The sequence below is a fragment of the Malaclemys terrapin genome, chromosome 7 (assembly GCF_027887155.1).
Source record: "Malaclemys terrapin pileata isolate rMalTer1 chromosome 7, rMalTer1.hap1, whole genome shotgun sequence".
Lineage (NCBI taxonomy): Eukaryota > Metazoa > Chordata > Testudines > Emydidae > Malaclemys > Malaclemys terrapin.
In genome coordinates this window covers 60,743,458-60,845,387 of record NC_071511.1, presented here as the reverse complement: position 1 = coordinate 60,845,387, position 101,930 = coordinate 60,743,458, and the positions used below count along the sequence as shown (strand labels likewise).

Sequence of the window (101,930 nt, the reverse complement as noted above, 5' to 3'; positions counted from 1 at the left end):
TATCATAACTGCACAGCTGTCATGCCAGTTTTTTGCGCTTGTGAAGAAAAAATATGTTTATGGTGTCTAAAATCATGACAGAAACATTATTTGTTCTATACTCAGCGAACTGGGGGATTCCAAATATGTTAGTGAAACTAGTCACCATGGAGCTCTCTGCTTTGAAATACACCTCATCTTTCATTGCTCAGAATAAGGGAGAAATGCAGTCGAGACAAAGAAAAGAGCTATATTAGAATGTAGTCAAGTATCAGGGGGTAGCCGTGTTAGTCTGTATCTACAAAAACAACAAAGAGTCTGGTGGCACCTTATCTGTTAGTCTTTAAGGTGCCACCAGACTCTTTGTTGTTTTTATATTAGAATGATTTGCCTGGATTCCCAAGGTGTCTTTTATCCGATTCAATAGCAAATGCTGCTAATGAACTGCAATGTTAACAGATCACCTAAAGCAGTAATGTGATACTTGTAAGTAATTTTGTGGGGTGGGGGGGAGAGAATAAACCATTATGTAGGGTATCTGTTAATTGATTTGCTTCCTTTAGCATCATTTTAATTAAGACTTCTGGTTTGGAACAGGAGAGAGGATGTGGTCATGGAGGGAAGCTGTACCTTTACTTATCTTTATGAACAACTCTTTCCTTCACACCCTTGCAGAACTGACAACAACAGGAAAAAAAGGACATTACAGGCAGTCAGTGAATGGGCAGGGTTGGGGAGTCAAGGTTAATAATATAGATCAGGCAAATTTAAAGGGCTGAAGAATAATGCTCTAGGGGAACATGGGCTAGGAATGAAAAATATATTATGGATGGGAGTTTCAAAAGCACTCAGGAGTGGCCTACCTCTGCCATTGATTTCAATGGGAGCAATGTGAATGTATGATAACTCTTCCCCACTCACTCTGTCTCACAGGCGATGGGCATAATAGGCTGCCGCTACCCTGCCACCTGGGCCATGGTAGCCCCGTCTGCGCTCCACCTCTTCCCCTCCCTGGTCCACCCCTTCCCCGAGGCCTCCACCACTGCTTGGCAACTGAGCGTTTCCTCTCCTCCACTCCACCACCCATCTCCAGGGGTCCCTGCCGCTCACTGCATCCTTGTGGGTGGTGGAGGCCACACAGGGGCGGGGGGATGCAGGGGATGAGAGATGCGGAGAGCGCACCTGGCAGGGGCCTTGGGAGAAGGGGTGTGTGGAGAAGAGGAGGAATGCAACAAACAGCAATGTGGGGTGGGGCGAGCGGCAGGGGCTGGCATGGAGTGTGAACGGGGCCACGGGTGGAAGAGGTGGGGGTCGAGCGAAGAAGATGTGGGACAGGGAGTTAGCCTATCCCAGGGGAAGCTTCACCTACCGCCCATGCTCTGCCTCTGTGCTGTCTACTTAGACTGCAAGCTCTTCAAAGCAAGGCTTGGCTTACTATGGGTCTATAACAGGGGTCGGCAACCTTTCAGAAGTGGTGTGTTAAGTCTTCACTCTAATTTAAGGTTTCACGTGCCAGTAATACATTTTAACATTTTTAGAAGGTCTCTTTCTATACGTCTATAATATATAACTAAACTATTGTTGTATATAAAGTAAATAAGGTTTTTAAAATGTTTAAGAAGCTTCATCTAAAATTAATTTAAAATGCAGAGCCCCCCGGACTGGTGGCCAGGACCCGGGCAGTGTGAGTGCCACTGAAAATCAGCTCACGTGCCACCTTCGGCATGCGTGCCATAGGTTGCCTACCCCGGTCTATAAAGTGCCTAGCACACGTTAGTGCACTATGGTCAACATTTTCAGAAGTGCTCATTAATTCTGTATTCTTCTGGAGGGCTCTTACCCTGCACCATTGAACTCAATGGGCCCTCTGCCCACGATCAAGTCCTGTTTGTGTGCCCAACTTGAGCCACCTCGTGCCTAGTTTTCAGAGATGCTGAGCACCCAAAGCGCTCAGTGAAGTCATTGGAGTGACTCTGGATTTATACCAGTGAGAACGATTTCAGAATTGGCCCCCTGATACGCAGACAACTACATTCTCTATTTCCTACTGGACCATGCTCCTTACTTCTAGCAGATGTACAGAGTAATGATGGATTGTCTCATTTAGATGAGAAAACAAACATTTACTTGAAGGTCACCTACTAACAGTTAGGGTTTTGTATACTCCATGCATTTTTAATGAGAGAAGTAAGCAATCAATACATTTAGTGACACCAGGGCCGGTGCAAGGAAGTTTCATGCCCTAGGCGAAACTTCCACCTTGTCCCCCCTCCCTCCAGCCCTGCGGCAGCTCCTCGCCCCCCTCCGCCCTGCCCCCGTGGCAGCTCCCCCCCGTGCCCTGAGGTGCCCCCCCCCCCGGCAGCTCCCCACCCCAGCTCACCTCTGCTCCGCCTCCTCCCTGAGCACGCCGCCCCCACTCTAATTCTCCTCCCAGGCTTGCAGCACCAAACAGCTGATTGGCGCTGCATGCCTGGGAGGCGGGAGAAGTGGAGCGGCAACCGCGCGCTTGGGGGGGGAACACTGTAAAAAAAAAATTGGGGGCACCGCTTTTTGGTGCCCCCAAATCTTGGCGCCCTAGGCAACTGCCTAGTTCGCCTTAATGGTAGCACCAGCCCTGAGTGACACACAATTGTCCAGCAGCAGCTGGAATTGTTCACTAGACAGAGAGAGAGAGAGAGTCAAATTCTGCTCCCAGTTACATCACTGTAAATCAGGAGTAATTGTTGAAGTCAATGGGCCTGACTGTGCTCTTACTCATACAGATATAAAATAGGAGTAATTCCACAGAACTCACTGGAGTTGCATTGGTATAAAAGCAGTGGCAGTGAGACGGCAATCAGTCCCAGTGAATCAGGCCGCACTGGTATACGTCTGGTAACTGAGAGAAGAATCTTCTCCCATGTTTCCCAAACAGGACATATTGTGAAACGTCAATAGGCAAAACAGTTGCCTCCTGGATATCCCTTAGCTGATCTCCTGCCCATAACTGGAGAATCAGGTCGCTTTAAATGTAGATGTCAGGAAACAAAAGTGCCCTTCACTAATCAAGTGCAACAGAACTAGAGAATTACCCAAGATGGGACTCTGACTCACCAATGAAAAAAGGAAAAAAATATAGCCAAAGGAAAATATATACTTACCAGACCTGTATGGCACATAGGTAGAATACCTGAAGACATGAAACACATCCCAGAATACTAATTAAACAGGAGACTAAATCAGAGAAAGGTACGTGTGGTGATGGAACACCAGGTGTGGTTTTCTAAGAGCTACAGGGCACCTACAATTCCAGTGGGAGCTGTGAGGGTTCAGTACCTCTGAACCCTCCTTACACATGTACTGTTCTATCAGGAGGGAGTGAAATAAAAATAGGTTGCTCTTGACTATATCATACACAAGGCCATTACCTGCTCCAATTTGATATCTACATAATTATCTCCCCCTCCCCTAGCATCTGAGCACCTTACCATCTTCAATGTAATTAACCTCCCAAGACCCTGGAGTGGCAGAGAAGTGTTCTCCCCATTTTATGGAGGGGGACATGAGGCACCGGGCAGATTAAATGATTTGTTCAAAGCCCCTCAGGGCACATATAGCAGAGTAGGGAAAAGAACCCCAGTCTTCTAAGCTCTCGGCTAAGGCCTTAACCCCTCCACAATCCTGCCTCTCTAATATGGCTGCTTAGAGATCATTACCATGTTTTGTCTTACCTAATATATGCTCTTGTCAGATACCTTGAAATTAGACCCTATAATTCTCTTTTCATTCACAGCGTCAACCAGGTGACACGGCAGAGAACTCAGTGGCATTTTGTTGGCATAAATCGGGTTGGCAACGTTTGTCACGCGGCTCGCCAGGGTAAGCACCCTGGCGGGCCGGGCCAGTTTATTTACCTGCTGACGCGGCAGGTTCGGCCGATCGCGGCTCCCACTGGCCGCGGTTCGCCGTCCCGGGCCAATGGGGGCAGCGGGAAGCAGCGTGGGCGAGGGATGTGCTGGCCGCGGCTTCCCACCGCCCCCATTGGCCCGGAACGGTGAACCACGGCCAGTGGGGGCCGCGATCAGCCGAACCTGTCGCGTCAGCAGGTAAATAAACTGGCCCGGCCCGCCAGGGTGCTTACCCTGGCGAGCCGCGTGCCAAACGTTGCCAACCCCTGGCATAAATGCAGTGTAAGATGACACTCCGGACCAAATACAAATGTTCTCCTGCGAATAAAGCCCATTCTCTGTGTTCCTTTTTCAAACTTGTTCAGTCTCTATAAACCATGCAACACGTGAGCATAGGATGATGGTAAAGTCAGTGTGAGCTGGAGCCAGTTCCCACCGGTTCGCAGGAACCGGTTGTTAAATTTAGAAACCCTTTTAGAACCGGTTGTTCCAGGACAACCGGTTCTAAAAGGGCTTTTAAATTTAACAAAGGCTCGGGCAGCTGTCCACCCCATCCCCATCCCTAGCTCACTTCCCACTCCTCCCCTGAATGCTCCGCCCCCCCTCCTCCTCCCCCTCCCCTGCTTCCCGCGAATCAGATGTTCGTGGGAAGCCTGAAACAAGTAGCAGGCAGATAAACTGGGGCGGGGTGGGAGCATGAGGAGGGCTCCAGGGAGGCGCGGCATGGCCCAGTCCGGCTCCAGCCGAGCGGCTCCCTCCAGCCTGGCCCCCTGGCCCTGGCCTGGCCCCCGCCGAGCGCCGCAGCCTGGTCCCGGCCCTGGCCCGGCTTGGGCCCCGCGGCACCGGTCCCAGCCTAGCGGTTCCAGCCTGGCCCAGCTTGGGCCCCGCGGCGCTAGTCCCGGTCCCGGCCGAGTGGCTCCGGCCCGGCCCAGGCCCCGCAGCGCCGGTGCTGGTCCCAGCTGAGCGGCTCCGACCCGGCCTGGGTCGGGCCCTGCGGCACCGGTCCCAGTCCTGGCCGAGCGGCTCTGACCCAGCCTGGGTCGGGCCCCGCGGCGCCGGTCCCGGTCCCGGTCCCGTTCGAGCAGCCCTGGCCGATCGGACCTGGACTCAGCTGAGAGGACCCAGACCCGGACCCGGCCGAGCGCTCCAGGCAGGGAGCAGGGAGGGGGTGTTGGAAGAGGACAGGGGAGTTCGGGGGCTTCTGGGGGGGTGGATAGGGGTCGGGGCAGTCAGAGGGCAAGGAACAGGGGGATTGAATGGGGGCAAGGGTCCCGGGGGGCAGTCAACGAAGGAGCAGGGGTTGGATGCGGCGGTGGGGGGCAGTCAGGGGCAGTCGGGGACAGAGAGAAGGGGTGCTTGGATGGGGCAGGGGTCCCAGTGGGCCATCAGGAATGCGAGGAGGGGTTGGATGGGGCGGCAGGGGGCACTCAGGGGACAGGGAAGAGGGGTGGATGGGGCAGAGGTTCTGGGGGGGGGGCTCAAGGAACATGGGGGGTTGGATGGGGCAGGAGTCTGGGGGGGGCACGACCCCCTCATGGGGTGAGGAGGAGGGAACCTGTTGTTAATATTTTGGCAGCTCATCACTGGGTAAAGTCTAACTTGTAGCACCCACCCAGTGCTGACTCATGTTTTCTCCTGAAGGTGATCATCACAAAGGCATTTCACCAGACAGATTGATACGCTCATGGCTAGAGAATTCATTCTGAGTTATGCATGATTAAAATTATTGCTTTTAACCATATTCTTCAGTTACTCCATGATGCTCAGAGAAAACTCACAGGCCTGGGACCAAATGCAGACACGTTCTCTTGTGACTAGTGTAAGGGGACTGTTGTCCCCTTATTAATACTCAGTGGGGGTGTTTTGGTTGGCTAGCTCCCAGTACCAAAGGAAAGGGAAAAGGTCGATGGGAAATCAGGAGCCTGAGACTGACAGCCTCCAGGAACAATGGGGAGAGGCCAATGCTCCAGGTCAGCCCGATTGACAGGGTGGACAGGCTAATCAGGGAGTCAGGAGGCCAGGGAGGTCCCGTCCTCCATGTGAGCTGGAATTGCCTGGGTCTAGGGTTACCATATTTTGAGTGTCCAAAAGGAGGACACTCCACGGGCCCCCAGCCCTGCCCACGCCCCCGCCCCAACTCCACCCTTTCCCCAAAGTCCCCGCCCCAACTCCGCCCCCTCCCCTGCTTCCCGCGAACATTTGATTCGCGGGAAGCCTGAAGCAGGCAGCAGGTAAGCTGTGGGGGGAGGCGCGGCCCAGTCTACCCCCTGCCAACCTAGCGACTCCCTCTGGCGGCCGGCTCCGGCCCCAGCCCCAGCGTCTCCAGCCTGGCTCGGCTCGGGCCCTGGGATGCCGGCCCCGGGCCAGCCCCCGGCCGAGCACCCCCGGCCCACCCAGCACTGCTGGCCCGGCCCCGGCCCGGCCCCCAGCCCAGCACCGCCGGCCCGGGCCTCGACCCCCAGCCCAGCACCGCCGGTCCAGCCCCGGCCTCCGGCCCAGCACCCCCGGCCCCACATGTCCTTATTTTCCCGGACATGTTCGGCTTTTTGGGATTTCCCCCGGACGGGGATTTGAGGCCCAAAAAGCCGGACATGTCCGGGAAAATCCGGACGTATGGTAACCCTACCTGGGTCAGACAGAGTGGAGTCAAGCTAAGGAGAAAGCAGGGGTCCAAGCTGAGCTGGGGAGCAGAGCTGTGCCAGCAAGAGGGGCCAGAAAAGCAGCCCAGGGAGCTGAAGGCAGAGCAGCAGCCGCGCTGAGGCAGAGTGGAGTTGTAGCAGGAGCTGGGGCTGGAACAGTCCAGAGCTGGGTGCGGTGAGCAGCTGGGGAGAGCAAGGGGGACCCTGGGCAGCGGGCCCAGCACAGGGAGATGCCCCCAGCTAAGAGGCCTTGCAGGCCAGACTTGGAGGGGGATTGTAACCACGAGGGGTGGGGATGAGGGCTGAAACTAGGAAGAAGAGTCCTGCCATCTAAAGCCTGAGGGCACATAGCCATCACCAGAGCAAGTGTCCTACCTTCAGCATCCCTGCAGCACAGCCAGGGCCTGAGAAGAAGGCCTAGGCCATGTGAGGAACAGCCTGTGAACTGCCCTTACATTCCAGAAACAGCTGTTTGTGATGACCCCGTGCCACAGAGCAGGGTCATGTGTTTTCCTTTGGCCTTTCCATTTTTTTCCTTATTTTTTAATTTGATTGCTGTTTAATAAATTGTAATTGCTTTGAACTATATGTAATGATCAGTGGGTCAGTGAAGCATCCAATGTAGAGAGCATCCCAAAGTGGGGTCACCCTTGCCCCTGCCCTAGTGACCACAACAAGGTTGGGGGTCAAGCCCCTGAGGAATCCTGATCCAGCCTTGTCGGGGTTACGAGGACTCTGCCACACAGGAGAGTGGAAGGGGAGCCCTTGAGGTCAGGCAGGCCTCTGGGTAAAGGAAGTGGGAGTGAGAACTCAGATCATTTCGCTAGCCCAGTTCACTGGTATAGCGTATAAGCCAGAAAAGTTCCCCACAATAGCGAGACCATTCCCCCGCTTACACTAGCGCTTGATGACTCATGTCCACTGAATGCAAAACACAGAGCATTTTGGCTACACTGTGCCTCATGTCTTCGAGGTCATTCCCCCGGCCCCAATGTATCCTATGGAGCTGCCCCCTGCCTCAAGACCACTGCCCCCCACCCCATTTCCGGTAGGCTCAGACCTCTGAGGTCACTGCCCTGTATAAGCTCCGAGGCTGCTGCCTGGCCCCAGGTCCCTGAGAGATCACTGCACTCTCCCAACTCCTGTGGGGTTACCCCCCATCTCAGAGCCAGGTAAGGTTCATGTCCTCCCTGGTTCCCGTGAGCCTGCTGCACAGCCTCAGGCCCCTGAGGTCACTCCACCCCATGTGTCTCCTGGAGGCTGCTCCCCTTCCCATTCTGTATCCTGTGCAACTGCTCCCCTGCCTCAGGGTCTTGAGACCTCATCATGCCCCTAAATTCCATGGAGCTGCCTATGACGCTTCCCGAGGGTACCCAGGTCTGTGAGGCCCATTGCTAGCACCTGTCCTTAGCATGAAGAAGCCCTGGCAGGCTCCCTGACTTCTCCAGCCATGGGCAACACAAGCACTGCCCTCTCAGCCTACGCAGGTTAGCCAAGAGCACGCTCCAACCCCCTTCTCCATAGGGGATGCTCAGTGTCCTGCCCCTGGTCCACTGAACAAGCCCAGTATTCACAGTATCACTGATCCCCTGCCTACCAGTTTCACCTAAGATAACACTGGTCTACAATTTTTGAGAAGTCGTCTGCTTCAGAGATAAAATGTGCTATTTATTATGTATTTTGATGTGCTGAATTCAAATATGACAATTAAAACAACTGATTGGCTACTGTTTCTAAGATATTTAAGTTTTTACATTTTATGTCTATGTATATTGTGTAGATAGTAGAGTTTTAATCATAAATTGTAAACCTAGGTCTTTCAATGGCAAAGCTCTCACTGACTTTGCTGGGAGTGGGACTGGGCCCTGGGCTTGTTTGCATTATAAAAAGGTTTTAGCTACAGATGAAATTAATAACTCACGGCAAGGTGAATAATAATCATAGTAATATAGCACCCTCTGTCTGAGGAACTCAAAACACTCTGCAGGCTGTGACAAAGTTCCTCCTCTATCTTGGTGGGTCCTGCGCTTATTGGCGGATTTTCTTGCCTCAGAGATTCACCATGTGGGTTGGGGAACAGCCCAGAGACCTTCCCCTCTGGAAGAACCCACAGTCCAGGTCAATTGGGAGGTTTGGGGGGAACCCGGACCCACCCTCTACTCCGGGTTCCAGACCAGGGCCCTGTGGACTGCAGCTGTCTACAGTGCCTCCTGTAAAAGCTGCATGACAGCTACAACTCCCTGGGCTACTTCCCCATGGCCTCCTCCAAACACCTTCCTTATTCTCACCACAGGACCTTCCTCCTGGTGTCTGATAACACTGGTCTACAATTTTTGAGAAGTCGTCTGCTTCAGAGATAAAATGTGCTATTTATTTATGTATTTTGATGTGCTGAATTCAAATATGACAATTAAAACAACTGATTGGCTACTGTTTCTAGGATATTTAAGTTTTTACATTTTATGTCTATGTATATTGTGTAGATAGTAGAGTTTTAATCATAAATTGTAAACCTAGGTCTTTTCATGTGTTTATGGTTGCTTTACATGATAATATTTCACCTGTCCTGTTTATGTAACACTTTAAAAATCAGCAAAAGGGTTATATAAATAAAATTTATTATGAAACAAAAGGCAAAAAACTATTATGTACATAGTTTAGTCTATTCAGTGTCTACTCGGCGCTTCTTGGCTTGTCTCTTGTATTCATTAAATGGAGCATCTCTTGTCACTGTCCAGCAATAGTCTGCAAGCATTGATGGGCTCCATTTGCCCTGATAGCGTTTCTCCATTGTTGCAATGTCCTGGTGAAAATGCTCGCCGTGCTCGTTGCTCCCTGCTCCGCAGTTCGGTGGAAAAAAATCTAGATGAGAGTGCAAAAAATGTGTCTTTAGTGACATGTTGCAACCAAGGCTTTTGTATGCCTTGAGGAGGTTTTCCACCAACAATCTGTAGTTGTCGGCCTTGTTGTTTCTGAGAAAATTTATTGCCACTAACTGGAAGGCTTTCCATGCCGTCTTTTCCTTGCCACGCAGTGCATGGTCAAATGCATCATCTCGAAGAAGTTCACGAATCTGAGGACCAACAAAGACACCTTCCTTTATCTTAGCTTTACTTCACCTTGGAAATTTTCCATGGAGGTACTTGAAAGCTGCTTGTGTTTTGTCAATGGCCTTGACAAAGTTCTTCATCAGACCCAGCTTGATGTGTAAGGGTGGTAACAAAATCTTCCTTGATTCAACAAGTGGTGGATGCTGAACACTTTTCCTCCCAGGCTCCAATGACTGTCAGAGTGGCCAATCTTTCTTGATGTAGTGGGAATCTCTTGCATGACTATCCCATTCACAGAGAAAACAACAGTACTTTGTGTATCCAGTCTGCAGACCAAGCAAGAGAGCAACAACCTTCAAATCGCCACAAAGCTGCCACTGATGTTGGTCATAGTTTATGCACCTCAAAAGTTGTTTCATGTTGTCATAGGTTTCCTTCATATGGACTGCATGACCAACTGGAATTGATGGCAAAACATTGCCATTATGCAGTAAAACAGCTTTAAGACTCGTCTTCGATGAATCAATGAACAGTCTCCACTCATCTGGATCATGAACGATGTTGAGGGCTGCCATCACACCATCGATGTTGTTGCCGGCTACAAGATCACCTTCCATGAAGAAGAATGGGACAAGATCCTTTTGACGGTCATGGAACATGGAAACCCTAACATCACCTGCCAGGAGATTCCACTGGTGTAGTCTGGAGCCCAACAGCTCTGCCTTACTCTTGGGTAGTTCCAAATCCCTGACAAGGTCATTCAGTTCACCTTGTGTTATGAGGTGTGGTTCAGAGGAGGAGGATGGGAGAAAATGTGGGTCCTGTGACATTGATGGTTCAGGACCAGAAGCTTCATCCTCTTCCTCTTCCTCATCTGGCTCAAGTGAGAATGATTGTGGTGCATCAGGAACCGGCAGTCCTTCTCCGTGGGGTACTGGGTGTATAGCTGATGGAATGTTTGGATAATGCACAGTCCACTTTTTCTTCTTTGACACACCTTTCCCAACTGGAGGCACCATGCAGAAGTAACAATTGCTGGTATGATCTGTTGGCTCTCTCCAAATCATTGGCACTGCAAAAGGCATAGATTTCCTTTTCCTGTTCAACCACTGGCGAAGATTTGTTGCACAAGTATGCGTGGGGCCCACCTCTTGTCCTGATCTCCAATTTTGCAACCAAAATAAAGGTGATAGGCTTTCTTAACCATAATGGTTATACTGCGCTTTTGTGATGCAAAAGTCACTTCACCACAAACATAGCAGAAGTTATCTGCACTTTTCACACAAGTACGAGGCATCTCTGCTCACTTTGGCTAAACAGAAATGTGTCCCTTTGCAAAATCAAACACTGACAAATAAGAGAGCACGACACTGTATGATTTCTAGAGCTGATATAGGGCAATTTGTTCAGCAGAGTGATGTAAGCTTCGTTATGATTGCATCATCCATGACTTCTAGGAATAACATGACACAATTCATATCATGTATGACGCAATACCAGCTTCAGATTGCGTCATTCATTGTTTTGCCTAAAAAGCAAGTACTGTCCAAACCCAGTCATAGATTTATTCATAGATCCAGTCAAAGATGTATTTTAGTCATTTCTGGTTTAAATTGAGATCCCTTCCCTTTATAACTCACTTATCCTCTGCCATTCCCAAGTCAAGGGTCGTATATACTGACCCAATAGCATATCTTGAAAACTAGAGCCAATCAACAATTGTAAGCATCATTTTCGTTCTCAGTGACCCAGAATTAGTAAAGTTTGACTACATTTATTTCAGAAGCATTTTGGCTGTAGAGCAATGTAATTGCATCACGTAACATACAGCACTTAGATAAATAAACTTCTACTGGGTTCCACTATAAATTTAACAATACATAGAGAGTCAAGTGATAGCTCAGAGAAATACTGGAAACAAATGATTACACAGAAACTAAAATGATAACATGCAGTCTAGAGCCTAGATTTAGTTAACCAGATACTCTCAGCTATGATACAGTCATTGGACAAGACACACTGTTAGCTTGACCAGGCCCCAGGGGGAGTAGAGGAGAGGCAGTGGGGAGCAAAACTAAGGTGCGGGGGTGGGGGGGTAGGGACAGGGGTATCGGTTCATAAATATTCTGTTGGGGGCCAAAGTTGTGGCAGCATATAGAACCGTCTTTGTCCTAAACAGCATTGCAAATAAGAAAATATAGGCAATTATTGCTTTCCTAATGACTGTGTCCAAAGTCTGGGGGTGCAAAAAGTGGAAGACATAATGGAGCATATGAATCTATTAAAAGTTTCAGGTGGTGGAGAGGGGGGCAACATCTCCCTTTGCCCTATGGTAAATGATGCCCCTGGCTGGGGCATCCAGGATTGATCTGGAGGTTGCAGGGGCAGAATTAATTGCTGGGCAGGGAACTGCTGTGAGGGTGAAAGCTTCTGCAGTGGGGGCCAAACTCACCTTACTACATTTGGGTTCTGAGACAACACTCTCTCTCTCTCTGTCTCTCTCTCTCTCTCTCTCTCTCACACACACACACACACACACAACCCCCGCCCCCTGGAATGGGCAGGGGGAGATCAACAATCAGAAGACAGACCAAAAAACACAATCTACGCCTTTTAAAAAAAGGGCAATCTCATGGTTTGCGGGGGGGGGGGGGAGGGGGCTTGACTCATGATTTTTGATCTCTTGAGGTTGGCAATGCTGTTACTGCCTCCCTGCATGCTGTGGTTCAGGCCCCCCACCCCACCTCAGTGATTTTTCCCCCTAGTATCCCGAGGGGCTGCCCCTTGCCTAAGACCCCTGAGAGAACACTGATCCCCATGTCCTGTAGGGCGTCCCCCTGCCTCTGGCCCACGTGAGGATACTGTGTCCCTGCATCCTAAGGGGCTGCTCCTCTGTGGTCACTGCTTCGCCCCATAACATTTGAGGCTGCCCCCTGCCTCAAGCCCTGGAGAGGTCACTGCTCTGCCCTTCTTCCCCCCAAATCCTCCCCACCCAGGGACGCCATGTCTCAGGCAGAGACAGGCTACGAAGGGGAACTGAGCCCACTGCAATGAAGAGCAGCCTGAGCCCTGAGGGGACCCGGAGTGGGGAACTGATTTTGACTGCTTGGTTTAGGGTGTCAGGGAAGTGATTAGTTTTGAGGAGGAAGAGCAGCTTGGTTTGGAGATGGACAGGTGGCTGATTTTTGAAGCGAGAGACCTGATAGTGTGTACGTGGGGGAGAATGGTTGATGTACTGTGGTGTGGGATTTGTGGGGAGAGTTGTATTGTCATATGGCCTGATAATCTAGTTATTGTGGATTAGCACAGCTGGGAATAATGATGCAGGCACAATGATGCCAACTTTCATGATATTATCAGGAGTTTCATGCTATTTGGAATTTTTCTTAAAGCCTCAAGTCCTGGAGTCATGTGATTATGTGAGACTTCACTTTCATTTAAAGTAAAAAGTATATTTCTAACCCTCATGGTTGCAGAGAAAAGCTTGAAAGTATGTCTCCAGTGCACCATAAAGGCTCAGAAACCAGACAGCAAATAAAAAGAACCCCTAAAACAATGGCTAATATTATTTATTATTATTAAGTCATTGTTTTGGGGGCTGACCGGTGATTTTGGAATACTTGAGGTTGGAAATAGTTCAGGCATAAGTTCAGCAAACAGAACCACATTTGTTTACTAGTGGAGAGAGTACAGAGACAGCCCCTCTGCTGCAGCTGGTACCAACCAGGTCCCATCTTTCCCAGAGGCAGGGAGCACAAAACAACCCCAACTATACATGCAAAATGATGGGGTCTTAACTGGCTGTTGCCACTCAAGAAAGAGATCTTGGCGGTATTGTGGATAGTTCTCTGAAAACCTCCACTCAATGTGCATTGGCAGTCAAAAAAGCTAACACTTTTAGGAACCGTTAGGAAGTAGATAGATAATAAAACAACATATCACAATGCCACTATATGAATTCAATATACGTCCACACCTTGAATGCTGCATGCAGTTCTGGTCACCCCAACTGAAAAAAAGATAAATTGGAACTAGAAAAGATACATAGAAGGGCAACAAAAATGATTAGGGGTATGGAACAGGTTCCTTACAAGGAGAGATTAAAAAGACTGGGACTGTTCAGTTAAGAAAAGAGAAGACTAAGGGGAGGGGGCATATGAGAGAGGTCTATAAAATCATGAATTTTATGGAGAAAGTGAATAGGGAAGTGTTAGTTACCTCTTCTCATAACACAAGAGCCAGGGGTCACCCAATGAAACTAATAGGCAGCAGATTTAAAACTAATATAAGGAAGTACTTCTTCACACAATGCACAGTCAGCCTGTGGAACTCATTGCCAGGGGATGTTGTGAAGGCCAAAAGTATAACTGGGCTCAAAAAGAATTAGGTAAGTTCATGGAGGCTAGGTCCATCAATGGCTATTAACCAAGATGTTTAGGGACACAGCCCCATGCTCTGGGTGTCTGTGAACCTCCAACTCCCAGAAGCTGGGAATGGGCGACAGGGGATGGATCACTGGATGATTACCTGTTCTTTTTATTCCCTCTGAGGCACCTGGCATTGGCCATTGGCAGAAGACAGGATACTGGGCTAGGTGGACCATTGGCTTGACCCAGCATGGCCATTCTTATGTTCTTAATTACTTTCTGAAACAGGGAACACATGGGAGGGGCCACATCCTATAAAGGCTGTCTGTGGGTACGCCTAGGAACACCCTCTCACTCAGTCACTCTGCCACAGTATAGTGGGAGTGTTCTGCTTTCTGGGGAACCATGTTCCAATTATTTCCTTCTGAGACAGGAGGAAAAGTCGATAAAGAGAGTGAGGGGGAGAGTGATGAGCAGGTACGTTGCTTGCTTTTAAATGCAAACGTCATGTAAATTTTCAGATACTTTGACAGGCCAATGATCTGCTCATCCCTGTATTCTGTGGGACTGCTCTCCACCTCAACCTTGTAAGTTCACTGCCCTGTATCATCATTATAATTGTGTTTCTGCTTTAGCCCTTCACTATTATCAGTAGGTACCATCCAAATCCCAATACAAAGTATTCATGAATGTCTGAGCCTAATTTAAGATATTTTCTGTATACAACTAATGGCACTACAATGAACACCCACCCCTACTGCGTACCCTGTGTAACTCTTGTTAACACACCTGAACCATCTACACATCAGGCATGCAATAAGATGTGAAGGGAGAGAACCTCCTCTCAAACCCAGATGAAATAACCAGCCTATTTGTTCTGATTCACATCTAAAATGAAGAGGCACACCATAGCAACTGCTAGGGCTTAGGGGAGGCTAGTGAAAACAGGCAGCACTGTATGTCCAGAGATGGCTTGTACCAGACATTTCTGAACTCTGGGGGACTTGGAACCTAAACTGGACTGAAACATGAACCAAACAGAAAAAAACTCAGACCCGAGCACCTATAAACTTTGGGGGAAGTTTCTAAATCTGGATCCAGAAGGGGTTCCCAATTTTGCAGCTAAAATTCATTCTGCTGGTAAAAAAGACTCTACATAAATGAGTTTCCCAATTGGGCTAATGCAGCTCTTTGTTCCTACCGTAATGAATGCTGCCCCTGGAGATGTTGTCTACCAGGACTGAACTTTGACTTCTGGTCATTAAGGTTACACACATATCCTAGCTGAAGTAAAGGACCAGGTCACTTGCTGGCGGGAAGTAATGGATTCCTAAACCTCATATATGGCCTAACCAGAGGGGGTTGAGGGATGGGGGAGACAAAGCCACTTTGTGTTAGCAAGCGTTAGAGCCAATTGGCTCCCACCAGTATTTAGGCCCTGGGGCTGTTCCTTTGATTTCAATGGGAATATTTATATTTAGCTTAATGGGAACAAGACTGACCACTTAAGCATTGATATTTATGGCACACATTAATTGTTTTCTTAGGTAACTTGGTCACAAAACCCAAACAATTAAGAACAAATAGGACATTCAGTATATGCTCTAGCTCATCCATTAACTAAACACCAGGCTTCATCATAACAGCGAGTTTCAGGAAAACTTATTATCTATGAGGTTATCTGATTGATCTGAAAAGGTTGGTTGTGCAGAGGGAAAGGGTCAAATTACCACTTGCCACTGTTGCATTTTTGATTGAGTAAGATCTGTACGGGCCTCGAGGAAAACCGCACAAAGGTCAGGCCGAGTCCGGAAGTAGTGCTAGGCCTTAGAGCAAACAGCAGCTGTTCGTCCTGTGCTCCCAGCCCTCCCTGCTAACTTATTTATTATCTCTTCCTGCGTCATTTGTCATAATCTCTGACTAGTCAGGCCAATTAATCATGGCTCAGAAAAAATGAGATTTCTCACAAGGAGATTATCCGTCTCTGCCAAATGAGAGATAATTCAATTAGCTTCCTTTTCTAAACATTTATTAACTGGTTTGGGTAAATTAGCCCATTTTGTAATTTAGCTATAATTTGGGAAGATTTAATATATAATTAGGTGCACAAAATCCTATGTTAATGGAACATTACGGTTGAGATTTTAATTACCCCAAAGTCAGAGAATGTGGAGGTAAGGGGTCTGATTCCCTTATGGAGGGGAATGATAGAATGTCATAGGTATGAAACCAACAAGGCTCTAGAGAAGTTACCCTTAAGAGCCCCAGTTCTGGAAAGCATTTAAGCACAAGCTTCATAACTTTCCTGAATAGAGAGCTTTCCTTGAACTGGGATCAAAGCCCGCAGAATTTAACTGATAATATTTATCATTTTTTTGTACCATCCTATAGTCCATATATTATATAAACACACACACACCCCCCCCTATTACAGTGGTTCTCAACCTTTCTATACCTGGGATCCCCCTGGGACTTTCCTCCCATCTAGCCAGAGCCAATTAGCAGTACAGTAAGGGCAGGGTGGCTGCAGCCACCTGCTTGTGACCATATATCGATTCAATTCTATAGGATAGTTTGGAGAACCTGCTGAAATGTTGTTTCCTGGTTAATTCTGTAGGCTGTTTCCATAATGGTGTTGCCAATTTCATACTAGAGTACTTCTATTGGCTTCAGTGGAATCATTCCTGATTGATACTGGATCAGAATTAGGCTCATTCACACTGGGGTAAATCAAATGCACTGAAGCCAATGGAGTTTATATGTGTAATGTAATAGAACTAGGTGAAGTATAAATATACTGTAATATGACACAATTCACTTCATTTACTCAGTCTGACTAGAGGAGCAGTGTTGAAATTATGCTGAAGAGAATGTACAATAAATAGATGACCCTCCTCTGTGGCTCACTTAGCCCTCCCTTCTTTGTTCTGTGTGTGCATCTAGGCAAATGTCCAAGGAGGAGGAAGAATGCAAACTTCGGGCTGCTTCTGCACTGACTGTGCAGATAAACTCCCACTGATAACAATGAGAGCTCGGTGAGCGAAATGGCAGCCCGAAGAGGGCTGGGTCATGTGAGCGAGAAACAGAACCTTCATTTTGTTCAAATCCTGCATCTCCCATTCTTGGGCTGCCCCAGCTTATGCCCTCTCTTGTAATTGCCCCAGAGGCTAATGCAGGGCCACAGAAACAAAAAGGGGACCGGACTGCCTGAGCAATCAAAATCCTTTACAGTGAGAGCCGTAAGAAGCTCAATCTATTTAATTTATCCCAGAGAGGTTGAGGGGGTGACTTGGTCACACTCTGTAGCCGAATGCTGTTTAATTTAGCAAAGGTAGAACGGGATCCAGTAGCTAGACAAATTCAGACTGGAGGGAAATTTTTAACAGTAATTGTTATTAACCATTGGAACCACTTACCAAGGGATATGGTGGATTCTACATCTTATAGAGTCTTTAAATCAAGACTGGGCGGCTTTTTCTCAACCAGGAGTGATGGCTTTGATGGATGAAATTCTATGGTCTGAGTTATGCAGAAGGTAAGACTAGATGTTCTTTTGGTCCCTTCTGACCATTACAAAAAAAAAAAAAAAGTATCTATGAAACTGAGGATTTGTTGCCAAAACACTAGTTTTTCACATAATGAAGGGGGTGAGCTTATATATTTTTTTTAAATACAGACATTTCCTTTGTTATTTCTATATGTTTGCTTTTAAAAATGCATCTCAATCCCAACATAGATGGTATAAAAGCAATAGATTTCCTTATGTTAATCCAGTGTTTGAGAAACTCCTGGTGTTTTTAGAAGATAGTGTCCAGTAGTTGAAGCCCTAAATACACATGGTAAATTAGGTATTATGAGACCTAATATGAATAGAAATGTTTTCACGAGTTACTCAAAAGTAAGTAATAACAGTGGGCTTGATTCTGCATTCAGTTACCTCCAGTTACTTGGAGTCACTACACCGAGGTCACTGGAATTACTACAGGGTAAAAGTGGTGGAAGTGGGAAGAGAATGAGGCCTATTTTCTTTTTATTGAAACAGTCCCTATTTAATTGAAAAATATCAATATATATTAATATGATACAAGTCACTCCAGTCTGACTAGTGGCGCAGTGTTGAAATTGTGCTGAAGAGAATGTACAGTAATGCATGACCCTCTTCTTCTGTGCTCACTTGGCCCTCCCTTCTTCGTTCTTTCTCCAAGCCTGTGTGTATCCAGACAAAAAGACAGTCTCCCTTTCCCCCCACTCCACCAACTTTCATACTTTAAAGCAGTGTACTCTACTGAATTTGGTAATATGCAAGTAATTTTCTAAAAAAAATATTATCATGAAGGATTCTATTATGCAAGCGTTGCTCAGGAGAAATTCCAACTGACCTCAGTGGGAATTCTGCCTGAGTAAACATCCCATTGAAGTAAATGAGACTACTCTCACCTGCTTATAGTTAAATTCGTAAGACTTTGCAGAGTCAGGGCCTATCCTTTGAAAGGTCTTTCATTAACTCTCGAAGGTGTGGTTAACAATACAGGTAAAGCTTTTTTAAGCTATTGGGCCAGATTTGCTCCAGCCCTGGTATATCACTTTGGTAGACCCATTCTTACTCTGCAAAGGGCTGGGGGAGAATTCACAGGCTCTGTGGATGGCCACAGTACGTTGCCACCTCACAACCCCCAATATAGAGAAGCGTATCGGGAATGAAAAGGTGCATATCATGGGTGAGAGGGGCTGTCTCCATGGCACACAGCACTGTGGAGATTCTGGCTGGTGACATAGCTCATTGGGAGGCTTCCAGAGGCTATGGTACATTCGAATGAAGCAGCTCTCATTTACCCCAGAGATTGAAGTATAAATTACATTTCAAGCATGCAGGAGCCTTGTCTTTCAGTGAGTGTTTTGAATGTATCCTACCTGTGTGGTTAAATGCCGACACCTCCTTTTGAAAAACTGTTAACAGAAAAAAATTGGGGCCAGGGGGAATTCTGATATTAGTTCCAATGGTGTAAATCCAGAGTATCTCTGCCAAAGATTTACACAGGTACTTAAGATCAGAATCTGGCCCAGGGGATCAGAAACTAAACCCTTTCACACATTTTATTAGCCCGCCAAATGTACAGTCGTTTACAATGGAAATAGTGAAAAAGTTCTACAGATTTTATTCATTAGTGGGACATTACTCACATTTCATCTTAAAACAGCAGTGTGCACATTTTTTAATTACAATGACTAATAGAGCATCTGCTGTGTTTTGCAAGTAGGCTGTGTTTCAAGTATGGTTTTGATTTTGTTTACTTTCCTAAGGTTACTGCTGGACAAGGCAACTATAGTTGTAACATGCGAATGGATCAAAGGAACAGAGAAGGTCTCCCTGTATTATGAGAAACATGTGTTTTGACATGACACAGTTGCAGCTGGTAAGCAGAATGCTAAGATTCCCAACCTTCACTCAAATTACTCCTTCTCAGTTATTATATTTCTCTACCCTAAGGCCCTACCACATAATTACTGTATATTTTAGTGCATGCCCCATGTACTACTATTTTTAAAAAGATAGTCTCCCTTTTTTCTCTCTCTATCAACTTTCATTCTTTACAGTAGTGTACTCCTCTTAGAAAATTACTTGCATATGCTGCAGCTTCTATTATGCTTATTTACTAATGGTCATGCTACAGTAAACCTAGTTTTTCCTTTCTGGTCAAATTCATAGACTCATAGACTTTAAGGTCAGAAGGGACCAATTATGATCATCTGGTCTGATCCCCTGCATGCTGCAGGCCACAAAATCATCCCTACCCCTTCCCTGGACTCTGCTGTTGAAGTCCCCAATCCTGGGGTTTAGTGACTTCAATTGGCAGAGACCCTCCTGCTAGCGATCCCTGCCCCATGCTGCGGAGGAAGGCGAAAAACCTCCAGGGCTCAGCCAATCTACCCTGGAGGAAAATTCCTTCCCGACCCCAAATATGGCGATCAGTAAGACCCCGAGCATTTAGGCAAGAGTCTCCAGCCTGACCCCTGTTAGCCATTATATTATTTACCTACCATTGCTTGGTATTCTTTGGCTACTATGTTTAACCATTAAACCATTCCCTCCATAAACTTATCTAACTTAATCTTAAAACCAGACAGGTCCGTCGCCCCCACCGTTTCCCTCGGAAGGCCGTTCCAATATTTCACCCCTCTGACGGTCAGAAACCTTCGTCTAATTTCAAGCCTGAACTTCCCCACGGCCAGTTTATATCCATTTGTTCTCGTGTCCAGATTAGTACTAAACTGGAATAATTCCTCTCCCTCCCTTGTATTTACCCCTCTGATATATTTAAAGATAGCAATCATATCCCCCCTCAGCCTTCGTTTTGTCAGACTAAACAACCCAAGCTCCTCTAGTCTCCTTTCATACAACAGGTTTTCCATTCCTCTAATCATCCTAGTCGCCCTTCTCTGCACCCGTTCCAGTTTGAGTTCATCTTTTTTAAACATGGGAGACCAGAACTGTACACAGTACTCCAAATGAGGTCTCACCAGCGCCTTATACAACGGAAGCAGGACCTCCTTATCCCTACTAGATATACCTCGCCTAATACATCCCAAGACCGCATTGGCCTTTTTCACCGCCGCGTCACATTGTTGACTCATAGTCATCCTGCGGTCTACTAGGACCCCTAGGTCCTTCTCCTCTTCCGTTACTTCTAACCAATGCATCCCCAATTTGTATCTAAAATTCTTATTAGTCGTCCCCAAGTGCATCACCTTACACTTTCCACTATTAAACTTCATCCTATTTCTGACACTCCAATTCACAAGCTCATTCAAGTCTCCCTGCAGAATATCCCTATCCTCCTCCGAATTTGCAACGCCTCCCACCTTCGTATCATCCACAAACTTTATCAGCCCACTCCTGCAATCGGTTCCGCGGTCAGTTATAAATAGATTAAATAAAATGGGTCCCAAAACCGAACCTTGAGGCACTCCACTAGTAACCTCCCTCCAACCTGACAGTTCACCCTTTAATACGACCCGCTGCACTCTTCCCATTAACCAATTCCTTATCCACCTCTGGATTTTCATATCGATCCCCATGTTTTCCAATTTAACCAATAATTCCTCATGGGGTACAGTATCAAACGCTTTACTGAAATCCAGGTATATTAGGTCCACCGCATTTCCCTTATCTAATAAGTCCGTTACTTTCTCAAAGAAGGAGATCAGATTCGTTTGGCACGATCTGCCCTTCGTAAAACCATGTTGTAATTTATCGCAATTGCCATTAACCTCAAGGTCCTCAACTAGTTTCTCTTTCAGAATTTTCTCCAGCACCTTGCACACTACAGATGTTAAGCTAACAGGCCTGTAGTTACCCGGATCACTTTTTTTCCCCTTTCTTGAAAATAGGAACCACATTAGCTATTCTCCAGTCTAATGGGACCACCCCCGAGTTTACAGATTCATTAAATATTATCGCTAATGGGCCTGCTATTTCCCGTGCCAATTCCTTCAATATCCTCGGATGAAGATCGTCCGGTCCTCCCGACTTAGCCCCATTAAGGTGTTCAAGGTTTGTTTCTACCTCGGATACGATAATCTCCCATCCTGTATGCCCCTCTGTCATGGTGCTAGTATCCCTAATACCTCTACTGGCCTCATTAAACACCGATGCAAAATATTCATTGAGATATTGAGCCATGCCTAGAGTATCTTTAATCTCCTCTCCAGCTATAGTCTTCAGCGGTCCCACTTCTTCTTTCTTTGCTTTCTTCCTATTGATATGGCTGTAAAACCTCTTACTATCGCTTTTAATTCCCCTCGCTAGGTCTAACTCTACACGGCCTTTGGCCTTTCTCACTCTACCTCTACATTCTCTGACTTCACTAAGGTAAGTTTCCTTACTGATCCCTCCCCTCTTCCACTCTTTGTACGCTTTCTGTTTTTTCCTAATCGCCCCTTTGAGTCGGTCGCTCATCCAGCTCGGTCTAAAACTCTTGCTTAGTAATCTTTTTCCCTTTTTTGGGATACAGGCCTCTGACAGCTCATGCATCTTTAACTTAAAGTAATCCCAGGCTTCTTCTACCTTTAGATCCTTTAATATGTTTGCCCAATCCACTTCCCTTACCAGCCCCCTTAATTTGTTAAAATTGGCCTTTTTAAAATTATAAACCCTAGTCTTTGACTTAATTCTGTTACTCCTTCCATTTAGTTTAAACTGAATTAGCTCATGATCGCTGGAGCCCAAGTTGTCCCCTACTACCACTTCCTCAACGAGGTCCTCACTACTTACCAGAATCAAATCTAAAATGGCCTCCCCCCTCGTTGGTTCAGCTACCACTTGATGAAGGAATTGATCAGCAAGCACATCTAGGAACATCTGAGCCCTATTATTGCGGATTGCCAATTTACTGGCAGCCAGACAGGAGTCTGCCTGAAAATCAACCTATTGGAGCGGAAACGTGGTCACTACAAGGTTTGATAAAACTGACGTAAAAAATAGATTTTTTTTGTTTTATAAACAGATATTTCATAGAATCATCAAAAACAGATATAAAATAACTCAATAGACATTTTTCCCCTGACTAGTATCTTTCCCCTGAATATTCCATATAGGATCGCCTCATTGCTTTGTCCAGCGGTTTTACACCAAGTTTATATCTTGCAGATGTACCACCTTTTGCTGTATCACTGCCAGAGCTCAAAAACTAAGCAGTGACAGGCTGGGTCAGTATTTGCATAGGAAACCTCCAAGGAACACCTCAGTAATGCAGGAAATAGCGGTGGAAACTAGTAGGTGGCGCCCTTCTCTGCAAATCACTGCGGAACCAATCCCAGCCTGACGTTAGAAGGTACTATGCTGCTGGAGTGCTCCGTACCAGATGAGATGTGAAACGGGGGCTTAATGGTCTGTGGGCGTGATTGAGTATTTAGGTTGGTGGCAGCATTGTTTTGGTTAATTTGTGAGTCCCAAAGTGTTTAATCTTTGAATGTTTTTAAGGACATGTTTAATGCTCCTCTGCAATTGCCTCAACACTTTCCAATCACAATCCTGTGTTTCAGTTATTTATGTCTTTGACAGACTTTAAATATTTGAGTTGAAGTTTTCCAGGCTTGGTCTCTGCACCAGGTTGGGGGTTTTGTTTGGAGAGACTGAGAAAAACTTGTTCAGCTGTTTGAAACGCTGAGAGTTTTGCCAATAGTAACATTTTTCTGACTAGTTTTGTGTTTAACAGCTTTAGCAACATCATGGTTAGGAGATGGCACTTGGAATTTGTCAGGGGAACAGTCCAGAGATCAGAGAGGTGTCTTACACTGACCCCATGAAAATCCATCCAGATTAAGCCAATTTATAAGACATGGGGGGAGGGGAGAACACACCTGTACGTGTGCAGCAGAATTTGTTCTACTCTTGCTCTTAATTCTGTGATAACCCTGCACATACTCTGCAGCCCCACTCTGCCTACTGCATCACATGAATACATACAGGCTAGAGCTCCAGACAGGACACAGGCAAAGTGGATTTTCCTTGGGGGAAAGCAGCACATCAAAATACCTTTTGGCCTAGGTATAGTGGGCTGGGAGCCAAGACATGATGCATTCTAGTCTCACCTCTTCCACTGCGCAGTATAAAGAATTCTGCGTACTTCCCAACCCTCTATTATTGAGCAAGTCCTTAGGAGGTAGGCAAGTACCTTCCCCATCCACCTTGAAGATCAGATTGGTAACAAAACACCCTTTTTACAGATAGGGCAGATCTGAGAGTTTATACAAAGTCACCTGTGACAGCCCAGTTTGGGGAATGGCAAACCCACATCTCATCTACATCGCCATACTGTTGCTAAGAAAAGAAAAGAAAAAAAAAATCTCTATCTAATGTGTGTGCTTGGCTACAGTACAATTTGGCTTCTTCTGACCACGCAAAGCATCCTTAACAAAGAGCACTTGAAATTCCTAACTCTGTTCCTTTTTTAATAGTAGTTTCCCCCATCACAAGGTAGCTGGTCCCTGTGAGCAGAACTGGGCCCAATGCCCAGATGTCAGAGCTGGTGAGCCCAATCCAGCCAATTAAAAGGGACTGGACTACACTGGGGCCAATAAAGGGCTGCCAGAGAATAGGAAATAGGAGATGGAAGGGAGTAAGTGGGACAGGCTGTGCCTGGGGAAGGGAAGCCATGGTGGAGTGTAATTAACGCCTGTTGTGGGTCCCTAGCACAAAGGGTCAGGTACTTATGGAAGCAGCCCTAGGGCTACTGCTCCAGGAAGGGAGCAGAGCTGACTTAGAACTGGGAAGCTGCCAGATTCAGGTGTGCGGGAGACCCTGGAGGGGTGGCCCTGAAGCCTGAGAGAAAAGAAATGAGCTGAAAGACATATAGCTTTGCTTGACTGTGTTAAGGAAACTGGCCGTGGCAGTGAGTGTTTGGAAGCTGTTCAGAAGTCCTGCCTAGGGACACCTCCCATTTTTCACCTTTAAGGAGATGAGGAGACATATACAAGATACTGCATCTGTGGTTTTACAAAGGAGAGAGCAAATCAACTCGACCTACCTTACCAGCCTGTTTTTTCCCCCCTAAAGGCAGCTATTACACATCCTCCTCCATGACATGTGCAGACTATGTCCTGAAAAAGAAATATACCAATAACATTAAAACCAAATGAGTAACATTTCCCTGTATTCAAAGCTGTGGTGAAATGCTTTAAAGGGATCAGAGGAGAATACAGAAGGGAGGAGACTTTCAGATCAATTAATCAGATTAGAACTTCTATAGGGAGTAGGGAGACAGTGGACTGGTTCATAAGTTTGCTTGAGAAATGCAGGGAAATCCAAAAGAAGGAGAGAAAATGTAGTTACAGTATAAAGCCCTTTCAGTTAATGGTAAAATTCCTATTGACTCCAGTGGAGAGAATGTAGATCAACTGAACAAGCAGGAAGAATAATTACTTAAGGTGGTAAATGGGTTTTAAGCAGGAGTGCCAGGATGAAACCAAGCAAAGAAAAATGCTCTGTCTGAGCTTCAATCTGTTGGACTGGGGAATTGACTTTGAGGGGAAGTGGGGCATTATTTGGGGGGGGGTATTTATAATGGTGCTGGACCAAGTTTTGGAGAATGGCTGCTAGCACTACATATTACATGAACATTTCCTGGCACTTTAGGACTCTTTTCATATAACTTTCTCCAACGTTAACCATCTGGGCTGAAATTTGCTGTGCTAGGTGTCTGCCTTAGGTTGAATTATTTTGAAAAATTTCAACCAAAATGATTCAGCCAGTCCTGGAAGCGAAGCTAGGGAAAAATCCATTGTTTTGCCCATATAAAAAAGCTTCTGGGGACCTTTTCTTTGAAAATTCTAGCACCCGCATGCTTTAGAGCAGGGGGAGTAGCCTTTGTGTCAGCAATGTGCCTTTGCTGTCCTTGTGAATTTAGCCATGTATTACACCTCTGAAAAACAGCAGCTTGCACATGCTCAGAAACTTTTTGGATCTTTGCAGCTAAAAGCTCCAAAGATTCCAGCTGCAGTGAGCATGCCCCAGTCTGCCCGGGCAGGGCAGTGAGCAAGACTTTGCCTGAAATTACAGCTCTGCTGTGGGGTGGGGCAGGGCAGGGGTGAGCACTGGAACTGAAAGCAGGGGGATGTCTCTCCTGTGCTTTTAATGCTTCCTGCTGGGCTTAGGTAGCGTGGAGGAGGAAGCTGCATGATCTGAATGCTGAGGGGACAAGTACCAGACCTACAGGGGGGCAGGGAGTAGGTTAGGACAAGGAGCTAGGAAGGGCAGAGACTGAGACTGGGGGAGGGGAGGAGACTAGGAGTGGCTGGGCAAGGAGACTTGGAGCTGGGCGCAGAGGAGACTGGGACCAGTTGGGCAAGGAGAGTGGAAGTGGGATGAAAAGCATGAGGAGTGGTGAGTAATTGGCTAGGAGAGGAGAATGGGACAGGCACCAGTTTGAGAAGACTGGGTAGAAGGGGGACACAACAAAAGAATCTGTGACCACTATAGCACACTCCCCTTCCAGAGTGTGGAGTGGAACCCTATGTTCCTGAATGTCATTCCTCTGCTGTCAACAGATATCTGTAAAACCTGTCGGCATAGGGTCGCTTCCCCTTCTAGTTCTGGTCCACACAGAGGATGACAACCTACTATTTCTATCAGTTACTCCATTACCTGAAGTGACAGACGTCCTGGTGAAGGATCAAAAGGTTCCAGCCCTGCTGATGAGCCATGAGGGTGTCGATATGTTGCCATCTAAAGGAATTTCTGTTTTCGCAGTTTGCTTTAAAAAAAAATTATATATATATATATATAGGAAATGACACACAAACCTATGTTAAAAGAATATTGATAAGGAGACCGAGTCAAGCGCTTAGAAACTAGGAAATACCAGAATTGAGGTTGCCTGTGAAACCTTAATTTGTCCATGTAATGGGGTTCACTCACCACTCTGGTGCCTCCTGACAGCTGTCATGGGAGTTAGCTCTGCATTGTAGTGTACCCTCTTCAGGTGGTGCCATGCTGCCGTCACTCCTGTTCTAAGACCAACATCTCTCCAAGGACTGCAGCATCCTCTTCAACAACACAGCTCGCCAGCTGTGCTACACTCTGTGCTCCCCACTTCCAGGGGACACTATCACAGTCCCTTAATCTAGCCACTTCCTCAGTGGCAAGTGGGGGCAGGGGAGACCCGGGCCCACCCACTACTCGAGGTCCCAGCCTGGGGATCCTATAGATGGCTGCCACTTGCTGCGCCCCCTCTGACTCCTCTGTAGATTTCCCTGGGCCACTTCCCCACGGCCCCAGCACCCTCTTTGCCCTTGCCCTGCCAGGCGCTGTCTTTAGCTCCCTGGGTCTCTGCTATGTCCAGGGTGCTAGCAGCCCTCCACCTGCAAAGCAACCAGTCCTCTTTAAGCTCCAGGGAGTAACTGAAACTGTTCTGTTCTGCAGCTCTTCTTATATGGGCCTGCCTGGCCCTGATTGGCTGCTCCTATAAGCCCTTCAGTGATTGGCTGCCTCCTGCGCAGCCTCCCTAGGACTCTATTAACCCCTGAGAGCCCAGTGTGGGGCAGCATGGGCACTGACTTCCCCTCTTTTCCATGGGTGCTTGACCCCCCCACTCCACCCCTTCCATGAGGCCCTGCCCCGCCCTTTCCCACCCCTGCCCCGCCACCATTCCAACCCCTTCCCCAAAGTCCCCACCCCAACTCCGCCCCCTCCTTGCCCTATTCCAACTCCTTCCCCAAATCCCCGCCCCCGCCTCTTCCCCACCTCTTCCCCTGAGCGCGCCACGTTCCTGTTCCTCCCCCTCTCTCCCGGAGTGTGCCAACGCTGCCAAACAGCTGTTTGGTGGCGGCTGGGCGGGAAGCACTGGGAGGTAGGTGGAGGAGTGGTGGCGCAGCACGCTCAGGGGAGGAGGAGGAGGTGAGGTGGCGGGTGAGGGGAGCTTGGCTGCCAGTGGGTGCAGAGCACCCACTAATTTTTCCCTGTGGGTGCTCCAGCCCCGGAGTACCCACGGAGTCAGCACTTATGTGGGGCAGGTGCTCTATCACACACCCTCTTGGGTGTCTGCATTGTGATGATTACATACTGCATGACTGATTACATACTGCCTTCTTAAGTGCCTGGTCCTATTGATCCTATCAGCCTGAGCCAGTGCACAGGATGGACCTGCTCCAGGAATGAATCAGGGTTGTGCAGTGAAGGAGGCTGTTGTTTGTAGGACCCCTCCCTGGTTTGTTGTAGAAGTAGGGAGGTGTGCAGTGACTGAATAGGGGATTGCAGGGCGAGGAAGGAGGGTCTTATGGTTAAGGCAGTTGAATGGTGCCCTGGAGAATTGGATTCTGTCTCCTCCATTGATTACCATTGAGCGCTCATTCCCTAAGTGCCTAAGTCACTGAGCAGAGCAGTGCCTAAATACCTTTACAGATCCGGCCCAGAGTCTCCTAGCCATCCAGGGATGGTAGAAAGTGTTACTTGCAGACGCTGTAAGAGCTTAGCAGCAGCAGGGGATCCAAGCAGGGCTGGCTCCAGGCACCAGCTTGTCAAGCAGGTGCTTGGGGCAGCCTTCCAGAGAGGGGCGGCAGGTCCAGCTATTCGGCGGCAATTCGGCGGACAGTCCCTCACTCCAGCTCGGAGCGAAGGACCTTCGGCCGCAGATCGCGATCGCGGCTTTTTTTTTTTGGCTGCTTGGGGCGGCCAATACCCTGGAGCCGGCCCTGGATCCAAGAGCACCCTGAAGCCACAGTCTGAACCGACCCATTATGTGTGCATGCTTTCAACCAAAGGAGAATGAACTGTGGCCACAAACTCTGCAACTCCTCACAGCCAGGCATTCATAAACCCAAAAGGTCAGGACGTTGTTCTTATTCCAAGTCCTAGACATATCTGATCAGTCTACACAGTAATGGTTCCTACAGTATGCACTGCACACCTTTGAAATGGAGGAGAATGCCTCAAAACTGGGATAATTTCTTTTTAATTAACAAATAATAATTGTCCTCAGCCCTTCCTCTGAAGACCTCAAAGCGCTTTACTAGCACTGACTAAATAATTCTCACAACAAACCGGCCTCTGAGGTAGATAAGGGATGTAGGGATCTTTCCATCATGCACTGAAGTGCAGTCAGTTCTGGGGTGGAGCGCAGCAGCTGTTTACTTCCTAATGTGCTGTGTAATGTTGCTATTCACTGTTAAAGAAGGACACTTACCCAATTGAAGTTGCAGGGGAGATAAGCAGGATGTAATGATCACAGTACAAATTTTGCAACAACCCCCAGGTTAAGACCTGCTCTTAAAGAAAGCTTTTATGTGTTAGCTTTTATAATCACAAGTGGTCAGGATTTTACATGTCATCCAAAAGGCAGCATTGTCAGCAGCACACTAAAACCCGTCCGGGCCATTTGTTCATTAGTGATTCAGAGGGAGGAGTACCACCAACTGATGCACCAGTAACACTTCCTGAACCTCATAGGTGGTCTCGCATCCAACTACTGACCCAACTGAACCCTACTTAACATACAAGGGCAACTGCATCACAGCACCACAGTTGTTTGAAGAAAAGCATTACTTAGAAACAGCAGGTTCCTGCTATCCTGAAGCATCTGTTTTCTCGTTAATAGCTGCCAGAGTTCAGAAGCGCCCTTCCTGGCTGGCAACAAAGCCAAGTGGATGGTGGGCACCTCTGCCAGGGACATTCCTGAAGCAGAGAAGGCTTCCCTGCTTTTCTGGTGACACGTATAGGGCCATGCACTGCGTGGACACTTAGCATCCTGTATGGAATGTTTTAAAAAATGCAAAACAAACCACAAAGCAGTAGGATTTAGTCTTAAAACCGAAGGCTACAGAGAGCAGAACGAGACCGTCAGGAAGGCAGTGGAAAACAGATACATGGGACTGAATGTCTTCCAACTCTGAGCAGGACAAAGTCGTCGGAGAGAAAACTGGATTGTTTCTGAGAGCTACCGGGAAGAGCTTAATGTTTCTTCCATGGGACGTCCAGTGCCTTCACAGTTCCACCAAGGGAAATAAAGTCATCAGTCCATTATATTATAGAAGTTGTACCAACTACAAAGTCTGATTTTAGATTTCCTCCAAACTTCCCTGAAGGGTCATGGTTTTAAGAGAGCCAGAGATTCTATTCGGAGCTCTCTTTAAATTAAAAAAAAGGGCAGGTACTGTCTTGTTTCAAGAAACATATTTGGATGAGGAGGATTCTAAATGTATCATAGTTCTGTGGCTAGGAGGAATGGCACATGATTTATAGGTGCCAACACATAGAGGGATATATGAGTTAGCAGAGATGGCTAAATAGGTTTGCTTAAAATGAGAAACCTCCTTCTCATTTTAATCTTCACGCAAAAACCTGAGAACCAAAAGAATTCACTTTCCTATTTCTCCATTTGTACCCAGCTTGCCTGGCTGGGTTCCAGCTGAATTGGAAAAGGTAGGGCAGAAACACTGTGAAAGAAGGTCTTCTTGTGGTATTTCTGGACCAAACAGAAGTAGTTAGGACCAGCAAACTCACATGAGAGCCCTGCTCTTGTGACATTTCCAGCCCATATTTGCTAACCCAAAAGGTTCAGATTAGAGATGGACTGGAAGCTACAACAATGAATCCTAGCACAATGCCCCTCATACAGCAGGAAAGTTGGGATCCAGATTTGAATTTGGTTGCTAGGTCAGACCCATCTCCTGTTCAAAATCTTCCAGATCAGTATCTGATCTCATGGACGTCGAGCTGAACTGAACCTGAACTTGTGATCTTTTGACATTAGCTCGTCTCTTGTAGCAATATGGCCGTTCAAGGGATGAGTGTGAATACACTGATATGAGCTCTCAGGTGCAGAGACAAACACCAGCTATCCCATCTAAGGAGTACAGTGTCAGTCTAACATAGTTTTAGAGGCAGTTTGAGAATTTCTTAGGGGTGACAGTCTCCCCATGTGGACCCAGCCGCAGTGATGTTCCCATGCTCACACCCCGAACCCGTCAGACTCCTGCCTTCTACTTCCTGTTTAAACAAAGAAAATGCCTGTTTTATTACTTCCAAGCCCTACTCCAGTGTCAGGTTGCTTTTGGGCCACCATGCCCATGGGGTTGGACATGCAAACGCACAGCTTACAGGTTCCTGCCACAGGCTCTGAAGAAGTGCCTAATATGGTTGATCCATCCATTCCCCACCAGTATTCAGGGTGTTTGACACCTTCCCAATGTTAGGTGGGGGGTCTGGAGCCAAGGAATGGGCTCTGCACTTGATGTATGAAAGATTTCAAATTTGCAGGTGACGTTGGCCGAACTGTCTCCAGCAGTGAATCTTGCAGATCTACCATGCCTGTGCACCCCCACATTCAAGAGCATGTTGGAATGGTTATTTCCTGGTGGCAGATAATTTGGCACCAGGACAATGTAGTACACTCTCTCTCATTTAGCACACACTGCTCATGTTAATGCTCTCAAGTTAACTGCTCTGTTATGCCAGTCTATATGGACTTCCCTGGGATCTCTGCGGGTTTACACTGGGGTAGCTGACAGCAGAATTTGGCATGGTTTTGTCAATATAATTTTAAATGGGAGAGCCACTTATTGGGAATGTGTGTCCAGAAACTGATTTCATATAATGTACTCAGCAGGCCTTGGAATCTGTCTTATGGTGACACCTCGGAAATCACCTGCCAGAAACAAGAACAGCTAGAAGCCCAATATTAATTTCTTTGTGCAGCTGAGATGTAATTAGAGTGCACTGTTTATAGGACCTTATATCACAAAGCATTGAAACTGCTCTGTACCTTTATATGGAGCTGAGGAAATGTCTGTGTGCATGAAAGTTTCATTCGGTACAACTTTACTTGTACTGAATTAATATAATGAGTGTAAATAAAGCATAGAGAGTATCTGATATGATAGAAACTCTAAACAGACTTGCAGAACTTACCGAACCAGATGAAGGGCAATCTCTTCTTTCTGGAATTTCAGCCCAGCACTAATGACTGGTACGCAGAGAGCAACTCTGCCTCAAGAACTGACTCTAATCAGAAACACAGAGAAAATTCTCCTGCTGTTCACAGTGACCTTTAACCAGAACCTTTTCTAACCAAAAATTACAACACGTTAAACATTTTTTCCCAGACTAAAAACTCGCTCGCACTTGATGAAAAAAGAACTTGGAAGACTATGTGTAACAGTGCCACGTGGTGACACCTGCCATAACAATACCAACATTAAGGATTTCAGCTTTCTAGAGAAATATATCAGTGTCCACCCAAAAAAAGCAATGCCACTCCAAGCTCTGAAAATAAAGAGGAAAAAACTGTGTCCATCCCTGGGTAAAAGGAAAGACATGGCAGAAATGGCATCATACTATCTAGCAGCATACCACCAGATCAGAAATGGACAGTAACAACAAATGAGCCCACGCAAAAAACCCAAACTCAGTATGAAGCCCCATCCTGGGCAGATTGTACCCACCTGTGACAGAGACTTGAGGCTCTCACCTTCTGGCAGCCCTGGTACAACCTGTCATGTTGATGCAGGATTGTTACCTACAGCAGTTTGTGGAACTCTGGTGCTCCATGGAGAACTTTGCTGGAGATCTGTGGCAGGTGGTCACATATAGTGCTGGCTCCATCTCCTGTTTCCAGTGGCTTCTAAAGATGTCCAGACAAAGAGGAGCCTCCCTGGATGCCTTTAAAAGCAGCTGGAAACAAGGAAAATGAGCCAGCCTAGATGTCTCCACCAGCAGCCGCTGGAAGCAGGAACTGCCCTCAGGGTCTGATTAAAAATAACTAACTACTTTTCCGTCGGAGTGAGTGCTGTATTAGCCACAGGGACATGGTGCAATCACAAATGGGAGAGGAGGCATTCACAAAGCACTTTCCCTGTCTGGCCCTTGAATGTGGGGTGCAGGGGAGAGGCTTCCACCATTTCCTTTCAGAGACTACACCATGCCAGGATAGAATTCTCAGTTAGGACATTCTTCCAATTCCTCATTTCAACCCACTGTGGCTACTTCTATCCACTTGTACTGCCCTAAACCATTTCTTCCAACTATTTCCCATCACACAGGCTATGTGAAAACCTCAAAGCCTGAGTTTGCATCCAGATCCAAACTTTTCTGAAGCTCCAGGGTTTTAAGGTTCAAACTTTAGTTTGGTCCATTCCACAGGGGGGAGGTTGTCTCTCACCCTGGCTGACCCCAACGCACCACCCGAGCAGGCTGAATGCCATCCTGCCAGTCCATCTCTGAACTGCACCCCCCAAACATGCTTGTGCTCCACACTGTTCACTTCCTCCCCCTTGTGTCCCATCCCGACACCACCTGGAGGGAACCTACTGTCACCTGTAGAGGGTGAGGAGACCCAGTAAGCCAGCCTGTACTCCACCCTAATCCCACAGCTCGCTGGGGCTCTATGCTGGTGGAACCTCCATGGACCTGTGAGCACAAGCATGTAGCATAGTTCAAGGACTTTCCCAACACTTGCTCATTGTGAGGCAACAGGGAGACCCAGGCGCACATCTGTGCAAAGTGCCCTAGGTTGCAATCCCTTTTCCCCGCTCCTCCAGAACCTCCTGCTGAGTTTCTGCTGCACTTTTCCCCATACCTGCTTGTATTTGCACACCCCATCCACGGCCCCACAAAGTCTCAAGACCTTCTCATCAACCTCTTCCTGAGGCTGGCCAAGATGGCCATCCACCAGACCGGGAGGATGACACTTGACTGGGAGGTGTGCTGTGACCATGGGGCCTCTTTCTGTTCTCTCATGTCTCTGAACAGAGTTTCTCTGGGAAGTGTACACTGGCTCCTTGGACTCCTTTGAAGAGCAGTGGATGCTGTCCAGGGTTCTCTGCTCAGTCTCCTCTTCTGGATCCCTTGTTTTGACTCCGGGGCCTCACTCCTGCCCCTGTTTTTTTTTCATTCTTTGACCTCCTGGAATCATTGTCTCTCTGTGGTTCCTCACCCTCAGAGGTAGGCCTTCATCTTATCCCAGTAACTGCAATAGGTACGGGGTTTGGGGGCGGGAGAGGGGAAACAGCTGTGAAGTTCAGAAGCAGATCCAAACTCCCCCAATACTTGGCAATGTCCCAAATCACAGGTTTGGCTTGGCCTCATCACTGATCACTAAAAACATTCATTCATCAACTGGACACTAGTGGCCATGGGAGGTGCTGCCCACACTGACTTTACAATCTGCCTGGAGTAAGAGGTGGCACAGAGCTGTATGGCTCCAGGAGCTTCACGGAGCATGCTCACCCCAGACCACAATGTGGGTAGCCCCGCTCAGGCCCTTTTATTCCCCCAAAACAGGGTCATAAGGGAAAGCCACACAACCCTGCTCACAGCGACTGAAATCGACCAGGGCTCTGTGGAAGCAGGACGGAGATTTTGGGAGGGCCACAAAGAAGGTAAATAGGAAAAGCTAGACTGAGAAGAGCAGCCAGTGGGAAAGGGAGGAGGGGGCAAATCCACCCCTCTGCAAAGGATTAGCAGAGCAGGAGGAATGTGAATAGAAGCCCTCCCGCCCAGATAGCTAAGGAATTTGAATAGCAGCTTCTCCAGGGAATGAGGGCTCCAAACTGGGACTGAGAAAAACATTTGATCTGAGTCAGCTGCCCGAGGAAAGTGCTGCGTAGGCCCTTTCCCGGTTAGAACAGACCCATTCTGACAGGAAACAGGCCAGATAGGTGCTGCCAAGGCGGCAGAAGCTGTATCTGGAGGGTTGGAGCCTCAGCAGGCACGCATCAGCATATGGAGCTATGCCAACTTATGCCAGGTCCGATCCCCACTAAGGGAAAGTCTAATGCACACCCATCAATCTCACTGGGGACCTGTCACTTCTGTGTGGCTACACCAGAATCCGACTCCGGTGGGAGGCACAGAGATGTGTGAAAACATTGTCTCAAAGCAGAAAAAAATCTCAATTGCCACAAAGGGATCAAGAAAAAGAGACGAGGGGTTAGGCCGAGAGATATGTATTGTATAAGTGCAAGTGTTCACCCAGAGCCAAAGCATTTCTATACCCGTCAATGATTCCTCACAACCCTATCGTGCAAAAGCTTTTCACAGTGAGTCAGTGGCAGAGACAAGAACAGGACTCAGGAGTCCAGAATCCTAGTGCTAGTCCCTGGCTTTCTAACCACAGGACCGTGCTGTGTAATATCCTCAGCAAGGTCTGCATTTTATGGCTGATGTCTACCTCTGCAATGGCCCTACTGAACCCCCTAATCCAAACAACCCCCAACTTTGGGGGATTTAAATATTGCCATCGATCATGCTGCCTGAAGGGCTGGGACAGCAAGGTTTACATTGCTCCCTGTGGAGATTTTGGGTCACAGCCCCTGCTTAGCCATTAACCTCAGCCCCACTGATGCCATGGAATCAAAGTCCTGGAAATTCTCATTAGGTTTTTCATTCACCATGAAAAAGGGGAAGATTTAGATCTAAAGATCCCATTGAATTCCCTGTGTATTAACTTTTTGTAATGCTAATTCTAGTTCCTCTATGCTCAGGACCTTCCTGCCTTGTAATTCTCTCTGGTTTGCCACCAACATGGGGTGTTCATTTGGGCAACTATGCTGATCTACTGAGATGGCAATTAAGGCATATTCAGAGCATTGCTGAAAGAACCAGACTGGCCAATGGCCCAGCCAACCACGTAGCACATTAGTTAGCCTCTTCGTTTTCAGTTTAAACCAATTTTTACGGAAAAATTCCCAGGTTTTACAAAAAATATTATTCTTTTTTTTCCACCAATTTTCACCCTTCTTTTGTATCATTCAAATATATAAAAAAATAACTTGTTTTATTAGGAAAATACAATACATTGCATGAGATATATGTATTACGATAATACATTAGTCTGTGTGTACATACAAAGCTGCCTGTTGAAGTAAGGTTCTGAATTAGTCTAGATACACACTAAAGAAACAGGCATGCTCGCAAGCTCTGAAGGGTGTGTGCATCTGAACATAGTGATGAATCTCACACCCACCACGTCCACATTTCAAGCAGATAACAATTTAAAGATGTGACACATTAAAATGGGAAGAAAACGAAAATCTGTATCAGAATATGTTTCAGAACACAAGGAAGTATTCGAAAGTTTTAAAAAAATAAGAAGGAGAGAAAAGGATGAAGTTGAGAGTACGTGCTGCACATGGTGTGGCCCAATTATTAAATGTAAATATTTATAGGCTAATCGTTCTAAGTCTACAACAGTAAACTGTTTATTCAAATGAAAAGTTTTATTTGGGGATTAGGGATATATTGTTTTCTTAAATTCACAGGTGGCATTGTGTTGGGTTCTGTTTTAGTCCTGCAGCAAACCACACTGATGAATGGAATTCAAAGCATTAATCTGAATACTTTCCTCCCTGTCTTTCTGTCCACCAAAATAAACCCTGATATTTACCCAGAAAAATTATTAATAGTTTTTTTCACTGATTTTCACCTGTTTTTGTTGTGGTAATAAACTGAAAAATTCACAGGAAAAATTAAATAAAATACAAACTGAAAACAAAGGGCCCTACACACCAGGGACGCAGGCCTAGACCCTCAAAGCTATTTAGTTCAATGGGAGGTAGGCACCTCATGCCTTTGAGGATTTAACTCCTGCAGTGACCCTCTCACTTCCCAGCAGCCTTGATGGAAGTTAAGGGCACTCGGGAATTGCTCAGCACATCTCACGGTCAGTCCCTCGAGGTGCCCAATTTTCATAAAACAGACACGTATTGCCTTGAGTAGAAGATTTTTGGCTCAGGCATGGAGCAGCTAAATCAGTACTAATTACCCTAAGCAGGGAAGCGGGGATTCCAGCGGGCTTGTATCATGCAAGCGTCACATAGGTTTAACACTAACATTTGATGTAATCCTGCACAACCGGCAATAAAAGAATTAACTGACACTCCATCCTTAGAGGTTTTTAAGGCCTGGCTTGACAAAGCCCTGACTGGGATGATTTCATAGAATCATAGAAGATTAGGGTTGGAAGAGACCTCAGGAGGTCATCTAGTCCAACCCCCTGCTCAAAGCAGGACCAACACCAACTAAACCATCCCATCCTGGGCTTTGTCAAGACGGGTCTTAAAAACCTCTAGGGATGGAGATTCCACCACCTCCCTAGGTAACCCATTCCAGTGCTTCAACACCCTCCTAGTGAAATAGTGTTTCCTAATATCCAACCTAGACCTCCCCCACTGCAACTTGAGACCATTGCTTCTTGTTCTGTCGTCTGCTACCACTGAGAACAGCCTAGCTCCATCCTCTTTGGAACCCCCCCTTCAGGTAGTCGAAGGCTGCTATCAAATCCCCCTCACTCTTCTCTTCTGCAGACTAAATAACCCCAGTTCTTTCAGCCGCCCCTCGTAAATCATGTGCCCCAGCCCCCTAATCATTTTTGTTGCCCTCCACTGAACTCTCTCCAATTTGTCCATATCCCTTCTGTAGTGTAGGTACCAAAACTGGATGCAATACTCCAGGTGTGGCCTCACCAGTGCCGAAAAGAGGGGAATAATCACTTCCCTCGATCTGCTGGCAATCCTCCTACTAATACAGCCCAATATGCCATTGGCCTTCTTGGCAACAAGGGCACACTGCTGACTCATATCTAGCTTCTTGTCCACTGTAATCTCCAGTCCTTTTCTGCAGAACTGCTGCTTAACCAGTCGGTCCCCAGCCCATAGTAGTCATGGGATTCTTCCATCCTAAGTGCAGGACTCTGCACTTGTCCTTGTTGAACCTCATCAGATTTCTTTTGGCCCAATCCTCCAATTTGTTTAGGTCTCTCTGGACCCTATCCCTACCCTCCAGCATATCTACCTCTCCCCCTAGCTTAGTGTCATCTGCGAACTTGCTGATTTAGTTGGTGTTGGACCTCCTGAGGTCTCTTCCAACCCTAATTTTCTATGATTCTATGACTGTCTCTGCCCCATGCCATGAGGCTGTTTGCTCCAACCCTCCACTCCTAACTAACCCCCAAACCCAAAATCATGGTGCTAACATGCCGCTTACTGTCGTCACACTGCTCACTCTGCTGGTATGTGAGACTCCTTTCCCTGCACTGCGGCTGCTGTCTGTTTAAACTGTAAGCGCTTTGGGGCTACTCTGCACAGCGCCTAGCACAGTAGGGCCCTTAGGCACTTCAAGACTAAATATGATTAATAATTGCTAAAGGATGTGGCCCAAAGAACTTTAGATTGTGTGGCTAAAAATCACTTCACTTTGCAGACTACTCAGCCATGGTATCTGCGCCCCCTCTCCTCCAGCCCCCTCTCTTCCACTGAACTCAGTAGGAGTCGAGGGTGCTCAGCATCCAGCAGGATTGGGCCCTTAGGGTGGAATCTGGTGATTTTTTTTTCCTATTGAGCCAGCTGGAGCTGCTCCTCTCTGGTTGGCACCGGCATCCCTCCATCCCCAAAAACGCCTTCAGAAAAAAATTCTGGCCCTCTTTACTCATCACTAAGCAGCAAAAAAGGGGGCGAGACCAATCTTTCCCCCTTTGCAAATTGCCAGGGCTTGCCTCCCAGTGATCCTCAAACTCTTCTGAGATTCTTTGTACCTAGGGTTGCCAACTTTCTAATTGCACAAATCCGAACACCCTTGCCCCATCTCCTTCCCCTCTGCCCCTCCCTCTGCCTCACCCCTTCTCTGAGGCTCACTCCATCCCCACCTCCCTCTGTCGCTCACTCTCCCCCACCCACCCTCACTCACTCACTCACTCACTCACTCACTCATTTTCACCAGGCTGGGGCAGGGGGTTGGGGTGTGGGAGGGGGTGAGGGCATCAGCGGAGGTGTGGGCTCTGGGGTGGGGCTGGGAATGTGGGGTTTGGAGTGCAGGAGAGGCTCTGGACTGGGGGATGGGGCCCAAGGGATTCGGAGTGTGGGAGGGGTCTCCGGGCTGATGTGGGGATTGGGGGGGGATGGGCTCTGGGCTGGGGTAAAGGCTCTGGGCTGGGGCCAGAAATGAGGGGCTCAGGTGTGGGAGGGGGATCTGGACTGGGGCAGGGGGTTGGGGGGGGAGGGCTCTGGCTGGAGGTGTGGGCTCTGGGATAGGGCTGGGGATGAGGGGCTTGGGGTGCAGGAGGGGGCTCCAGAGTGGGGCTGAGGGGTTTGGAGTGCGGGAGGGGGTTCTGAGCTGGAGCATGGGAGGGGTTTTGGGGTCCGGACTCCAAGCAGTGCTCATCTTGGGTGGCTCCCCACAAGTGGTAACATGTCCCTCGGCTCCTAGGCAGAGATGCGGCCAGGTGGTTCTGCACGCTGCCTCTGCCCACAGACTTTGCCCCTGAAGCTCCCATTGGCCTCAGTTCACAGCCAATGGGAGCTGCTGAGCCAGCGCTCAGAGTAGGGCGGGGGCAGTGCACAGAGCCTCCATGGCCATCCCTCCGTTTAGGAGCCGAGGGACATGTCACCACTTCCAGGGAGCCTCATGGAACCAGGTAGGGAGCCTGCCAGCCCCGTGCAACCAGACTTTTAATTGCCTGGTCGGAGGTGCTGACCAGAGCCGCCAGGATCCCTTTTCGACTGGGTGTTCTGGTCGAAAACCAGACACTTGGCAACTCTATGGTTGTACCACAGGAGTTCAAACTTCAACGCCTGGAGCACCTCTAGATGCACAGATGGACACTGTCACTCCCCCCTCAACACAGCATGCAAAGCTACATTGTCAGTAGCCACTGTAAATCAGTTAAAGAATGTCCAGACAAAAGGATTGCACCCCAGGGGTTGTCCGTGATATGCAGGAGATCAGACTAACTAGTACCTTCTGGCCATAAGCTCTATGAACTTATCTAAATCAGTGCAATATCTATGTGGTGAGAAACCCTAAGAGCATCCTGCTATACCAGACAACTTTTAGAGATCATCTTCGAATTGAGGGATCACCGATGATGATACCAGACAAATGATCAGTTTGATCATTTTTTTTTAGACATTTAGGCCCCATCCTCAAAGGTGTTTAGGAACTTAACTGCTATTGATTTCAAACCAAAATACCTTTGAAGGTCCATCTGGGCAGGTGACCAGATAACAAATGTGAAAAATCGGGACAGGGGGTGGGGGGTAATAGGAGCCTATATAAGAAAAAACCCCAAATATCGGGACTGTCCCTATAAAATCGGGACATCTGGTCACCCTAGGTGGGAAAGATTTCAGTGGAGAGAGGGCTGGAGGCAGAAAAACACCCCCTCTCCCCCTTCCAAATACCGTGGTGCCAGCAGGGAGCCTCAGCTGTGAAGGGAGCTCTCCCCAAACCCTTTGCGCCCTGGGAGAGCAGATCCCTAGTTACCCTCCGCAGAGATCCGATTCCTCCTGGGATGGTTCCGACAGCCACAGCTGGAGCTCTCCGCTCTCTTCCCCCACCCGACACACAGAGCAGGTCCCGGGGGAGAGATCCCAGAGAACTCCCCAAGGGGACTGGAGAAACTCCATTGCTCGCCCAGGCTAGCAGGAGTCGCTGGGAGGGGGAAGGCGAGGAGAGCAAGAGGAAAGAGGCTGGGATCCGGGAGGAGGGGAAGGGGACGAGTCGGGAGGAGGAGGGGAGGAGATGGAGGGGAAGGGGAGAAGGAGGGAGGAGAGAGGAAGCGGGAGGAGAGGCGAAATTCAGGCTGGGAGAGAAAACAGAAGGGTCCCTGTGCGCTGTGGGCGATGCGCCTCCTGGCCTTGGCCCTGGCCGCCCTGCTGGCCCAAGCGCCCATCCCAGGTAAGGAGCGGTGGGGAGCGGGGGCGGAATCTCCGCACGGCTGCCTCGCCCGGGCAGCGGACCCCTGTCCCCCGCGCTGGCTCTGGGAAATCTGCGTCTCGGGTTAAATAACTGGGGTGTGCGGGGCGCTTGTTCAAGGAGAAGTTACAGCCCCCTTGTGCTTTGCCCCGAGCCCACCCCGCGGACGGCCCAGGAGAGGGGGGCCCCGCTGCCCCGAGACGCGCACCCTGTGGCCGGGCTGAATTCGGCCAGTTTCTTGGCAAGGTTTTCGTTCGATCCCCCAAGCCCGGCCCGCTGATCCGACTCCTGCCCCGGACCCGCTTGTAACCCAAGCTGGGTCCCTGCGCTTTCGCAATCAATTCTTCAACGGTCTCTCTCGGGTCCGGGCAGCTTTTGCTCCGGTCATTTCAGACTCTGGAAGCTGTTGCAGATACTCGGCCCTAAACTCCAGACAATGCGTCAACAACACCAGGAGGAAAAGGAAAAGACACTGAAAGAGTTAAAAACCCACCCCCAACCCCGATTGTAGTTTGTGACGATTGTCGCTTTCTGTTTAACGGGGCAGGAACAACATACAGCTCACAGTATTTTTTTTTAAAAAACCATTACCCTCTTTACTAACCTTGTACCGTACTAAAGCTGCAGGAATTTTAAACCTCTAGTTTACTTTGTAATAGGTTTGCTGCTAACTTTTTGCATTTCTCTCAGCTTGGGCAATTGAAACTAGACTTGTCATTTTGACTTCTCTACTCAGTTCCACTAACACAAGCCTTGGTTGCTTCCTGCAGAAGGGGCGGGAGGATTTAATAAAAGATCATGTTTCCACTGAATTTAAGAATAAACCATGAAAACATGTATTGTCTGACTAGAGTTGAATCTGTAGCAGTGAGAGATTTGGGGGACAATTTTCAAATGCATCTAAGTGATGTGGCAGCCTAAGTCCAATGAGAAAGTCCATAGACTTTCGATGAGACTCAAAGTCCCTTTTGAAAATGGGACTTAGGCACTTTTGTCATTTTTACCGGTGATGTCTATGCTTTCCAGACATGGGGTTCACCTGGGCACTGCTGATTAACAAGAATTAATATTCTGATGAACACACCACTCCAAACCTGAACTTCAGAGTTTGTGGATATTCCAAGGAGGGATTTTTGTTTGTCTGGCTGAGAGTTCTGGATCTGCATCTGCCTTTCAAAGTTTTGAAAGCTGAATGGAGGTTCAGGCCAATCTCTGGAGCTGGGCTGAGAAGTTTTCTTTAAGAGAGGGGCTCCTTACTGGTGCTTACAAACTTACAAACATCTCAGTCCAACTGAAAACATCTGGTTGGTTGTTGTGATCTTTCTTGCCATATGCTAATTATTTTTATTAATTATTATTATTTTTTTTTAAATGGAGATATCCTATCTCCTAGAATTGGAAGAGATCTTGAAAGGTCATCGAGTCCAGCCCCCTGCCTTCACTAGCAGGACTAAGTACTGATTTTGCCCCAGATCTCTAAGTGGGCCCCCTCAAGGATTGAACTCAGAACCCTGGGTTTAGCAGACCAATGAGCTATACCTCCCCCCCACCCCCCAGGGGTATGAAAAAAACACTCCCCTGAGCGACATAAATTTGCCGGCACAAGCCCTCATGTGCACAGCGTTATGTCGGCAGGAGAGCTCTCTCCTGTCGGCATAACGCAGCTACACAAACGCTTTTACAGTGGCACAGCTGCATTGGTACACCTGTGCTGCTATACGCGTATACATGGCCTTAGCAGCAGGGGGAAATCTTTGCAAGATGTCCCTAGTGTAGACAGGGCCCTAGTCTTGCAACTAATCCACTATCCCAGGCTGCCTCCCAGTGAGCCAGGGAAAAAGGCGTTTGGGATATCCAAGGGAGACAAATGAAACTAAAGCATTGACAATTACAGCAGCCAGTTGTAAATAAAGCTAGAGCAGACAAAGGCCCTTAACAATTAGGAATGCTGCAATTCAGACAATGCAGACTGGAAATAAGGCATACATTTTTAACAGTGAGTAACTAGCCATTGGAACAACTTATCAAGGGTTGTGGTAGATTCTCCATCACTGACATTTATTAAATCAAGATTGGCTGTGTTTCTAAAAGCTCTGCGCTAGGAATTATTGTGGAGCGGTTCTCTGGCCTGTATTATAAAGGAGGTCAGACTAGATGATCACAGTGGTCCCTTCTGGCCTGGAATCTATGAATGTATGACATGAGTCCTGAATATTTGACTCATTTTTTTTTACTTCTTCCATGTACTATAAATAGTTCCCTTCTCAGGCAGTGGTAACAGCAAGACTAAACTCTTGTGGTGAGCTCTGTCTGTGCTGCAGCGTCATCCATGCCACATAGTTTTCATTCCCTGCCTTCCCAAATCTCTCCCCATTTGAAGCCGCAACCATGTAAAGTCTGCGAACCCAGAACTGTGTGTGCACGAGGGTCTGCTGCTCTCTAATTGATGGAGCATTCTCCTCTATTGGAAAGGAACCTGTTACAGGAGTATCCTTCACTTGGGGGCTGAGCCAAACCCACTTGAAGTCAGTGGGAGGCCTTCCACTATCTTCAATGGGCTTTGGATCAGAGCTTTCATTACCGTATATGTCTACAATATCCTCAGTTTCCCCAAATCTCCTACTGTTACAACTACCATTCTGGCTCCACTGGCTCCATCAGTCACTATGTTTGCTTGTTTTAAATACAGCATTACCTAACTCTGCTCGCAGCAGGATTAGATGACACGGTGGTTAAAATGCCAGTGGCTTCAAATACATAAAGTTCTCCCTATTGCTGTCCCCCCGGAGCAGCTCTGGTGATAGCAACAGCAGGAAGTTTTAGGGAACAGAGTCTGCTGTTGAGCGTTTGGACCAAATCCTACATGCCTTACCCATGCAACTAGCACTCTTGAGTCTATGGGCTTTCTTGCTTGGGAGAGGTGAGCTGAATTTGATCATTTCTTTGGAACAACCACAAAACCTATCAAAAAGCCAAAAACTTGGACATTAAAAAAAAGAAAACTTTTATACTGGGCCAATACTCAGGTAGCAGTGATCAGAGAAATTGGAGAAGTAGTACAAATTGCCTATGCAGGTCTCCGCCACGGCAGTATCTGAACTCCTCTTTTATATACTCTGTTGTGTATTTTTTGGCATTGTGTGCTGTCTAGTTTTAAATTACTCAAACAATGGTCTCTTCCTCTGGGATACTAGGCCACAATTAGAGCGAGTCAGCATTTTTTGAACAAAAAGTTTACACATCAAAAAAGGACATCATAAAAATGGTTTGCCCTGAAAAATGTCAGGATGTTTGAATAATTTCCAATAACGTTTTATAGTGTGTTCAACTGACTAAAAAACATGGTTTTGGCCAACCAAAACATTCAAACATTTTAATAATGTTTGATAAATAGGTAATGAAAATTTAGAAAAAACCCTGATATTTTTAATGAAACTAAATTTCTCATTTTTTGATCAGCGTTATCCACAACCGTAAAGATCTCATTTAGGGTGTGAGACAGCAGGCCTATTTTCATATCTCACTGTAAAGCACCTAGTTAGTGCACTGTTAGTGTTAGACAAATAAGTAATAAAACCATCATCACCTCAGGCTTTTCCTGCTATTCAGCCTAAATTTCCTTTTCTTTATTGCAAGCCGCTATTTCTACTCATATCCCAGCACAATCCGAAATAACCTCTCTCCTTGGGATTTACAACTTTCTGTGCTTATGCAAAGTTATCTTGATCCCTCAATTAATATCACTGATCCAGACTATGCCTAACTGGGTCAGACATCTTCTTACAAATCAATTCAAATAAGATCCATTCAGTATTATGAGATAATAAGGATATTTTTATTTTCCTCTCATTTTCTTTTTTTAAATGGTCCTTACTTTTTAAAACAACCAACCAACCAAATACAAAAAAGTAGAATGGTCTATAAAACAGGCCCAAAACAGTACAGGAATCCATGGTTTTACTGTAGTGTTTGGAGCCATTACTGTAATAGTAGTACCTAGCTTTTCTCAGCTGTAGCTCTCCAAGCACTTTACAAAGGAGATCAGTATCATTACCCCCATTTTACAGATGGGGAAACTGAGGCAGAAAGGGGACATGCTTTGCCCAAGGTCAGCCAGCAGGCTGAACCACCAATAGAATTCACATCGCCTGAGTCCTAATTCAGTGCTTGATTCACTAAGCCACCCTACTTTTTGAATAAAGTGTCTTCTCTTAAGTATCTGTGATATGTAACACTTTATTTAAAGTCACAGCCTACTAAAGTAAAATATATAATCACAGCACAACACTCAGTTTCACAGCTTAGTTATGCCCAAACAGAACTAGCACCTCTACTTCTAATACTCCTGCGACAGTAAATGGAAATACTTGACTTGCTTATTTTAAAGATAAGTATATGTTTGTGTTTCAGGAGTTGATGTCAGACAAAATCCTCTACCAAATGCTCATCCTTTCTTGGTTAACCTGTTCCTTGCTGATGTGCTGAAAAAGTAACTGGAAGGGAGAGAGCCATTCTCCCTTGGTTGCGTATATGCCATGATTGTTTGTACAAATGAGGCAGAGGCCAGAATAATACTTCACATTTTCAAAGTGCATTTCATCCTGAAGGACCCCAAAGTATTTTGCAGAGGGGATTGCAAGGACCACTTGCCTGCTGCTGAAATACAGCTAGAACTAGGGTAGAGGGCAGCACACTATTCGATAACACATTGGAGACAATCTGTGGAACTCATTGCCATAAGACAAGGCCAAGAGTTTTGTAGACTTCAAAAGTAGATCATAGCTAATGAGAACATCTATAGTTACATTAGAAAGGAAGAAATAGGAATATAATCTCTTGTGCTCCAACATATAAGTCACGCAATATCTGTCTGACAGGGTCAGGAAGCAATTGCCTGTATGTGTAGATATGCCACAACTGTCTATTACAGGATTTCTTCCACCTATCTCTGATGCATTTGGTACTGGCCACTGCTGGAGGCAGGATAGCAAATTAGACATAGCACTAGTCTGATACTGTTTGGCAATTCCTACATGGGGAAAGTTTAGGCAAGAACACTAGGGCAAATGTCATAGGCTCTTTAATATCCACCGAGAGCACCCAAGATTTCAGGGTTTAAAAGCTCATCAGAAAGTCTTTATAAACTCAACTGCCCAGACCCCAATTTATCTGCCTCAGAGTTACCTGCCAATCTAGCTGTTTGCTGATTCAGGTGCTTTTGTACTGCCATGGAAGGTTCTCATGATCCATTCTCTCTTTTGCAGATGTTTGCGAGGCTCTAAATGTGACAGTCTCACCAGGACCGACAGTGCGATACGCCGAGGGAGACAATGCTACCCTTTATTGTCACGTTTCTCAAAAGAGACGGACAGACAACTTACTTGCTGTCCGATGGGTTTTTGCCCTCTCACCCACACAGGAGTATCTGATGATCAAAATGACTAAATTTGGGATTGTCCAGTACTATGGAAATTACACCCACCACTTCCACAAGCAAAGACTTCGCCTTCTTCAAGAGAGACATGGAACAATATACAAATTCCTAATTCTGAATCTGCGGCCAGCGGATCAAGGCCATTATATATGCAAAGTCCAGGAAATTGGCAAGCACAGGAATAAGTGGACTGCGTGGTCAAATGGCACAGCAGCTACTGAAGTAAAAGGTGAGGATGCATCTGATGCTACTGAGTCTGATCCTGTTGGTTTTCTCCCCATGTCAAATTAATTCAGAAGATGCTTGAATTTAGGCTTTTCCCCCAAAAAAATCATTTAAAAATAAATCATATAATACTTAGCTTCATAATAATACTTATACCTCAGAACTGAAAAATTAAAGGCAGGACTTGAACATGTATAGAAATTCACTGCTGTAAATTTCTAGATCATTGCCTTAGCTGTTCAGCCAAAATGATGATAGTTAACAATACTTTGCACTCATTCAAGCATAGGTCTCAGAGAAATTTGCAAAAGGGACTAAACAATATTATCCCCATTTTAAACATGGGGAAACTGAGGCACAGAAAGAGTAAGTGATTTTCTAAAGGTCATACAATGAGTCAGTGTCTGCGCTGGAAACAGAAACTGGCTTTCCTGTGTCCCAGTTCTCCATTCTGCCTCTAGAAACCTCCAGAGAATAGATCTTCCTCATGAGTTTGCTTTAAGTTCTAGTCCCAGCTGGAAGCAGTTCAGGAGCAGTCTCTCTAATGCAGTTTTTGGATGTTCAGATCTAGTCTTGGCCTGAAAGTGGAAAAGCACTGATCAGAAGGTTCCAGAATTGCATAGAAAGATTGGGTTGAAGTCCAGCATAAAAATGACCTGAGGTGGGCCTTCCAAATCCAAATCCCACGCTTACAGCTGCCCCCCCACCCTTAATAGCGGGCCATATCAAAGCCCCTGATACAAACACACCCAGACTTTGAGAAAGGGTTGTGTTCTGGATTTGGATTTCATAGATTGGGCTCACGTCAGAAGGTAGCTACGCTCAACATTGCAGTGTCAATGGTGGCTGGGAAACGCTCCTCTGCGGCTGATAGACGGTCTCCTCATAGATGTGGGTGTGTGGTAAAAGGAAGTGTTGACTAAGTTCATTGGGTCCTGATCCAAAGACTACTGAAGTCAGTGGGAATCAGGCCCTAAGTTACTGGAACTGAAGGGTGTGAATGCCTGCACAACGTACGGGGGAATCACCAACCCAGCATAGAAAAACCTGTCGGATGAAAACTCTAGGGTTCACCTCATGGAATTTCCTCCAGCCCTGCTGGCGCTTGACTTGTTGGGTGGGTGTTTTTAAATTAAGAAGCTGCACTAAATATTTAGGAAAACGTATTCCTAATTAACTAGTATGTGTTTCTGGGGGGAAAATGAACCTGATTCCCCTCTTACTTATACCAGTTTTAGACTGATGGAGCTCCACTGACTTCAGCAGAGTTCCTCCTGATTTACAACTGCTGTGAGATCAGAATCAGGCCCAAAGGTCTCATTTCGTTAATATCTTGTGCCAGAGAAACCTAAAGCATGTTTCCCATGGTGCTAGCTTCATAGTTCTAATTAAGCTTCCTCCAGCATCTTTGTACTAATACACAGAGAGAGACAAACAGTGCAACAGACGATCTCTATTGATAGCTCATAGACATCACAAGTTTTTGCTTTGCTCTCTCACAGATAAAAGACAGAATATGAAAAAATATGATCAGAAATAAATAGCAGCTGCATTTTGCCCACTAATGTTTAAACCTGCCTTGATTAAAATCAGGAGATTAAAGTAATGCAATTAGCTACAGTTATTAGTAGCCGTGGAAGCTCTTCCAAAGATCTAGAGTTGAAGTTCAGTTTGGCTCAGTACCAAATTGTATTAATGTGAATTTTTTCAAAGGACATAATCTAAACCATCTGATCCTCTTGGACCTGCAAAATTTGGCAAGATTTCGGCAAGATTTTGAATGAGATTTTCCATGCTTCCTATATGCAGCCAGCCAGACATAATGTGAGAAGAGTGACATGAAATCTCAGATCCAAACAACCCTCACTTATTTTGGGGAATGTACAGATCCAAATCTAGATCTGTTCTTTTCCTCTGGCTCCTAGCTAACTACCCCAGATCTTAATTCCCCCAGTTTTTGGAGCAGTTCAATGCTAGATTTGCATTTCCCTCTTGGTGGTGTCCAAATATCTCTACTATTTTGGCATTTCTGCTTCAGGTCCTGGTCAAAATGTGAAAGGAAGCACAGAGAATGCAAATAGGAAAGGTACCAGGGGGCCGGGAGGAGGAGGGAAGAGAAGATTCTCACACTTCCCCAGACCACAGAGGAAGCTCGTGTTTAGTTTGAGTTTTGGCCAAGGATGTTTGTCTTAGTTTATCCAAGTGGTGTGTGTCCTCAAAGCAGGGCTCCACACCTCAGCATATCAACAGTGGAGTTCTGACCTTCCAGCTGCAACTGGATTTCCTGTAGAACCTGACATGGGCCCGATCCAACACCCTGTGAAGTCCATGGACGGACTCCCATGGACGTCAGTGAGCCGACGCTTGTATTAAAATAAAAAGCTCGTAGTAAATGGGTGAGAAGCCAAAGGAGGGCAGCAAAGGTGTTAAATGGTGACTTGTGAAAAGAACTGAGTTTTCACAGCCAGGAAAACAGATTGTAATCCATTGTTTAGGCTGCGCTACACGGCGCCCTCTAGTGACTGTGGCAGAGGACAGAAGTCATACAACAGCAACTGACTGGAGTCAGTCCTTTAGTTGAGTGATTGAGGATCTTGATTTTAGGGTCTGGAGTTCAAATCCCTGTGACAACCCCTGATGGTCGCCATTACAAAATGATTGGTAATCATGGCCCTAAAAATCCGCCTGTCCTGAAGGGGGAATTTTATTGGGAAACATGAAGTTCATGCATAAAAAGAGGACACTCACCCGCTGCAGAGCAGGTGAAATCTTAAGATTCAAAATCTGTAAGAGGAATTCCACATAAATCATGAGTCCGGCCCCAGAAATCATGAGATTTTAAAACAATCACAATTTAAAAAAAATACATTTTAGGTTCTTTATGTGCCTCCTGGTTTTTGAGTCACATTTTCCAGCTTTTCTCTGGAGGGCTAGAAATCCTCACAGCAAGAAAGAAAGCTGAGATTATCCTACAATCACAAGCCCCAGGGAGCTGGCGTTTGGGGAGCGGGGGGGACACCAAATATTGCAAGAATTGCAATAGAAGTCACAAGAATTAGCAACCCCAGATATTCCAAATCTAATCCTGGGGCCAAGTCTCAAAAGAGACCCCCTCTTTTTTTTTTGCACCGGGCTGAAGCAAATTGCTAGATCCAAGCATCTCCAGAACATGGTGATCTCCCAACTCTGGGTATTAGTCTTTGTAGCTCTGACTATATGTCAGGTGACTGGAGCCAGTCACAGTCTCTTTAATGACTCAGCTGTGTGCAATGCAACTTGACTGCATGTGTCATAACCTCATAGCCCTGCTGAGCTGTCAGGCGTCCAGCCCAGCTCCAGTCAGGGTTCCTACTGAGGCTTTTGGCAAGCCACGGTGGTGCCATGCCGACTCTCCTCCTCCTTTCCCACTGCTCCTCCCAGCCCTCATGAAAGAGCCAGCCACTGCTGAAAAGAAAGTGAGGAGGAGAGGTGGGCAGCTGCCTCAGCCTCCCACCAATGGGCAACTGGGAAGCAAGCTGTGGGCAGTAGGTGTGAAGAACTGGTGGCTCCAGGGCTGTGCTGGGGCATGGGCACTAGGTCTGTGTCTATTGAGGCTGTATCTATTGATGTGTAAGCAGGGTGTGTGGGGCACTGGAACTGTGCAGGACATCAAGGCTTTGGGCAGGATTGAGGTGGGTTCCTGGGCTGTGCACATCCAGTAGGAATGCTGGGTGACGATTGGCACTAGTCCTGGCTTCCCCTTGGCCTCTGGCATCATCTGCCCCAACATCTCCTATCCCCAAGCACTGAAGTCCTCAAGGACAATGACTCCCAAACTCTCGTTTCCCTTGCTCCTTTCTGCATGAGGGCCCATTCCCCACTTCCTGCTGCCCCCACCCCTTGATTCACACAGTTCCCACTGGCCCTCCTGTGCCACTCCCTGGACCCAGCCACCCTGCTGTGCCAACTGCCCCCAAGCCATCAGCTCTGGCTACCCCCAGACCCCATCCAACCCTGTGCTTCCCCCAGCTCCCAGGCTCTGCCTTTTCCTCTCCAATCCAGCCACAGTGTGGTGTCACCCAGAGAGCTGCCCCAAAAGCCCTGCCCATTTCCTTCTCCGCTTTTCATGCGCCAGCCTGAGGTTTCCAGCAGAGCCGGAGAATGTGTGTATTAAACAGACTGGGGGGCCTCAGCTACCTGCACTTGACAGTCCCTTTAGTCAGTCAGCGCGGCACAGGCTCAGTGAGAGTCGCCGTCCATACTTGGGAAGCGGGAGAGCCGCACTGCTGTGTAGGGGTCTGGGAAAGGAAGGGAAGCCTTGGCAAAAACCTTGCTCTGAATTCTGTGCCGTGAGGGGCGCATTGCCAAGCAACCAGCACTCAGCAGCAAGCCGGAGAGAGGCCTCCACGCCTGCTTGGCCAAACTGCATCCATTGTTTTTTTTTTTAAACTGAACAAAGACTTTTGCTCCTAGTGTGTGTTTTAATTAAACTCCGGGCTGGTGAAAGGGGCCATCCTTGGAGACTAGAGACCTCTGTAGATCCTGTGCAGGAAGCTCCATTACTTATGCCCTGTTCTCTCAGCAGACTACTTAGCCTGGTAAAGCCCATGGCCAGCTCCCCCACACCGTAGGGTGCCACCTGTCTGGGTTTTACCCAAACAGGCCGGTTTTTGGCTTCTGTGTCTGGGGACCATTTCGTGTTGCCAGGTGCCTGGTTTTCACACCAGCCCCTGCTCAACTGGGGCTGCTTCCTACCTGCAGGCAGGCTCCTTGTCAGGCCACAGCAGCTCCTGTCCCAGACCGGGAGCAGAGGGAGCCCAGCTGGGGAGGAGGAGGGAGGTGGAGATGATCCAACAAGCAGTGCAGGGAGAGGAACGAGTGATGGGGCGGGGCCTTGGGGGAAGAGGCGGAGCAGGGGGCGAAGCCTGGGAGTCCGGTTGCCAGCAATTAGAAAGGTGGCAACTTTTCTGCACACTTGGGGGACAAGGGATGTAAAGGAGAATCTCAGCTTCCATTTCATAGATTGCAAGGCCAGAAAAGACTTATGAACACCTAGTGTGACCTCCTGTATAGCACAGGCCAGAGCGCTTCCCCCAAAAAGGCTTACAGCAGATCTTTTAGAAAAACATCCAGTCTTAATGATTTTAAAATGATCAGTGATGGAGAATCCATCACAACCCTTGGTAAGTTGTGCCCATGCTTAATTATCCTTACTGTCAAAAATGCACACCTTATTTCCAGTCTGAATTTGTCTAGCTTCAGCTTCCAGCCATTGGATTGTCATACCTTTCGCTGCTAGATAGAAGAGCCCATTATCAAATATTTGTTCCCTGTGTACGTACTTCTAGACTATAATCAAATCACCCCTTAACTTTTTCTTTGTTAAGATATATAGATTGAACTTCTTGAGTCTATCACGATTAGGCAGGTTTTCTAAGCCTTTAATCATTCTCATGGCTCTTCTCTGAACCCTCTCCAAGTTATCAACATCCTTCCTGAACTGTGGGCACCAGTATCCCAGCAGCAGTCATACCAGTGCCAAATACAGCGGTAAAATAACCTTTCTGCTTCTACTCAAGCTTCCCCTGTTTATGCATCCCAGGATCACATTAGCTAGGGTTACCATATGTCCGGGTTTCCCCGGACATGTCCGGCTTTTGGGTCTTTAAATAGCCGTCCGGGGGGAATTTGTAAAAAGCTAAAAATGTCCGGGATTTCCCCCTGGACGGCTATTTAAAGACCCAAAACGTGACAGGGCAGCCGCGCTGGGGGAACTGTGGCAAGCCAGCGCCACCGGCGCCACTCACTTTTCCTCCCTGGGGCAGCGCGCCCCCCGCCCCCCGATCATCTCACCCTGCATGGATGTGGAAATCTGTCCCAGATTCCAGGCTGTCGTTAGCCCCTGGGGCAAAAGATCAGCAGAGGTTTCCAAAGGGAAGTTTACAGCCTTTGCTCAGACTCAAACATTTTCACTTAAAAAAAAAAAATACTCAAACCCATCCTGACACCCATCTGCTCTGTCCAGTTTTGCTGTTATCCCTGTTGAGGCCAAAGTGGTTTGAAAAATTAAAAACCCATGACACCATTGTGTTGCTTCCCCCCTGTGTTGCTCCTTAATCTGATGGACCTGCTGATAATGAATAAAGATGGATGCCCTGGGAGCAATGTGTCAGGCAGACAGTTTGTCAAGTAGGAAAGTGAATGCTGAAGCCCTCATAAAATGCAGAGGCTTTTCTTAACCTGAGCACTGATACCCTGTATGGGTTTGAAAGTGACAAGAGCCTAGTGACTGACCAGAGCAGCGCCAGGTTTGAAGTGACGAGGAGGGTCTGTGTCATGAAGTCTGCATTTCCACTGAGGACTCTTCCATCGCCAGGGTAGCGCTGGTGCAGGTCTGCCGCCTGGCACAGCAATGCTGAGAGGTGCCAGTGTAGACCCGACCCACTGCCCTCAGCCCCCACCCTGACCCTGTTCCCTCAGCCTCCCGCGCAGTTCCCCCCTGTACCTCCCACCCCGAACCCACTGCCCTCAGTCCCTGCCCCCATTCCAACAGCCTCCCCCACAGTCCCCCTGCTCCCCTCAACCCACTGCCCTCAGCCTTGCCCTACCCCAAATCTCTTCTTCAGCCTCCCCTATCATCCCACCCCCATCACTCCCCCTGCTGTCCCACCCCCTCAACTTCCCCCCATTCAAGTCCTGCTCCCCTCTGTCTCATCCCCTCCAAACCCTGTCCCTCTCCCCAACCCCCTGACCCTCCCCAGCCCAGCCCAATTGTCTCCCCCGCCCCGCCCCACTCCACTCTACACAGCTCTCTCTACCCTGTCCCATTCATGCTCCCCTCAGCCCCTACCCTACTCCCCCCATCCCAGTCCTGTCCCATCCCCCTCAGCCCCCCCCAGTCCCAGTCCTGTCCCCCTCAGTTCCTCCACCCTGCTTCCCCCGTCCATCCCCACACACCCACTGACTCCCTCGACCTCCCTCCCCGCAATCCCACTGCCTGGACCCACCCCCGTCCCACTCAGGACTTGTATGAAAAAGAAGCAATGGGCTTAAATTGTAGCAAGGGAGATTTAGGTTAGACATTAGGAAAAACTTCCTAACTGTAAAGGTAGTTAAGCACTGGACAAATTACCTAGAGAGATTATGGAATAGCAGTCATTGGAGTTTTTTAAGAGGTTAGACAAACACCTGTCAAGGATGGTCTAGTTATTACTCAGTCCTGCCTCAGTGCAGGGTTTTGACTAGATGACCTGTTGATGTCCCTTCCAGTTCTACATTTCTGTGATTCACACTGAATTGCCTTGTGCCACTGTCTAGTAGTAGTGGCACACAGTTCTCTGACATGCAGGTTTATAAAATTGTAGTTAATATACAGTTTAGAGCATAGCAATTTAAAGCTCTGCATGTTCAGACCAACTGAGCTGAAAATTGTGATCTTGTATTCAAAACTATTAAGATGTGGGCTGAAATAAAATCAGCATGAATTGCTCAACAATATCAATGGAATCAGCATTGCGCTGCTATATATTGTAAAACCTTACAGTGAAATCTTGCAAGTATTACATAGCACGCCGCCTTGCCCAAGTGGTAACTAAGCATAACATCTTCCGGTTTCAACATTCTTAACTTGTATCCCTCCTAGAAGTTGTTTTTTTTTCAAACACTGAATGCTGCTAAGTTATGAGTTTTAACAGATTTTTTTTCTTTTAAACCACAGCACTGAATGTTATTCTAAAATTGTTTTCCAAATATTCTTAAACTCCCAGTTTATCCCCTGCTGATGTTCATTGTGAAAAGTATTGCAGGTCTAATAATAATATTTGGCACTTTTGTAATTCACTGTCCAACATGTGTTTTGTGCCCTCCTCTGGTGGATTTTTAGAGGATAACTGTATAGCTACCAGCTAAGGGAGTTATATCTTGAACTCAAGTAGTAGAAGCTCATGCTTTTAAGTCTGGATGGCTCGGGTTCAATCTTTGGTGACTAGCTATGATGGAGGTTGCTACACTTATAATCCCTTTAATCAGAAGTTCTGAATATGCTTTGTTGCAGGCAGAACTAGCCTATAGTTAAGCAACCGAAAATTTAGAATGGGAAGTGTTGAAATGTTGGGAAGCCTTATAATTTTGCCAATGTGGAATGAACATCCCATCTGAGGGATGGGGGCGGGGAGAGAGGAGAGTGAGACAGGACCAGGAAACTGGGACAAGGAATCCAGAGCGGTAGTGCGGGGCAGTTGAAATCAGATGAGGAGCTGGGGCGGGTTAGACAGCAATAGGATAGACATAGACTGGCGGGGACAGGGAAGAAGGGTCTTTGACTACTTGAGACCACTCTGTTCTCCAAACATTTGATTCGCAGGAAGCAGGGGAGGGGGAGGAGCAGGGGGCGGAGCGTTCAGGGGAGGGGCAGAGTTGGGGCAGGGACTTTGGGGAAGGGGCGGAGTTGGGGCGGGGAAGGAGCGGAGTTGGAGCGAGGAAGGGGGGGAGTTGGGGCAGGGCCGAAGGCGGGGAAGGGGCGGAGTTGGGGTGGGGCCGGGGCCGGTGCCCCTTGGAGTGTCCTCTTTTTCCAGGACTGCAATATGGTAACCCTAACATTAGCCTTTTTGGCCCCAGAATGGCACTGGGAGCTCATGTTCAGCAGAATCACTTTCTAGCCCTTCTCTTGCAAAGAGCCAAGACAATGTATCCAATGCTGCAAGCTCGCTGCCCGTCCCTGGTTCTTCCCAATGATGCCAGGTTAGTCACAGCTCCTCACAGCCTCCCTGGGTTGGGATATGGGGCCAGTAAAACCATGGCCATTGTTCTGGGGGCTGTTGGGAAGATGCTGCCTCAGTTGTCAGCTGGAGCGAACAGCCCACACCAGGCTATCGCTGAGGTCACGGGGCTACTGGAAACTCCCTAGCAGCTGCGGCCTGAGGCTTAGCCCACTCCTCTGCCACTGCAGCCCCTGCCCAGAGGGCAGCTGGAGAGCAGGTGCAGCATCAGGGGCTGACTGAGCGCAGGGCTGATCCCAGCCCATAATCAATATTTTCTATTGCTTGCTTCTTCCTGTCCATTTCAGCTAGCCCAACTGGGTTAATGTGTTGTGGGCATCTCTGCTGGTGAGTCGTGAGGTGGGATGGGAAGGAGAGATAAGCGCTTTAGCAGATCAGTTCAGGGATGTATGTGCTGTCACTGTTCAGGGCAACTGCGCCTGTGTTCCCCTTTTATGGTCCATCAAGGCCACAATAGGCTCCCAGTCCCTCATCATCACCTATCTTAGTCAGAGACCCATGTCTCTCTCTCCCTCTGACTGGGGTTTTTCCAGACTGCACAGTTCCCTTTTTACACAGTGACATTTCTAGCAATCCAGACTGCTTAAGTAGGCCAGCTTGGCTTCTCTCCTCAGATGGTTAACTATGTAAGTGTCCACAGTTATAACTGTTACCACACAGCTCTTTCTAAGCAAGCACATTTATTCTTAAAGTGAAAGCATGACAGAGAAAACAATATAGAACCTATATCCATCACCCCAACCCCAGCCTCAGGCACCGGCAGGTATCAGTCCTTCCAGCCCTTCCCTAAGGCTTGGGGCCCCCCCTTGGACAGATGGGCCTCTCTGCTTGCTGGATCAGATGGACGATTCTGAGTCAGTTTAAACTCAGGTGGTTTAACCAAAAGACTTTCTTTATCTACTGGTCTCTAATGAATCTAATTTGAACTGGTGTATGCGAGCCTCTCCAGGAGGTGGTACCTCAAGGTGCTACAACCTGAGAGAACTTGTCTAATCACTCCCCATTGTTTTTAGTTCCTAGAGGGCTGAGGTCACCTTCCCCCTGGAATTATAGACAGTCTCTGGCCCACAATGATACCTAAACACAATACAGTAAGAGCTCCTAAAGACAAGGCAGGAAACTGTCATGTGTCACATGCCCGTTCCATGAGTATGGGGCTTTGTAGAAGTGGAAATGAGCATGGCTGTAGGAGAAGAGGACAAACGGGTAACATAGGTGGGGTGGGAGGAATGGGCGTGGGGATGCAAAAAAGGCAAATAAATAGAATTATGAAGGGCCAGTTACATTTGGGGTGCAGGCTAAATGATCCCCTCCCAAAAACCCTCCAGCTCTGTTCAGAGCAGTGTGATCTTACAGTCTTTTACAAGTGAAGCATGGCTTAAAATTGGCCATAGCATTTCTGGAATGAATTTGGAAAACTCCAGGGATCTGCAAAGTATTATGAGGAATGCATCCAAATAATGGAGAACAAGATCAGCCGGACTGTAGGGCTAGCGGCAAGTCAAATACACGATCATTTTTGTTCCTTATTCAAGCAGGTCAGATTGTCAGGCCCTTTCTGCTCATGCGACATTTCTCCGCACAGTTCACATAATCCACTTAAATATAGCCAGGCCATTAAAGAGATGTTTGTGTGTGCGTTTCACACATTGAACACTGTAATTTCCTGAATGTCTGCAAAACAGGCACACATGGATTCATGTGGAACACATGGATAGGGAATGAGGACATGTTCCAGGTAACTGGCAGCAGAACAAAGGCCACTATAAAATATGGGGGCAGGCACCCTTACAGACTGCTGCTCTGTATCTCTAATAGCCTCACAGGCTCATGATACCTGCAGTGTACAAACCTCTGAAAAGTCCTAAGTGACAGCTGTCAAGTTGCTGTTAACAGCTGAAGTCTGAAGTTCAGATAAGTTTAATTCTTCCAGGGAAGAAGGGGGGCAAATTTTGAAGTCTAGTCAGAAGGTCAAATCCTGCTCTCTGTATTTACAAGTACCGTTAAAAGCAATGACAGGGAATCAAAGTATTGGTGGTACTCTGCCACATGCCACCCGTACCCCCAGCTCTGACCACATGCAAGATGCTACTGTCCTCTTCTTTTCAGCCTCTCCTCAAGATACACATTTGTGATGCATATAAGAAGCCACCCTACTAAGAATTGGTTAGGCTAAGGAACAGTCAAGGATAGTTGATACTTATTTCATTTTAAAATAGATGTAATGTTTAGATGTCAGATGCTATCTACCTTTTTTTTGAGGGGGGGGGGGGGATTTAGGCACTTTTGAATATTCCACCCCGGCTTGTGAACTCGTTGGGGCAGGGACTGTATCTTTATGTGTCGACAGCATATGGCTGCTGATGGATTGCAAATAATAGTAGAAACGCCATATTTCAGAGTAGGTTGTGCCGCTCTTCAGCATATAACCCACTCTCTCCTTCCAATTCCACTTAGTGGTACCCTGATTTGGAAAATAGTGTGCATACCATCGATTTAGATAGTGACATTAAAATAATCTCCAGTCCATTCCTTATACATCATAATATCCACATCAAGATACTGTGTCTCCTCTATACACAGTAGCAGAGGGGAAGACTGGGCCTGAGTCATTCCTTGAAAGTGCCATAGTTAAGAAATAATTTCCTCACAAGAAAGCCAGGCTGTGAGCCTTCCTATGATCTTGTCTTCTTGGGGATAATTTCCACCTCCCAGCAGTTTTATCAAAGTATTGTTTAATCTTAACACTAGGAACAAAGCAGAACCCGAGAGAAGAGGTTATGAAAACAAAACAAGGTCCATACATGGCTCTCACACAGAGTCTTAGGTGAGCCTACCTTACCCCAGACACCTCAATCTCTGGGGTCTAGGTTCACCTTAGCTCAGCCTTGAAGGATTTTTTTCTAGAGAGAGTCTTTGAGCTCTTTTCCTGGCTTTCTCTCTCCCTTACTAATACAAAACCAGTTTGGTGAGCTCTGCAGAGGGTTGGAGCCAGAGCATCAAAGTGAATGGCTTCTGCCTGGTCCCTGAAGTGTGTATCAGGATACACACAGGCTCACCTCCTTCTAGCATAGGTGCTGGAGGTGCTGCCGCACCCTGGCTTGAAGTGGTTTCCATCATATACAGAGTTGATAGTTTGGTTCAATGGCTCTCAGCACCCCCACTATAAACATTGTTTCAGCATTGATGTGCTTCTGGATGCGTTTTCTGCCAAACCGACTTGTGAATTAACTCAGTAGATGCATGCAATAAACACAATAACCCGGTCAAGATACAATATGCATAAATTATTACAGGTAGCTCCAAATCTGCCACAATGATAGTTGCTACGGTAGCACTGAGAGGCCTGAGCTTAGATCCGGGCCCATTGGGCAAGGCATGGACATAGTACACAGTCCTTGCCCCAAACAGGCTACAGTTTAAACAGGAAAGATAAAGCACGGAACAAGAAACAGGCACAGAGAGGTGACATAACTTGCCCAAGGTCACATTGAAGAGCCAGCCTGAGAACTATGTTTTCCTGACCCTCATGCCAGTTCCCTGCCTGCTGGGCCGTGCTGACATACTCCCAAAGTACTCTTTCAAATATAGTCATTCTTCAGGCAGTTTGGCTGTTGGCTGATGAACAGAGCGTTAAGTGGCAAGCCATCAGAAAGCCATTCTCTGGAGAGCTAGGGCTGGGAGCCTCCTAGCTGGAAAATGATATTCTATCACCAGATTGCCGTTTTGTTGGATTTTGTTTGCTGGCAATCAGCGAGTAGGCTCAGCTGGGATAATCTCTCACATGAGGTTAGCCAGAGTTGTGGCATGGCTGCACATCTGTTTGGGGAGCACGGTGAGGTGCTGCCAGTCACAGCCTGGGGGTTCTAGTCCCGGCTGTGCGGCAGATGTATTCTGTGCCTTTGAACATGTCGCTTAGCCCCTCATGGCTGCAGTTTACTTCTCTGCACAATGGAGAATGTAGTTCTGTGCAAAGAGCTGTAGGTATCAAGTCTCAGGCAAGTCTGAAGTTCTTCAGTCATCCTGTGTCACAGTTCTCCCACCTGTAAAACTGACCTGGTAGCAGCATTCACTTGTGTGAGCGTGAGCTGTACTATTGTACAGACGGGAAGGCCAGCCCCTCAGCTGGAGTAGTTCCACTGAACTCATTGCTGCTCTCGCAGTTTACACCAGTTTGAAGATCTAAAGCAACGTAACTAAGTACACAGATCTGAACCGGTATTTCAGAGCCACTGAGATCTGGTCGATAATGACCTCTCCCCAGCTCTACTACATGCTTCTTGGTGAGCTGTGGCAAGTCACAATGTTTCGCTGTGCTTCAGTTACCGTTTCCGCAGAGCAGAAGTGAGGTTGGCCTGGCTCTGTCAGAAGTGGTATAGAAGGGTTTGCACATGCAGAAAAGGGAAACCTGTAATTGAAATAAACCACAGGGGGCTTCTAACACCCAGCCCAGAGCTCATTGTGATGGACTGAATGGGTGCTTGTCACAGGGTGGCTGGCTCATTGAGGGAGATGGGCCTCAGTCCACCTGTGACAGGCTTAACTCACCTCCCCAGGTGGGAAGAATGAAAGTCATGTGACTGGTGGGTCAGGTGACCAAATCAGGTTTCTTATAAAGGAGAGCCCTGAGGCACTGCTAACACTCCAGCATGGAGTGCCAGACGTGACAGACTCCTGGAAGGCTGTAGCTGGCTGAGGAAGCAGCTGCAGGCTGTAAAAGGGACCGTGTGAATGATAACCCAACACTGGGAAGGTGGGCTGGGGACTCCTGACTCAAGATCAGGGAACTGTGGAACCAACGGCCAGCTGGGGGTGTGAGGTACTGTGTGTATAGACTGAATAGGATGGATCCCCTCCAGAAGAGTTCTATTTTAAAAGGATATGGACTGGGTGGGTTAGTGAGGAGCCTTGTGAGAGAGGGAGACTGAGCCAGAGTGCTACAGAGCCACCCCAGGCCATGGGTGTGTGTGTGCTGAGGTGGCAGCTACCCTGGTACAATGCTTTTGTAGGATCTGCAGGAGTGTCCCATTCACCAGGACTGGCATGTCCCAGAAATATTTGGAAGAGTCCTGGCTGTTCAGGGGACTATGGAGTCAGCTGTGGAGCAAGACTAACCCTGCAGTGACTCCTTTTGCTTTGAATGCGGCTAGAACAATTGTCACATTATTGTACACTGTCATGTTGAAAAGGCTCCTAACTTGGTCAAACCCAAGTCAGTTTTCTCAGGAACTCTTCAAAGCACGTCTCCTCTGGGAGGCTACTTTATCCCTGGCGTTTTAGCACGAGACCTTTTTGTTTTGTTTTGTTTTGTTAAAGAGATCTTTGTTAATATGGATGTAACTGGGAAATTAATAAGGTTTTTTCCTTCTCCTTGTTGGCCTACAAACTTTCAGAATAGTTCACTTTGTGACAGAGATGAGGTTTGGGAAAGTACAGCCCCCAAGACAGAACTTTTGGAGAGTTCTGACCAAAGCAAAGCATCAGAATGGAAACATTTATATACAGCCTCAGCAACAGGGTTTGCTGCCATACTCCGCCTACCCCACAGAGCTGTTGCACAGTTTGATCAAGTAGTATTTGTCATGCACTCTGTGATCAATACTTGAAAGTCACCTGTCACCGTGCAATACGGTGATTAGATGTCCCGATTTTATAGGGATAGCACTGCAATTCGGGGCTTTATCTAATATAGGTACCTATTAACCTCCGCCCTTGTCCCGATTTTTCACAATTGCTATCTGGTCACCCTACCGTGCAATTGTCTGGTGGGCCAGCATGATCTGACCCCCACAGAAAAAAGGGGGATGAAGGAGGAAGAAAAAGGGAAGCAGGGAGAAAGTAGTAGTTATAAAAGGGGCATATCAGTATTTAATTTATGATCATCTACACCCAAATTGTTAGTCCCATTTCCCCATAAATTCTCTTACATCTCAGGCAAGTCCTCACTTTCCCAGGGAAGCAGGCCCCAGCCTGTGCCCACACTCACAAGGTAATTGCCTCTCCTTCTGTCCATTTCTGGTGCTGCTTGCCCCTTGGCTTTTCTCCAACATCCCAGTGTCATCTTAGGTGTTACCTCTTCTCCCCTCTGGAATGAGCTGGGTCTGGTTTATATAGTCCTAGACCCCTCCCACTCCCAGCAGCCTCTGAGGGGGCTAGATAACTGGAGTCAACTGCTCAGGTTTTTTTCCCCCTCCCCCATGACAGTTCACTCTGCCACAGCACCAGATCAGTCAAACACAAATCAGTCTATTTATCTCCTGTCATAGCCCAAGGTGGGACAGAGCTGTAGGTTGCCAGCTCATTCTGTTGTATCACTGCGTGTCTTCCTCCAGGACTCAGTCTGGAGAGTTCCCTGCCACTTCTACGAGAGTGGCAGATATTTGGTGCCAAAAAGGATCAAGTCTTGCCAAGAGGCATGCTGCCATTTTATAATTCAGTTGTTTCAGCATAAGAGATGAACATTCTGTTAGACAGTATGCAGGGGCGGCTCTATGATTTTTGCCGCCCCAAGCATGGCAGTCAGGCGGCCTTCAGCGGCACGCCTGCGGGCAGTCGCTGATCACGCGGATTCAGTGGCGTTTCTGTGGGGCATCTGCCGGTCCAGCGCCTTCGGTGTACCCACCGCCGAAGCCGCGGGACCGGCAGACCTCCCGCAGGCATGCCGCCAAAGGCGGCCTGACTGCCGCCCTCGCGGCAACCGGCACTCCGCCCCCCACGGCTTGCCACCCCAGGCATGCGCTTGCTCCCATTGAACTCCCATTGACTTCAATGGAGAGAGAATTTCACCCCACGTGCATCGTCATTATACCATGTTTATTTGTCCTTCACAGTGATTTCATCGAAAGCTTCAGAAGATCCCACTTTTGAGAAAACCCATGAGGCCTGGAAGTTTTTTGAAGGTAAAGATACATTTAACATTATCACTTGTTTACATGCAGTTTCTCATTAAGACGCTGGTTGTAGTTGTATTTTGTGGTAGCAACCAAGAGCCCTGTTTGGGGTCAGAGCCCCATTGTGCTAAGTGCTGTACAAAGACAGGCTGCTCCTAGAGTGCTTACCGTGAAGTACTTAGATTTTCAGAAAGCCTTTGACAAGGACCCTCACCAAAGGCTCTTACCAAAGTAAGCTGTCATGGGATAAGAGGGAGCGTCCTCCCATGGATTGGTAACTGATTAAAAGATAGGAAACAAAGGGTAGCAATAAATGGTCAGTTTTCAGAATGGAGAGAGGTAAATAGTGGTGTCCCCTAGGGGTCTGTTCTGGGCCCAGTCCTATTCAACATATTCATAAATGATCTGGAAAAAAGGGTAAACAGTGAGGTGGCAAAATTTGCAGATGATACAAAACTACTCAAGATAGTTGAGTCCCAGGCAGACTGAGAAGAGCTACAAAAGGATCTCTCAAAACTGGGTGACTGGGCAACAAAAAGGCAGATGAAATTCAATGGTAATAAATGCAAATTAAACTAAACTAAATTAGCTGTTACCACTCAAGAAGGAGAGCTTGGAGTCGTGGATAGTTCTCTGAAAACATCCACTCAACTTGCAGCGGCCGTCAAAAAGCAAACAGAATGATGGGAATCATTAAGAAAGGGATAGATAAGAAGACAGAAAATATCATATTGCCTCTATATAAATCCAGGGTGTGCCCACATCTTGAATACTGCATGCAGATGTAGTCCTCTCATCTCAAAAAAGATATATTGAGATAGGAAAAGGTTCAGAAAAGGGCAACAAAAATTATTAGGAATATGGAACAGCTGCCATATGAGGAGAGATTAAAAAGACTGGGACTTTTCAACTTGGAAAAGAGACGAAGAAGGGAGGAATATGATAGAGGTCTATAAAATCATGATTGGTGTGGAGAAAGTAAATAAGGAAGTGTTATTTACCCCTTTTCAGAATACAAGCACTAGGGGTCACTAAATGAAATTAATAGGCAGCAGATTTAAAACTAACAAAAGGAAGTATTTTTTCATACAACGCAGAGTCAACCTGTGGAACTCCTTGCCAGAAGATGTTGTGTAGCCCAAGACTATAACAAGGTTCAAAAAAGAATGAGATAAGTTCATGGAGGATAGATCCATCAATGGCTATTAGCCAGGATGGGCAGGGATGGTGTCCCTAGCCTCTGTTTGCCAGAAGCTGGGAATGAGCGGCAGGTGATGGATCAGTTAATGATTACCTGTTCTGTTCATTCCCTCTGGGGCACCTGGCATTGGCCACCTTTGGAAGACAGGATACTGGGCTAGATGGACCTTTGGTCTGACCCAGTATGACCATTCTTATGTTATATTCTTATGTTACAGAGTGTGGGAAACCAGAGAGGGAAAGGTCCCCACTTCACCAAGTTCTCATATCACTGGGTTTTCTTTTTAAGATGATTAGAGAACTAATTTGTATCTGGCCTGTAGGCGAGAGAGCCGTGCAAACACAGGACTCAATCCAGCCTGGTGCTGATCACCTCTTAAGACATACCAAGCTCCCTCATCTTCTAGTGACTTCAGTGGAGGCTGGCTCAGTGAGTTTAGCACTTCCGGGCAGGGCCGGCTCTAGGCACCAGCAAAACAAGCTGGTGCTTGGGGCGGCACATTTTTAGGGGCGGCACGGCCGGCGCCAGAATGCCACCCCTAAAAATGTGCCCCGGCCGCCCTAGCTCACCTCCGCTGCTGCTGCCACGCAGCGCGAAACAGCTGATTTGCGCGCCGCTACTCGCCCTCCCTCCCAGGCTCTCAAACCTGGGAGGGAGGGGGAGATCCCGAGCGGCCGTTTCGCACGCCGCTGCTCCCCCTCCGTCCCAGGCTTGAGAGCTTGGGAGGGAGGGGGAGAAGCGGCACCTGCGCCGCGGCCACTCGGAGTTTCCCCCTCCCTCCCAGGCTCTCAAACCTGGGAGGGAGCGGGAGATCCCGAGCGGCCGCGGCGCACGAAACCGCTGTTTCGCGTGCCGCTGCTCCCCCTCCCTCCCAGACTTGAGAGCCTGGGGGGAGGAGGCAGGGCTGGGGATTTGGGGAAGGGGCGGAGTTGAAGCGGGGCCGGGGGTGGGGTAATTAAAGAACAGGGGCGGGGGGTGGCCAAAATTGTTTTTGCTTTGGGCGGCAAAAATCCTAGAGCCGGCCCTGCTTCCGGGACACTCAGCGGTACTCTGTAGTAACAAACCAAGCAAATGATGCCTGGTCTGTAGCATGACAACCCATCTCCCTAAGCAAAGATACCTCTCTATCCCTAAGCAAGCACCTGTTCAGTGCAGTCCATTTGTTCAGGACCTGGCATGCCATTACACAGTTAGTTCTGCAAATGTGGGGGCATGTGAACCTCGACTCCTACATTTTTAGAAGTCTAGCCTGCAGCCTTCATACATTACTTTGCCACAGTGTGTGTCTTTGGTGCTTTGCTCTTGCTCCAGAAGAATGTGAATTGCAGCGAGACACCCCATGTGGGGTTTTTGGACTGCACTTGTACCTGATAATACCACACATTTGGTGAGATGATCAAATGGCTGGTTATTTCTAGGGCCCATTATAAAGTAGATAATAAATACCAAGTAGAGTACTTAAGGCAGACTGGTGAGTAACTATAGTGTTACTGGGATCAACCAACCTTTTTCAATGCATGCCAGTCCAGATTAAGTGGTAGGTGTTGCAAATGTTCACAGCTATTCTGTATGTGTCTGCTCAGTTGCTGCTATATTTGACAATGTACAAAGGTTCCACGTGGGAGCTTTTGTGACATTCTTTAAAACACAGTTTACAAAATATACTACTGTCCTGGGCAGAGGGAGTGCGGGCTGGTGAGTAGAGCAGAGAACGACCAGTCAGGATTCTGTTCCCACCTCTGCCACTTCCTACAAGTCACTTGAACACTCAGTGACTCAGTTTCCCCTCTGTAAAACTGGCCTGCCTCACCAGGGCGTTGAAGGCACTTAGTGTGTGTAAAGCATCCTTCAATGAAGTGGGCTGTGTACCTTGTTATATGAAAGGCAGGAACAGGAAGAAAAATGAGGCCCTATTTTAGAAGGCAGGAGTTTTCAAAAGTGCTCCATGCTGACCAAAATCTTTGGTCAAATTCTCACTGACTTCAATGGGAGCAGAATTATGCCAACGCTTGGTACTTTTGAGACCCCCAGCCTACTTGTCTTGCTCAATTTAAAGGTCGGGGGTAAGACTGTCAAAGACATGTAGGTGCCTAAATACTATAGACTTTCAATTTAGGTGCCTATGTGACTTAGAAACTTCTGGAAATGTTACCCTAAATTCTTTGGGGCAGGACCTGTCTATTTCTGTCTTGCACAGAGCTGATCCTTTTTCCTGTGTTGAAATGTTCATCATATCAAGAGCCAGGCTGAGTAATTCTCTGCTTGCCTTTCAGACCTGTACGTATATGCAGTGTTTGTGTGCTCCATCGGCATCATCAGCGTCCTCCTTTTTACACTTGTCATTCTCTGCCAGTCACTGCTGAACAAGAAAAGATCCAGAGGTGAGTGACAGACAAGTGTCAGCCCATTGGCGGAGGGGGTGGGGTGGGGTGGGTATATTGTCGAAGAGAACAACAAAAACATGAGAAGGCAGCAGATGATGCAGAGAGTGGAGACAAAAAAAATCAGCTTCCCTTGAAGTTACAAATAAAGTCCACCAGCTTCAAAGGTGGGGAAAAAATCCAATTTATTTTCTGCCAAAATTTTGAACAATTTGTACTGACATTTTTCAGGGAATAATTTTGATTTAAAAAAAATCAAAGAAAGAAAAGCCATTTTCATTTCGCTTGGCACTGAAATTTGCTTCACTTTGGCTTTCAGAACAAAACGAATGTTTGGTGAACCAATTTTTTTGTTTTGATTTTTTCATCAACCCCCCCCCGGAATTTTGTTGAATCAGACTTCTTGCGAAATATTTTGACTTAAAGTGTGTGTGGGGGGAGCAGTTTAACTAAAAATGTGACCAGCGCTAATTAACATCTAGTTAAAAAAACCTTTGTTTGAAGAGATGTGTGCAGAGGGTATGTCCCAGGGGAAAGGGAAAAAAACCCCAAAAAAACGACTTGCCCTAAGTCTGTAAATTGTGTAGATAGGGCTATAGTGCCTGCTTGTTCAGAGAAAGCAGGCCAGTTTCTAGCCCCATTCACTTACTTGATGGCAGTGGGCAGCGGCTATCTCCCCTTTTGTTTTACCATTTATTATCTCAGACGTCTACTTCCATACTCTTAAAAATATGAGACATCACCAATGTTAATACTGCTGCCACCACCACCAAAGGATCACTCTGTTCTGAAGGCTGTTTTGTAGCAGCAAGTGTGAGGAAGAAGTGATCTTTCAAGACATAAGCCAATACTTTTGTAATTCACATAAAACAAAAAGAAATATAAAATACTCTATACAGAAGTAAAATTGCAGCCTCTCATAGATCAGTGTGCACAGAAACATAGAAATATAAAGGTAGAAGGGACTTCAAGCAGTCATTTAGTCTATTTCCTCACAGATATAATGCTACTGTTATATCTTCTAGGAGGGGGCTTTTAAACATTTAAAACATTCACTAAACTTGCTATTAAGGAGTTCCTTCAGCTGTTGCTATTGACTTTAACATGTGCTTGGATAAAGCCCACTGACTTAAGTGAGCAGGTCGGTGATCTGCACCTCTGAGGATTTGCCATATCAGATGACACATTTGTTCCTTCAAGTTCTGTATCCTGCCTCTGGTACAACTGCATTAGCAGAGTCAAAATGTTCTGACTTTTGAAGGACTATGTTTGTCAAAAATTCAAATAATGGTAGAAAAGAAACCTTGAAAAGTGCTGGCAATTTTTCATTGACCTGGTTGAGGCTTTCAATTTTTGAAAAAAAAAAGTTTAAATCTCATTTAAATTTGAAAAAAAAAAAACAACAAAACAGTTACATTGACAAATTCTCACAAAATATTAACTTTTTATCAGCTGTGCTTAGAAATAGGGCTGGGTGAATAATGGATTTTTGATTCATTGGCAGTTTGGGGGGGGAAACGTTGAAAAAAGGTTTGGTTTTGATTCAACCCAAAACTATTTTAAAAAAATTTCAGCAAATCAAAGTGGAAAAAAAGTGGAGCTAGGCTGAACAAAATGTTTACTTGCCTTTTTTTTTTGCCCAGATCTACTTAGAGGCATTGTTCTAAGCAGGGACTTTGTGGCTGTAAATGTTATGTTCGTGTTTAAAGTGCAGATGTTACTTGAAAAGTGAAATGACTTGGCATTTAGTGAGAAGCTTGAAGCCACCCAAACCCTGGTAATGTTGAGATCCGGATCTAGACTCTGTCTTCTACTTATTCTCTCTCAATGGGATCCATGTCAGATTTACTGCAAGTCAAAAGAAGAGTTTTCCAGCTGCCAGCCTTGCAAACTACCTGGAGATCTGAAAGCCCAGCTGTAAAATGCCTCTCACATCATCCCCATTAAGAGACAGAGGCGTCCTGAAATGGAAACTTACCTAGTGATTCTCTGTGGTGCATCAGGCAGAAGAGAATCCATCTTGTTATCTTGTGCTGGCTGTTGAGGACTAATGTATTTGTAAGGAAGGCCCCCGTGACTCAAAGATACACACAGAACAGACATGTCCGGGAAAAGATGGATAATTTATACAGGTAATCTTGTCTGCCCATGAGCACATTTCAAGCCAGGGCTGCCTTTTACAAGTGGAGCACCTAACCAAGTTGCTTTGCTTCTGATTGATAGTTTCACAGAGTTTGAGGCCTGAATGGACCATTAGATCAACTACACCTCTACCCAGAGGTAACGCTGTCCTCAGGAGCCAAAAAATCTTACCACGTTATAGGTGAAACCGCGTTATATCGAACTTGCTTTGATCCACCGGAGTGCGCAGCCCCGCCCCCCTGGAGCAGTGCCTTACCGTGTTATATCTGAATTCATGTTATATTGGGTCGTGTTATATCGGGGTAGAGGTGTAGTTGGACCCCTCTATCACAGGCCATTACATTTCACTCAGCTATTCCTGTGCTGAGCCCAAAGATCCTACTCCAACCAAAGCATTTCAGTCCTCAGAAGACTACACCGTGTGCCACAGGCAGAGAACAGGAGATAGAACAAGGTGCCACCAGTACCCAAATCGATCAGGGTTCATAGGAATAGCAACCAAGAGGAACATGCAGTACTTTTCCTACCACTTCAGAGTGTGGCAGAATCTCTGTGCCAAGACAGCAACAAAACACTAACTGTTAAATGTTTTTAACAATGAGTCACACGGATAAGCCACAAGCACTGGGGCCATGGGGCTAACCACACTGATTTATTCTAGCTGATCTTCAAGGAACATCAGGCCAGATTTTGCTCCAATTTCTGTTTATTGACACTGGTATAACTGAATGAGCAGCCTCGAGAAAAACCTCCCATGTAATTACGTGTGTGTGTGTGTGTGTGTGTGTCTGTGTGTGTGTGAGAGAGAGAGAGAGTGGGAGAGAGAGAATGATAAGCCTTTCCTAGGCTGCTCTAGAATGACATGAATGGCAGGCTGAATTCAACTTTTATTTAAATCTTGACCATCATCCAGCAAGAAGTGCCAGCATTATGATTCTGGGTTGGATGGATGAAGCTTAGCCGGGAGAGATGCTCAGTATGCTACATTTTGGTCACTGGCAATACTGTTAGGGCAAGTATCTGCTCAGACCAGCACCCCATGAACATGCATTCTCCTGAGTCCACATTGAGGAGTCACTCTTGGCTTTGCCTCTAGCCCGGGGCAGCACATAGCTGTGCTAGCCCTAGAGCAGAGCAGGAACCAGCCTGCCTCTGAGAATCACAGCTTGGTGCCTTGCTTGGTGGGGATATAGTCTGCACCACCACTATGCCCAGCCCAGCTTAATTCCCCTGGTGTGCTGGCTCAGCTGAGGCGTGAGGCAGGGCAGAGCCCGACCACTCCCTACCCACCTGCACAGGAGCTGGAGTAGCAATGCCATGGAAGCGCCTTTTCCTACTCATGGTGAGACACACGTAGCAAGTACAGGGGAGTGAGGAGCTCCTTACATCCCTTGTGTGGGCATGTACCACGGGTCACATTCTGGCCCCTTCCCATTGAATCTCAAATCTGCCTTTTCTCATTCAACAGCTTCCCTCTCCCTTTGATATTCGCATGCGGAACATGCCACCAATAGCCACCTTTAATTGGCTGCCCCAGGTCCCCCTATAACACCCGGTGATACGATCTGCTTACCTTCTCTGGGTCCTTGTGCTCCACACCTCAGCTTCCCCTTCTGGGACAGGCTTCTTCACAATGGGCCCTTCCAGCCCAATCATGCAGCCCAGCCCATCTTCCAGCTGGGAACAAACAGAAAGGCCAACAAAACAGTCATGCAGTAATATCATACTGGGTCTTCAGCTGGGCTTCAGGCTCAATAGTCCTGCCACCCCACATCTCAGGATTGTGGCACCTTCTTCCTCTGGGACCTTGTAGAGAGTCCCAGGCCCTCCCTTCCTCTCCTGTGGGTCCCAGTCCAGGGACCCGATAGCAACAAAGAACATCCAAATGCTCTGGCTCCTTGCTTCACCTCCCTGGACTACTGCCTATCTTGGCCTGTTTCACAGCTTTCCCTGTAACCCTTCCCTGGTCAGTCAGTCTATCTCCTAAGCCCACCATAGGTGGTCCAGTCCATGCCAGATTCTCTGTCTTTCCCCCAGCCCCTTAGCTGATTACCTACTAGCTTCTTTTATATCTAACTTTGGAGAGCCCGTCCTTGCTCCTGTCATCACTCAGGACTCTGCTGGGCCCCATGCTTCTTCTTATATGAGCCTCACATTCAGGCTACCATGTCATGATCACCTGACCCAAGCTCAAGTCCATCACCTGGCAGGTGGCTAAATAGCCACAGGTGAGGCTGAACCCAACTCCCTTAAAAGTCCAGTTCACCTTGTGACAATGAGCAACTCGTATAATGATGTACAGCAGGTGAAACAGTAGAAGCACTTGTCTGTGGTGTCAGTGTGGAAAAACCTGACCAGAGTTGTGGTTAGCCTCAGGGCACTAATGTGAAAACGAGTAAGACTGGGGCTAATTCATCACAGGTTTAACTCACAGTGGAGTTGTATCACAGAGGAAATTGGCCCATCATGTAGGGTAGCAACTTGTGCAGTTAAAAAGCCCTGTGTGACTTTGGTAAAGACTGAAGTCCACTCTCTAGTCACAGGACAAGTCACAACTGTCTAGACTTCTCCAGATAGCCCCTGATATGAAGGGCTGAATGATCTCCTCTAGGCCACTAAACTCTCATCTGGTCAATTTTTTTTTCTCAAAACTGTTTTTTGAGTGAATGCTTTCATCAAAAAATGTCAACGTTTCATCAAAAATCTGAATACCTGATATAGGGTTACCATACTGGAGCACCTGAAAAAGACGACACTCCAAGGGGCCCCGGCCCTGCCCCAACTCCGCCCCTTCCCCGCCCCAACTCCGCCCCTTCCCCTGAACGCTCCGCCCCCTGCTCCTCCCCCTCCCCTGCTTCCTGCGAACATTTGATTCGCGGGAAGCCTGAAACAGGCAGGGAACAGGTAAGGGGGGGGGGGCGCGAGGAGACGCGGCCCAGTCCGCCCCCCCCCGGCCGAGCAGCTCCCTCCGGCGGCCAGCCAAGAGGCTCTGGCCCTGGCGGCTCCGGCCCGCTCGGGCTCTGGGGCGCTGGCCGAGCACCTCCAGCCCCGGTCGCTCCAGCTCGGCTCAGGTCCCGGTTCCGGCCGCCGGCCAGCAGCCGAGCACCCCCAGCCTTGGTCGCTCCAGCTTGGCTTGGTTGGTTCCGGTCACCAGCCAGCGGCCGAGCACCCCCAGCCCCGGTCGCTCCAGCCCAGCTCGGCTCGGGCCCCAGTTCCGGTCGCCGGCCAGCGGCCGAGCACCCCTGGCCCCACTGGCCCCGGCCAAGCAGCTCTGGCCCGGCCCTGGCCAAGCGGCACCGGCTGAGCACCCCCAGACCTGGTCGCTCCAGCCCAGCTCGGCTCGGGCCCCGGTTCCGGCCAGCGGCCAAGCACCCCCGGCCCCACTGGCCTGGCCGAGCCACTCCGGCCCGGCCCTGGCCGAGTGGCGCTGGCCGAGCACCCCAGCCCCAGCCCAGATCACAGCGGCCCCGGTTCTGGCCAAGCACCCCCAGCTCAGCCCCGGCTGGCGGCCGAGCACCCCTGGCCCCACTGGCCCGGCCAAGCAGCTCTGGCCCAGCCATGGCCCTGGCCGAGCGGCGCCAGCCGGTGGCATCCCAGCTTGCAGCCGCCTCCTCCCAGGCTTGGCTGCTGCTGCGCTGGGGAGAGCGGCGGGAGCCGGGAAAGTCGACCCCCGGAGAGGAGGCGGTCCCCTTACCATGCCTCCCTATTTTCCCGGACATGTTCGGCTTTTTGGAAATTCCTCCCGGACGGGGATTTGGTAACCCTACCTGATAGCCATAACATTTTTGGTTTTCAACCAAAACCCAAAATATTTTGGCCGAAAACGGAAATATTTAATTCAAAATGCTGCCACAGCGTCTTCGTTGGAGTTGTAGTTTTGATGCCTTATGCTCCCATCCTTCTCAATTGGTTGGGTTATCATACCAGACTACATCTCCCATGAGGCAGCATAGCCAGGGACTCCTATGAGGCACCCCTCCCCTCACCAAAAGGGAGAAAAGTAATGCCTCATGGAAGATGTAGTCAGTCAAAGAGCCTGGTCCATATAGGAGAATGGGGGCATAAGACACCCAAACTTCAACTCCCATGAGGCACTGCAGAGCCACTTTGAACCACAATATTTTGGGTATTGGCTGAAATATTTCAGTTTTTGATATTTTGCTGAAAAGTCAAATAGTTTGTGTGGGAAAAATTCTGTTTTCCAACCAGTTCTACTTATATCATATCAGCCACCAAACAGCTGCCAAGCAGTAACAACTTTTGATGACCACAGACCTAAACTAGATTAGATTTAGAGACCTAGCTGTAGTTTAGTATGACCAATCCCTTGAGTCATCAGCTTTCTTTTTAGTGCTAAAATGCAGTCCTTCAGGACAGGTAACCATTCCCCCCCCAAATAGGTGAAGCATTGTGGGGCCTAACATAAACAAAGATATGCCCACACACCCTGATCAGAGATGTGGGCTAGATTGTCCCCCAGTCTTACACAGCCATTCAGGGGATCCAGGGGGAATATGCCACATAAGACCAGTCATCCTGGCTCAGGACATGGGGAGGAGAATGGGGGCTGTCAGACCCCCACATGCCAGCCAGCAGAGCTTGCCCCACGAAGGGTGTCTATGAGGCAATATCTCCTCAGATCCTTCTGGAGGGCAGGGGCACACCACTAACTCAGGGCTGAAAGAGGGATCAGATCACAAGGACACCCAGAGTTAGAATACTTAATGCTAAAAAAATTGTTTTGTAAGCGATATAAAGCCTCATGCTTCAGGGCCAAAGCCAGTCTGATGATACCTTCCCGGGTGGCAGATCATCCCACATCTGCTACTGCAGGGTTCTTACACCAGCCTCTGCAGCTGGTGCTGAGCACTGACAGGGACAGGATATTGGACTTTGGTGCTGATCCCATCTGGCAATGCCTCTGTGCCTAAAGCCACGACCTAGCTGTATGTTAAGAACTACATCAGCTCCTGTGGGCGAACGGTTTATTTTTTATTTCAGGCTTTCGGAAAGATACATTTTTAAAAATGAAGTTTGGGGACAGAATGCAGAACTGAAGCACCACGAGAGAATCAAAAACTTTTAAGTCCAATGCTCAGCCTTTAATGGCTCTCCTTAGCCTGCTCTCCCTTGGCTGGGCTGACCACTGGAATTTGAGTGGCCCTGCACTTCTGCAGCAGCTTCCTAGCTTTGTTTGCTACCTTCTTTTCCAATAGCCTTACAATCTCATTCAAGTTAGAATATGTTCTGATTTGCAGCATGATGGATGCATGGTTATAGCTAGCAGCTTTCTGGTGGTAAAAAGTTGGCATCTATACAGTTCTAGGAGTGGCTATGCTAGGACCTGTCTGCTGTGTCTCTTTGTAGAGCATAAATCCTGGATATGTGAAGCCACATTTCTTTATTTATTGCTGTTGTTTTTTTTCTTTAACAGTGAAGCATTATCTGGTGAAAAATCCCCAGAACAGGTATGAGAATGCACTTCCGTTTATTATAAGCTGTTGTACCAATCTTCTTTTATTTTCACTAGGGGCGCCAAAGAAGATAGGTAAAATTTCAGAAAGTGCCTAAGTGAAAGTCAGTGGGACTTAGGCTCCTAAATCTCTTAGGCACTTTTGAAAATCATACTCAATGTCTTTTGCATGGGATGTGTGTAAAGCACCCAGCATTCTGTTGTGCACTGTATAAATAATAAATAATGGTGGTGAAGATGATGGTGATGTGACTACTTCCATCCTCAGACATATATTGGATGAAATCCAGCTCTGGATTTCACACATCTCAAAGATCAGCTGTTCTCATCTCTAGCACAGAATGCACAGCAAAGGCACACAAACATAGTTGCCTCCTGCCTTTGACTCCTTCAGCAAGATCCATTGAGCAAGTGAGACTTTACTGAAAGCAGAAACGTAGCCCAGCGGCAATCAAAGACACACAGGCCAGAGTGTTACCATGGCCAGCTTAGAAAAGCCCATCATAGTCTGGTGTGGTTATAAAAGTCAGTGAATTACGGAGACAGACAGAGTGGTAGAAACTGGACATGCTTAGATTAAAAGAACTCTGCAGGGGTCTGCAAGCTGCCTGGAAAGGTCATGGGATGACATGACAATAAGCGGAATACTTATTGAAGTGGGAGGGAATGTTTATAGCTGAACTCACTGAAATGTGTTTTGATTGGTTAATGCTAATGGACGAGGTCACCACCTCCTTTGGGACATTGTTTATTTGAGAGTCACTGACTGAGATAAGGGAACAATGGGGGTGGGTGGATTGGAAGGAGTGAGCCCCTGGTTGAAGCTGGGTAAAGTCAGCGGGCTATGCTGGGGGTGAACACGATCCCTCAACTCTGGATTGCAGGAGGATGTCCTCTAGGAGATGGAACAGAGACTGTATCCTGATATTCCTGTTTCAGGCTGTCGCAAATAGGCACCCATGCTTAGGGCCACAGGCATGAACCTCGAAAACAAATTCTCAGGGGCTGGGTCTCCCACTCAGAGAGCAATATAGGCTTATCCCAGCGTGGGCTCTCACTGCTGATGGCCAGCCAGTGTGCCACCAGATGGTAGTGCCACCAGCTAGCCATGTATTCCCTTCCTGTACACTAGAGGACAACACTACCATGTATTTCCTCCCCCTTAAGAAAGCACTCAATCCCCAGTGCATAAAGACTCTGAGCTATTCCAGCAGAAGGGCTGCTTGGCATGTGCACAGTTCCATGCTAGACATCAGAAGGGAGAGGGAAGGCATGAAATCCATGCCGGTGTGACCAGACCATCGGTCCTTGTTGGGATTTGAACCATCAACCTTGCTGGAGCAAAAGCTGGAAAAATCTGTATGGCCTCTGTGGCACCAAACTTGATGCTTTTGTGTGCAGCAGTTGGTTTGTTAACAGTTTAACAACATGTAACAGTCAGCACTGAATTTTAAAAAGGAGAGCTGGGATCTTACAGATCTTCCCCTTGGGAGAGCAAGGCCAGGACTTGTGCCCAGATAACTTTACTGCTCCTGTAAATATTTGTGCTGTTGTTCCCACCGCAGGGTTCCTAACACCGGGGAGCAGCCCTTGCAATCATGACATTCCTATTCCTGTTTACTTTTACCCTCTATGGCAACTGTGACTTTTAGCATTAGACACAGGGTGGGATTTTCAGGAGTTATTTCGGAGCACAAGTCCCATTGATTTGTGCCCCTAAGTTTCTGAAAATCCCACCCTGAGACCAACTTGCAACCTCAGATGGGAGTTATAGTGGTGGTACTCCATTAGCTTCAGTGGAGTTACTCTTGATTTTGCAGCTTTGTAGGGTCATAGATTGGGGGAGTGAAGATTCAAAGTGTGTAAGTGACTTAGGAGCCTAAGACTCAGAGGCTCCTAAGTCACTTAAGGTCAGATTTTAAAGTTATTTGGCACCTAACGCCCATTAATTTCAATGGGAATTAGGCACCTAAATGCCTTTACAAATCTGGCCCTATTGGACTAAGATGGAACCATTTCTGAACATCTAGTCTGAGCTCCGGCATAGCACAGGCCAGCGATTTTTATTAACGATTCATGCATACAGCTTAATAACTTGTGGTTGAGCTAGAACAGCTCTCTGAGCAGGATATCCCAGCTTTATTTAAAGACTCCTAAGACTGGAGAGAATCCACCAGGTCCCTTGGTAAGCTGCTGCGGTGGTTAATTACTTTGCACAGCTGTGAGGGCAGAATTCCAGTTTTCAGATCGTATTAATCACCGATTCCCAACTCTTGAGTTTCCTGAGATATAAATAATACTGGAACTAAAGTAAAAATAAAAAATGACAATATGTCATAGGACCAGCCAGGCCCAGAAGCGGATGCTTCATATCAATGCAAAGAAAGCAGAGGTTTGCAGCTTTCCAGTGACATAAAGCATTTGTTTCTATCCCTTGTAGTCTGAACTATATTGGACCTCAAGTCTATCACTAGTCCCTCAGTCTAGTAGCGCTTTTTGGCTCTAGTCCTGGACTAAGTATAGCATATCCCAGATCCTGCCAGTGTAATGTTCAATCCCCTCTAATGGGATAATTATTGCATTCATGCATAGCAACTACATTGAGCCCTAAGTGAATTCACAATAAAGCAATTGATAGTTCAAGAAGAGTCAATGCAGCCCAAGGCTTTGATGTTACTCTTTGAATGACCTCTGTTTTGTGACCCTCCCAGTCACTGCAACTGCAGCACGGATTCAGAAGAGACAGCTCAGCAGTTCCATCTTTCCCTTCACTGACGATTGCTGCTTGTTTCTGTTTTGAAATTAGCAGCTCAGATGAAGCAGGAAGGGGAAAAAATGAAAATAGATCAGTGGAGAACACAAGGAAAGGAGAAAATGAAACCACTTGAAAAAAACCCACAAGTTCGGAGAGACAAAAATAAGAGTATGGTAGTTAGATACAAAGCCTTGGTAAGTCATGGAGTCTGCCATCCCGCCAGTGCCTGATGTAGCAGAGATAATATTGTAAAAATCAAATAGCAAACACGTTTGTTTGTTTGATGGGGGGCGGGGAATGGAATCACAGCAAACAAAAACTGCGGGAGGAAACAGGATTAAAATCAGCAAGCAGCAGCATTTTTAGTGCGAGGCCCTGATCTGGCAAACACTTATGCATATACCCAACTTTAAGCATGTGACTATTCCCATTGACTGGATAGTAAAACTCTAAAACTCAGCTTGTTGCCAGCTCTCACAAGAGTCTGAAATCCAGAAACACAGTGCACTGATGCTCAACATCAATAACAGACCCACAATCACCCTCTCTCCCAGTGCTTTAATCTTAAACAACTTGCATGCCTATTTGTTCCAAAGTCCTTGCTTTCCTTTGCTCTTTAAAAGCCCGTTAGATCCTATGAGGAAAGCATAATGGGACCTGAAGTACAAACCAGGAGATGGGGGGCAGCCGTGGAAGGAATCCCAAGCTTAAAAAAGAATCTTTCCTTTTAACTCTGGACGAGAGAAGCAAGACAAAGACACAGTGTTTCTGAGCCTAGGAGCCTTTATGAATCTCCTTGTTTAGTTTGAGGAACTAGCTTCTAAGACTGCAAGTGCAATAATTGTATCTTCGGGTGCTAGTTAACCCTGCACAATCCCTGCATTTATAATTAAAGGGCAAGCCACAGATAAGTGGCAAAGCAGGCATAATAATGATGCACTGAATTGCCATTAAGCCCTTTCCGATTGCTGCGCTTATCTGGCCAACATCAGGATAATCATATTTTTAAACCGTATTTATGCTCTAACAACCCTTTCAATGCAGAAGAATTTTAAAACAATCAAATCCCCTTTTCATTATGGTTTGATCTTTCCTTTTTTTCATTTTTCTCGATTGGTCAAAATAGGCTGCTCAGTTGCATTTCCTGTTATTGTTTTCTTTTGTTTGGTCAGTTTCCCTTTGTGGTTTTCATGCAGTAACAAATTGCTGGTGGTGTTTAGATTCACAATAGTGCAGGGGAACTTTGAAATTACTTCTGCCCTCAAACTTAGTTTGCATAACTGAAATTAATTTTCAAAATCACAAAAAAACATTGAACATTCGCTTTTACAAAACCGCTTTTTAAAATAAACCTACACTTTGGGCTAAATATTCCAGCCATGACATCCATCAAAAACAATGAACCAGATTCTATTCTGAGGGATGCATGTGTAAATCCAAAGTACTTCCGCTGATGGCAATGGCATTACCCCAGCTTTACAGCTGTTTAAAATGAGAATCTGGCCTGATTTCTGTTACTCTAGATTAGACAATATGACTGCCTCTTCATCAAACTTAGTTTAAAAGCATTAGGATGAATAGATTGTAGTGCTGTTATTAATTATTATTGTGGTGGCTATGAGCTCTAGTTATGGACCATGACCTCATTGTGCTAGGTGCTGTACAAATGGAACAAACAGACAGTCCCTGACCCAATCAGTTTATATGCCTGAATACTTTTATTATATCCAAACCAGGAAGGACTGCTCTAATCCTTCCTCCTGGCCTTCAGAATTGATAACCATGCTGGCAAAGCTAAGAGAACTCTGTGGGACTTATAGGCTGCTGAAACATAGTGGCCCAACTGCAGAGGTCCTCTTTCTGCAGGAGTGTTTATGACATGCCATATCTATCATATTCCCCCAAACCAACTAGTGCTCATTAGCACAGATACCCTACAGAACTCTAGGTGCTCCCATTACAGACTAGGGGGCCGATGTTAAGCATGTTTGCTCTTTTTTTAAGGCACTTTTTGATCATCTGAAAACTGGGGCCCGCTCACGAGTCATGTTGAGCACCCACAAGGCCTGTTGAAGTAGAGACGTTTCCACGTATTCCACTTCCACTAAGTGACCCTAGGCGGTTGCCTAGGGTGGCAGGATTTGGGGGGCGGCATTTTGCTGTCCTCGGAGGAAATTCGGCAGCGGGGGGTCCTTCTGCTCCAGGTCTTCGGCGGAAATTCGGCAGCGGGTCCTTCACTCACTCCGGGACCTGCAGCCGAAGTGCCCCGAAGACGCGGAGTGGAAGGACCCCCGCCGCCGAATGCTCAGAGGAGGAGCACTGCTGCCTAGGGCAGCAAAAACCCTGGCGCCGCGCCTGCTGCAGACTCATGTATCTGCAACTACTAAACCAAATTCTTCTCTCAGTTCCAGAAGTTCACAGGGTAGATGGTCCACTGGATAGGGTGGTGTCAGACCTCATGTTGTCAGGTTAATCAGAGACGTGGTGTCAAGACCTCATGTTGTCACAAACTTGCTATCTGGCTTGGGCAAGTCATGTAGGCCCAGATCCTTCAATTCCCAGATCTTCCAACTGCCTAACTTCCATTGAAATCACTGGGCCTTAGTGTCTGTGGGCCTGTGGTCCCCATGAGAAAAAAATACAGTTTCCTACCTCCCGGGGCGGGGTTGCAAATTGTAACATGTGCAGATACTGTAGTTCTTGGGTCAAGTAAGTATCATAGCTAAGGCACAATTGCCATTGAAATGAACCTGGGTCGAAATCTGGCCATGTGGACACCGTGCACTTCCTGTGTTAGCCAGAGCCAATGAAGCTTCAAGTCTATCAACCATATAGCCTGTGTACTGGACAAGAAGTCAGGCCTGGTGGAGTGGGACAGAAGTTGCAAAGCATTATTACAGATTTTAAAAACGTTTTGAAGTCAGAATCCAAGTCATTTGCCACGGACCATGAAAACGTTGCTTGTTTGTGTGAAAACAATCGGTTGGAACACATCGGTGCATGGATTTCATTCTTGCCATAACCATCCCCTTTCCCTTCTCTTTGCTTTCCAGCTCGGGGGAGACGGTCACCAGTGTGACAAGTCTGTCCCCGCTACAGCCCAAAAAAGTAAAGAAAAAGAAAGAGAAGGCTGAGCAACCCCCAGCTATCCCAGCGAAAGGTATGAGGCAACTAATGCAGCCCACAGAGCTGTATTTCTGCCAAGGGGTGTGATTGAGCAGGGAGGGCAAGAAGTTGGGAGCCAGGACTCCTGGGTTCTATCTTGGATTCTCCCACTCACTGCACGAGCGAGTTAATTCACGTCTCCGTGCCTCTGATTTGCCACATAACAAATAGGGTCCCTACATACCTAGAATGTGTCCCACAGGTGCTGTGATGTGTAACCAATGTTTGTGAAGGACTTTGGCCCACATCCTGAAATGTATTTAGGTGCCTAACTCCCATTGATAGGCGCTTACATGCCTTAGAGGCTCTAAGCCTTGTAATCCTCGCTGGCAACAGGGGCGGCTCCAGGCATCAGCACACCAAGCACGTGCCTGGGGCGGCAAGCCGCGGGGGGCAGCCTGCCGGTCACCGTGAGGGCAGCAGTTAGGCTGCCTTCAGCAGAATGCCTGCGGGAGGTCCTCCAGTCCCTCGGCTTCAGCGGCAATTCGGCGGCGGCTAGCCGCGGGACCGGTGGACCTCCCGCAGGCATGCCACCGAATCCGCGTTACCACTGGACCTCCCGCAGGCACGCCGCTGAAAGCCCCCTGCCTGCCGTGCTTGGGGTGGCAAAAAACGTAGAGCTGCCCCGGCTGGCAAGGCAGTGGAGAGAGGGGATTTGTGGGCACATCATGCTATTTAGACCTGTTTATACATCTAGGGCCAGACTGTCAAGTGCTCAGCACCCCGGTAGGGGCCAGGTTTTCAAATGTGCTCACCTCCCCTCAGCACCCATTATGACATTTAATGGGCAGATTTTCAAAAGAAAATGCACTCAGCGTACTGAACTCCTTACAGAATCCTGCCTGGGTTGTAGAGACTGAGCGGGTGAAAGTCCAGTCCTCAGCACCTAATTTTCAAAGGGGGTTTCAACATAACCTGCAACGCCATGCACGCAGATCCCCGCTTGTGACTTTCTAAGCACCATTTCCTGTGCCATGCAAGGGGTGCAGTTTGCCTGGGTATCATGAGCACGTGTGAGTCATAGTACTCAGAGATGCCCGGGCACATCTGTCCTCACACAAACAAGGCACATGCTTTGAAAATTGTGCTCTTTCTATGTTACAGGTTTTAATAACAAATGTGCTTCACACTTCAAGACTTACATGTGGGTTTTTTGCTGCTGTTGCTAACCTGCTATTAATCCAGGTGCATAACTGCTGATGCACATGCTAAAAGTAATCCCAAATTGTATTATGTGAAGTAATCTCTTGATATTTATTTTTATAGCTCCAATAGCCAATACTTTTCAGAAACCTAAGCTGTTGAAACCTCAAAGAAAAATTCTCCTGGTGAGTTGTCCTTTTATATAACTTTATTTCCCCCTGTATTCTTTTCTCTCAATATAATTTTGGCAGTATTGCTAACATCCAGTGTTCAGAAAGTTGTGAGATCGGCTTAAAAATCAAGAGATCATTTTAAAGTCATACACTTTGGATATTTCACCTTTGTCTTCTGGTGTCTGAGCCTTTAGCTGACACTTGGGTCTTGTCAAGCTTTTCTCTGCAATCATAAGGGCTAGAAATATAATTTTTTTTAAATGAAAACTGAGATTGAGTCTCACATGCCTCCAAGAGCTGGGGCTTTGAGAAAAATACCAGATAGCACGAAATTTGATAGATGGCAACGTTGGTTTGAATGTTTTCTAATACCAAATATAGGGCCTGATTCTTCTCCAAACTGTGGAAATCAGGAGTAACAAAGGTAAGTGAAGTTACCCATCTGTAAAGCTAGGGTAAGAGAAAAGAAAACTTCCAAGACAGTTGGTGAATGAGACAAACTAACCTCCAGATAATGCCGCACTGATGCCCCTGCCTGGCATCCTGATTAATGTTGTCTCATTGTTTCCTTGTATTCCTGTCAGTCTGTCTGTAGCCATCAGTTGTCTCTTGTCTTATACTTAGATTGTCAGCTCTTGGGGGCAGAGACTGTCTTTGTCCCATGTTTCTACAGCACCTAGCACAACGGGGTCCCGGTCTCATGGTTAGTCTGCAGGTTCAAATGATCACGAACATAAGAACGGCCAGACTGGGTCAGACCAATGGTCCAGCTAGCCTAGTATCCTGTCTTCTGACAGTGGCCAATGCCAGATTCTTCACACGGAGTGAACAGAACAGATAATCATCAAGTGATCCATCCCCTGTCGTCCACTCCCAGCTTCTGGCAAACAGAGGTGTAGGGACACCCAGAGCATGGGGGTTGTATCCCTGACCATCTTGGCTAATAGCCATTGATGGACCGAACCTCCAGCAAGCCAAGCAGACTCTGACATTTTTCACTGTTGCTAATGAATCAACACCCCAGCAGGGCATAAGGGGCACTGTGTCCCCAAAGCTTCTGTTTAATGACTTTGCTTTCAGATGAGAGAATTGAAACTGAATACCTGATGGTCAGTGGTTGTTCAGTGTTCCATGCCCCTTCTTGCATGAATGGGTGCTAACCGTGGTGTCCTGGCCTAATTCCACCTGGTTCATTAACATCCTGCCAGGCGAGAGTTTCTGGAAAGGCTGTCACGTTCCTCTCCAGAGGGGGCAGGTTTCACTGGTCAGGGGTATGAAGTTTGCAAAGCGCACAAAAGGAATTATATAAATGCAGGTTATTACACCACCCAAACGCTTTGTGCTTAGAACATTGAAATCACAGAGTAAAACACTCAAAATCATGAGACTGCTGCTACCCTACAGACTGTGCGATAGAAATACACAAATATTAATTACGATTATCCTTATTTATTGTGCCTGAGGGCCGTTGCTGTTGCTAAGATGTTTCCTTCTTCAGACCTCCTATCAGATCACATGAATAGCCAGACTTAGCCCTCGGTTCAGCACTGTACTTAAGCACATGCTAAACTTTAAGCACATTTGATTCCAGTGGAATGCTGCTGGTGAATCTGGCCCCAAATATTTTTTCACTCTCCAGCTGGCTACATCACACATGGCCCCTGCTGAGGCTCAGTCTCTCTGTCTGTTTTGGAGGTGGACAGGAAGAAAAGGCTTTTCAAAGAAAGTGATCTGCTTAGTTTTTCCAAAGTGAGTGAAGGCTCCCATTCCATGCAGTCAGCAGACTCTGGGCTAGTGCCTTGCTGTCAGGCTTTAATCTGGAAGCTGTCTCCATCCCTGGCTGTCTTTTCTTTCACATCAGAGTACACTTGGGGACCCACTGGAGCAGGGGTAGGCAACCTATGGCACGTGTGCCGAAGGCGGCACGCGAGCTGATTTTCAGTGGCACTCACACTGCCCGGGTCCTGGCCACCGGTCCGGGGGGGCTCTGCATTTTAATTTAATTTTAAATGAAGTTTCTTAAACATTTAAAAAAACTTATTTACTTTACATACAACAATAGTTTAGTTATATATTAAAGACTTATAGAAAGAGCCCTTCTAAAAATGTTAAAATGTATGACTGGCACACAAAACCTTAAATTAGAGTGAATAAATGAAGACGTGGCACACTTCTGAAAGGTTGCCAACCCCTGCACTGGAGCATGAGGAGTACAGTTCATCTACAGATTGGGGCTTGTTTTTAAAGAACAGAATTCACCCAACGAAAACAATGTGAAAGTGTAGCATACTAGAACTACTGCAGTGTTAGCAACAGTGGGAAATTTTCCAGAAAGGTATTTGCAAGGTGCCATTAGCCTTAGTATATAAGTTCCCGGGCAAAGTTTGCACCCAATGCCTGCAGTAAAGGTGTGTGACCAGATCCCCGAATGGCATAAATTGGCATCGTTTTGTGGACTTCAGTGAAGCGACCCAATCTGTACCAGATGAGGGTCTGGCCTAATATCCCAGCAGAGTCTCAAAACCTGCACAAAATGGATTATACTTGTCACAGCCTCTTGTATAGAGACACTCTAATAGGCATTTCTGAGTATAGTTATCCTCCTCATACAGCAAAGCTGATTGGAGGAAAAAATCTGACTTAATATATGCCATGTCTCTTATCAATGAAAAAAATGTTGTCCCGCTCATGGTGTGGAGCATACAGAGAAGCCATTATGCAAAGCTGGGGGTAAAAATACATCGGGTCAGAACTGGTTGGACAAAGTTTTTTAGTGAGTGGAAAGAATTCCCTGTTTTTCCTGATTTGTAGTGTTCTGGGATGAAAAATTCAGCTGTGAATCAGGCGGTGCAGGGACTTGAACTGGGTCTTCCACATACATGGGCCTTCCAGACCTGCAAAGCTCCAGTTGTGATCCAAAACCAGACATTTTGATGCAAGTTTGTTTTTGCAAAAACATTTTGGTTTTATTCCAGTGCAGAACCAAACCAAATTTAAAAGCAAGTGTTGCTGTCACAAGAAATTGTCATCCTCTGGTTGGCTCTAGTTAAAGCTATAAACAGCATGGGAATGAAAGCCTTGGTCCCATAATCAATAACAGTTATTACATCTCTCCATAATCAGATTAATAATGCAGCCTAAATGGATTAACAGGCATGAATGTGCAAGGAATTTCTGTTACACTTTGGTAGCAATTTCCTTATGCCAGTTCATAAAAATGATCAAGAAATGTGTAGCCATAATGTTCAGATTTCCATCAAAACATTTAAGGTGCAAATTTTCAAAAGAGCCTGAAATTTCAGGTGCCCCAGTTGAGATACTGAAGGTGTGTGCCCAAAAATTAAGATTCCAAATTAGTGACCAGCGTTAAGTAGGCCATAGCAATTTGATCTAGGCTGGAAATGGAATAAAACATACGCCCAAGAAAAGCCCACCACAAGGATTTTGGATTAAAAAATTATCACTCAAAGAGGTCTGAATGTTAAGGATCAAATTCTGCTTTTGGTTAATCTGGTGTGAGTCAGTGGAGTTATTGCTATGAGGGTAAGTGAGAGGAAAAATTCAGGTCTAATTCTGAGCTAGTTACGCCAGTGGAAGTCAAGAGTGACTCCCCTGAAATCAGTGGAGTTACATAGGCACAGGGGAAAGCAAGAAGGGAAATATTCATTTTTCTCCTTTCAGAGTTTAATAAAACTCAGCACTATTCTAATGCTCCCTGTGAGAATCACCACACACCCACACCCGCCGTCCCCCAACGTATGGCTTCACTCTGGATTCACACAGATCTCTGAGGATTCATACAAAAGGGAAGCCCCTGGTCTCTGCTATGCATGGACCCCTCAATCAGCCCCTCCTCTGAGCTGCCAGACCCCAACCCACAGCTTCCCCTGGGTGTTTGCTGACGGAGGATCAAAGGGGAAAAGAAGGAACATGCGCACATTACCCCAATTTGGTCTGTAGCTTGTGCCAGCCCATTGTGGGAGCACGGAGAAATTCCAGCAAAATACCTGCCCCTTTCTGCCCCCACCACCTCCAAATCCACATAGTAGAACCCCACAGAGGAACTTCTGTGAAGTCAACTTGAAGAGGGGCCACACCACGGCAGCCGCACTCCTCTCCCCTTCCACACAACTGGGCATAATGTGGCATGTTCTGTCACAAAGTGCTTTGTATGTGACCACTCATGGCACCTCAGGGAGAACAGTCCTTATTATGATCCCCGATGGATAAGCTGGACCACAGAAATTTTAACTGGCTTGCCAGAGGTCCCACAGGCAGTTTTCCATCTGAGCTGGAAGTAGGTCCCACAGGTCCTGATGCCTGTTTTCTCACTGACCATCAAAGCAGGCTGTCTCCCCCAAGGGATTTGGACACGAGAACTTCTCAAGAAGCCCAGCATTGTGTGACCCTCAATCACGTGTCAGTTCACTCTTTATCTGAGGGTACACCTAAGGAGGAGGTGTGCCATGGATGGAAGGCTGTTTGCACCACTTACTGCATATTTCCTATTGGCATTCTCCCAAGGGCACAGCTACCTATGCTAGGCTAAAGGACATCGTAGTAATGTCTTATTGCACAACTGCCTTCTGCGCTAGATCTGTGTTCACAGGTGCTGTGTGGTCACTTGATTATAGTCAGTGGAAAGACAGACTTGCTTAGACAGAGCTGCTTCGTTGTGAGCTTTTCTTGCAGCCTCTCCACGCCCCCACCCCCAACCTGAGATAAGGTACCACAACTATGATGGAAACAGAGTGCTCTGGAAATCCTAAGCCATCAAGGTAGGCCTCAGAGCCACATTACGAAATAATTCCAGTGTTGTGGGAGAAGTTTTATAATAACCTAAATACCAGCAAAATTGTTTCCAAAGGACATGTGTTTTAGGTTTCTGGAAGGATGTTTATAATAAGCTAGATAATTTCTTTTGTTGTTAGTGTGCTAGAATTGTTTGCAGTTGAATTTTACAAAAGAATTAAAGAAACGAATATGGGAAACCTGCATAAAATATGGACATCATTTCAACTGAAAATTAAACAAAACATAAAAACCAAAACCCCATAATATTGCATTCAAACCCACAGCCCTGCAAAAAGCCCTTTAAAAAACTTTTCTCAAGTCATATTGCTCTTCTTTCATCTGGAATAAAAACTGTATGGTCCCCTTGATGCTTATGCCTTCCCCTGGTGATCCTTGTCCATTAGTGACAGCAGGAGATGTGCGCAGATCAAAGGAAGCTGAGATGCCGAAATGCAAGGAGGGATGCATATTTATGGGATGCTAGAAGCTCAGAGAGTAAGAAAGGCCGAATGCCATGCCAAATTCTGCCCTCCGTGCGCCTGGGGATCTTCTGTTGTAGCCAGTGGCAGCCCTGTTTGCATGTATCCAGAAGTGTTTGGTCTTATGAGTTGCTAAAGCTAATTCTTCCGTGGTTTTACACTTCCTCATCCACGTTGTTTGGCCAGGCTTTTGGCTGTCACCCAGAGATTGGCTTTGGTTGCCCAAGCCCTCGGAGGAGCACAGAGTTCCAGCTTCAAAACAGAGTCTCAATAAAACATCTTTGGTAGCTGTCACATTGCTGAGCTTTAGCAAACTTAGGGCCTGATCCAAGGAAGTCAAAGACTCCCCATGGGTTTAATGGACTTTGGATCAGACCCATAGACCCAAAGCCTACAATTCTTAATCCAGCACTGACATGAACATCTAGACATCGTTTTTTAAAGAGAGGAATTTTGGGGGTTAAAACACAGGACTCGGAATATTCCTTGCTCAGCCACTGACTTGTGTGACCGTGGGCCAATTACATAACTTCTCCATGCCTCCAAATTGGTCAGATAAATTATTTCTTACAAATGACTCCCTCAGCTACAGTAGTCGAATGCTTTGGAAATGTAAAGCACACTAGCGGTTTCATTATTAAGGGTCTTAATTCTTCAGGATTTGGTTTCCATAACTTTTCCTGGACTTTTCTGATGATGTCACAGCCATTTGAGAAAGGCGAGAGGTCCAGGGCTATAAAAGACTGAGACAGGGCTAAGGACATCACTTTGGCTCTGGGTAAGTAAGGGCAGAACACTCCCAAAAGCTGACGCAGGCTCCCTTTTTCTGATACATGCTTAGAAAGCTCCTACTTTTACGCTGAATTTTTTTCAAAGCCACCTGGGAGTTTTGGATTCCAAATTCCTATTAATTTCAACTGAGTGCCCAAATTCTTTTTGCAGCGTTGAAAAGCTCAGCCTTAATTATTATTCTGTGCTAAGCGCTGACAATGCACTCAGTAGCTCTACAGTACACAACGCTAAGGACAGGCCCTGCTCTGAAGAAATTAGAGTCTAATGCTTAATTCATCAATGTGACTAGCCCCTGCAAACATTTCTTCCGAAAGGACAACTCCAAAAACTTCAGAGGTGGTTTTTAAGGCTAGGAGGACAGGAAACCAGTGAAGATGTCCGAGAAAGGTATGATTTGGTTGTATTTCTTAGTGCATATATTTCCCTATAAATCAAACTTTTCCTTCGGTGTTGCTCCCCATAATAAGCATTTACAGTACTTTTAAGTATAATGAATGTAGTTAAATATTTCACATCACTGTCATCTTAAGAAGACACTCAGAGCACATGCCTACATAGAGCAGGTTAAAAGCATTACAGCTTATGTTTTCCTAAACAAACATCCCTTTGACTTTTAGCTTCCAGGAAAATGTTCCTGGCACTACAATCAACCATAGCAACTCCAGACTCACTGCAGGGAGAACATGAATAGTATGTCCTAGGAGCTAGCACCATAGCATAATTAAGGGTTTTAAGTATCAGTGAATTAGAGACAATCCAACTACTGGCTCAGAAATATAAGCTTGTGAAATACAGAGACATGATTTTAGCTGCTGCTTTACAAACCCTTGCTTGGTGAAGCACTTTCCAATATCTGATAGTGACTTTGGAGTGACATTTTAAAACTAGTCATTTTATAGCTACAGTCTCGTACAGGCGTGGGAACAAATTCATCCATTACATACAACGTTGTACTCATCCATGTGCCTTGGGTGTGTGATTTTTTTAATGATTGAATAAAATACCATTCAGGTTTTTTTCCCCCATTACCATTATTAACCCAGTAAAGGGGAGGCAGTCAATTTTATGTTTAAGCTGGTATGTTTGCATGATTATTTTTCCAGTTGGGGTTATACCGGGGATGAGTTTGGTTCATTCCCTGAGTGAAAGGTATTTGTACATTATAGATATAGATACATAGATATAGCGATTTGGGGAGTCTGACCATATGAATGATCAGACATGAGCTCCCCCTGGTTGAGTAGGTGTCAAAGACTGTGTCAGGTGTTTTTGGAAAGGTTATTTTTTCCCAGGATGTGTCAGACTCAGCTGTGAACTCTCAAGATATTAATGATCTCTGTAGGAGTGATATGAAATTGAGCAAATATACATAGAAAAATGGACTGATCCATTTTCACGGGTCCCTCTGTCATCTTGAAGCCTTTCATCCAGTCCCATTACTCATCTCCTTTCCACACTAGATAATCCTAGGTTTTGCAGTCTCTTCTCAGAGACATGTTGCAGGAATTATGGAGAAATTAGCATTTGGGAATTTGAGGGGTTCATGAGAACATTTCTTTTGCACTCCCTGAAGTTTGCATTCACATTCAGGTTCAAACTCAAAGCACAATGCATTCAAACCTGTTGAGTTATGGTGGCTTTCACACCAAGACCAAAAATCATCCTAGCTTCATAAAAAACAGAAACAGTTTGTGAAACCTTGTCAAACCTTTCGATGGAGCTGGGCTAAGCACTGAACAGATACAAAACCCCTTAGCAAATGACGTTTGTGCAATGTTGTTTTTGATGTGTCCCTCTCTAATGGAAGTCCCAGTAGAACTCTATCCATTTTTATTCCCCTTCTTGGGACCTTTTTAATCCCCATGATATCTTCTTAAGAGGAGGTGATCAAAATAGGACTCAGTGGACCAAATCCATCCCTGGTGTAACTTTGATGACTTTGGTGGCATTATACTAGGGATGAGCTATTACACTGAGAGGGGCTAAAACCTGTTTGAACTAAGGATGGACAAGCCTCCTGCTTAGAGCCAAAGTCCATGTGTGCAATGACTCTGTGGGATTTTCCTCTAGCACTTACTTTCCTGGTGAATAAAGAATGGGCACATGCATTATCTTGGAAGGGGGGAACACTATGTGAGAGAAGTGGCCCTTCTCTCCTGGACAAGCAGACATCCCCACCGTGAAAAGCTCGATTCATATTTCTAACTCTAAGGACAGCGTTCAACATTCAAAAGCTATATTTATTGATCCCTTCAAGTGGAAACTCAATTGAACCCTTGACATTTCAGAGCTTACATTGGCCAGCAATTGCATTTTGCTTTCATTTCCAAAGACTAATTCAACTTGCAGATCCAGCTGCATCTTTGCAGAAGTGCTAACTTGTCACAAAAAGAAGAACAGGAGTACTTGTGGCACCTTAGAGACTAACAAATTTATTAGAGCATAAGCTTTCGTGGACTACAGCCCACTTCTTCGGATGCATATAGAATGGAACATATAATGAGGAGATATATATACACACATACAGAGAGCATAAACAGGTGGGAGTTGTCTTACCAACTCTGAGAGGCCAATTAATTAAGAGAAAAAAAACTTTTGAAGTGATAATCAAGCTAGCCAGTACAGACAGTGTGATTATCACACTGTCTGTATTGGCTAGCTTGATTATCACTTCAAAAGTTTTTTTTCTCTTAATTAATTGGCCTCTCAGAGTTGGTAAGACAACTCCCACCTGTTTATGCTCTCTGTATGTGTGTATATATATCTCCTCATTATATGTTCCATTCTATATGCATCCGAAGAAGTGGGCTGTAGTCCACGAAAGCTTATGCTCTAATAAATTTGTTAGTCTCTAAGGTGCCACAAGTACTCCTGTTCTTCTTTTTGCGGATACAGACTAACACGGCTGTTACTCTGAAACTTGTCACAAGTGTCTGCATAAGCATTTTTTAAAACTCCTTTCTTCGAAGGGAAAATCTGACTTTCTGGCGGGATTTTCCACGGGGTATAAAGTGTGGGATTGTCAGAAGCACCTTGGGTTGGCCAAACTCTGCTCTTATTGAAGCCAACGGGAGTTTTGCCAGTTAAACCAGCACGGAGTGGTTTGGAAAATTTCAACCAAGGTGCAGTGTTATTGTAAGCCATCCACACTTAGTGTTGCACACTGACCCCCTCTAGTGGTTGGGTCACAGATACCGGTTGATGAGACTGCTAAAGCCTTGGTTAACAGAACGGGATCTTTTAGCTCAGGCTTTTCGATCCAAGGCTGTACCATTATCTCTGCTTCTGAATTGTAAACTGTTTCATTGCTCAAACACAGTTGAAGGTGAAAGGGTCCATCCTCCCTAGCTCTTGGGATCTCCAGAAGGACAGGACTGCAGGAGTCTTGGAAACCTTCTCTACCTGCCTGTGGTCCTTTGTGTGGAACATTCAAAATGGGGAGGGATGCCACTCTGCCTCATTACAGGCTACAGATCCTACAGAGATCATTAAGTCACAGTTTGTAGGAGAAACTCCAGCCCCCTGGGCGGGGCAGAGCACAGTCTATAGCTCAGCGCTTTCTGGCTGGGATCAACAGTAATTAACCATCTATAAGGGAGCACTGTCTCCCTGGGCAGGGCAGAGCACAGTCTGTGAGCTCTGGGCCCTTTAGGAAGGGGTAGAGCAGACACAGCAGACAAAGCAGTCTGGGATCTGGTGTCCTGGCTTGGGTGCATGGCAGACGAACACAGGCCTCTTGGGCTTCAGGTGGGGAGGCTGCCACCCCTGGTGTGAAGTGGCAGGGGGCTGTGGGCCCACCCGACTCCATCGCGTCTCAGCCCACGGCCCTAACAATGGCAGAGTGTTCCGTCACTGGGTCAGCAGGGAATCCCACTGCAACGTGCTGACTCACACTCCGGAAGCAGAACCAGACCAGAGTCTGGTTCCCCTGGGCTATTTCCTACCACAGTCTGAGTGTAGGGCTCTGCAGTCCAAAGGTCGTCTGCCTCCTCAAGGTACTTGGCTGCCGGCAGTCCCCACAGCTCCTCAGGGCATTCGTCTGACTGTGGTCCTGGCAGCTGCTCAGGGAACTTATCTGTCTCCTCTGGCTGCAGGGCGCAGCTCCACTTGGAGCCTAGTTTGGGATCCTGTTGAGAAGAACCAGCTCCCTGGAAGAGCTGTATGCGCCCTCCAGAGCTCCAGCCCCAGTTGAGCTCCAGGCACTCCTTTTATACTTCCTGTCCAGCCTCAGGACTTCCAGCGAGAGGGGGTGGGGTGGATTTAGCTCCACCCTCTGGGGGGAGTGTAGTGGTTCCTCACTCTCCTACTCGGAGGGAGGCCACTCTGTCTCACTACAGTGCCCAAATATGGATTTCAGCGCCTCGCTTTAGTCACTCAGGTTTGAATATTGAGCCCAAGTGCCTGTGTGCAACCTGGGCAGTAAAGATCCCCTGGGGCTTCTCACAGTCAATGGGATTTGCACTAGCATTCACCAAAACCAAAAGATTTGGGGGTCATGGTGGATAATCAGCTGAACATGCACTCCCTGTGTGATGCTGTGGCCAAAAGGGCTAATGTGATCCCAGGATGCATAAACAGGGGAATCTCAAATCAGAGTTAAGAGGTTATTTTAACTCTGTATTTGGCACTGATGTGACCACTGCTGAGATCCTGTGTCTGGTTCTGATGCCCACAATCCAAAAATGATGTTGATAAATTGGAGAGGGTTCAGAGACGAGCCACGAGAATGATGAAAGGATTAGAAAATCTGCCGTATAGGGATAGATTGAGCTCCTTGATTCTATTTAGCTTAACAAAGAGAAGGTTAAGGGGTGACTTGATCACAGTCTATAAGTCCCTGCATGGGGAGCAAATATTTAATATTGGGCTCTTCTACCTAGCAGAGAAAGGTTTAATACAATCCAATGACTGGAAGACAAATTCTGAATGGAAATAAGGCTTACATTTTTGACAGTGAGGATAATTTAGAATGGGCACAACTTACCAAGGGTTGTGGTGGATTCTCCATCCCTTGCAATTTTAAAATCATGTGTTTCTAAAAGCTCTGCTCTAGGAATTATTTTGTAGGCCAATTATTTTGTGGGACAATTATAGCCTGAGCTATACACGAGGTCAGACTAGATGATCACAATGGTCCCTTCTGGCCTTGGGATCTATGAATAAAACCTCTTTTGCCCCCTGTGTGCTCACCCCATCTGCTAAACAGGGGGAAATCCCCAGAAAGAGCTCCACTGTCCCAGGGCCTGCAGAGGTGGAGATCAGGAGATTGGGGCAGCCAGGAAGATTCCTTCCTGCAAAGTCCCATGTGGCTCATGGCTTTCAAAGGGCTGAGGACTCATAAGAATGCAGTGAGCTGACTCCCCCACCCCACCAGGGCAAAAAGGTGCAGCTGGAGAAAAGGAGGCTTTTAAGCAGCCTCTTCGGGGGTGGGGCACGGGGCCCATCAGCCCCACCATCCTAAGAATCTGTAGAGAATCCTGAGGAAAGCTTGTGGCTCCCAAGGGCTCATTCCCTGTAGCAGAACAGCCTCAGGGCGTATCACGATGCCAATGGCTCTGTGCCAAAGAGCTGCGCGCTGCTCCCTCCCAACCCTCTCTGCCCCATAGGAGGGGGCAGAAGCTACTCAGCAGGAGTTTGTGCTGCATCTGACAACATTGCCCTGTAGGAATTCCCATGGTTATTCTGTAGGGCACATGTATAAGCCACTGGCCAATGGGTTCTACATGTCCTCCCACAGCACCCTACTGAGAGAGGATGTGAGTCTGTTACAGCCCCCCACTACACGTACTAGCTCTTTAGCTCAAGCTGTAGAGACTCATGTGTTTCCCTTTGGAGGTCCCCAGGTCAATTCCCAGGATTGGCCAACATGGCAGCTGTCCCACATAGTCCTGGCTCCAACAGCCTGGGGCTTACACAAAAGACTATCTGGACTGAGGGTGCCTCTTCAGTTTCATTCCCTTGCACTCCATGATTTATGCTGTTTCACCTTCTCCCTGCCTTTCTGCAGAGAGGACCAATGATTTGGTCTTTGGGCTGGGACAGTTCCAACTGGCCTGGAGAGGCCTGTCAATGCTTTTTGCTGCTGTAAATATTTGGGATGTGACACTGTATATTTATGCGTCTGAGCTGCACCATCTGGATAACATCAGCCCTCTTCATGTGGAGTGGTCACAGAGCAGGAGTGCAAAACAGGATGTTACTCAAATATCAAGTGGAAAGGACCCAAGCTTTGTGTTTGGCATGTGCAAAAGAAAATGAGTGAAAGAGTGGCCGTTTGGGAAAATACCAAGGAAAGAGTAATTTATAGTATCTGGGCATGACTGAAAAACTCAATTCTTGAGAGACCGGATTAGATTCACCTTAACAGGGGGGGGGGGGGGGGGGGGGACTTGGAAAGGTTCACGTCAGAGAGCATTTGGATCAAAGAAGCAATGTCACAACTCATGTCTACGTGTGGCATTTTTAAGCTAATCGTCTTTTCTCTGAAGTAGCAATCGACACCTCACAGCACAGTGCGGTCACCCCCTCTGAGCTACCGAGTCAGCTGTTGGCAAGAGCTTTGGGAGTTACTGTACAACTGGCACTGCTTCATTGCTGCTCTCCTAGTCCGTACACACCCCCAGTTGAGGGCAGCCAGGCAGAGGAGAGTTTCACTCTGAAGGGTTTCTGTAATACACAAGAGCTAGTATAAATGTAATATTTACACAGCTCTCTGAGGTACCTCTTTGGGACATGTATTTGTGAAGGCCAGAAAATAAACAGGTGGTAATTCACTGGGGCAAGTAAATATAACACGTTCTCCCCACCTCACCCTTGTTACAATCGCTCAGCATCACATCCATGACAGTCTGATAGCAGTGCAAGAACGTGGAGATACTGAACTTCATTGCTAACGTCTGTAGCTGATGCAGTAGTTGCCAAAGCTTTTCTGTCCATTGAGATTTAAAAATGAACCCCAAGTGGAATCAATCAGGTTTGGGCATTTTTTGCCTCTTTACGATGGATACAGAAAGCCCAAGTGGCTGGTTTAAAAAAAATCTGCTTGTTTTTTAAATTAGAAATTCATACTCAGTGGAGGTTGGAAGTGGACAGCTAGCAAAATGGTGAGATCACAAGAGCTGAGAGAGTGAAAGTTCAGCTATTAAGAAGGAAGGGAGAACGTGAGCTATTTTGTCAGACTGCTCAAAAGTTACCACTTTGGATAAAGGTATCCTTGCTTAAAGGTTCAAACCCTTCACTCCTTCAGTGAGAGCTCACAATAAACATCCCTGAGACCTCCCAGAAGTTCTCCAGCTAAGCCAGACTTGACATTCCTGATCATTCTGAGGTCAAAATTAAACAATAATTATTTTTTTAAACCTCACACCTTTCAGACCTTTTTTGTATGCCATAAAAAAGCAATAAATGGTCCAAGCCCACTTTTAAAAAAGTCTTTTCCAGCTCACCTCTAACATTTCAGATGGTGAGTTATGCAGGCTGACTACCAGGAAAGATATAGCTAGCAGTGAGTTCTATGGAATAGTATCCCAAGAGAAGCCTGGCGTAACTTAAAAACTAACCTGAAGAAGACTTGGAAGGAGAATCATGATGGTTCTTCCTAGTTTTATGATTCTGTGATGTATGTTACACTGTATTGATCATGAAGCCTGAAAAAACGATATTTACCAAGATGAAGGCTCCAAATCTAGAAACCTTGCTTTGGAAGTGATTTAGATTCTGAAGAATTCATTTTTGACACCATTTTAGACCAACCGACTAATTTTCCAAAGTGCATAGCAATGTGGTCAGTCATAGTTGTGGTAGCATTGCTAACTCACCCACACACCTCTTTGAAACATAGAAGGTGAATGGTCAGTCGTTCATTTCTCTCATCTTCCAACCCTGCTGATGAGATTGTTTGTTATTAAGGGGGTAATACCGTTCCAGTAACAGAGGGGTATTCTCCCAGCTCGTACCTTGCCAAAATGCTATCAAACGTAAATGAGAGAAGGAGTTGTGGAATTAGTTTTCTTTCCCTGCCTTTCTGAAAATTTGTTTTCAGATAAACAAACCAGCAAAATAGCATTAAACACATGACCGATGAGTGAAATACAAGAAAGTGGCTGGAACCCCCACAAAAACTAGATATTATAGAACCTTTAAAGTAGCGTTGGCTCCCATGTACTGTTATTACACATCCTTTGTTGAAAGCTGTACACACTTCTCAATTTTGAACCTCCTGTGTGTTTCCTCATATTTTCAATCAAATTATTACATACTAGAAATATGCATAAGGGAAATTATTCTACACATTTTATGGTGTGCTGTTGCTTGTAGCAGTAATTGCAGTACCTTTTCCACTTATGAAAGTACTAATTTTATTTGGTTTTATTGCTTTTCTAGATGCAATTATTTATTTAGTGTGTTTTGGCTTTATTAAATTATGTTTACTATAGGAACATCATAAAAATGTATGAAAGCAACACATCAGCCAACGTTGCCCGATGACCTGTTTTGGGGAATCTAGTGTTATTTTTCATATCCAAACATAATAGAATAAAGTAGGAATAAAGAGATAATCTACACTAGAAAACAATGCAATTTTGAGATAATATAATAAAACACCTGGACAATATGATTTCATAAATCTTTGTTCTAAAATTTACATGAGCTGGGCGTCGGGGTGGCTATTTTAGGACACACGGCATTTTCTAAATGGAAACAAACGTGAAATGTAATTAAACAGCAGAGGGGAATGCAAACATGGGTTGAATTTGCCCCCAGCAGTTGATTTCTACAAAGCTATGTAAATATTTCCATTGCAAAGGATGAACTGGCACAGTCTTGAGCAATGCAGAGTTTTAAACTGGCAATCACCAGTTTGCCAAGTCTCACCAGATTCAGTTTTGGAAGGGTCTCCACCTGCATCATGCAATTTTACATTTAGGGTCTAATCCAGCTCTCATTGACGGCAATGGCAAAACTCCCAGTGGATTCAGGCTTTTAGGGTGGATCTGTTACTGTATGTTTTACATTGTAGCCTAAATACTTTGCGTTTTCTTACTGTTCTGATTAATGGGACATTAAATTAGCTTAGCTCCCAATTTTAGGTTTTGTATTAAATAAAAGCCAGCCGGGGTGGGGGGGTTGCGGGGCACAGAAGGTTATGAAACCTCCAAAGGGCCCTTCAGTCTAGCAGACAAAGGCAAAACAAGACCAATGGTTGGAAGTTGAAGCTAGATAAATTCAGGCTAGAAATAAGGAGCACCTTTTTAATAGTATGGGTAACTAACTGTTGGATCCACCAAGGGGGATGTGATGGATTCTCCAACACTGGAGTCTTCAAATCAATAGGGGATGCATGTTTTTGTAAAAATGATGTTCTAGCTTAGTCACCAGGTCCGAACTAGACGCAAGAATCACTGGGTGATCATGCAGGAGGCCAGACTAGATTATCACAATAGGCCTTCCTGGCCTTAAACATCTATGACCTATGAAAATGAACAGAAATTTGATACCCCAGTTTTGCAGCATTGTGCTAAGCAGAAATTGAATGGGATTTACTTATGTGCTCAAAGATAAACACATGAGTGTTTGCAGGAGTGAGGCCATTGGTTCTAATCCTGCAAGACACCCTTACTCACCCACATAGCCCCTCTTCCTGTGAGCAGTTCAGTTGACTTCAACGAGATACCACTTCCTCAGCAGACTCGACCCGAGGACAGGGATGCAGGAGCAGACCTATGAAGAGGATATAATGAAATGAGATTTGTGCTGGAAAAACGCAAGTGAATACAACTGGAAATAAACACAGATACTGAGTGATATTCACGGCAAAAATGAAGGCAGTCCAGATAATAGCAACAGAAGAGGATTAAGGGACTGACTCAGAGGGAATAGTCACAGAGCTAAATATATGGTGTGGCCAAATGACAAGATAACTCTCTATAAGTATTTGAAGAAAGCAGATGAACTGTTTAGGTTGAAAATTAGCACCGTTATCTTGATGCTGCTTGCAGTGTTGTAGTTGTGTTGGTCCCAGGATATTAGAGCAATAAGGAGAGTGAGGTTGGTCCAATAAAATATATTACCTCACCCACCTTATCTTGAGTATTTTACTCACAGGAACAATAATATCCCGAGTCCACTCCAGTCTTGTACTTGGTTTTATTTAGACTTTGTACAATTTTCAAATTGATCCAGTGTATGTTTAGACTTTTCTTGGAGCACAATGCATTATGGGCCCAACAGCCAAGTTCAGTTCCTTGTTGGTTATTGAAGCAAAGAGATAAGACCAGCTTCCCAAGTCCTGTGTATATCAACACTATTTTCCAGGACCCGAAAAAGAGCTCTGTGTAAGTGCAAAAGCTTGTCTTTCTCACCAACAGAAGCTGGTCCAATAAAAGATATTACCTCACACACCTTGTCCCTTTAATATCCTGGGACCGACATGACTATAACACTGCATATATCAACAGTAGTCACTTCAGAGTATGAGAGACTGGAAGACCCAGGATATAGGTCCCATGTCCTGAAACCAGTCTGAATCCAGATGAATTGGACAGTGGTGTATAATCTGATGGCTGTTCTATGGCATATTTATAATTAGTTAAATAAAACCACACGTTAACTCAGTTGTCTGTATCTTGTTTTGGGTCAAACATTTGCCAGTATTAACAACGCTTTAGCGTCTTTGGGGCAGGGACTGTGGCCTAAGTCTGACCTCATCTAAAACAGGAGAGACCCCATTGAAGTCAAGCATCACAGTGGTGTACAATCAGGGTAAGAGGAGAAACAGGCCTTTGACTTACTCTGTAAGGCACTGAGCAGAGTGGAAGGTAATGTAAAAACACCACATACGAATAACAGAAGTATTTCGAGCAAGTAAAAGTTGCTGCCTCTGGGTCTGATTGTTCTGTGATGGACAATGGTGCATGCGAGGAGCACAGCTGGTAGAAATTGAAATTTGAAATTTGAAAATAAAGAGGGAAATAGATCATTTTTCCTCCGTTTTTCTGACCAACCACACAGCTGGTGGCCACTTTTCAAATTTTGAACTTTTGAACTGAGAAATACAAAAACAAAAATTCAAATTGCAAAATTTTGGGGGGGAAAATAGGTAAAAATTCCCCCAAAATATGTTCATGATTTTTTTCTCCCTTCCTTCCCACCAACCCCAAGCAAGTTCTAGTGAGGAGTAAACTGGCTGGCCGCAGCGTAGAGTTGAGTGGAAAACTAGGCCTATTGGATCAGATTTTTAAAAGTATTTAGCCATCTAGTTCTCAGTGAATCCATAGGAGGTAGGCACCTGAACACCTTTAAAATCTGGCTCATTGTGTAAGACACTACAGCAGTCCTTCACACTCAGCCATCCCACTGGGAGGGCCATAAGAACCTTGTAACTATTTATTTTAAATTTAGATTAAATCTCAGGCAAAACTTCCTAACTGTAAGAACAGTAGGACAGTGGAACAGATGCCTGGGGAGGTTGTGGAAGCTTCTTCACGGGAGGTTGTCAAAAGAAGGCTGGACAGCCATTGGTCTTGGATGGTTTAGACTCAACAGATCCTGCATCTTAGCAGGGGGGTAGACCAGATGACCCTTGCAATCCTTTCTAACCCTATGTTTCTATTTTGTGGTTCTGTTTTGTAGCCGAAAATTGCAGAGGAGAATTTAACGTACGCCGAACTTGAGCTGATCAAGCCCCATCAGGCAGCGAAAGGTGTGCCCACCACGACGGTCTACGCCCAGATCCTGTTTGAGGAGAACAAGCTGTAAAAGCCGATGTCTGGCTAAATGTTCTCTGGCTGTGTTCTATTTAATTCTTGCTGTGCCGTTTATTTATAAAAATCATACAAATGTCCTTATTTTTTTACTTCCATTCATGCACTTGGATATTTTTATGACACTTTTAAAAAAATTGTAGTTGAAAGGAAATGTAGCAAACGTAAACTGACAAACCATTGCCACAGAACCCCTTTTTGTAGCACTTAGCAGCACCCTGGGTCATTTGCAATGTTATTTCCACTTCCATGCAAATCTGCTGAACACAAAAGAGCCCAGTTTAGATTGAGATGTCCATAGCCAAGCAAGCCCAGAAACTGCAGTGATTGGATCCACCACGGTAAGCCTGACGCCCAGGGCAAGAGTCAAGCTGGTGAGGAATTTTTCGGTGAAAAATCAGAAAATGCCAATTTATCAAAACCAAAACTTTGCCCAGGAAAGAGTTGGTTTTAATGAATTTTTCATTTAAAAAGAATTTTTTTTTCAAGTTTTGAAATTGTCAAAACTTTTCATTTTGATATTTTCTAACTAAAAAAATTCTGGTTCAAAACTACTCTTTGTTTTGAAATTGAAGCTAATGATAGCTAAAAAAATAAAGAATTAAAGATGGTCAGCATTGAAACAAAATGTTTTGAGATTATTGAAACAAACCATTTCAATTGACCCAAACCAATTTCCGGCCCCCTGCCCTCCATTTGTGAAAATTTTGACTTATCCAGATTTAGGATGGGATTTTTTTTTTTTTTTTTTGGTTGATATCTTGAAAAGCATAGGGAAAGGAAAGCTGATTCCCATCCATGTCTAGGCAAAACAACCCCCTCAGCCACCCGCTTCACCCTCTACACATCTGCACAGAGCAGAGCTGGGGAGATAGGGAGTTGAGCCTAGAGCCCCCTAACATGTTGTGAGTTGGGCCCAGGATGTTAAGACATCTCACTTCTTCCTGCTCTCTGAATTGCTCAGCATGGATCCCCCTTCTCCATTGGCCTTTGGTTTAAAAGAAGGTGCTGAGCCCCAGGGCCCCTCTTTTTCTGATCTCTGGCAAACATGCACAGCAGAGCGCTCCACCAGGGAGGAGACATGGGCTGGGATTTTCGAAAGAACATGAGAGTGTTAAGTCACAGCACCCATTGCAGGTCAGTGGGAGTTGGGCTCCCTTCTGCCTCTTTGGGTCATGGCCTGTATGTAATTAGTCTCTGGGTGGGGACACCAAAGCAAAATTTTCAAAGTTAGGCCCCTACATCCACTTTTAGGCTCCCAAGACCCTTGTTTTGGGTGTGCGGAGCCCTCAGTAGCTCTCTCTGACGTCAGCGGGAGCTGCTGGGGGCTCAGCACTTTTGAAAATCAGGCCCCTTATTGAGACTCCTACATATGGACTTCGGAGCTGTGCTTTTTGGCCCTTATTTTTTGAAAATCTTGACCGGATTGGCCAAAGCTGCATCCTCATGGGCTGTTTGGGCCTTTTTGATGACATCACAGCCAGGCACCAGTGCCCAACAGTGCACAGCTGGGACCCCACCTCGGAAATGGTCAGACACTACCCTGCCGCCAGTGTGCCAAGTGCAGGGGAGGAGAGGAGAAACGTTGATGAGGGGAGGACACAAATAACCAGGTCAGAGGTATCTGCAGGGATGGGGCAGCTGTGGGAGGAGAGGGCAGGAAGGGTGACAAGGTGAAGGAGAAACACCCCCTTTAGCTCAAAAACTACCCCCTCCGAAGTGCAACACTCCTCACCCCCCTTTCCTTCCCAACCCAACCTGCTTGTGAAACCTCTCTCAGGTCCCGTCCCCCCAGATTCCTAACCCCTGGCCCAGGCTCTGAAACCCAGTCCACATGCAGGGAGCCTTTCCCCCTTGGATACCTCCCCTGCTTCGTCTTCCCCTGACCTACACTCACACACCACAAACATGCAAAGGTCAGTCCCTCACCCACAGCACATGCGCCTGTTGCTGCATCTGCAGGAGCTTTGGAGAGGGTTTGTGGCTCCAGGCAGCAGAGGGCGTCACACACTGCATGGGGGACTCTAACCTGCCTTTTGGGCTCTGCTACTGCCTGGAGCCCACCTGCTGCAGGGAGGGGGTTGCCTGATGGCACTGGAGCACAACCAGGAGTCTCCCAGTGGTAGCAGGGGCTAGTGCACCGAGAGAACACCAGCCCTCTCCCTCTGCAGCCTTGAGGGCCACAGGCGGAGTGTGGCCTGGGCGAAGTCACAGCCTCCTGCCCTTCCCAAGGGGAGAGGCTTGTAGCAGCAGAGCCAAGGGGGCCACACAGAATTATAGACCAGCAGCGGCAGATGTCCCCGCTGGATTGGACCCTGGTAGATCCTCATTTGCAGCCTATGAGAAGTATTTTCCACTCCTCCTGCACTGGGGATGCACCTCAGCTACAGCACTTAGCTAGAGTCTCCCAAGGGAGGGTGAGATGCAGGGTGTGGGTTTGGTTCTATCCCTGTCCAATCCGGATCGGTTCCAACCAGTTAACACGTACATTGTAGCTGCCGAAATCCAGCTACAAGCCAAAGTGCAAGGACTGGGAATGGGCACTAGACATTTTAGAATTACAGTTTCACATTGATGTAGCACGCGTTAGTTAATGCTTCGATTCTGGTATTGCCTATGGATTTGAACAGTCCTTGCCATTCTGATGACACCCTTCTCCCGCCCCCATGCAGATTTAGAAAGGCACCTAAGGGATTTAGGATCACAAGTCCCACTGAAAGAAGATGGTATTTGAGCTCCAAAATCCCTTAGTGCTTTTGAAGATCTCTCCCTTGTATTCTAAAATCATGTTCCCCACTAGTTCATTTTGCTTAAGAATGTGAGTTGATATTTTGTGTTTGGTGGATTTGGGCAAAATTGTGCTCTCAGGTGCACACAGACAGATCACACCTGTATTTATGGCATGCCCTTTTTTCACTTTGGGCATTCTTACGCTGCCTAACCAAACTGACCATGTAAGGCACTATTTTAGTCTTTCAAAACAACCTAGGAAATTCCATGCAAAGAAACTACATTAAGAGCACACTACTTAAGGTTGCAAAGTCAAGCACTCAAAAAAATAATAATCAGGAAATACTAAAGTTGAGGTCATGTATGCAACCTTAATACTGAGCTGTTGAATATATAGTATGTTACTATGCAATTTTTAATCACATTGTATTATTTCTGCAGGACCTCGCCTCACCCATTGCACAGCTAGGATGGCAGAAGTTTTGCATGTAGAAAGAGCACAATTTTGCCTTTTATGAGGGTTCCCTTGGAAGAGATTAGTTTTTGTATAAATTGGATTTTTAAGCCTCTTTTTTAAATGGGTATATAACATTTTACATAGTCAACATAATTTACCTTGTAAACATGGTATGTATAATGCAGTCATCTGTGTGTTTCCATCTTAGCTAAATTGCTTTGGTAAGAGAAAGTGTTAAGAAAAACTAGGTAAACTTGTAAACAGCAACAGAGGGTCCTGTGGCACCTTTAAGACTAACAGAAGTATTGGGAGCATAAGCTTTCGTGGGTAAGAACCTCACTTCTTCAGATGCAAGAAGTGAGGTTCTTTCATCTGAAGAAGTGAGGTTCTTATCCACGAAAGCTTATGCTCCCAATACTTCTGTTAGTCTTAAAGGTGCCACAGGACCCTCTGTTGCTGTTTACAGATTCAGACTAACACGGCTACCCCTCTGATACTAGGTAAACTGTATAATATTATAATATATGTATAATATTAATACCATATTCAGCCCCTTTTCAGAACAACCAATCATTCTCAAGCTGAGCCCCATTTCTGTAAGTAGTTTGCTGCTAGTAACTATTTGAATGAGTAATATTCAGGCTTGTGAGCTGTTGAGAAAATGTTCATTTTGCCATTCAGAGGGTGATGGTGTCTGTCTAAGTGGGATGATATTTTTTCTGCTCTCTCATTGGGTGACATACATTTTGAATGTGAGACTAACCAGGGTTAACACCACTCTTCCAGTGGAATCTTTTAATCAATAATAATTTGTGCTAAAATTCATGAAACATTCAAGGATTATTATGGACATTTTTGGAACATCTGGATATCGACTGAATCCCCCAATGGGTGAAATTCACCTTGTACAGAAACCTGAAGAGATGCTTTGTCCATGTGCACACTGGTGAATTTCACCTTAATGAATAATCTGACTCGATAAACATCAATGAACTAGTCTTGTGCTTTTATTTATGAAAATATCCCCAAATCTGGGTTTTAAACAATTTTGGTCACAAAGGGCTGGACATTGGGCCC

General features: G+C 46.6%; 1 protein-coding gene and 1 long non-coding RNA gene across 2 annotated transcripts; both read left to right on the top strand.

Annotated features, from left to right (window-relative positions):
- The first annotated feature begins 16,983 nt into the window (after positions 1 to 16,983).
- On the top strand, positions 16,984 to 24,438 carry LOC128840895 (uncharacterized). The gene is made up of 3 exons (XR_008445726.1): positions 16,984 to 17,457; positions 19,224 to 19,336; positions 22,570 to 24,438. It is a non-coding gene; the product is annotated as an uncharacterized LOC128840895 (long non-coding RNA).
- Positions 24,439 to 39,959: 15,521 nt separating this feature from the next.
- Positions 39,960 to 97,746, top strand: VSTM4 (V-set and transmembrane domain containing 4). The gene is made up of 8 exons (XM_054035895.1): positions 39,960 to 40,083; positions 45,366 to 45,764; positions 61,347 to 61,415; positions 64,881 to 64,988; positions 72,565 to 72,598; positions 78,412 to 78,518; positions 79,790 to 79,851; positions 97,536 to 97,746. The coding sequence occupies exons 1-8, from the start codon at positions 40,029 to 40,031 to the stop codon at positions 97,659 to 97,661; spliced, it is 960 nt and encodes a 319-aa protein (XP_053891870.1). The 5' UTR covers positions 39,960 to 40,028; the 3' UTR covers positions 97,662 to 97,746.
- The last annotated feature ends 4,184 nt before the right edge of the window (positions 97,747 to 101,930 follow it).

Excerpts from the sequence above, each read along its gene's own strand:
- VSTM4 (XM_054035895.1), top strand. The coding sequence starts at position 40,029 with ATGCGCCTCCTGGCCTTGGCCCTGGCCGCCCTGCTGGCCCAAGCGCCC. Across the intron at positions 40,084-45,365 it reads GGCCCAAGCGCCCATCCCAG|ATGTTTGCGAGGCTCTAAAT; the intron begins GTAAGGAGCGGT and ends TCTCTTTTGCAG. Across the intron at positions 61,416-64,880 it reads GGCCTGGAAGTTTTTTGAAG|ACCTGTACGTATATGCAGTG; the intron begins GTAAAGATACAT and ends CTTGCCTTTCAG.